The 144,179-nt window shown below is 40.5% G+C and overlaps 1 protein-coding gene across 1 annotated transcript; it reads left to right on the top strand.

The window, feature by feature from the left end:
• Nucleotides 1-34,867: 34,867 nt before the first annotated feature.
• ST18 (ST18 C2H2C-type zinc finger transcription factor) lies at nt 34,868-128,045 on the top strand. Its single transcript, XM_066578981.1, has 18 exons — nt 34,868-35,057; nt 48,078-48,770; nt 50,152-50,286; nt 53,014-53,104; nt 55,172-55,270; nt 55,382-55,581; nt 56,679-56,887; nt 77,351-77,596; nt 90,213-90,328; nt 101,266-101,328; nt 103,849-103,917; nt 105,858-105,920; nt 105,998-106,078; nt 111,602-111,823; nt 113,705-113,793; nt 121,763-121,866; nt 123,884-124,027; nt 127,801-128,045. The coding sequence occupies exons 1-18, from the start codon at nt 34,880-34,882 to the stop codon at nt 127,939-127,941; spliced, it is 2,943 nt and encodes a 980-aa protein (XP_066435078.1). The 5' UTR covers nt 34,868-34,879; the 3' UTR covers nt 127,942-128,045.
• The last annotated feature ends 16,134 nt before the right edge of the window (nt 128,046-144,179 follow it).

Below are 144,179 nucleotides of genomic sequence, written 5' to 3'. Positions count from 1 at the left end.
AGATTGATGGGCAGCAACTATTGCTTCTCTTAGATCAATGCTGATGTCTTCCTCCTTGGCATTGTGTTAACGCATGCTTGAATGCTCCACACCTACAAACTGCCTGCTTATATAGATGTGGTAACACTTGCTGATAAAGCATTTGATTAGCAGCAACTGGCCGCTACTTACCATCTTAATTCCTATGCAAGCAGTAAGGTGTACTTAATTTTTCACACACTGCTCCTTCATTTTGGTCTAGTTTTTGTTAAATAAATAATGACATGGGGCTAATCTATGGTAGGTAAACAGCGACTAAACTTTCTATGTGGCATGGGTGCCATCGCAGTGTTGTCTATTCTGGTGAAGAGTCTTGGTTGATATGTAACACATACCATATATGCTTAGAAGGCAAAAAGATAATCAGACAGATTTGCTATTGAATCTTTGACTGTTTTCTGGTGAAGATTGTGCCATAAAGCTGACTTCTCATGCTTTGTCCCACATTAACTATGTGCTTTTATGCCTGCCGAAACGGAATGATAAACAAATTACCGTTCATCATTCAGTTGCTGGCCGCATTTACACTGAAGGTTATCATGCAGATTCCCACAATCCAGCGAGAATCTGAATGATAATCATTCAGTGTAAAAGGGCCCTAAGTCTATACTTCCAAACTGGATTTATGCTTTATGTCTAAATGTTTACACAAATAAACAGATGAAATATGAAACGCTGAATGAGAAGTGAATAAGAACTGTAGGATTCTCAGCAAGGCTAAATGGGCTGCATGAGTGCAAACGAGCTGGTGATGACATCACCAGCTTGTTCGCTCGGGCAAATGAGAATCGTGAAATGCATTACTCATCAAAGCCTCAACATGTGAATGAACCCTTAGCCTGCACAATATTCCACCAGTTAGAGTAGCTCTAAAACCGCTCTCCTTGCTATCAGTAATGGCTGGAATTTACAACTAGAGTCAGTTATTTTGGACCTTATGGAAAGCAATCTTTAGACACCTAGTCATACAACTATTCATAGCAATACACAGACTCTACTCTACTCCCTTCTTTTTTATATGGTTTTCTTACTTGTTATGCTTTTGTATTTTCTTTGGCTATTTGGTAAACTACACATGGGGAATGTCTAAGCTGGCCAAACATTTTCTGAATGCTCATTCGGTCAACAGTTTTCTATCCTGAATCCCTTCATACAAATGCATGTTTAAAGGCCCTCTTACATGGAACGATTATTGTTCAAAACAATCTCCATGCAAATTAGATAGTCAGCCTCCATAAAAATTGTCCAGCTAACGTTAGTCTAATGTGTATAACCAGCTTTATCATCACTGTGATAAGAATTCCCACATGCCATCCTCTTAGGGATTCCACTGATTTTAATAGAGAGCAACATCTGATGGAAATGACAATACAAACAATTTGTAGAACAGATTATAACTGCACCCATGGCACATGTCCACAGGAAAGTTTGAACAAAAAATTAAGTCTACCTTAACCAGTCCTTCCAAAAATTAAACTCTTCCATGCAATAAGGGCTTGAGGACCATAAAAGTATGAATGTTGGTAAAATATGTCATGTATGGCCAGCTGTGTTGGTACAGTGAAATAATAGTGCATATAGACAAACTGAATGATGTGTAATACACAGGAAGTTTCTGATTTGCTGGAAGTTCAAAACCATAAAACCATTGTGATAGAAGTGGAAGTAAAGCCTAGGAAATTTCACATGATCTGCCCTGACTGGACCTGCCAATAAAGCAGACCACCAGCCTCCAAAAAGGGCACTCCACGGGTGGAATCTAAATTGATTCCCTAAATGTTCGTAGGAGTGGGAATATATGAGGACAAGGCAGGACAGAATAGACAAATAAACAAACCAATGTCTGAGTACAAGAATAACAATAGTTAGTTCCAGAGGGAGAAACAGACAGTCAAGGTCCAAAGTCGAAGTCCATAAAAGGAAGATACAAAAAGAAGCATTCAAAAGAACAAAGGCTAACACACCTAACTAAGGAGCAGGACCGGTACATAAATGTATTACTGGCATCCCCAGCAAGGAGGAGCCATATTAAATACCCTAAGCAAGCCGATTATAGGCTGACTAAGATCATAGACCGCTCAGCAAGCCTATCAGCTATGCAACAGCAGGGAGATGTTTCTCCCTCAGTATCCAGTACTGACTGCCACTGCGAATGGACTGGCAAGCACATCACTGGCCTATTACAGGTGTTGTGATGTCACAACGGACATATGCATGTGCCCGATTCCTATCAGTGCCTGCACAGCAAGTGGCACTGAGACAGGAGTCTATTGAAGTCATGAATTCAAGTATGACAAATAGGAAAAGTTAAAGTGTATTGTAATGAAGAAATGCCAGAAATTTCATTAAACATGAATGTTATTTATTTTAATTTGTTCACATAAGAAATAAGGTAGTAGCTAACTAACTGTTCTCTAATAGGGAGAGGGGGGAGATAGTTTGGCTAGTTATGATCATAGGAATGGGCATCAGATTAGTTGATGTCAGGTAATTAGAAATGTATTATGTTTTGCTCCAATTTCACCTAGTTCAGTCAAATATTTTATCACTTCATTTCTTTTTAGGAATTGTCTTTTAAGATATTAATAGCGAGAATATTGTTGCATAGGGCCTCCTTTTCTGGGTGTGATTATTGTTACCTGTCTTCAGTGTTGCTATTTCATACAAATGGAAGAAATCAATGAACCATCTAAAATATACAAATGTTGCCCCCATGTCCAGATATGCCATGAAACCATATATTTGTCACATTGATTGCTTCCTGATATTTACAAAAATTATATAAGACAAAGACAAATAATTTTTTATACATCACCCATTAGCCCCCTTAAACTAACATACTATATCTATTTGAATCAAAATTCTAACTAGGTGAATTCCAAATGTGATTTTTTTTCCCCTAACTAAGACATTTAATGGTAGATCAGCTTTGTGTTTGGATTGTTATATGATTGCATACCCTAATATTCCCATTTGAATGCCATCTTACTGATCAATGGCTGGAGATTTGACAGTAATGCACCTGCGTCATCGCCATGTTTGTCTATTAATATAAGCACCAATATTCATGATAGGATGTTTGTACTGTAGAGTGCCATTTTTATACACGATAAAAGTATAATTAATTTAGCACTGTTCAAGGACTTCTTCACTTGGAGATGATATCTTACACTGTGGATTGATGGAGTCCTGGAACCCTGAAAATAGCTCTGTAAAACAGTAACCTTTTTAACGGAATATTTTAAAAAATGTTCTGATTTCTTGCAAAATTTTAATTGCAATGACTTCTTCAGAAATACAGTTTAACATATAAATAGGTTTAGATTCTAAAGGAAATTGGAAAGATTGGCATGAAATGATAAGAAAGCTATGACCAGAAATATTCGTAAGGAGATGCAACCTATTACATTTAATGGGGTTATCCAACTTTTAAAACCCCTACAAATATGATCCCAGATAAAAAGAACCAATATTCACCTGTTCTTTGCCTTGGTGATACAATGACAAGCTGTGTTGGTCCTCTCAGCTTCTATTTACAATTGAAAATTCTGGTGCCACCAATGTGAAAACCAATGATGATTTATTTAAAACCAACAATGTAAGATGTTTCAAGGTTGGCAGATCTCTTCATTGGATCATTGGGTAAACATGAGACATTTATATCAGCATCTTACATAGTAACATAGTATGTTAGGCTGAATGAAGATAAAGTCCATCTAGTTCGGCCTGTTTCAATTCCCCCTTGTTGGCCCAGAGGAAGGCAAAAAAACCCCAATGAGGCAGAAGCCAATTAGCCTATTCGGGGGAAAAATTCCTTCCCTACTCCATAATAGCAGTTAGAATATTCCCTGGATCTTGGTCCAAGACAGTGGAGTGCTGAAGGACCAATTAGTGACCTTGGAAATTCTACGGCCCGGAGCACGAGAGATCTCTGTCAGGAGTTACAAGTTGGCCAGTTGGTTCTTTAGCACTACATTGTCTGGGACCAAGATGCATACATGTCTCATCATTGGTTTTTACATATCATTGACTTTATTTTTGTCTCAATCAACTACCAACTATAGGTCACGCCAGAGTCCTAGCTTTTTTGTTTTCCTCTTCATCTTGTTAATACATACTAATTTGACCATTGATGCATCTTATTAATACACATTAATGGGTTCAGCTTGTTAATACACACTAATTTGATTGCTGGTCTTCCAGCATACTAGGCTGGTAGCACTTTATCTGACTCCTGATCACATTTCTCTTTAAGTCCACAATGCCAGTACACCATTCACACTTGGTTACCACTTTTGGGACACACTGCCCATTTTTTCATCTTCTTTGAAGTCTATTTACAAGTAGGCAGCAATAAAGTTTCATAGTGCTTGCTACTACTACAGCCAGTCAGTTGCTACAGTGGGCATATACCATACTCCTGCATCATGGCTCCCACGGCTGAGTGGCAATGCCAGTAGTACTGCAAAGGGCCGCTATGGCCACTGATTGCCTGCAGAAGTCTGTCTGCTTATAAACAAAAACTGAGAGGACTGTGGGAGATTCAGCACTGAACCAATACTGCAGAAAACAAGTGAGTAGTGTTTCTGTTTATGCTTTGGGTCAAGAGGGATATTGTCTCAATTAAAAACCATACACAGGTTTTCAGGCTTGGTTTTCTATTCCCAATCATTGTTTTACAGACTTGTTAAAGAGTTGTACATTGATTTGAAGGAATGTTGCCATCCAATAGGTGGCACTGCAGAGTTATTGTCCGATCCGTCTTATTTTTATGCTTTATCACATCTGTAACTTTTCATTTAAACCAGGTACCCCTCTAAAGGGCTTGTCACTGTTTTACATTGGCAATTTGAGTGTTGAGTAATTTTTAAAAGCAAGTCCTTATAATTAAAACCTTTTTTCAATTTGTCTAATACTGCATTTTATTCAAAATCCATTTAATGTAAAAAAGACAGGACAACTGGACCCGTTTTCACAGTACTTTACTATATGCTGTGCTGTTGTTCTCCATTGGCTGCCTTCACAATATTGCCCCAAATGGCAGTGTGTTTGGCCTTGTAGTATAGAAAATCATAGAAAGCAGTGAACCCTAATTATCTTACTATTGTTTCTTGTCCAAAGCTAGTTGAACAGAAGGCAGCTCAGACAGTGAAACATTGCATGGTGACTTTCTATTTGCCTGTTTGTCCTTAATAGCTGGCATAGAAAACTTCCATTAAGGCATTAATATGGGAATGTTACATATGAATAGCTTTTTGTTAGCATCAAAAAGTCAAACAAATGCAGATGATCACTAAATTGCAAATATTCTATTGCATTGCTTTTATTATCCAGAGTAACTCTCATGATTAACTTTGTGAAAAAATAGCATTAAAAAGAATGATAGGGGAATATTCTTTTCTAAATTATAAAGTGAAAGAATGACCGAAATCAGTTTATGGTATTTTTTTATATTAGTAATTTTTATTGAATTTCCAGAAACAAAAACAGTTTACATTAGCAACCACCCACACACATCTCTCCCCTTCTCTTCCTACCGGCCCTCCAAGTTCCCGCTTAAAAAAGTTCTTCTTTCAAAATGGCACCTTTGTCAATGTTTATATTAATAAAGTCTTAATATAGTAGAACATCTGATCCTTGTAGTTCTTGGGGCTGAACTGTTACACTGACACTATACCTATAAATCCCCAAACAAAAGAGAATGAAAAGAAAATCCCAGGACATATATCCAATGCAATATAAGCAAATTATCTTCCCACATGCAATATGAATGGTTAGATACAGTACATATGATGCAATATAACCAAGGAGCCTTCAGTGGCACTATTAGAAAAATCCTGCTCAGCAACACAGTAATGGACAATCCCCAACACCCAAAATCAAGTCGGTGGCTCCCAAGTAAGAGACAGGGCAACAGTACATTTCTAATAAAATGCAAAAGGGTCAGGCGAGGAGTACTGAGCAATTTTATACAGAGCTTTTCATACTTCTGCTCTGCTTTTCTCTTTAATAATACACCCTTTTTATGCCTAATTTGTTTTTAAATGAATTCTCTAGGTTTTGGAGAGATTCAGCACATATAACAGCCACATATAACAGCTGGGGTGGTAGGTTGGTCACATACCCAAGGACACAGAATAAAGGAGTTGCATCTAAAGACACTGAAAGGGGTTTTCGAGGGAGAATACTATTAATGATGTATCCTCAGGTTTGAGGCTTGATAAAGACCTTTTGGTCGAAACGATGACTTTTTTTAACATGGAGCAGTAAAATCTTTTTTTACTTTTGGCTATACACCTTTAATGCTTCCACTAATTTATCTGCAGTATCCTCAGGATAAGTCATCAATAGTTGATTGGCTGGGGTCCATCGCTGGGGGCCCCAACCGATCAGCTGAGTGGACGCATGCTGTCAGCACCGCAAATACACAGAGGTCGAAGCGGAAGCAGCAGATGTCTCTGCACCGACCTTTGTGTAGTGGCCAATGCTTGTAACTGCAGGCACAGTTCTCGTTGATTTCAATGGGAGCCATGCCTGCAGTTACAAGCGCCGGCCACTACAGAGGTCGGCGCGGAGTTTTCCGCTGCTTCCGCTCCAACTTTTGTGTATTAGCAGCGCTGACAGCATGCTCTTGCTCAGCTGATCGGTCGGGATCCCGAGCGATGTATCCAAACCAATCAACTATTGATTAGGTATCCTGAGGATAGGTCATCAGTAGTATTCTCCCTGGAAAACCCCTTTAATATAGATTTATAATTAAGGAGAGGATTTCTGGCCAGTGCCTACATAATTTGGGACACCACAACATTATGTGTATTAATCCAGCAGTTTGAGTTTTGCACCTTAGACACAATGGTGCAATAAACCCTGTGAATCAAATATAGCTGGGATGAAAAATTTGACTCACTCACAGATAATTTGGGAATTAGTTTCAATATATTAGCCAATTGCGTTTCTTCAGTAGGTCCAATATCTCCTTCCCATTTACTTGATGGCTTTCGCAAACTAAACTGTGATTGTATATATCCATATAGAATAGAGCTTGTTCCTGCGGTGGAGGCTGCAGTGCCTACAATTTCTGCAGACACAAAGTTAGTAACTTGTAACTCAGAGGTTGCCAACTCCGTTCTATGGCATGCCTTAGTTGTAAATATTTGTAAAAGTGAGCATGAGGCAGCTCATACTCCACTTGGAGTCACTCAAACATCATTATCCTCAACCCAGATACTATTTAAGAGATCTGGCAAATACCCCTATTCATCCAGAATTAAAAATCCACCAATTTGTTGGTGGATTTTTAATTCTGGAGGGATAGGGATATTTGTCTGGAGAAATAGGGGTAGCCAAGGGGTCCCCCAGAGAGGAGTAAATTGTGTACAATTTGTGGTATCAATCATTACTTTGATCATCCACCAGGCTCTATGCATAAGGGCCACTGTAGGGAAATTCACAAAAATATGTTTAACCCTTTCCAATCCACTGTCTGACCTCTGAAGACATTATGATTTAAGGCTGTACAGCTTCGATGTTGGAAAACGTCCGTCGGGGTTCTCTTACTGTATATTGCCAGCCTCTCTGCTGTCGGAGCCTATCCAATGTGTCACCTCATGCAGTACTGGCTTTAGCCAGCATATAGCGCTGTTGTATAATGGCAGAAAAAGAGTACGCCCCCTCGGAAAACCAGAATACAAATTGGATTGGAAAGGGTTAAACTTATGGGCTTCTAATGTCTCAAATATGTTTATTTCTCCTAAGAAACTTTTGGTTTCCCACCCTCTGAAGTGAGATAATAGGACTTGTGGTGGGGCACAGTCGGACCTTCTTCATCCTTTGCAAACGGTAGAGACTCAAGTTTTATGTGGGCACTCTTCTTGCACCATATTGAGTTCCTAGTAAACTGATTTACTTTATAGAAGAAGCTCTGTGGTAGCCAGAGGGGAGTATTGTGTAACAAATACAATAATTATGGCATCCAGATCATCTTCACCAAATTCACTCTTCCTATGGCTGACAATGGGAGTTGGTACCAGGCATCCAATTTTTCTTTGAATCTAACCAAAAAGGGGTTTAAGTTCAATGTAATATAATCCCAGATATCCCTTGTTATATGCACTCCCGCATATTTGAAGGCTTGTAAACATAATAGGGGGCATGCATTATAGAGAGTGACAAATCCAGCCTATCTGCCTGCATACGTATGGATTTATCCCATTTAATTGTTTGGCCATAGTATCTGCTCCTCAATTGCCAAAGATGCCTCTGAGTCACCAAAAAATAAGAGTATATTATTGGCATACAATGAACCTTTTCTTCATCTGCACCAGGTTTATACCCTACTATACCCACATAAGACCGAATCTTACTTGCAAGAGGCTCTATGGCCAGAGCAAAAAAAAAGAGGGTAGAGGGGATACCACTGTCTTGTACCCCTGTGTAGTGAGATGGGTAGAATCAGACTAGCACTTATCTGTAAACATGCCTTATCCATAGCACTTTAGATGGTTTATGGCAGAGGTTTTGTATGTGTCCCTAAATGTAGGTCATTTGCAAAAATAAGTGTATAAATGAACAAACTACATGAAATGCTGAACAATTATGAATATTGTGTGTCCATAATGGATGCCTGAAAGGACAATGAAATGAGGAGATATTTCAATAAAATAATTTCTTGGCATTTACTTGGGTTTGAACAAGTAGTAATTCTTTTCAGAACTGAAGCACAGACTGCTTTTAATTTTGTCTGCAGAGTTGCTTGCCATAAAAAAAAACAATGGATAAATAGTATATCTGCGCATAATATATACAGCGTTCTGGAGTTGTTTATCTCAATAGACTATAGTAATCAAAAGTAATGAACCTATTATGTGCAGGACCTTGGAGAGCGTAGAATGGCAATAAAAGTGTGGCACATAAAAGGTTTATTAAAGGAAATTAAAGTCCATCATTGCCACACCTGCTCCCCTATTATAAGTCTATGGCAGGTCAGTGCCTTCAATCACAACTCAGCAGCACAGAATAGATCATGTTTCACATTACAATTGCTTCCACAAAGAGGACACTCAGTTGTGCATCTTCTGTGTGCTTACTCTATAATACACGGCATTAAATAAAAACAAAAGACTATTTTTACAATTACGCCACATTGTCTGCTCTTTGTAATGTTGTTGGGATGTAAATATTTTTCCCATGTTCTGAAACAAGGCTATACTATGCTATTCATGAGTGCACACATTAACGCTAATCATTTAGAACCACAGTACGCTATAAGACTATACATCTAAGATGCAGAAAGTAGATCTGTTCAGTGCATATGAAGAACATAGCCAGTGGGTGCATGCATAATACAAAAAGATTGACAAAAAGCTGGCTCCAGAATGAACTTGGCATTGGACAGTCATTTTCTGCAAACATGAACATTGTAGACATTGTATAGACAGTCGCTTTCTAAACAGGGTAGAATTGAAATGTGGATATAGTTGGCTAAATGGCTATATGGACTTGGTTAGGTCAGAGGAAGAGTTTAGAATCATGTTTTTTTAATGAAAACATTGAGGGTATGGTGTACTAGCTTATTTACATAACTTGATTTGCATTTTGAAAATCGCTATCAAAAAGAGACAGCATTCCGAGATGGACTGAGGGCAACAATTACAAAAATATCAGGAGTAGAGCACAATTGCCAGGTGTCTTGGGGAGACCCACAATTGTGGGGTTCTTTGCTACACCCTAAGTCAGGGAAATGTTCAATCAAACCACAGGCATGGGAGCATCCCGTGTTCTTCATGACATCCATGTCGGAGGGCACCAGATAAAGCTCAAGCATTCAGTTGGACTTGACAGATTATGCACCAGGCAGAAAGGAATGGAAATGTATATGTATACCGGCACTCAGAGGAGTGGAACCCAAACAAGAATCGGTAGAAAATCCAAAAACATGGGGGTTGATTTGCAATTTAGTCATTATGGCTTCAAATGGTGCTACTCCCGACATCTTCAGGAAACCCTATGACATGTTGATGTGTGGCAGATTTGTTGCAAAAATGTGCTGTGTGTCAAATTTATAGTAACACAAATTAACATATATAATTTATTGTATTCATTGGTTTCTGCCTTTCTTTAATTTAAACTTCATTTGCATGTTCCAATTCTCCATAATATATAGAACATTGTCTTCATTTCACCAAAGGCCCTTGGCTCTATACAGCAAATACAATATAAAGAACAAATTGCATTACTCCTAAATTCAACTCTTTATTCCCTCCTATGTCCCCCCAAATCCACGACTAATTATCTCCTGACCACTTATCTATTCAATTCCTGAAAATTCTTCTTAAAAGGTTACTATGTTAACATGTAATGTTATCCCCTATCTACAGGATAGGGAATAACATTCTAATTAGTGGGTGTTCTACCACTGGGACCCCCAACAGGTCTGAGAAAGAGTGTCCTGAAGATCATGACATGAATTGAGCAGCAGTCAATACAAGACAGAAAACAGTACAGGTACGAGAAAAGACCACCAAGGCCGTATGCTTTCAGAGTTTATTCATGTATTTCTTTATGAGCCAGATTCAATCTCATGCATAATATTGGTCTATGCTAAGCTGGATACTCAAGCACATAGAGGAAATGAGGACAATGGCTAAGATCAAAACGCTTCCCCTTCCTGTATCTGGTGATGGTTCAAACTGCACCCATTCCTCTAGTCTGCCCATATGTTCAATCTTCCGATGTTTCAAGATCTTCTGTCTCTTGTGGCAGGCAGAGAAGGTCAATCCCTTCCTACTGGTCTCTGGTCTCATCTTCAATTAGAAGATTTACTGATACCTGTGAAACTTCAGTTTTAAATTTACATTATCCTATTTATATTTTCATATAGATGGCGGTAGATGGAGAAGAAACTCATCTATGCATACTCTCAAAAGAAATTAAGGGTGAGATGTTCATTATTAATTACAGTAATTATATAATCCCATTTATTTGTACAGGTCCAATGTATTCTTCATACATTAATTGGTTACACACAATTTTATTACCTGTGGCAATCATGTAATTTGGGGAAATGGCAAAGTATGGAAAATAAAACTCTCTGCGACCATAGGTGTCATCAAGATTTTTTACAATGTATAGCCAGTTCTTTTTTACAAAGGTTGGAAAAGTAATGGAATAAAACAAGGATATATACATGTGTGACCACTACAGCCAATCACTGGCCTCAACGGTTTACGGCACCAGACCACAGAGGCCAATGATTGGTTGCTGCAGACAAATGTGCACAGATGTAGCAATTGTTACACCTAACATAACCAGTGTGATAACTCAGTTTGTAGCATTGGAGTTAAGTTACCATAACACGTTGAATGTCACGTTAATGTTTACTACATTTGCATATGGACATGTCACAGAACCAAAAGCCGACTGGGAGGACCAAAGCAGGCCAGCAGGGGCTCAAACTGGTGAGCATAGGTTATTTTTCAATTTTATTGCATTTTCTAGTTTTATTAAAAAAACAAACAAACTTGGACACCCCCTTTAAGTACTCCATGCAGAATAAGTCTTAGAAAAATGTTAGCTACAAACACGTCCATCAATCTACTCAGTCAAAAGATTGAAACAATCAACAGCTTAGCCTTACATTTTCAGAAATCCCACAATGCACAAACACTGCTTACTGATATTTCTATAGCTCTTCAACTGGTCATGATAGATACAAGTTTAGCCATCTGCTTCTCACAATGGTGTCTGATGTGGTGCAGTGTTTTAACTTTTTCACTGCCAATTAGAATTCTAAAATAAATTAATCCTATTATACTCCTGCACCCATTTACTTTCTGAAAGTAGACACCTGGCACATTGTGAAAATACCACCCAGTACTTTACGCTCATTTGCGCCATAATGCAATTTTGCATCAAAAAGTATTTTTGAAAAATGCATAAAAAGTGATGTTTGTTCTTAAAAGTCTGACCTAAGATGAGCATGAGACTAGAGATGAGTGAGCGTACTCGGAAAAGCACTACTCGCTCGAGTAATTTGCTTTATCCGAGTATCGCTGTGCTCGTCCCTGAAGATTCGGGTGCCGCTGCGGCTGACAGGTGAGTCGCAGCGGGGAGCAGGGAAGAGCGGGCGGGAGAGAGGGAGAGAAAGATCTCCCGTCCGTTCCTCCCCGCTCTCCCCTGCAGCTCCCCGCTCCGTGCCGGCACCCGAATCTTCAGGGACGAGCACAGCGATACTCGGATAAAGCAAATTACTCGAGCGAGTAGTGCTTTTCCGAGTACGCTCGCTCATCTCTACATGAGACACATAACCCCTCCTGAAAAATTAGGAAGTTCAGCGTGTTCAAAAGTCATACATTCCTAAGTCAACATGTAGATACCTACCGTTAGATACCAGTACTAAATAGACAAAAATTGTCTGTGATGCAGATGCTGATAATAATTCGAGTCACAGCTGGCTTAGACTGGCCCACAGGGGAACATGTGAATCCCCTGGTCGGTCCTGGCCAGAAGTGGGCATCCATGCTTCCCAAGAGTGGTATATGACACAGTACATTAGCTGCAAAGATAGGATGCACATTGTATCTCAGATAGCTTATATGTCCATATAATAAACTGGGTAGTTTATCTGTTTATAGGGATGCATAAGCTGGCTGAGATGATATCGAGGTGCAATTTTTTTTGGGGGGATGTATACTCCCTCTCTGGGTCCTGCCTTCTTGACAATGCTATGGGGGCCCCCATCATCATAGGGAACTATAGTTCCTAGCATGCCCCAACAACAGGAGCAGGTTATTCTAGTTTTCTCCACAGATTGCATTTGACTACAAACCTTGTACAGGGTGAGGTCACACGTAAACTACGCTGACATGGAGTTTACTGCAAATCAGAACAGCTTCCAAATTGACTGTTAATGGTCACACTTGGAAAATCGTGCAACCAATCAAAATCAATTTAAATACTGTTCAGTTCTACAATAAAATTGCATGTTAGTGCACTCTCTGGCCATGTTGTCGCTGCTGTGTGTGATCTCTTCCTTTATAGGATATGCCATAAATGCCACCTCTGGGATCTGCACTTATCAGGTAAATAGGAGCTCACTGATTCTCACCCAATGTATTCTCCATATACCTTGGTGGAAACAGGGCTGTGAATCAGATAATATTTGCATGTACTTTACCTGTACAGTGGGCTTGCAGAAGGAATTATATTGGTGTGCGTTAGGCATTCCAGCCTGACACTCAGTCACAGCATGGACCAATGGTGTGATTTGGTGCTGGGGGCTATTACATATGCTTATATTGTCTCTACTTCAGTAAGTACAAAGGACCACCAACCCTAGATATGACAGGACACATGTCCTCACTGGTAACAGAGATGAAGACATGCAGAAAAGTTCCTATATCACCCACTCTGGGGTCACTACAGGCCGTACAGTAAGAGAGATGACAAGTAACAGATTTCTCTTCCTGATGTCATTTGCAACATCCTCCCTTACACCACTCCCTAAGGGCCCATTCACACAGACATATTTCCCATCCGTGTGCTGTCCGTGTATTTCACAGTCCCATTATTACCAATTAGGCTATACACATGGGCATTTGACACAGACCAACAGTCATTGTGAAAAAATTCTGGCATGTCCTATTCTGGCCCATATCATGGACTGGGAATTGGACACACAATGGCCATGGCCCGCAAATATGGTGTCGCAGATGTGTGTTTGTGGGCTGCCCAATGCAAGTTGCATACAACTGTGTGAATAGACCCTTACAGAGAATATTGAGTATGACAGCTTTTCAAAACTAGGATTCTGGGCTTTAATATGACCTAAACTTTAGATCTTATATTCAAGATACAGAAAACATCTAAAGAGGTGGTCCAGGGTTACAAAAACATGCCTGCTATCTTTCATAAACAGCAACATGATGCTCTAGAGGTTGTGAATGGTATTTCAGCTTGGTTGCATTCACTTCAATGGAGCTGTAATACCTGACACAACCCATGGACAGGTGTGGCACTGTTTCTGGGAGAAAACAGCCATGCTTTTCTAATCCTGTACAACTTCTTCAAAGGTAAAATATAATATTGTATTTTTCGGACTATGACGCATATGACTATAAGATGCACCCAGGTTTTAAATAGAAAATATTTTATACTAACTTGTCCAGAATTGTGCCCGGTTTATTTTGGTGTTGCAGGGTAGAAAGAGAGTTAATATTTTTTTATAATAGGATTATAATTTGCAATAACAAAGGAGATGGGAGCGACGCAACAGAGGGGAGATGTTTCACCGCTCCTTTATCTCAGGCATTGTACTGGGGATAGATGAGAACCTTCTACCCTTATTTTAGGGGTAAGTCTTATTTTCAGGGAAACAGGGTGTGAGATGCTTGGAGATGTAATGTGTGTTGCCTTGCATGAAGTTGAAGACATTGGGAATAACTGCCTCTTCAGGGTTTCTGCACATGGCCGTATGCGCAACTGCGGGCAAAAATACCGCTAATGAGAACAAAACCATTGAATTAAATGGTTTCGTTTTGTCCCTTTGTGTGGCCATGATTATCTTGGCCGCAAAATGGGACGAAATAATGCCCCTGTAAAGAAGCCCTCATATACTGTATCTCTTTCATTAGAGGTGTAAGGGCCCATTCAGATGGGTGTATTTAAGTCTGTGTGTTGTCCATGTATTCCATAGACATTACATGGACCGATCACAGCTTATTAGTGGACCATTGGTCTTTTTTAAAACATTGCTGTATGCCCTGCAATAGGCATGGCCCATGAAGATCAAGCAACATATGGATGGGTGTCTGTGTGCTGCCCAATGCATGTTGCACCTAAGTTTCTCGAGCGCAACACAGGTACAGCTGTCTGAATAAGGTCTATTAAGTTCTCCAGCACTGATGAAGTATCCACATGGATTTTCTCTTTGAATGGCTGCCCAAGGTCTGAATCCCGAAGTCTGATGATAGGACAAATAAGGAGATGAACAGCGTCCCCAAATACGCAATCTCCTCATACATGTGTAGGATTGCAATTCCGAAATGCATACAGGAAATATAAGAGCTTAGATTTCATTTTTTTTACAAATAAAACTACCACAATTAACCATTGGCCCATAATACACTTACTTGTAGAACATAATGTTTGACAGCTAGAAGAAGAGGAGATGTAGACAGCCATCTTCAACTGAGCTGACAGTGACTTGGAACAAATCTGTTCATGTCAACCTTGCATTTTGCTATTACTTTTCTAAACAATGCGACTAGTTTCCAAGTCTGAAATCAGGATTTACTGTATGTTGGCTAATGGGCCATTTACACGGGACGATTATCGCTCAAAATTCATTCTAACAAACAAATTTGAGCGATTATAATTTTACAGTGTAAATGCAAAAAAATGGCTCACTCTTCGTTCGTAAGTACTTTCAGTCAGCATAAAAACCAGCGCTCAATCGTAGGCTTCTCGTTCTGTTTAAACGCTCCCTACATCACATAGAAGGTGAAGCGCTGAGCAAGAAACCCACAATCCAGTGGGGAAGTCTGTCAGTGTAAACGCTCTGCATGAGCGCTAACGACTTTAGTGGTGACGTCAGCACTTCTTTCGTTAAGCCAACTGTTGTCCCGTATATAAGAGAGAGAGAGAGCCAATGGGGTTCGTTACTCGAGTAGAGCTCTCGAATTTTACGAAAAGCTCAACTCGAATAACGCGGACCCGAGCATTTGGGTGCTTGCTCATCTCTAGTAATGTGCTTTCTAATAATGAATTAGTGTTTTATAATGTTAATGTCCCCTAATATTCTATTAGGGTTTGATGACAACTTTTTCAAAAACTTCTTAGAGTTGTAATGTTTAGTACTTTATCCTATCGCTCTGCTCTAGATTCAGGTAATGGTAAATATCATGATCTAACTAAGACTCTGTTGACATCTACATTTCAGTTTCCATCTTGAAAGCAGGATAATGGAATCCCTACAGAGAATTGAATCAAACAGCCCTGGTCAGATCCTGTTGACTACAATGGGGTTTATCCATCTTCCATCATGCACTCTGGCCCTTTCCCTACTGTGCTATTTCATCCAGGATTTGGACACAGGTCTGCTGTGCAGGCCCTGAATGGAGAATTGGACATAGATGTGAATACAGCAAAAACTATTTTAAGGCGATTCAGTTTTGAACCTGAATTTCCTTATAATCTTTAAATGAGGCTCATCTTACACTACTTAGAAAACTATTTCCCTGATCATATATAGGGTGTCTCAAAAGTATAGAAGCACCCACGTAAAATGAAAACAGTTTTGCAGACAGTGATCCAATTTTACATACGGGGCTAGGGGGAAACCTTTTATGCCAAGTCACCAACATCGCAGCCATTTTGAATGCCACCACCTTGGATTCAAATTTAATTTTTCCAATGGGAATGTAGGCGTGTGATATATCAACCTAGCAGAGAATTTCACTAGAAAAACAATGGTGTCCTTAATTTTAACACAACTTTATTAATTCTTATGTCAACACAGTGATCTTTCTTCATTGGCAATGTGAATGATGGTGTAATATGAAGCAGAACATGTTGAGATCATCCTTATGGCAGGTGAACAAAGCACATGTGTCAATGCAGCAGATTTCAATCAATGCCACCCATTACCCACAGTGCAGTAGCCAAACTTCCTTCCAAATTCCGAGAAACAAAATCTGGGCCACCAAAAACTGTTACTGATGAAGGATCAGCAATAACCATTCTGGACTCAATTAGCAAGAGCCCAGCACTTGCCGTCTCAAAAATATGGCGTTAGCTGTGCCTCCATACAACAAATTTTGTCTACACATTGCAGATGCTGAAATACCTGGAGGACAATTCAATGCATTTTTCTTGAGATAATCTCATCATTCACTTTGCCTGCAATGGAGAAAAATCACTGTGCTAACATGATAACGAATAAAACTACGTTAACATGAAATACACCATTGTTTTCCTTGGGAAAATGTCTGCCAGTTAGATATATCACACACCTACTTTGTCATTCGAAAAATTGGAGTTGAATCCAAGATGGCAGCATTCAAAATGGCTGTCATTTTGGTGACATGGCCTAACACATTCCCTTTCACCCATAGCTTGTATGCATAAGTGGATAACCATCTGACAAACCATTTTCATTCTAAATGGGGGTTTCCCCACTTTTGAAATATCAATTTGACTCTCAAGACTACTTAAATGTAAATTCAATCCACCAAATTTATTGAATAAAAATGCTAATAATAATACCATTATTACACACAAAGGTCACCTGTCACTTGACAAGTGTATCAACTAAAATATCAAAAATATGCTAATATAAAATTAATATAAAACACATACATAAACTACTGAGAGTTATATCAAACAATACAGCTATATAATAATTCTATACATATGACACTGTCCAAGAGAAACTTCAATAAGTCTTCCTGTATCTGTAGGGATGTAATGACAATATGGCAGAAGTTAACAGTATATCAGTTCACAAATAACAAGACAGCAGCACTCTTCACCCACTGCTATCAATATCCTCTTCAAGCTGTTACGTCAGTGTTGCCAAGTGTCTAAGGGTCCATTTACACCAAACAATCTATCATTTGAATGAATAATGTCAGAGTTCGCTTACTCGCTCATTCAGCTTGTTTCTACAAGTAGATACATTGTTGAGTCGTTCAGATGAGAAATCGTTCACTTGTTCACATTCACTATATAAGCAATTGAGAGCGACGGTATGATTGGTATTTAAACCGCACAAGCCGGCGATGATTTTCATGCTAGCATAAAATGAACAATGAATGAAAAGGGAACAATTTGTCATTCATCATTCGATCTTTGGCTGCGTTCACACTGAACGATAATTATCATTAATATTTGCTCATTTGAATGGTTTTTTGAACGATGATCGTTCCGTGTAAAAGGGCCTTAAAGGGGTTGTCCCGAGGCAGCAAGTGGGTCTATACACTTCTGCATGGCCATAATAATGCACTTTGTAATGTACATTGTGCATTAATTATGAGCCATACAGAAGTTATAAAAAGTTTTATACTTACCTGCTCCGTTGCTAGCGTCCTCGTCTCCATGGTGCCGACTAATTTTCGCCCTCCGATGGCCAAATTAGCCGCGCTTGCGCAGTCCGGGTCTTCTTCTTTTCTGAATGGGGCTCCGTGTAGCTCCGTGTAGCTCCGCCCCGTCACGTGCCGATTCCAGCCAATCAGGAGGCTGGAATCGGCAATGGACCGCACAGAAGCCCTGCGGTCCATGAAGACAGAGGATCCCGGCGGCCATCTTCAGCAGGTGAGTATGAAGACGCCGGACTGCCGGGATTCAGGTAAGCGCTGTGCGGGTGGTTTTTTTAACCCCTGCATCGGGGTTGTCTCGCGCCGAACGGGGGGGGGGGTTTAAAAAAAAAAAAACCCGTTTCGGCGCGGGACATCTCCTTTAAGTCTCTGAGTATGTAAAGTAGCACTGCAGGTGGCTGGCTGGGTCCTGTTGTTCGAATAAGGCAATTAGTTCTACAGCAGGTTAGTAGAGCAGCAGCAGCAGCTCCAATATGCCACAGATTAGCAGTATATTACTGATCCAAAACTTTCAGGAGACAGTTAGCAACTGTTTTACAGATTAACTGACGGACACCGGCACTCACCGCCAGCTGCTTTCGGTATCCTCTCCAACCTTGCAAAGTAGCACTGCAGGTGGCTGGCTGGGTCCTGTTGTTCGAACAAGGTAATTGATTCCACAGCAGGGTAGCACAGCAGTTTAGCAAGCTGTAGTTTTCAAAACTCAGTCATTGCAAATCCAGTACGCTCCATACTTTACGCCAAATACCAGGGATATCGCACTTCTCTACGGCTTGTACTATGATAGCAGTTTCCTTCTCCATAGTGGAAAAAAATCCTCAGTGGTTATCATATAGTCTACTTTAGGTATAATCTGGTATTGTGACATGTCAAATGCATTTCAAGGTATCTATCTCTCTCTCTCTCTCTCTCTCTCTCTATCTAGTTATAGATAGATAGATAGATAGAGGTATTTATATCTATATCTGTCAATCAATCAATACTGTGTTTCCCCCAAAATAAGACCCCGTTTTATAATAATTTTTGCCCCAAATGAGGCACTATGTTTTACTTTTGGGGGATTATTAGAGATGAGCGAGCATACTCGAGAGAGCATCGCCTTTTTCAAGTACCTGCTGGCTCGTCCCTGAAGATTCGGAGGGGGGGGGGGGGGCGCTGGGGTTAGCGGGGGGTTGCGGAGGGGATCGGGAGGGAGAGAAAGAGGGATCTCTCTCACTCTTCTCCCCGCTCCCCCTCGCTGCCCCGCGCCGCCCCCGACCCCGCCCCCCTCACCCCCGAATCTTCAGGGACGAGCCAGCAGGCACTCGAAAAAAGCGATGCTCTCTTGAGTATATCTCCTTACCGAGTATGCTCGCTCATCTCTACTTATTATACTTACCTACCAGGCTCGGTCCACATCTCTGAGCCACGGGATTGGCCAATCCAATAATCCTGCTTCCACAATGCAGTGGATATGATTTTATTTTGAGTGCAGCTCAGCCAATCAATGAGGCACTAGATGAACCAATCACAGCCATCACATTGGTTCATCCAGTGCTGCACTGATTGGCTGAGCAGCGCTTGAGAACAAGTCAGAGCCATCACTTCCTGGAGGCAGGATTTATGAATCCCGTAACCAGGAAGCAATCTTCTGTGGTCGGCTGAGGACTACAGGAAGCATGCTAGAGCTCCGGAGAGCAGTGGGAGGGATGTGGACTGAGCTTGCTGAGTAGTATATTGCTATTTTTTAATGTAATGCAGCTATGGCTTATTTTTGAGGTAGGGCTTATATTTCAAGCCTCCTGAAAAGTTATTTTCGGGGTAGGTCTTATTTTGGGGAAACGGGGTAGATATATGTATATAGATAGATAGATAAATTCATAGAGGATCCTAGTCGTCACACATATGCTGGATCAGTTATGAAGCACATGCATAATGCCACGTGTAATGATATAGTCAGAAGTCACTGCAGTTCCACAATGGTTTTGGTTACAGTTTATATTTGAAATTGTTTGCTATTTGTAAAATTCCTTTCAGTAATAACAAGAGTAGATTCAGGCTTTACAACATAAGGGTCTATAATGATACTTACATGCCTAAAAATTGTTCTGGCTTTGTTACAGTGTATTATCTTTACATAGAATTACAGCTGGGGGTTAATATGGAGCTGGCTTGCTCATTTATTATCTTCACTGAGTGTGTTTCCGCAAGTGTTGCTGTTATAACAACATGAATAATTTTTAAACCACCTGTTGGCTCTGTCAATATGTTGTGTACCCTTGTGTGGGCAGGTATTGATAAACACCAGCTTTCATCCTTCTCAGATCATTTTAATGCTAACAAGTGCAAAGCTTTCTCACCACATGTCCTAGAAAAAAAAAGATAGCAGAAAAAAAACTATGAGAATTTTGCATTTCAAACAAGTGTAAGGCTTGATAGCAATTCCTAATTGTTTTCTTCAAGTGCACGTGTAGTGATTTAAGTCTGTATCACAGAAGGCTCCCTCTTTGATAAACACATTGATTTGTTCTCATATTTTCTTTTATTTCACAGTGGAAGAAGATTCTCTAGAAGAAGAGCTCAGGTAAATCCCTAAACTATTATCTATGTATTTGATAAACGATTAGATGGATCATTTCCATAGGTTCAATACATCGGTGTTATTTAAATTAACAATGTTATATAGTTTGGATGAACCTTTGCGCATTATCCGCTCTTCCATTGACACATTCCAATTATCGTAATATTTAATAACTCTTTCTGGAGAAAAAGAAAAAGAAAAAGAAAACAGCAATTTGTTTTTCATACTCTAACTTTTGTGCCAATCACCTCTTGGTATAAATGTTTCCTTTATTCTGCCAGTCAATAAAATGATGAACATATCAGTCATAAAAATGTTTTTGCTTTGCTACTTTTATGCAATACAAACATATTTAGAAAAACTATTTGGTTCTATGTAGAGATGAGCGAGCACCAAAATGCTCGGGTGCTCGTTACTCGGGACGAAATTATCGCGATGCTCGAGGGTTCATTTCGAGTAACGAACCCCATTGAAGTCAATGGGCGACCCGAGCATTTTTGTATATCGCGGATGCTCGCTAAGGTTTTCATTTGTGAAAATCTGGGCAATTCAAGGAAGTGATGGGAACGACACAGCAACGGATAGGGCAGGCGAGGGGCTACATGTTGGGCTGCATGTGAAGTTCCCAGGTCCCACTATTAAGCCACAATAGCGGCAAGAGTGGGCCCCCCTCCCAACAATTTTTACTTCTGAAAAGCCCTCATTAGCAATGCATACCTTAGCTAAGCACCACAATACCTCCAACAAAGCACAATCACTGCCTGCATGACACTCCGCTGCCACTTCTCCTGGGTTACATGCTGCCCAACCCCCCCCCCCCCGCACGACCCAGTGTCCACAGCGCACACCAAAGTGTCCCTGCGCAGCCTTCAGCTGCACTCATGCCACACCACCCTCATGTCTATTTATAAGTGCGTCTGCCATGAGGAGGAACCGCAGGCACACACTGCAGAGGGTTGGCACGGCTAGGCAGCGACCCTCTTTAAAAGGGGCGGGGCGATAGCCCACAATGCTGTACAAAAGCAATGAGAAATATAATCCTGTGCCACCGCCATCAGGAGCTGCACACGTGGGCATAGCAATGGGGAACCTATGCGCCACACACTATTCATTCTGTCAAGGTGTCTGCATGCCCCAGTCAGACCACGGTTTTCTATAGATAGTCACAGGCAGGTACAACTCCGCAATGGGAATTCCGTGTGCACCCACAGCATGGGTGGCTCCCTGGAACCCACCGGCTGTACATAAATGTATCCCATTGCAGTGCCCATCACAGCTGAGGTAACGTCCGATTAAATGCAGGTGGGCTTCGGCCCACACTGCAGGCCCCAGTCACACTGGGGTTCTTTAGAAGTGGACACATGCAGTTACAACTCCCTGTGGACCCACAGCATGGGTGGGTGCCAGGAAGCCACCGGCGGTACATAAATATATCCCATTGCATTGCCCATCACAGCTGATGTAACGTCAGCTTCAATGCAGGTGGGCAAAAAATTAATTGGATTACAGTGTAGGCGAGGGCCCAAAAAAATTGGTGTACCAACAGTACTAATGTACCTCAGAAAAATTGCCCATGCCCAACCAAGAGGGCAGGTGAAACCCATTAATCGCTTTGGTTAATGTGGCTTAATTGGTAACTAGGCCTGGAGGCAGCCCAGTTAAAATAAAAATTGGTTGAGGTGAAAGTTTCAACGCTTTAATGAGCATTGAAACGTATAAAAATTGTTTACAAAAATTATATGACTGAGCCTTGTGGGCCTAAGAAAAATTGCCCGTTCGGCGTGATTACGTGAGGTTTCAGGAAGAGGAGCAGGAGGAGGAGGATGAATAGAACACACAGATTGATGAAGCAAAAAGGTCCCCGTTTTTGATGGTGATAGAGAACGATGCTTCCATCCGCGGGTGCAGCCTACGTATTGCTTAGGTATCGCTGCTGTCCGCTGGTGGAGAAGAGAAGTCTGGGGAAATCCAGGCTTTGTTCATCTTGATGAGTGTAAGCCTGTCGGCACTGTCGGTTGACAGGCGGGTACGCTTATCCGTGATGATTCCCCCAGCCGTACTAAACACCCTCTCTGACAAGACGCTAGCCGCAGGACAAGCAAGCACCTCCAGGGCATACAGCGCGAGTTCAGGCCATGTGTCCATCTTCGACACCCAGTAGTTGTAGGGGGCAGAGGCGTCACCGAGGACGGTCGTGCGATCGGCTACGTACTCCCTCACCATCCTTTTACAGTGCTCCCGCCAACTCAGCCTTGACTGGGGAGCGGTGACACAGTCTTGCTGGGGAGCCATAAAGCTGGCAAAGGCCTTGGAGAATGTTCCCCTGCCTGCGCTGTACATGCTGCCTGATCTCTGCGCCTCCCCTGCTACCTGGCCCTCGGAACTGCGCCTTCTGCCACTAGCACTGTCGGATGGGAATTTTACCATCAGTTTGTCTGCCAGGGTCCTGTGGTATAGCATCACTCTCGAACCCCTTTCCTCTTCGGGTATGAGAGTGGAAAGGTTCTCCTTATACCGTGGGTCGAGCAGTGTGTACACCCAGTAATCCGTAGTGGCCAGAATGCGTGTAACGTGAGGGTCTCGAGAAAGGCATCCTAACATGAAGTCAGCCATGTGTGCCAGGGTACCTGTACGCAACACATGGCTGTCCTCACTAGGAAGATCGCTTTCAGGATCCTCCTCCTCCTCCTCAGGCCATACACGCTGAAAGGATGACAGGCAAGCAGCATGGCTACCCTCAGCAGTGGGCCAAGCTGTCTCTTCCCCCTCCTCCTCATGCTCCTCCCCCTCCTCCTCAACGCGCTGAGATATAGACATGAGGGTGCTCTGACTATCCAGCGACATACTGTCTTCCCCCGCCTCCGTTTCCAAGCGCAAAGCGTCTGCCTTTATGCTTTGCAGGGAACTTCTCAAGAGGCATAGCAGAGGAATGGTGACGCTAATGATTGCAGCATCCCCGCTCACCATCTGGGTAGACTCCTCAAAGTTTCCAAGGACCTGGCAGATGGCTGCCAACCAGGCCCACTCTTCTGTAAAGAATTGAGGAGGCTGACTCCCACTACGCCGCCCATGTTGGAGTTGGTATTCCACTATAGCTCTACGCTGCTCATAGAGTCTGGCCAACATGTGGAGTGTAGAGTTCCACCGTGTGGGCACGTCGCACAGCAGTCGGTGCACTGGCAGATTAAACCGATGTTGCAGGGTCCGCAGGGCGGCAGCGTCCGTCTTGGACTTGCGGAAATGTGCGCTGACGCGGCGCACCTTTCCGAGCAGGTATGACAAGTGTGGGTAGCTTTTCAGAAAGCGCTGAACCACCAAATTAAAGACATGGGCCAGGCATGGCACATGCATGAGGCTGCCGAGCTGCAGAGCCGCCACCAGGTTACGGCCGTTGTCACACACGACCATGCCGGTTGGAGGCTCAGCGGCGAAAGCCAGCGGTCGGTCTGCTCTGTCAGACCCTGCAGCAGTTCGTGGGCCGTGTGCCTCTTCTCTCCTAAGCTGAGTAGTTTCAGCACGGCCTGCTGACGCTTGCCCACCGCTATGCTGCCACGCCGCGCGACACTGACTGCTGGCGACGTGCTGCTACTGACACATCTTGATTGCGAGACAGAGGTTGCGTTGGAGGAGGAGGAGGAGGGTGGTTTAGTGGAGGAAGCATACACCGCCGCAGATACCAGCACCGAGCTGGGGCCCGCAATTCTGGGGGTAGGTAGGACGTGAGCGGTCCCAGGCTCTAACTCTGTCCCAGCCTCCACTAAATTCACCCAATGTGCCATCAGGGAGATATAGTGGCCCTGCCCGCCTGTGCTTGTCCATGCATCCGTTGTTAAGTGGACCTTGGCAGTAACCGCGTTGGTGAGGGCGCGTACAATGTTGCGGGAGACGTGGTCGTGCAGGGCTGGGACGGCACATCGGGAAAAGTAGTGGCGACTGGGAACCGAGTAGCGCGGGGCCGCCGCCGCCATCATGCTTTTGAAAGTCTCCGTTTCCACAAGTGTATACGGCAGCATCTCCAGACTGATCAATTTGGCTATGTGCACGTTTAACGCTTGAGCGTGCGGGTGCGTGGCGGCGTACTTGCGCTTGCGCTCAAACAGTTGCGCTAGCGACGTCTGGATGCTGCGCTGAGAGACATTGCTGGATGGGGCCGAGGACAGCGGAGGTGAGGGTGTGGGTGCAGGCCGGTAGGCATTCGTGCCTGTGTCCTCAGAGGGGGGTTGGATCTCAGTGGCAGGTTGGGGCACAGGGGGAGAGGCAGTGGTGCAAACCGGAGGCGGTGAACGGCCTTCGTCCCACCTTGTGGGGTGCTTGGCCATCATATGCCTGCGCATGCTGGTGGTGGTGGCTCCCCAGCTGATCTTGGCGCGACAAAGGTTGCACACCACTGTTCGTCGGTCGTCAGGCATCTCTGTGAAAAACTGCCACACCTTAGAGCACCTTGGCCTCTGCAGGGTTTCATGGCGCGAGGGGGCGCTTTGGGAAACAGTTGGTGGATTATTCGGTCTGGCCCTGCCTCTACCCCTGGCCACCGCACTGGCTCGGCCTGTGCCCACACCCTGACTTGGGCCTCCGCGTCCTCGCCCGCGTCCACGTCCTCTAGGCCTACCCCTACCCCTCAGCATGCTGTATTACCAGTAGTGCAGAAACAGAAAGCTGTAATTAAATGTGCCGCTTATTGGCCTGTGGTTGGAGGCTGACTTCGCTTACGGAACGCACAGCAGAGGCAGGAAAGAATTTTGCGCAAGCCTGCTGTAACACTTAGCTGGCTGCGTATGAATTAGGACAACTACCCCCAGCAGAGACCCAGTACACTTGTGGACAGGAATACAGCGGTGATGTAAGAGGCAACACAGAGGCAGGAAAGAATTTTGCGCAAGCCTGCTGTAACACTTAGCTGGCTGCGTATGAATTAGGACAACTACCCCCAGCAGAGACCCAGTACACTTGTGGACAGGAATACAGCGGTGATGTAAGAGGCAACACAGAGGCAGGAAAGAATTTTGCGCAAGCCTGCTGTAACACTTAGCTGGCTGCGTATGAATTAGGACAACTACCCCCAGCAGAGACCCAGTACACTTGTGGACAGGAATACAGCGGTGATGTAAGAGGCAACACAGAGGCAGGAAAGAATTTTGCGCAAGCCTGCTGTAACACTTAGCTGGCTGCGTATGAATTAGGACAACTACCCCCAGCAGAGACCCAGTACACTGAGGACGGTCACAGGCAGCCCAAATACATTTTTTTTCCCAAATGTTTTTGGAAAGGCCCGCTGCCTATATACACTACATATGTCTTCTGTCCCTGCCTCACCACTACTGGCCCTGGACAATGTAAAATTACTGCAGGACGCAATGCTCTGCATGGCCGATATACAAAAAAAAAAAGTGCAACACTGCAAAAAGCAGCCTCCACACTACTGCACATGGTTAAATGTGGCCCTAAGAAGGACCGTTGGGGTTCTTGAAGCCTAAAATAACTCCTAACGCTTTCCCTATAGCAGCTCCAGCACAAGCAGCACTTTCCCTAAACTATGTCAGAATGCATCTGTGGCGAGCCGTGGGAGGGGCCGATTTATATACTCGGGTGACACCTGATCTCGCCAGCCACTCACTGCAGGGGGGTGGTATAGGGCTTGAATGTCGCAGGGGGAAGTTGTAATGCCTTCCCTGTCTTTCTATTGGCCAGAAAAGCGCGCTAACATCTCAGAGATGAAAGTGAAAGTAACCCGAACATCGCGTGGTACTCGTCTCGAGTAACGAGCATCTCGAACACGCTAATACTCGAACGAGTATCAAGCTCGGACGAGTACATTCGCTCATCTCTAGTTCTATGTCGTCATTTTCGAAAAGCTGTACCTTTTTTTTTATCTTTCAGTTGACTGACCAGTGTGAGAGCTTGCTTTTTGCAGGGCGAGCTGTAATTTTAATTGGTAGCATTTTAGAGTACATCCAATTTTATGGATCACTTCTTATTCCATTTTTTTAGTTTAGTTTTTGCCTTGTTTATGTTTTTATTTACAAATAGCGGACAGCTAACAAACGATAATGACGATCACGTAAAAGTTAAAAAAATTCAAAAAGTTTAGGTTTCATCTCCCCTCATGGATCAGATCTGGAAGGGGAGATGAAAGTACTTATCTAAGGCCTCCGGCGATGTCCCTCGATGCGATGTTGCTCCACTGACCTTTTTGCTGGCTTCAGCACATATCAAAATAGTGGACGAATGCCCAGAAGCCGGAGAGGGCCTAGGAAATTCAAAATCTTCTTGCTCCTAGCGACCAATGGTAGTTGAAGCTTGGAGCAGTGACCAGAGACCCTGGTGAGTGGACCCCGGTCACGTGATCACCTTTATCCAATAGTATAAAAAGTTAGTGATCTACCTTTTTCAGATAGCTACCTATAATGCCTATGGAATTCACAAAATGTTGCAGGGAATGCTCATTTTTTTGCAGTTCCAGGAGCAGCTTGTTTAGTTCTGTTTGAGACCGCCACGCCTCAGCAAGCTTACGAATCTGAGGAGGTGTGAAGGCTCACAGAAAGCCTATTTTTACACCCCATGCCTGACGCTGGGGTCAAGAACTACCTCCCAAAAAAGTGTCAGGTTTGCAGCAAGCATGGGAGGAGGAGGGATACTCTGGTTTATTGCCCCATGTACCCATACTAGCCACGCTTCTATAATTACACCTGTTTTGAGGCATACCAAACAGTTTTACATACTTTTATCTAAGATTTAGGGAATGCCAAAAAGGGTAGGGGATTCTTTTTAGGGAGTCAATTTTATTTTTCTGCAAAAGTGTGCAAGGAGGCCTGGAATTTATTCAGTTGGGCCCTGAAAGCCAATGGATGTTCCCTCCATTATAGGCCTAGATAAACGGGCTAAGGGGTCTAGATTTTCTAGTGGGGTCACTTGTGGGGGGCTTCCTATTATTTTTGCACCTTGATGGCTCTACAAGTGAGCAATGGGGCCTAGAGTTTATTCAGTTGTGCCCCGAAAGCCAAAGGGTGTTCCCTTCATTGCAGGCCTAGCCATGTGTCCTGTAAGTAAATTACATTAGGGCCACGAAGAGTATGGTTCTGAACATGGGAAAAACAAGGGTATTCATTTTGTGGTGCAAGGCTTCATTCATATGTGTGCTGTACAGATGTTTCTGAACACAGGACAAACAGGGGGATCTATTTTTGTGTGCAAATCCTTATTTTCATGTGCGCTGTAGAACAAAACCTGTCTTTAAAATTACATATTTTTAAATATATAAAAAATTGGGTCATTTGTGCAGGTATCTATTAGTATGACACCTATGAGCCTTTGCAATTTTGGCTTAGTGTAGGAAAACAAAATATTCCTCAAAATTTAAATTTGTTAAATTTGAACTTCTTCTAAATGGCTAAAAAAAACAATTTTCAAATGTGCTTCAAGCATAAAGTAAACAGATGGAAATATAGATCTCAGCAAAAATATGTACAGTATGTTTGTACATATTGGACATATTGCAGTTGAAAATGTGAAAAAAATAAAAAATCTTAGAATTTTTCTCACAACTTTGGTGCTATTAATAAATATACACAAACTCTATCAATTTATTTTTATCACCTAAGTTAATTACAACATGGGGCAAAATAAACTGTGTCAGAGTTATTTGGATATGCAAAACTTTTACGGAGTTATTCTATGTTAAAGTGATGCATGTCCAGTTTCCAAAATGTGGCCTAGTCACTAAGGCGCAAACAAGCTTGGTCACTAAGGGGTTAAGTTGCACTTTGCTACAACTGTACATAGATTCACTAAAAGCTATGAATAATTGCATAAATTCAAATATTACCTTAGCAACTAAAATTGCATAACATGTACACCATAGTAATGTGAACAGTTAAGACAAATTACTATATGGGATCTGAAATTTTTTTTTGTCCTCTGGATAGACATAATCTACAATAGGTTGACTTTATTAGATCCTTGGCATATATAAGTTTTAAGAACTAGAAACATCGAAAATTGACGCCCCCCCCCCCTCCCAAGGTCCATTTAGTCTTATATTGTACCCTTCTTATTTTCTCTTAGAACAGATATATGCTCATTCCATGGTTAACTTCACTTACTATTAATTTACCAACCACGTCTGCTGGAAGACTGTTCTAAGCATTTACTAATCTTTCAGTAAAATAATATTTTCTGACATTCTACCGATTCTACTGATCTCCCCCCGCCCCCAACTATTTTCAGATTCAGCCCCTTTGTTCTTGTGTTTTTTTATTTTAAAACACTTCTTCCTGAGTCTTACTAAACCACTAGTATATGTAGAGGTTTGGATCATGTCCCCCTTTCTATTCTTTCCTCGAGGCTGTACAAACTTAATGTATCCTTACACAAGGCAATATTCGCTCAAATAATTGCTGGAAACAGCAATTTTCGGCAATAGTCAGCCCGTGTACACATGGCCACTGACAGGGCATGGTGTGAGAAATTGCTCACTTGTCGGACTTGCTTGGTTTGTAGCTCAACAAAATCACTGCCCAATCTATGAATGGTGTTGTGCATTGGGAACGATGTATTCCTATTGGATTATTGGAAGTGGAGGTGGTGCTATATGATGCTTAAATATCCCTTGCTAGAAGGAGTAAAATATGTAATTTGATACAGGAGGCTTATCAATTTTAATGCCTCATCTATATTAGGCCGCTAATGATCCCAGAAATGTCAGAGATGGGAAAAATGCGTTGGGCCATGAGTGCATGTGATCTGCACAGGGTCTTATAGGTACAAAACAGGTGATAGCCATTGGTGAGTGGGGGTGTCCTTTCAGTACAATCACCCCACAGGTAGGTAGGTGTAATAATGGAGAGTGTAAGGAGATTGGCTGCCAATGCCCCCTTTTCAACAACTGCCTTTGACCTGAGGAATTGTTGAACAGCCTTCATAGTGTGAAATATATATGAAGAACAGAATCACCAGGTCCAATGTGAATAATGTTAACCAAAGTCTGATTGATCTTATTGTGAGTAAATGGCAAGCATCAAAGCTACATTATATGAATGCTGTTACCTGTGAGTGATCCAGCAGTACGGTGTTCGATCTGGTGCTGACACATGCATGACTTCTATGTTGACTTACATTTATGTAAGTTTGTTTGTTGGTATTTTTAGTAAGTATATAATAAAGTACAGGTTTTTAAGGGATTACCTATGCAGTGATGCAGATAGGCTGATAACGTTGTCTACCTTCTTTGTATATAAATTCCTGAGAAAAACATTGATAGCACTCTGACGTATTGACGTGCTGTCTATCTCCCCTATAAACTACGGGTGAGGAGACACTCTCTTTCCCCCCCCCCCCCCCCCCCACTCCCCTCTGCAACCCCCTACGCACCCCTGGCACCCCCCGAATCTTTTCGTCCGAGTAGTCAGTTACTCGGAAAAAGCGGTGCTCGAGTCCAAAAACACCCGAACCGAGTACGTTCGCTCATCTCTACAGCTAATACAAAACACTGAAGATGCCTTCTACCCAACTACATTATTTTACATTTGGAAATACTGAACTGCAGTGTGTGTGTGTACAAGAGGAGTAGCACTATTTCTGTCTATTAAAGGACTTGGGTCCTGTATTTGCCACCGCCAAAGGCTACATCTCTGATTTTCAATTATCTCAGAACTGCTTGGAGGTGTCTTAGCTGTTATGCTGTCTTCTATAGACTGTGCACAGAGAACTGCAGATTCTGGTTTCTAACTGTCTGTAACACACACAGATTTATCATCATGTAGGACAGTCTACAGCAGTATTGAGCAGTGAAAATGTGAATAAATAACAGCAAATTACTCCCTATTAGCTCCAGCAGCCACATCTGTGTGAGTCTCTACTTATCTCATCTTCCTCCTCTCTCTATACATTTCATTGGATGAGTCTTCCCCTCCTTCATTTTCTGTTCTCTGTCTCATTATCTCTGTTACTATAGACAGGAATCCCTTGACAACAGACACAGCACTGCAGAGTAGAAGGTATGGAAAGCACTAGTGGGCAACAGATTAGAGTAATTTTTCAGCACAAAAACATAATTTAAGCAAACAAAATGATTTGCACTTTTGCTACTTTTCATGCTGGCTATCACACAGGTACAAGCTGCTAGAAACATTAGAGACCATTTAAATGCTATTTAGAATTTGATAGTACCTAGACCTTTTTTGAATGAAGTTTTATCTGCCATTACTACATCTTGGGGTAGGCTATTTCATAGTTTGTCTATTCTAACTGTAAAGAATCTTTTTCTATATTGATGCTTGAAACACTTCTCCACATGTAACAGTGACTGATGTAAGTGATCACAATCTCTGTACAGCACTGTAGAATATGTTGGTGCTATGTAAGCAATGAGAATGTTGCCCTGATATACATCAACTCTAAGGCTACTTGACTATGGGCTTAACAGGGTTAAGAATTGACTTTTTTTTCCCTATGAGGAAAGTCTGGTTGAAACTAGAGATGAGTGAGCACCAGAATGCTCGGGTTCTCGTTATTTGAGTCGAGCTTTTCATAAAATTCAAGAGCTCCATTCGAGTAACGAACTCCATTGACTTTAATGGGAGACTCGAACATTTTTGTATGTGACCCGCCAGTTGCCAAGCTTTTTTTCTCTCTCTCTTTCTGCTAATACTCGGCAGACTACGTTCGCTCAACTCTAGTTGAAAAATCCAATAAGTTTGTTTAGCTTTTTTTGGGTTAAAAAAATGGAGTCTAACAAAGGAAGAATGTGTCCCTTTTGTGACTAAGTAACCAAATCCACTAGCTAATCCGCACTGTTTGACAATCTGGCACCTGTCTAGTCACATTGATGCTGGAACAAAACACAAAGTATTGATATCATACTGCTGTATACCAACATTGTATTTCCCTGGTTAGGTTTAACCTTTATATGTTTAACCCCCCCCCCCCCCCCCCCCACTAAACCACCATATTAAGTAATCTCATGTTAACCTCATAGCTTGGAATATAAATTAAATCATTTTTATTTGTTCACAAGAATGTGCCAGGGATCAATCTGATATTAATATGTACTGCATCCATTTGCTTACCAAAGTCTATTTATACCATTGAATATAATTACAATATTTTGTATACTTCAGCTTTGTTGCCAACTTACATGCTGTTGCTTAAACACATTTCTCTGATTAAAAATATAAACTTAAGGGAGTTAAATTTGGACTGGTTTGAGATTTGTAACATATCTCACAAATAATACTGTATGAAGGTTAAGTATCTATCGAGCACACTGCAGATTTTGCAACAGGTACATACATATTTGATGAGAGGGCTTCAGAGAATGTCTGACCTAGTCCTTAAGGACTTAGTTACATGTTCTCTGTGGATTTGGATTCCATAGCTACCCAATGGAGGATTAACAGATAAACATGGGCATTTATTGTGTAAAAACAATATTTGTAGCACTAAGCCATAAATATAGTATTAAAACGGTTTATTTAAATTTAAGAAATACATCTGCTCTGAAAATTGTAAGCTGCCCTCTAAGCTGTGCTGACGTTTACAAATTTACATGTCATTGCCAATCATTAATTCATAGAGTAATGAGCATTATGAGTATGTTTTTTGTATGTTCTATGTACTCCATGTATGATAAAACACAACTGTAACTATGTGTGTGCTGTTCTTTATGTATATAGTAGTTAGCATTTCTTTAGAGGTGATGGGGCACATTTTAAATATCTCAGATAACCATTTTTTCTATGTAGCGTTTTTTATTTATACATAATGATTGCATAAAAATCTTATTTTCAACTAAATGACAACATTTTGCTCATTTTTTGCATACATGTTTTACTTTTTTTCATTGCATTTATCTTTAATCCCATTAAGGTGTTATTATTTTACATCTTTATTTTACACTTATACTGAATCATTCCACCTACTTTTGCATGCTAATATATTCAGCTCTATATTATTTGTGAGAGCAATAGTTAGTGTGCCCAAACAGCAGGCGTAAAGGGGTGTTGCAGGAAAGTGACTTTTTTTCAAGCTTTCAAAAATGATTTTATACAAACTACAAGGTTAGTTGAGAAGTTACATAAAACTACACAAAAAATAAATAAAAACTAAGCAAATATAAAAGAAACTTGAAGAAAGCAAGGGATAGGGGACGTGTCAGTGGTGGTGGTGGAAGTGATTTATGACAAGCCAAATTGGCACTTCAAGTGGCGTGGGGTAACATATCCTTAACAGCACAGTAGGTCAATGTCCTGCAGGTGGGGCATGAAGCCGAAAGTGGTGGTCCACATTTCATGGTATCCTCAAGATTTGTGGGATATTCATCTGTGTCTGAATGAATACCAATCTCCCAACTGTCTGGCAAGTCTGCCATTGCTCAACACTGCAAGGAGCGTGGCTTTGGGCAAGAAAGGGGGTGTCTTCTCCAGCAAATTTTTCCAACCATGGGATAAGTAAAGAGGAGGATAAGCAGGAGGAAGACGAAGAGGAGGAAAAGGATGAGATAATATAGGCCCAGAGGCAGGGGAGGGGGCTACACAACATTCCTTTCATCCATCACGAACACCAGCTATTCTACATGGATGGCGGGAACAGCCAAGAAGACAGTCGTCTTAGAAATGACCGCAAGGAATATGGGCCATCACCCTTTGCCACTTTGAGGAATATGAGTTCTTTTATACTGCAGTGCTTGCAGAAGGACCGTCACATAGCCCACATCAAAACATCAGATCATTACTGGATGGCCAACCGTCCTTGATGCTTGGTAAATGTCCAAAATGACAAATCTCATCCAGCAGTGCAGAGGGAATTATTCCACTAATCACTCATCACTACCTGGGGCCACATTCTGAAAGGGTTGTCTCTGATGACGCAACCACTGTAATGTACAGACTACCATGGTGTCCTTTTAGGATCTACTGAACATACTTCTTAGGGGTGCCCCAGTCATTGGTCATATCACTGGGGAACCTGATCATAGGGCAGAGTCCGCTTTTATTATGCTATCGTCAAAGGATTAAAGGTGTTGTATCAGAATAAATTTTTATGACCTATCCATAAGAGAGTAAAAAGACATACGTAGCAGCATAGTTGGTGCAATATATAACCAGTAAAGACCTTTATTCCGCCATGATGCACACCAGCGACGTTTCAACCATAGCGGTCTTTCTCAAGCTTGAGAAAGACCGCTATGGTCGAAACGCTGCTAAACAGTTTCCAGGCTGTGCTGCTGGCATACATTTGTTCTTTTCTGCTATCCATATGAGAGGTGATAAAAGTCTGATCAATGGGGGTGTCACCACTGAGATCCCCACAGATCCTGAGAGCAAAAAACCAGTATCCCCCTTTTATTGATACTGCGGGGGTGTTTCTCCAACCATCAGTGATATCACATTAAATGGAGTGATGGCCCTACATGTGCAGCCACTACTCAGTTCATTTTGATGGGGCTGATGGAAATAACAAAGCACCTGTACTTGGCCATGTCCGGCAGTCCCCTTGAAAATGAATGGAGTGGCACATCCCCTCAATCTCCTTCTCATATGCTGTTGGTTATTTTTAAACAGAAATTTTCAAAAATATACAGGGTAACAATGATGAAGTCACATTATCAGACAAGGTCATATCACAATGAAAAGGCATAGTTGACATCACTGAAATTGCAGCATGTTGTTTGGACCATCAAAGAGGTATTTGATGTTACATTCTGTTTTGTTACTTTGTGTTGTGTTAACATTGACATCGACTTTTAGGTGGCTCACACTTTGTCAAAAGGTAATTCATGTAGGTAAGTAATGTGACATGTTTTGCATACAGTTGTCCCTGACAAACTATGCATTTCATATGCATTCTGCTCTGCATGAGGATAGAAATAAACCCATGTATTCATTTTTTTCACTGTGCATCCAAATAAGCAAAATAAAACATCTTCTTATCCTGTGTGTTCTTGGCTCAGCCTTGAATGTCATAACTTGACATGTTCTTATTTAGACATTGAGTATTTGGTTAACAAAGATGCTTTATTTAAAATGCAGTGCGCTAGAGGCAGAACTAAATATCTCGGCACACTAAACTCAAGTGTCAAATAAACACAAACAGTTCATGTAATTACATAGAACTTTCTCATCTCGTAAATATTCAGAATCAGTTTATCAATTCTATCTCTCAATTTCCTCTTTACAGTGCTTACAATTGCACTATGTCAAAAAAAAGAAAATTTCAAGAACAGGGTTCTTCCGCTCCAGTCAACAAAAGAAAATCGCTTTTAATGAAACCCCAGCACTACAATCCCAGTGAAGAACTTGAAGAAGACAGTGAGGACAAATCGGAACTGATAAGTTTTAAGTTCATGAAAAAACAATGTTGTACTACTACAGGTATGTAATAACAGGACTAGATATAATAGCAGTGTTGATATTGCTCTTCTTTTTATTTCAGCACAGGGTACAACACATTTCTACTTGCATACGGCAGCTTGTATTTCAGCAGGTTAAACATTAAGGCATGACTATTATGATATAGTGGGAGCAGCTGAAGACTTCCTAAACAAGAGAAGTGTTAAGAGAGGTATCCAGAGGAAAAGTTTCTAACAATTTGCAGGATTAGTGTCATTATTACATGAAATATACAGGATTCTAGGGATATAAAATGTGTAAAACTGAAATGCATGCTTATGGTTAAATATTGGGTAACAGACCACAACTAAGCAACTGACCCCATCAAATGCTTTCAATTACTAATAGTCTTTCTATAGATGAATCAAGCATCGCAGTGAGAAATGGACATTGCCAGAAGTTACCAGGTGTCTGTCAATTGTGATTGAATTTAAAATTGATAAGAATATCTTCATAGTTTATCTCAGTGGTTAGAAAGGATTGGTGGCCCAATCCTCTCTATTTGCATAGATGTATCAAAGGTGTAAACAGATGGTTGGTGAAGAGCAAGTAAAAGCCTATTTCTCCTTATCCATTATAGCTCTATACACAATGTCACCTCTTTCAACTTATTTGCACATATACTCTCAACTTAGCCGCTAACTAAGAGTATTTTTCCATACCTGCTTGAATATAAATGACTGAGTTTGTAAATTCTCCCAAAGACTTCTGTTTAAATGATCTTCTGTGACCATGACACCCCTATTAAATGACTAGGCTCCGTGGCCATCGAGATCAGAAGGGATGTTGTTTGACAGATGCACACACAAATACATGATTTGAAACAAAAGTGTGTATACCACAGGAAAATGACTGCAATCATGTTACCTGGCATGCTATATCTGGTACAAATGAAATGTTATTTTGTCACTGGAATTAGGAGTTAATGACTTTTAAAGACAATGGTGATTTCATTAAAAAAAAACAACATAGACAACTCAAAAGAATGTTGCTGAGAGCAAAATTTGGCAAAGAAAACCAATTGGATTTTTTTAAAAATCCCAGAACTGGTTAACTGATATTAACCTTTGAAAATATCAAAGTCAAAAGTTGTGGTAATAGAAACACATAAGGCTGAGGTTATTCCAAGTAAAAGTAATGAGGAAGGCAAGCTAAACAGAGGGTAGCTAATGTCTAAAAGTATCAACTTAGGCCTCCATGGAAAAGCACTGTGCAAGCACTAGTTTCTAATGACATAGAATCATAGAATGGTAGAGTTGGAAGGGGCCTCACAGGATCATGAGTTCCAACCCCCTGCTCAGTGCAGGATCACTAAATCATCCTAGACAGATGTCTGTCCAGCCTTTGTTGAACACTTCCATTGAAAGAGAACTCACCACCTCGCGTGGTAACCTGTGATCACCCTCACTGTCAGAAAGGTTTTTCTAATATCTAATTTATGTCTCCTCCCTTTTAGTTTCATCTCATTGCTTCAAGTCTTTCCTTGTACAAATGAGAATAGGGCTGATCCCTCTGCACTGCGACAACCCTTCAGATATTTGTAGGCAGCTATTAAGTCTCCTTTCAGCCTTCTTTTTTGCAAGCTAAACATTCCCAGATCCTTTAACTGTTCTTCATTGGACATGATTTGCAGACCGCTCACCATTTTGGTAACTCTTCTCTGAACTTGCTCCAGTTTGTATATGTCTTTTTTAAAGTGGGGTGGCCAGAACTGGACACAGTATTCCAGATGAGGTCTGACTAAGGAAGAGTAGAGGGGGATAATTACCTCACATGATATAGACTCTATGCTTCTCATAATACACCCCAGAATTGTATTTGCCTTTTTGGCTGCTGCATCACATTGTTGACTCATGTTCCGTCTATGATCTATTAGTATACCGAAGTCTTCTTCACATGTGCTTAATTCCTCCCATTCTGTATGTTCTTTCTTCATTTTTCTTGCCCAGATGTAGGACTTTGCATCTCCTCTTGTTAAATGCCATTCTGTTAGTCGCTGCCCCCTGTTCAAGCTTTTCTAGATATTTTTGAAAAAATCCCTCCTAACTTTGTGTTATCAGCAAATGTGATCAGTTTCCCATCAATTCCCTCCTCCAGATCATTTATAAAAATGCTGTACAATGCTGGGCCTAGGACAGAGCCTTGTGGTACTCCACTTGATACATTCTTCCACTTGGATGTGCAGCCATTTATAACCACTCTTTCAGTACGATCATGATTCCATAAGTATAGTATGAGATACTTTGTCAAATGCTTTACTAAGGTCAAGAAAATCTATATACACCGCATTTACCTGATCAACCCAGTCAGTGATACTATCATAGAAGGAAATTAGATTCGTCTGGCATGACTTGTTTGTTACAAACCCATGCTGGCTCTGGTTAATTACTCCATTTTCATCCAAGTACTTGCATATATGCTGATTAATAATATGTTCAAAGATCTTTCCCAGTATAGATAGAAGTCAGGCTCACAGGCCTGTAGTTTCCTGGATCCACCTTCTTCTCTTTTTTGAAGATAGGGACAACATTTGCCCTTTTCCAATCTTCTGGGACTTCTCCTGTTCTCCAGGAATTTTCAAAGATTATGGCAAGTGGTTCAGCAATAACCTCAGTTGCTTCCTTTAGTATCCTAGAATGTAATTTATCTGGACCTTGAGGCTTGAATTAATTTAAGTTAGCTAAGTGTTTTCTCACCATCCCTCTGCTTACAGATAGCCTGCATTCTTTTATTCCCCCAGTAGCACAGGGAAGATCAGTTGATGTTCCATCTACTTTCTGAGAGAAAACAGATACAAAATAGAAATGTAAAAGTTCGGCCTTCTCAACATCATTCTTAACCAATTCACAATTTTCATGTTGTAAGCATCCAATAGCATCTTTCATTTTTCTTTTGCTTTTGACATACACCCCAAATCCTTTTTTATTGCTTTTGGCCTCTGTTGCAAGCCTCAATTCATTATTAGCTTTTCTGACACTTGCCCTACAATTTTTGCAAGGGGCAAGTGTCGGGCATCATTTGCCTGACATTCATCTTGTCTAAATGGGATTTAGGAGTGAGAGAATGCAAAAAGAGAGGCTGGCAGCCATATGTTAGTGGTGGAAAAGATAGTATTATTGGATTGGTAGACAGAGGTGAGGGTGAAATGTTGTAAAGTGCAGAATTGTAGAGAGTTTTGTAGACAGTGATTTGAATAGAATTCTGTAAGACAGAAGAAACCAGTGTAAGGATCAATAAAGAGAAAGGTCATCTGTAAAACCATTATTTGGAACAATCAACTTGGGTGCTGCATGTAGTGAATGCATTCAGGTGTTATTTCAGTGAGCTGTAAATCAGCTATAAACCTAGATAGTGCAAAATTTATAATATCTCATTCAGACGGGATAGCAGTTGGCAAAATGACTGCACGAGGGCTGACGTCACTGCTCGGTTGTTGGCGCTCATGCAGAACATTCAGACAGGCAGATCCTGGCTAGATTCTCACTGGCTCCTTGCACAGTTCTTCACATTCTATATGAAGAGTGGAGCAGGGAGTATTTACACTCAGTGAGAAGTCAGCGTTCCAGCAATGATTTTAATGCTGGTTGAAAGTGAGTGACTAGCAAACTGCAAATGGATAGTGCATGATGGCTCTACAATTAGATGCGAGGAGTACCGCGCAAATTGGTTCGTTTGAATTTTGTGCAATAACTGTTCCATTTAAATGGCCCCTAAGAAAGCCAGCCTGGAAATAATAAACCAGACAAATATGCACAATGTGTTTAGTAGTTTTGAAAGAATGAATTAGAATCAGAACAATAGTTCACAAGGTCAAGAGTGGATCTTGATGATTAGGATAACCAAAGTACTGTGCGTTTAAAAAAGAAAGGGGAATTCCAGATGAAAAAGCTGAAAATGAATGATAAGGTTCTTCGATAGGTGGAATTACCATTGACGTAAAGCTTAGACCAAGTCACCCCAACCTGTACATATCTGACATTGTTAGAAAAAGTGCAGTAAATACTTGTTAAACTGGAACTCGAAGGTCCAGAATTCCTATTCTCTGGTATATGACAATAATATTCCCATTGACATGCTGTAATAGCAGAAGAATGTCTAGTTGGCCAACATTTTCAGACTTCAAAAAATGGATGGGCTCTGTTAGCAGCAGATGCTTATTTAAAAGGTGTTTGCAGGGGTGTTTGGAGATCTAGTGGAGATGGTCTGTGATCTGGATATTCATTATTTAAGATACATTTAATATTCTGGATTGTTTTTATTGCTCCCATAAAGGGGATGTGTCATCCGATAATGGCCTATTCTTTAAATCAAGCTTTAATGTTAAACTTACTTTTTAAAAAGTTGGTAATTTTATTTCATTTTCCATGTCACTATGTATGATTACAAATTCTAATATCTTGTAGTTTTTGCTTTCACCACCAACCTTAATAATAGTGTGATACCTTCTGTTCTGTAAAGAAAACTTTTCAGCAGTCATCTCTTTATCATCACCGGCAGGATTACAGTGAACATTAAAGACCTATACATATAAAGCACAGGGTCCAACATTCACAATTCACCTCCCTCTTCATACAGAATGAGGGCTTAGTCACACGGGCGCATCGGCGCCCATGTTACTGCAGGAAGGAGACAGCCGCACTTCAGGACGGACATTTCTCTGCAGCGCCGGTGGAAAGAACATGTGACCGGCTTCATTGCCAGTCATGTGTTCTTTGTTCTGCGCTGCGGCGAGTTGTCGGTCCTGAAAAACGTCCGTCTTCTTCCTGCAGTAAGGGCACAGTCACACGGGCGCATCAGCTCATCGGCGCCCGTGTACAGGCGCCGATGCGCCCGTGTGACTAAGCCCTGACACTTGCACAGGTCACAGTGGATCATGCCTAGAACATTCTCCAATGACGTCTCTTCTTTCTATGGTTCACGAGGCTGCTGTACAGAACAAGAAGTATCAGCTTATTCTAAGCTTTAGTGGCCAGAGTGAAAATTACAAGATATTAGAATCATTTTAAAATGTACATAGTGACATGCAAAGTTTAGAAAAAAATCACCAAAAATGTAAAAAAAAATGTTTCACTTAAAAACTTGATTTAAATAATAGATCATTTCTGCTGACAATTTTCTTTAATTGTCTCGAAAGTCGAGTATTTTTTTTTCTGTTGCGGGAGAGCTCAGGGAACTTATATGTTTCTTTAAATCTCATTTCAAATGTAAAGACCCCGCTTCTCCTTATTTCGCATAAACATTGAAATCAAATAAACACAGATGCTCCCTGGGTAACGCAACAGATTGTCCCCATGGAAATAGACTAGAAGCAAAGAGCCATGTAAATATGAGGTCACATTATGGACATAAGAATAAAAACAAAAAGGGGATAGGCCAGGACTTATTTATAATTGTCACTTCCCAGTGTGTAGGAATCCTTGTTGCTTTACAATTAAAATTCCTTTATGAAACCATATAATACATAATGTATTTATTATGTTTTATATTCGCAATAATTTCATATGAAAAAGAAATCTATTGCTCCAATCATTATGGAAGCTAAGACTATAAATGCAAAAATACAGAAGACTCTAATGATAGAGCACAATTTTCTAACTGGAGAGAAAATGAAGAATTAAAAAAATGGACTTGTTTGTTATCCCTTATTTCATCAGCATGCCAAATTTTGTATTCAGCTTACAAGGGATGTAGAACAGCAGGATTTCTTTAAAAGTGAGAACTACTTGGTTGGACTAAAACCTCTTTTCGCAAAATCCAAATCATCATTCACGGTATGAATCCTATTTTCTTAAATATAATTAATAAATATTTTTCTTTTAACACATAACAAACAGTTGAACCAAACATTAGGTAAGTTGGAAACGTCCCAAAATGCTAACAGTTTGGCATCAGAAAAGTGAAATGCATTGGGCCGCACATGTGCTTTTCTACCCCCCTGTAATCTGCACTTAATAGGAATATTTTAAACTATGTAACTAAGCAACAGAGGTAATTGTTGCTTTCTAGAGCTTTTGTTAGGCACTTTAACACAGCCCAAATATGCATAATTAGGCATAATGTCTATAAATCATTATTGTACACATGTGGGTAGTTAAGTGGATTGAGAGAATAGTTCAATGAATTGAGCATATTCACTGAAAATGCTTTTTATTTGTTTTCTCCAGTTCATAATACTTTAAAATTATCATAACCCTTTACACCATCTCTCAATAGCTTGCAGTGTTATTGAGAAAAACTTCATTTGCATTTTAGACTATGTTTAATTTATTATTTAAAACTGGAGTTTGTTGGATGTGAAATCAGGAGATGATAGGCCATTGTGCGGAATGATATGTGGCTTTTTATGCAGCCTATTCTCTAGTATGTAAAATGTTAAATTTTTCAGTTTAGATTGAATAGATCCAAACAAAAGAACGCCATCTATAATCAAAGTTATTAAAAGGGCTAGTGTTGTGACTTCTTCCAAAAATGCTTTTAGTTACTATGACAATATTTACTTGATCCTGGCAGTCCAGTGTTGATTTTAGGGGGATAATTACAAGAAAGATACATAATGTAGACTTTTTTGTGAGTGCCCTTGTCTGTGGCGCTGTTTATAAGGATTGCAGTGGAGCATAAAAGCAGCATTGTCTACTATCATTATACCCTCTCATCCGGCTTCTACAACCTGCTGCTTTTCTCAATTTTTCTAGTTCATATTGTCATTTTGACAGAAACATGATAATTAATACAAGTAGAGATATTTATTAAAGTTTCCTGGCTGCAGAACTTTAACAGAAATGTAATGAAAACAAAGGTTTAGGAAATGACATTGCCGCATGAAAGACTCTGCAGTAAGCAATGGGATTTTGTGTCATTAATGTAGCGCTGTTTTCCTCCCCAGCCGTGAAATCCACTTTAAAGGCAGGTCTGTTTCACTGGGTTAGATTTACTAAAGGGGAATTCAGGTTCGCTATTGTATTGTGCATTTTCACATATCACCTACATGAGGCCTTTGGTTCCAAATCAAATTAAGCCACAGGGGGAAACTCTTTATCTAGTGATTAGAAACTGCATTTCTATTGGTAGCATATCATGTGAATAGGGGGTGTTATATTTTAAGGCACATAAATAGGCGATGTTACGTCCAACCCAGACGTATTGGTTGTGTCCTAAAAGGATGAATATATGCGCAGTATAAATGCAGATAACAAAAAATGTAAAAAAGAAGCATAAAATGGGCAAGATGAAGATCTAAGCCTAAATCTTCTGATACAAGAAGACTCTACCTAAAAGCGGAGCACTTGCCCTGATGAGGGCAACCCCATGTAAGAAACCTAGAGTGACCCTGGCTTTCCCTAGATGGTGACAGAGAGAAGTGGCAAAGGTTAGATGACACACAATATACAGGGATATTACACATGATCTTCCCAAATTGAAACACTCATAACTCATGTTTAATGACACTTAGATACATAAATTTGATATTAATGGAAACAGAAACACAAAAATATTTGTTGCACAGCATCAAAAAATGTTTTCCACATCAGAGGTGTTCAATATGAGCCCTCTTTGTCACTCTAGGCATATCCAGCCTGTCTCAAGTTTCTGCCATACATGCTGTAGTGTATCACGATTGACTGATGCAGTGGCTTCAGTGATGCATACTTGCAAATTATGCATGGTGGGCGGTAAGGGTGGCATGTAGACTTATCTTTAACTCTGCCCCAGAGAAGAAAATCACAAGGGGTAAAGTCTGGGGAACATGGAGGTCAAGATAGAAGTTCACTATTATCACAACCTGCATGGCCAATCCATCTGTTTGACAGTTGCCTATTGAGTTCACTTCTGGCTTCATTGTGGAAAATGGAGGGGGTGTCTCATCCTGGAAAATTAAGCCTGGTATTTCCTGTTTCAGCTGTGAGAGAAGCCCTTTTGTAGCATGTCAAGGTATGAAATCCCTGTGATTGTTTCCTTATGGAAAAAGGACAGTCTTATTGTTAGACAGTTTTGCCAAATGAAATTTTTTGAGTTTATGTTTCCATTGATATCAATTGTATATATCTAAGTGTCATTTAATGTAAGACATTAGGGCTTCAAATCGGGAAGACCATTTGTAATAACTTTGTATATGAAACCACTAGTGTAAAGGGTAAAAAGATATACAAATATCCCAGATGAAGAAGTGAATCAATAGGAGACTTATCTTAACAGAAATGCAGGTCTAACCCAGGAGTCACCGATCTGATCAGAAACAGCTTCTGAGAGAGATGATACCCAACGTCCTCTGTGAGGGAGAGCTGGAATTAATGTAAGGACTCATTCACATGAGCGTAAGCATATTTCGGTCTGTGAATACCCAGCGTATACATTGACCAAATTACACCTATTCCCTGCGTATTTCAGCCCTCCTGCATTTTTTTGCATGTCTAAATATGCACCGTATTTACTCGCACAGAAAAAAACGTGCAAGAAAGCTCATTCATTTCTTGCTCAAATACACAGATAATAATGTAGAAAAAGATTAGGTACACATGTACAGATGGGCTGGACCGGGAAGTGTTGCATCCAACAGTTGAAAAGCAGATCAGGAATATGTCTGCAAGGACAACTGATGTCACGAAACACAAAACTAACACCTTAGGAAACTTTAGGATCAGTTGTGTCTTCAATTTTCTTCGAGAATTTTGTATTATGCCAGAGGTAAAAGAGACTTGTGAGCTGGTTATATGTAAAAGAACCATTAGGATTTGGTATATTATCACTTTAATGATAGTGTGCACCTGAGCATGATTTAAGGATGTTACTGAATTGTTTGGCTTTCTTACTGCTTAAAAGGGTGGTCCGAGTTATATTTTTTTCAATAAAATTATGTTCCCTATGCAGTAAAATAACAAACTGGCATGTACTCTCCCCTCCCTGCTCCCTTGTATCAAGTCCGTGCGGCACATGAGCACCACGTTCTGCATGGATGCAGGGTGACGTTCACAACTACTGCAGTTGATAATACTATGCACTGTAGAACAGTGCACACCGCAGCAGGAGTATGTAAACCGGAATTTAAAGCCTGTGTGACACGAGAGTACTACGCTCAGCACGGCGTCAAGTACCATACAATGCTGGAAATAGAAGCACACGACACTATGCTAAAGAGTAGGACCACTCCAGGGAGAAGGAAGCCTGGCCCTAACCTAGCAGTGGAGTGAAGGGTCCCTGCCTAGAAGCAGAGTCATCGCCTCGATAGAGGCGGCCCCACGGTCTGCTTCCTGGGCCATGATTGTCCCTATAGGAGCCCCTGGAGAGAATAACCGACACAGCAAGCAATAGTAATAATAATCTGTATTTCTATAGCTCCAACTTATTCCACAGCACAATTCCGCTATACAAATGAAAACAGAAATACAACTGAAAAGGAAACCGCAGCACCTATCTGAAAATAGTTGAAAGACGCCGAGCACAGAGGAACACAACACTCCAACAATTCCTCTATGAACTGAATAAGCAGCGGTGAGGAAAAGGAAGGGGTAAGACTATAAAGCTCTCCACAGCTAAAGCCTAGCAGAGCAATTAGAGAACCACACCTCCAACCTTCTCCCAGGAATGACTAATCATCAGCATGCATCCATGCAGCAAAGTGAGACAGCAACCAGCAGTCTCTGCACATGGTGCATTAACACTTGTCCTGCATAACAGGGTGACAGGTCTTGGCCTGTGTGGAGGCCACCATGCCACAACGCTGTCACGACCAACAAGCCATGACATCTGGGTCCTCCACTGCTCTGTTTATTTAAAGGCTGCAATACCGCCCAGTTTATGGGATGTCACTGGCACTGCAACAAATAACAGAGCTCAGCAATCGAGCACTGAGCTCTGTTATTGGCTGCAATACCTGTGATGTCCCGTAAATAGTCTGGGGCAGAATGTAAAGGTGGCATCAGAGGGGAGAACCAGAACTGTGGCACGAACACAGCGGGAGTGGGGAGTACATGTTGATTTGTTATAACATACTTTTACAGAAAAATATAGCTAAAACCACCCATTTAATTAACGCCATAAATTTTCTGTTACTGCCATAAATCTAGAACAGATTCATCCATAAATACCGGTATATGATACCCCATTAAAATCACTTAGTTTTTTTTTTCTCTAACGGGTCTTCTTTTGACATTTCATTTGCTGGTGGGAGTCTCCTATTCTTTATTTTGCACCTAACATGAAGTTATGGTTCTCAAAGTCTTAAGCGTTGGTCACCTGATGATACATATCTTGAGTTTGTCTGAACATGCTTTGGATGCAACTGATCCAGCCACGCATTTTAGCGGTTATGTCCTAGTAATGATTTGATGCTAAGGGAGACCTCATTTGCTTAGAATATCTATTTAATTTCTGATTCCATACTTGACACAATAAACTTGAGGCACATTTGCATAGAAAGGTTCTACTTCTTTGCATTTTTAAAAAGAACTTGCTATTTTGTACATTAAAGGGTCGGTACAAAGATTATAAATTATTCCCTATCCACAGGATTGGTGGTAACTTGCAGAACGGTGATGGGTCTCACTGCTAAAACCTCCGCTGAGCTCAAGAACGGGGATCCTGTGTTTGGGCATCTTGGTAGTCCCATTAACAGTGAACGGAGTGCCAGCATGCTAGCACAATCAGCTCTTCATTCAGTCTCTTTCTCTCGATGGATGGGGGAGGGGTGGAGTGGGGTGGGGGTGCAGTAACCCCAAAGTGAGGAGGATGGCGGACATGGGACCCCCTTCTCGAGGTTGGTGGTGGTCTCATTGGAGATACCCCCATTGATCAGTAAGTTGGGGTATAACTTGTGATTCTGATACAACCACTTTAATGCTGTAGAATGTGTTGATGAAGGCAGTTAAATGAAAAATGATCATAATCAGTTCCAGAGCAATGCAAAGAAAACAAATAATACAATGATTTCCAGGCTCAAAAACTGTTTCTTCCAATGAAATACCATGATTACTATGACAATTTGCCACAATCAGGCAATGTTCCATATGATAGTGAAGGGAAAGATAAAAACGGTCTCTTTTATTATATAACTTTGAGCCATGTTTTCAGCTTTGGAAACATTTCATGCAGGTATTACAACAGTCAAAATTCCATTTCATAGTGTGCTTTAGGCTTCATGAGTTGTGACACTTTCAAATTCAAATGATAAGTTTTATTAAAAGTGGATTTTGACTATTCTGTCCATGAGCCCTTAATTTATAACAGCAAAAGAATGACTGCAAAAACCACAAGCCACTGATCAGTAGATCAGACTTACCTGAGAGTTGTCTGAACATGTCCTTCAAAAGAAAGAAACAAAAGTCAAAGAAATGTCACCTTTTTGTACAAAGACGGCAGTAAATCAGTGCAGAAATTCTTCATTTTAAAGTTACGAACTTTTCTTTTCTGTTACAGTTTTCCAAATTTCAAAATGTTATTCTTTTACAGGTTTAATTAGTAAAAAACAAAAACAAATTATACAAAATATTTCATGAGGCCTTTAATGTATGAACGCCACATTGAATAAGTAAAATTGTAAATATACTGTATTGTCTATTTCAACTGGTCCTCAGGTCAGTACAGGCTATATTATAAGTGTAACGCCACTTTTCTTACTAGTCTTCGTTCATAACATTCTTTCCCGAAAGGCCGCTGTTCTTGGCAGATTAAGCTCTCCTCTATTGGTCACATATGCGTGCATCTCCTTTTTTCTAAAAAAAAAGGCCAGGGCTTGTCTTCACCTGTCTTCTTAAAGAACCTAGGAAGAAAAGATAGCATTCTTGTACCATGTCACAGGCCTCTTGCTAGACAAGCCAGAAACCTACTGCACACTGATGAGGGGCAAACACCCTGAAACAGCTGTCTGTGTATGGATTCTGGCTTGACTTTCAATTCCCAGTCATTATTACAAGGCTTGTGTAAAGAGTCTAACATTGACTTGCAGGAATGCTGCCTTCCAGTAGGTGGCACTGCAGAGGTATTGTTCCATCTCCCTTATTTGCATATTACCCAGAGGAGCATGAATGGCTGTATAAGTCTCTTCACTCACTTACCTTCTAGGTGCTCTCCCTAAGTAGAAAATATAGCGTTCCTGACCCACAGCACAGGCCTCTTGCTAGCCAAGCCAGAAACCTACTGCACACTGATAAGGAGCAAACACCCCAAAACAGCTGTCTGTGTATGGATTCTGGCTTGGCTTTCAATTCCCAGTCATTCTTACAAGACTTGTATAAAGAGTCTAACATTGACTTGCAGGAATGCTGCCTTCCAATAGATGACATTGTAGATGTATTGATCCATCTCCCTTATTTGCATCTTAAAGAACCATCCCTTATCTCTCCCTGCCTAAGCAATTTGGTGTATTTGGTTCTTGAGCTCTGTGAAGGTATGCTACTACTGTTTTATCTAGCTTGTTTCTGATATATTCATGTTCGCTACCAGTCCCAAATTTCTGCCTGTATACCAATATGAATGAACTCTGCAGCCCTGACCACTGCCTCACCAACTACAATTACTGTCTGCTGCCTTGTGACTACAAATTGGTGTTTTCTGTCCAGGCACACCTCAGAAATTGCTTATGGAAACTACTGTCAGGGTAGAACAGTGGAAAAATCTATACCCCCTTCAGGGATTATAGGTAAAGAACTTACAATCCTTTAGACTCCATTCCCTGCTTTAGGTCTAAGCCAGATCCATTAGTGGCCCAGTTGTTCCACATCACTGTCTCTGTTGGCCTTGTGTCAGAAGTACAGATCAGCACTTGAAATGTTGCTGCTGGATTAAGTCATACTCTTAATCCATAATCTTCATAACTAATCTTAGGTCCACCAACGACACTGTATGTATCCATAAATTCCAATTATATTTTTTATCACTGTATATAATAGGTTAATAGTCACCAGACTACTTGCTGTTTGAGGGCATGTTCAAATTTGAAGTCCAAGGTGTACAATGGATGCTTGCTTTTCAGTCTATATTGTAATACAGTTTTTTTTTCTGTTTTCATAGGTACAATAATTGTTCAATCATCTGGCATGACATCACATACAACAGAGGAAAAGTGTAACTATGAAGACAATATCAGTGACCAATCGGGAAAGGGAAGGTCAGAAAAAGACACTGTTTTTCATGCAGTGACAGGTAGCCCTACTGGGAGTGTAATTCAATCTGCAAAAGCCATTAGAGATCATGGGGAACCATATTGCATCCAGTCCTCCAAACAAAAAGACTTGTCAACATTTTCTTCTAATGACAATAATGGTAGTCCTGCAATACCTGAAAATGGATGGGATAGTTCTTCCAATTATTCAGATGAAACAAATTCAAAAGACCACATATCTGACAGGTTCAGTAATACAATTAATCAGAAAAGTGAAGTGGATATTAGTGAAGAAAAAACATTGGATGGTGACTCATTGGTGGGAATATCAGAACACGATGATGGAAGTCAACACCAGGTTCCTGAAAGTGAAGAAGATGAAAAATGCCTCTCGATTATTACAGAGGAGTCAGTAGATCTGGATAAAACAAAAGGGAATTTGAGCCTGCTGGAACAAGCAATAACTTTACAGGCAGAGCAAGGTCACATGTTCCACAGCACCTACAAAGAACTTGACATGTTTTTGATGGAACACCTAGCAAGAGACAGAAGACAAATGAAAGTAATAGATGGAGTTGGGCAGCAAATATATACTAGCAAAAGTAAGAAATAATATTAATACTAGATGACTTTTTTCATTTGCAAGTGAGTTACTCTTCAAAGATGTTCTTCTTTATAAGGCTGGGTTCACACGGGGCAGAATTGCCACAGAATTTCCATGCAGATTCTCTGCACGGAAATTCCGCCGGCAATCTTAAGCCTGAGGCAAAGCAGCAGAGTGGAAGAGTTTGCAAAAGTCTCGTCCTCGCGCTGTGAACAGTCCGTTGCGGCCAAGCCGCGTTGAGACTGACATGCTGAGCGGAATTCAAAGCCGCGGCATGTCAATTGTATTGACGTTTCTGCTGCAGGCTCTCTCCTCTCTTTGGGGAGAGATGCCTGCAGTGGACAAGAGGTGGACAAGCTGCTTCAAACCCACGCCGCAGTTCTGTGTGGTCCCACTAGGGACATTCAGCGAGATTTCCGTCCCATGGGAATGCGGCCTAAGCAGAGAATACTGGCAATATGTTATATACCATAAACAATATCAAACAATATACCAATCCTTTGCCGTAGTGCTGTACGCCTACAGTATAACTTTTGATAAACAACATTTGCTATGTCAATTCTGTCCCTAGCATTGTTAATTGTTGCATGTTATTTTTTTAACTGACGGGAAACTACAGCCGATAATACCAAGAGCCGAGCTATTGCAGAAACTGCGCATGCACGCTGTCACTCTGCAATAGTATATGAACTCTCATGGCAAGACAGCGAGCATGTGCAGTCTCGGCAATAGATCGGCATTCCTTCATGGACAGTGAATGCTACGTCACTAGTGACATAACCTACACTGATCTACGGGAAGAATTCCCGAGAATGGACGCTCCATAACAAGAAGAAGAGGATCTGGCTGGCTGGAAGTGAGGTGACCCGGGGAACTGGAGAAGATGTGGTAAGAAGATGGCCTGGGGAGGAATAGGTAAGTATTACATTTTTTTTCTTTAAATGACAAAACCCCTTTAAGGAGGAGCAGAAAGGTATATCTCACAGGAAAATGACTGCAAACATTTTAGATGACAGACATAATGTTTGATAAATTACACCTTAAGGGTATGTGGACACAAGGCAGGCTTTCTGGGGATAATCTGTTAGATTGGATATTTGCTTGTGCCATCCTCTTCGAGAATAATGAGCATGCCGATTCTGCATGGAAAAGCCGAGCATTAGCCCCAGTGAATGACAAAGGGGTAAATTCATGTGTGGATCCGTGGCACATGTGCAGCAGAAATCCAAATGTCAGCCTTGAATTTATACCAGAGATCCTCTAGTAAAATATACTTTGGATTTAACATGAGCAAATCTTCTCTGTGTGAACTTAGCCTAATTCATGATAAATGCAGAAACGTACAAAAGGAACCTAAGATTATTATTTTTTTCTTACAGATTCTCCACGTCTTGATAAACGTGAGACCAAATGCCCCATACCAGGCTGTGATGGCACAGGTCACGTTACAGGACTCTATCCACATCATCGCAGTCTGTCGGGGTGTCCTCATAAAGTTCGAGTGCCTTTAGAAAGTCAGTAACACCAAAGTTTATAGCAGATATAACTTGTGATTAACTGTCAAGTTGGTAATGAGTTTGAAATTAAACTATAGCATTCCAGAATATCATTGTTAATGGACTATTGAACAGAGAACAAAATGATGTGGATTCCTATTTACTGTTGATTCAAATTTGTCATAACTAATAAGGCCAATTAATGCATAGGATCAATCAATGCTCACTAAACATAAAAAAGTATTCAATAAGTAGAGAGTAGATACAATGTATAACTGCAAACTGAAGTATAATTTCTATTTATTACAGTGATGAACAATATGCTCATAGTAATGTATCCATTTATAATGCTTTACTAAGCTCAAGCCATCATCTTATTGTTTAGCACAATCTGGCAGTCATGGTCATTGATAATGGATGAAGCAAATAAACTGTGTATTTATGTGTAGTATCTAGGTCACAGAGATATTCTTATCCCCGTATATTCCACACTTTTATCACTATTTTATACAGAACACAAAATATGGCTCATAATTATAAACAGATTTTGGAGCTCCCTTGTATAGTCAGTATTAAGGTCCTTTTACATGGGCCGATAATTGTAATAAACGCTTGCCATAATGTTTGTTAACCCAGTAATTGCCCAGTGTAAGCAGGGCAGCGATCAGCCAACAAATATGCTCATTTGTCAGCTGATTAGATCTTTTGTGCTGCTGGAAAAATCCTTTTTGATGGCAGCACATCTCCCAGTGTAATTAGGGGATGTGCTGCTGACAGTGATGAAGCATATGGGGTGAATAATTATATTAGTGATGATTCGTCCCCCATACATACAGCATTGGCCTATGTAAATGCTATTTAAACAAACTTATGCTCTGGTGTAGTTTTTCTCAACTCCAGTCCTCACGTACTACCAAAAGGTCATGATTTGAGGATATCCTATAATAAGAATACCTGTAGCGATTTTGGAGGCACTAACAATGATTACATCAGCTGTGCAATATTTAAAAAATCCTGAAAATATGACCTGTTGGAAATACTTAAGGACTGGAGTTAAAGGGGTTTCCTAGTAGTTTTCTTTGTTAAAGGAAATCCCCATGCAGTAAAATAACTAACCAGCATATATTCACCTCTTCCTGCTCACTGCATGTCACGCACTACTGCTCCATCCTCTACTCCATCGTTTGTTTACAGACTGTAGTCCCGCCTGTTTACGGAACGTCACAAGCTGCTGCAGCCAATGACAAGAGATCAGCAATCAATCGCTGAGCTCTATCATTGGCTGCCACAGCCTGTGATGTCCTCTGAACAGGTGGGACTGCAGTCTGTAAACAAGACATCAGAGGAGAGACCCGGAGTACCTGGAGTGGTCACAGTGGGGAGTGAGGAGAGGTGAGTATATGCTGGTTAGTTATTTTACTGCATGGGGAACAGGATTTTAACAAAGAAAAAACTACCCAGCCAACCCGTTTAAAAAACACTATTTAAGTGCATAATGGCTTCTAGGGCACATGGAGACAAGGAAAGTATCCTAATATCAAAACACATAAAAGATTAAATGATTAAATTGAAGGGGTTGTTCCATGAAACAAACGTATCACCTATCCTACGGATACGTGATAAGTGTCTTATCAGTGGGTATCATTGATCATAAGAACAGGGTCCTGAGTGTCCTTTAATAAATGGAGCTCTTGTACTCGGCTATCTCAAGCAATCCCGTCTTTAATGAATGGGGTGGTAGTGTACTCCATTCATTCAGGGACACTTGAGACCTAGTTCTCATGAAACAGCCTGTCTGCAGATGGTTGTCTCTTCCTTTCGGAAAAGACTCTGATTCGGCTGTATCCGTTGTCATCTTCCAATAAGTAAACAACTAAATACTCTAGGGTTCTAGAACTATTAGATTGTAACCCCTAAAATAGAACCTTTATTGTGTTTAAGTAAAAACCATCCAACATAAGAAAAAAATAAATTGAAATGAGGGCCCATATGAATAGCCTAAAAAAATGGACATAAACTGTCATCCTATATTGCCATATTGGTGTATTGACTATCTAAGTAGCTGGAGTCACCCACTGTAGCTGGGAATGCTGTCTTAGTAGCGAAACACATTGTGAGGACTCTTTGCATTTTAATCATGGTTTCCACATGCTTAGCCTCTACAATTGGTCCCCAGCTGCAGTGGGTGACTTAGCACGGCTTTATAGGAGATCCTATACAGACTCTAGCTACTTAGATAGTGAATACACATATATGTCAACATAGGATGAGACAGTTTATGTCCAGTTTTCTAGGCTATTCCTGTCGGCCCACATTTTAATTTTGCTTTTGTTGAGTGGTTTTAATTTAAACATAATGAAGGTTATAAGTTAGAGATTGGAATCTAATAGTGCTAAACCCCTAGGGTATTTAGTTGCTTGCATATGCTCAGCACTGGATTTTGTCCTACGGGTCATACCCTTTTTGTTGACCTTCCTACAGGTGGTGCTGTGGAGGTACTTTTCTATCCCTTATTTACATACTTCTTTTCCCGGGGAACATTGCATGGCCTACATAAGACTCCCACCTCATCTTGGCACTCTCCTCAAGAAGAAAATGTATCCCGAGTCTAGACCAATGCTGGGCAGTGCTAGACATTTACTAAAGCATTGACCTACTGTGTTGACTACTTGGCTGTTTAATTAACTGGGGCTATAATTTATGCAAAAAAAGTTCCTGAATCAAACTTCATTTTTCATTAATTAGTCTTGGCCATGCATGAAAATGTGCTGAAGTGTCCAACACCAGGATGTACGGGAAGAGGACATGTTAACAGTAATCGCAACACACACAGAAGGTACCGCGAGCAACTGGTAGATTTACAATTGTTAAATGATTGAACTATGATTGACAGGACAAATGACTGTTTGGATAAAGCAATAGGCTGCCGGCTACAAAGGAACCATTTTGTAACAAATCAGGATTGAGCAGATGGCCGGCTTGCTGGGAAGCATTTTTGAATTTACTGAAGCCACAGATTTATTTAAATTAAAATAGTGATTTAAAACTGTGAAAGGGTTATGTATTTCTAAACCAGATGATACAAAAAAGAACAGGTTTTAAATTGTGACTCCATTGAGTCATTTATAATCTTGGACACACTCCAACATATAGATGATAGAAACAATAAATGTGAAAATCTTGTACACATATGTAGAACTATCTATCCCATAGAATCAAAATTTCAGGTCAGTTGACATAATATTGTTCCAGCTGTCATAGACACATACATTACTCCTAATTACTCCATAGCTGCCATTAGTACTGCATATTACCTTAAACTTTAACCTAAAATAATCCAAATGGTTATTACTGTAATTGTAAGACTATAGTAGACCTTCCATATAAAAATGTTTGATTTATAGAGCTCAGGGATTGCTACAGGAAAAATAAACACCTAGACCCAGATTATATCAAATGTGGCCACATACTACTGTAATACCCCGACCTCACCAGCCTATGGTGATCTACATTTGGTTCAGTAAAACTGCTGGAGGTCCTGATTTGGAAGGCTGCATTACCACTGACTGAAATTGGTCTAAAAGGGGTATTCCCATCTTGGCTCAGCATGGCAGAAGTGAGAATACCCCTCTGCATGCCACGGACAGGGTATTTGAAGAAACAGCAGCAGCTGAACTGGCTGTGCTACACTGTTTCAGTAAAGAGCAATGTCCACAGTCGGATTTAATTTGCGGAATCCGCAAGGGTCTCCGGCGCAGAAGATCTGCAATTCAAAGTGCCCATAGGGAAGCATTGGCATCCGCAACTAAATTTAAGCATGCAGATTTGATTTGCAGACTGTTTGGTGCGGAAAACAAATTGCAGCATGCTCCATTTCAGAGCGGATTCCGTGCTGATGGGCTCAATAGAAGTCAATGGGTGCGGACAATCCGCAGTGCATCCGCAAATACAATTGCGGATGCACTGCAGATTTGAAGGTTAAAATCAATTAGGGAGGTGGGGAAAAGGCTGAGAGGTGGAGCTGCGGATTTCTTTCTGTGCAGATAATCCGCAATGCATCCACATACATCCGTGCGTAAAAATCATTACATCTGCAATCTCCTGGAAATGGTTTCCGCAGGTCTACCGCTGTGGAAATCTGCATGCGGAATCTGATCTGCCCATGGACATGAGGCCTAAGACAGCCAGTTTAGCTCTTTACGTACTCCAGACCATGCTTGGCCGCTGCATGCAGTCGGGCTGTGGAGGTCAAATCTCAAGATAGTTGCAGATCCTAGAGGTAGCGCTGTACTTATGAGAATTTCATGGCATATCCTGTAAATTTGCTATAAAACACACAGACTGGAATACGATTTTAAAAGCACTATAAAACAGTTCTTTTAAGGGTGGCCATATATATTAGATATAGATCAGCCGAACAACTGATTTTGATGGGAGGGGCCAATCATATAATACAGTATTTTCCAAACTCTAGTCCTCACGAACCCTGATGGGGCCATGCTTTGAGCATATTCTATGGAGAGGACACTGGTGCAATGTCTGAGACACTGACAATAATTATATCACCTGTGCAATACTGTGTAAATCCTGATAACATGACCTGCTGGGGGCCCTGAGGACTGGAGTTTGGGAAACACTGATGTAAAATGTATAGTGGGCTCCTATATCCTCTTTGATGGCAGATGTCGCTGGCGATAAGGTTAAGATAGTTGAATTCCAACAAGCTCAATGCTTTTGTTATAGGGAGATTATAGATGACAGTGGTTTTCTCCCCATACAGGACACATGCATAGCTGACTGAGCCGAGCATGCATGTCTATGGGGGTGTCAGTTGATATAGCTGTCAGCTTAACGAGCTGTCTAATGCGTTGTTAACTTTATGATGTTGTTTCTTTGACTAAAGTCTTTCAGGTTGTCCAATTGCTGCAGCAGAGAAGCTTTCGAAAACACAAGACAAACAATATTCGTGTAGTAGTGGGTCAAGCCTTGATTCTATTCACAGGTACAGTATATTTTGAAGCTGGGAGGTGTAGGTTAGAATCTTTAGTACATATGGCAGAAAATCAAATTAGTTTTCACTATTATTGATTTCTTGTCTTCATACACTTTGCAGAGCAACATGTGTCAAGCATCTTGAAGTTACCCAATTCAGTTACAGAAGTGCACCAGTTACAACAACACGAGCAACAATCATTAAAGAGCATGATAGATTTGGGAAAGTTCCATTTGACTATGCCAGCTTTGATGCCCAAGTCTTCGGGAAACATACTATTGCAACAGTTGTTCACAGCCAAGAGACAAGTAACGGAGAAGGTACACATAACAAATGGCCTTTCATGCGTATGTGTGGCACATTAAACTGCATACAGTCAAGTGTTTATGTCTTATTAAAGGGAATGTACAATCAGAAAATGACTTATTGTTCAAATCAAGTCTTTATGTCAAACATTTTTTTTTTAAATTAGTGGCTTTTTTACATTTTCTAGGTCACTATGTGTATTTTCAAAAATGCATATGTAAAAAAAACCTTGCCGTTTTCACTCTGGTCTAATAGTTTGACATTTCCTGTTCTGTAAAGGAAACTTTTCAGTAGTCATCTCATTATCTTAACAGGCAGGATTATGCTGAAAGTGGATACCTACATAGAGATAACATAAGATCCACTATTCACAATACTCACATTAAGTGAAGGTCACAGCTCACCTTCTCCCTCTCCCTGCACAGTGGCCTATGTACAAGTCATAGAACATGCCTGGAACACTCTCCCATAGGAGCCAATGATTCCTTTCTAATTCATTGGTCCAGGAAACCATTTAACGAAACAGGAAGTGTCAAGACTATTACTAAGTGTGGTGATCAAAGGGAAAACTGTGAGATATTAATATTTCTTTACTATATATATATATGAATAACAGAACTTTAAAGGGGGTTGTTGACCTAGGAATACTCCCCTCCTTGAACCTGCTGTTCCAGTTGCTATTTATTTTATTATTTGTTGCATGGTCATTAACACAAGGGCAACTATGGAATAACTAGTAGAAAGTCTGTTCCACAATGGCGACTGCAATATATATATATATTTATTATTTTTTTTTTTTTTTAGATAAAGTTGCACACAGATATATTAGATATAGTAACAGAGGAAAATACAGAAATATGCAAGTCTAGACTGCATGTCATCAGCACTGATGCTACTATCAAAGTTCTTAGTGCATACATTTGATGGTTCTATAATTTCTTTCTATGTAGCTGTTTGGACATGAAATTAAAAAAAACACAGAAAAAAGACTAACTTTGATGTTCCGTGTATAGATACAGCACAGAATTCAGATTTAAGTTCAAATTTGCAATTATTCTGCCATGAAGAAAATCATATGTTGCATGCATGTAATCACATCTCTTTTTCACAGCAAAACAATTTACAAATCCAGTGAAATCTTCCAACCGACTGCCTAGCGCCCACACACAGAGTCCCTGCCATGCCAGCTCTTACAGCTATGGTCAGTGTAGTGAAGACACCCACATAGCAGCAGCTGCTGCCATCCTCAACCTTTCCACCCGCTGCAGGGAAGCAGCAGCAGAGATCCTGTCCAACAAACCATTGGGTCTGTCTGCCAAGGTAGGAGAATCCAAGATCCTGGAGGTTGTAGTGTCTACTGAGCTGTGAATAAACTGCTTTTCACATTAGAGATAAATCCCACAAAACAAGGGATGTGTTGTACAGTATCTCCAATAACTTTGTGTGAGCAGATTATACAATATAAAAGCATACAATTTTTGCTTTGGGGTCCTTTTTGAGATTCAAATAAGAATTATGAGATCTGTAGGGTGTAAGACATGCCCAATTGCCCTCTGTAGCAATCAGGGGGAAGGAGAAATTGTTATATTATTTCCATGGGTAATGGAGCAAAAGTTTTGAGCTGCAGATTTTAGATAGCTATGATTTTCTGGAGGCATATGCATCTGGTAACTCTTTCTTGCTATCATTATTCTAGGTGATTTCATGCAGAGTCTCCTCCATATGGATGAGCAGAGTACATGCTGAATTAAACACGGTCTAATCTATTTACCATGAACATAAAGTGATAGTTTAGCCCTCCTTTATTAAAACCCTACAGTGAGGTCGGTTATAATGATCCATTTCTTAAGGTGTATTTCCAAAAAGTCAGATTAATGATTTCCACTTAAATAGATTTTGGTCTATGCTGTTTATTTCAACATGATTACACCACAACACTTTCTTTTTAAGGATTTTACACCTGACAGGTAAATGATACTACAATAAGAATATACCATATAATAATAAAGCCTAACAAATATATAATTCAATCAGCTTTAAAGAGTTATGGGTATTGAGGCCCCCAACTTAAGTAAACTTAAAGGGGTGTTCGCATCTGAGATTTTGATGGTATATCTATAGGATATACTATGAGAGTCTGATAGAGGCAGGTTCTACCTCTGGAACAGTACCTATTTCTAGTTCTCAACCCCACCCAGGTGAATGTGATGGCCAGGGTTGGTCAGGATTCACGGGAACAGAGCAGGCCTTACTACACTGTTTCTATAACACTGTTTCTATAACTCTTATAGAACTTATTGGGAGTTGTGGAGACAGTACAGCACAGTAAGCTGTGCTATTTCCATAGCTCCCAAGTTTCAGAAACAGTGTACCTTGCTGTGCTATGCGGTATCTGTAACTCCCATTGATTTCTATGTGAAGTACAGAAACAGTGTGGCAAACCCTGCTTAGTTGTCTCCGTAGGTCCCAACAACTTCACCCACCGTATTTAGCTAGAGAAGGGTTAGTGGGAGCTAGAATTAGAGGTAGTTATGCGTCCCAGCGTTAGGACTAACATCACCCTCAGTCCACCATCAGGGCTGTTGGTCTTGCTATTCTTTTTTATTTTGTGGCTTTTTAGTTAGGTGGATTGTACCCAGATTAGTTCCTGAGGTCTTTATCAGAGATTTATCTCCTTAGAAGGTCTCCCCTTTTTGCAACTAGCATTAGATTCTTAGCTATATAGGGTTTAGTTTATCCTGCCAAAAGGGTGATACTTAACAGGACCTAGTGAATAGGCATCTCTATATCTTATAATTGGAGCTAATCTCTATTAATGGAATAACTTGGTTCCTGAAGAATTCTATTATCGATGGAAACGCGTCGAACCCTAATAGAACCTTAGCGTATTTGAGACTGAATAGCAGAGGGCTATTACCCTTATAGTCAATGGTAAATGAAAGAACTTAGTTATTAGACTTAACGTTTCTCTGGTTAGATTGTTACCTCTCCTCATGGAGGTTTGGTTTAGGGACAACTACATTTACAACTGGTCCTGTTGCTTTCCTCTTTATGAGGGAGATTAAACAGTATTGGTGGGTGTGCAATTTAATTATCTGCACCTTCTCAATTCTTAATCTCTCTGTTATCCACTATGTCTCACAAAAGACTTGTGGTGAATTGCTGCAGAGGGACAAACCCTTTCATTGCTGCGTTTGGAAGAGGTGTGCTTGAAGTAGGCTGGCCACAGTAACCCGTGGCTCGCCGTTCTTTGACCGGGCCTCCTTCACCCTGTATATACATTTATAACCTTAGAGGGAACTATTATTCTCAGATCCCTCTTTCCTTTTGCTGTTTGTTGTTAATAGTCTGGTATCCTCAGGGGTCCATATACCTTGACCTCGGTTGCTGAACCTAACTAGGGGTACCAGTGTCATGAGCCCCGTATTTTAATAATTTGTGATTTAATAAAAGTTATGTTTTAGGCGTCTAATCTGTTAAGGGCCAGCATTAGGAGACACATTTATCAGAATGCTATGGCCTATCCTGTGGATTGGTCATGAAAGTCTGAGATTGGGTACACCCTTTTAAGTATTTTTGAAAGTAACGGATTTTAAAAGAATTTCCAAAATGCATGCACAGCAGTGGTATAGAAAAATACTGAAATAATGAAATATAGTCATGAAAAAATGAAAAGCAAAAAAAATCTTTGAAATTGCCATGTTGTAAATGAAGAAATTAGTATGGAAATGGTCAATGATAGTGAACAAGCATTTGCCAGAAACATTGAGGTCCAGAAATGCTGCCAATGGCCATGAAACTGTATGGAAAATCAACAACTGTGTGCATGATCAGTCATGCCCCATACACTGTAAATCGGCCCATGAAAAGGCCATTTAATGAGAGCTGATCTTGTTGATACGGTAATATTGAGCCATGTAAAAATAACCTTAGCAAGATTACAGCAAAACTCCATTAAAAGGGACAACTGTTGGCTAAACAATCTGACGTCAGCGCTAGCTGTTAGTACTCATGCAGAGCATTTACACAGGCAGATCACAGCTAAGTATCACGCACTTCTCCCTTCTATGTGAAGCGCTGAGTGGGGAGCGTGTAGAAGCAACGAGAACCAGCGATGATTTTAATGCTGACTGCAAGTTAGCAACAAATGAAAAGTAAACAAATAGTAAACGATGGTTTTGCATTTGGACATTAAATTATCGCACCTTTTTTTGCACCTAAATTTTGCTTGATAATCATCCCATGTAAATGGCCGTTAAACAGTTTTACTACAAACAAAGGATTATGCTCACAAGGCAACCCCCTTAAATAGATTACTTAAATACCCCTTGCTTTGCTCCGATTGGCTGAGAGGCACCACGGAGTCATAACTCCTTTCGGCACTAAAGTGCTTTCGCTGTGACTACATATTGGCCCCTAGCTAAGTAGGTAACTTAATTTGCATACAATGTGCAATTTATATTGGCAATCTACATGGCATGTTGCTTAGTGGCTACAAGAGATTCTGTTTAAGCTGCTACACATGACTGCAGAATGTAAATGGAGATAGACGCGATAACCACCATAGTAGTTTTATTCTGTGTACGGACAGTCTCCAAAGAGCCGGCCAGGTGCCATTTGATGTGATTGGCATGTTGAAGATTATCTCTTTTATTCTCTCCTAACACCACAAATCATACAGTGTGGACGGAAGCCGATATTCTGATTTGCTCTGATTGCCGGACACAAATAAAGCTAGCACCAGAGACAAAACCCTGGTTTCCTGCTAGAACATCAGATTTATTTTAGTTTGTACAGAGTTTATCGCACTTCAAAACCACATATTCCTTTTCATCATCTAGAGGAGGCACAAGGGTAAAACCCCTGCTATCTCCAGCAAGATGACCCCCCAGTATGTAAGGGTTTGTTTCTGAAAGTTTGATTTCAACTAGGTTTTCAGTTTATGCTTGGGAGTCCTGTATGCTATACTTTGGCACTCAAGGCACGCTATACTTCCTGTGAAGGTGTCTTTTTTTAGTGAACTTCATCCAACAAGATATTTTTGCAATAAGGCCACTCATTGAGAAAGGAGTATACATTGATTTGTCACTTTAGAAATTCAGTTGTATCATTGCAAACATTGTATCATTGAATTTTTTCACATTTTCTTAGAGAATACTAAATGGTTAATTCCTGGAAACTGAGAAAGATTTTAATGATGGGGAAAATTTCCTTTAGGCCTTCTGTCCACTGGCGGGTCGGATCCTACAGTGGAGTTCAACCCGATGCCCAGCTGGTGACCCCCGAGTACATGTCCGGCGTCTTCTTCTCTGTACTGCGGATGTGCCGAACTGCGCTTAGGCACGCATGCACAGTACAGAGCACACTGCGCTGTCGCTATGGTAATGATGCAGCTCCCACGGCGATTCTGCAATGATGATTGCAGAAGGGCTGCGGGACGGATGGCTTCCATTGACTTCAATGGAAGCTGTCTGTGCGTAGCCCGCACAAAATTGCAGCTTGCTGCAATTTCTTCTCTGCGAGCGGAAAATCGCAATCGATTTCCGCTTGTGGCCAGGAAATCGCATTTTTTATTGCATGCTATGGGGCTGGATTTGCTACGGTGCCTGGAGGCGGAATCCCGCCCGCTACTCCGCAATGCAAATCTGTCCGTTGACAGGAGCCCCTAGTCTCAAATAAACATGCCATTTTTGGTAACAGTTGTAAAATTGTTAAATTGACACACAAAGTTAACTTTTCACACAACTTCTGCTTATCTAACGGCTTATGTGTGTACCATCAATCTTGTAATATACTTTCATTATTTTGTTTGTTTTACCACTTAAATTCAAGTTCGAAGTGGCTGTCTTTAGGGGTCTCCCTTCCAGCACCTTTGCAATCCACTGGCTGTTGTTAGGTATTTGGCTTCTCTAATAACCAGGACATATGAATACTGGGCAGCATGGGAGGTGTAGGAGAGGAAGTACAAGCCAGTAAAATACTGGCAGAATGCCTGGTTTTGGACACATCTCTAGAGTTGAGCGAACATACTCTGCCAAGCTTGATGCTCGTTCGAGTATTAGCGTACTCGATGGTACTCGTTACTCGAACGCGCATCAAATCATGTTCGACCCCGACCCTGCTTTTGGCTCCTTCCCGCTGTGACGTGCAGAGAGAGAGAGAGAACGAACCAAAAAATTTAAAAAAAGCTCGGGACCCGGTCTCCCACTTACAAAAATGCTTGAGTCTCCCATTGTAGTCAATGGGGTTCGTTACTCGAGTAGAGCTCTCGAATTTTACGAAAAGCTCTACTGGAATAATGTGGACCCGAGCATTTGGGTGCTCGCTCATCTCTACACATCTCCCATCTGTAAGTGGATTGAAAACAGCAGGGCAGCAGAAAGATAGGAAAATCTACATGATAAACAGATTTGATAGAGCTCAAACTGATGCAAATAGCAGCAAAGTAGCGGCCAATGAAGACCTGGGCTGCTTTTGAAAACTTTTCAAAAACTCTGGTACACTTGAAAATGCTTGTTTGAGAATAGAAAAAAAAGTCTGTTCCCTTTCTAGAAACATTGTCACTCTTTTTCTTAGCAAGTGGTATTACAGTTTAGCCCTATTCACTTAAATGAGAATGAGTTGCAATACAAGACACAGTCCATGGACATAAGTTGTGTTGTTTCTGAGGAAAATTTAGAAGTTTTCTAAATCTTGTTTTCTAATATCATTTAACATTTTTATTTATATAACTTTTATGGCTGTGACCTCTTAAAGGGGTTATATCAGAATAGACTTTTATCTCCTATTCATAGGATAGGGGAAAAAAATCTTATCAATGGGGTCTCACCACTGCCCCTGCAAGTAAAATAAATGGAGCGGCGGCTGCAGATGTTTATCCACCACTCTATTCAATCTGATGTCACTGGGGGCGAGTACAGTAAGCCCACAATAATGAGAAGTGGGGGATATGGGACCCCTGTTCTTGGGATTATTGAGGGTCTCAGCGGTGAGGACTAGAGATGAGCGAGCACCAAAATGCTCGAGTGCTCGTTACTCGAGTCGAACTTTCAGTGATGCTCGAGAGTTCGTTTCGAGTAACAAACCCCATTGAAGTCAATGGGCGACTCGAGCATTTTTCTATATAGCCGATGCTCGCTAAGGTTTTCATTTGTGAAAACCTGGGAAATTCAAGAAAGTGATGGGAACGACACAGAAACGGATAGGGCAGGCGAGGGGCTACATGTTGGGCTGCATCTCAAGTTCCCAGGTCACACTATTAAGCCAAAATAGTGGCAAGAGTGAGACCCTCCCCCCCCCCGCACCGTCAGCATAAAGATCGTTCTCCTCTGCCACAGCTGTAACAGCTGTGGCAGAGAAGAACGATGTTAGCCCATTGAATTCAATGGAGCCGGCAATACAGCCGGCTCCATTGAAAGCAATGGGCTGCCGGCTATCGCAGGATGAATTGTCGGGAAGGGCTTAAATATATAAGCCCTTCCCTGCAATTCATCCAGAAATGTGTAAAAATAAAAAAAATATATACTCACCTTGTCCCGGCAGAACGATGTTAGCCCATTGAATTCAATGGAGCTGGCAATACAGCCAGCTCCATTGAAAGCAATGGGCTGCCAGCGATCGCGGGATGAATTGTCGGGAAGGGCTTAAATATATAAGCCCTTCCCTGCAATTCATCCAGAAATGTGTAAAAATAAAAAAAATATATATACTCACCTGGTCCCGGCAGACGGAGTTCAGCGCGGCCGGCGGCAGTCCTCCTGAACTGCTCGGAACAGCTGTGAGTAGTATTCAGCAGCCGGGGATTTAAAATCCCTGCCTGCTGAATGAGCTGCCTCTGATTGGTCACAGCCGCACCAATCAGAGGCAGATCTCACTCACACACCCATTCATGAATTTATGAATGGGTGAGTGACTGCTGCCTCTCATTGGCTCAGCGGGACAAATCAGATTGGTCCCTGCACTGAGCCAATGAGAGGCAGCAGTCACTCACCCATTCATGAATTCATGAATGGGTGTGTGAGTGAGATCTGCCTCTGATTGGTCAGGCTGTGACCAATCAGAGGCAGCTCATTCAGCAGGCGGGGATTTTAAATCCCCGTCTGCTGAATGCTACTCACAGCTGTTCAGAGCAGTTCAGGAGGACTGCCGCCGGCCGCGCTGAATTCCGTCTGCCGGGATCAGGTGAGTATATATATTTTTTTATTTTTACACATTTCTGGATGAATTGCAGGGAAGGGCTTATATATTTAACCCCTTTCCGATAATTCATCGCACGATCGCTGGCAGCCCATTGCTTTCAATGGAGCCGGCTGTATTGCCGGCTCCATTGAATTCAATGGGCTAACATCGTTCTGCCGGGACAAGGTGAGTATATATTTTTTTTATTTTTACACATTTCTGGATAAATAGCAGGGAAGGGCTTATATATTTAAGCCCTTCCCGACAATTCATCCTGCGCTCGCTGGCAGCCCATTGCTTTCAATGGAGCCGGCTGTATTGCCGGCTCCATTGAATTCAATGGTCAGTGCTCGTTTAATCGAGACGAGTACCGCGTGGTGCTCGTCTCGAGTAACGAGCATCTCGAGCACCCTAATACTCGAACGAGCATCAAGCTCGGACGAGTATGCTCGCTCATCTCTAGTGAGGACCCCTACAAATCAGACTTTTATTCCCTATTCTGTGGATGGGGTATAAAGGTCTATTCTGGTTCAACTCCTTTATGTTGCTCATACACATTCAATAGCCATCAGTTGAATGCTCGTTTGACTGACAGCATTTTATCTCAATCCCCACACACATGAACATTTGGTTCAGCTAAGCATTCATGTGTTTTACACGGGGACAGAGGATATAGCCACAGCCAGACAGCTCTGGCAGTAGCTTATTTCCAGCAAGAACAAAAGAATCAGGGGTTAAAACTCAAGATGTCCAATCCTTTTTTTTCCCTGACACCATCTATCAGGAAAAAGTCAGGAACCTCCCATACATATATACAGTACAACAGTTGACTGGTAGGTTAGGATGGCTGTAGTCTAATATGTATGAGTCCATATCAACTTATGAGGGCATTACTCTCCTAAATTGGTATGGCTGAACTAACAGCCTTTATACAGGAGCTCTTACTATGTCTACGAGAGTGAAACATATAAGCAATATCTCAATGGATATATACTGTAAAAAATATGGCTTTTGTCTGTCATAGGAAGAGACTAGATGAGAGTTTGCTGCTATTAAATGACTCTCAACCATTCGACTAGTTGCAAATGACATCTGGTGTTAGCAGTGAACAAATAGTAAATTGGCTGTCATGAGTAGACATTAGAAGCTATTGAGAAACAAGGGTTGAGTATCTTGTTACAGACTGGGTGTGGAGCAAAGAATACCTGCTATGTATAAGTGGCGGTTTAACTCAGAGAATGATCTTTCGATGGATCATCTGTTTTAAGATTTACACCATGATCTATTACCATAGTTTTCCAGACAATAAGACACACCTGACTATAGATGCACCCCAGTTTTATACAGCAGAAAACATGAAAAAATATTTCATACTAATTTAAACGTTTCTAGAGGTCTAACAAAGTAGAGGGGCTACCATCATTAACTTTGTTGTTCTAGTATTGAGAAGGGGGTTAACAGTGAACAGTCAGTTCATATTAAATCTAGTGTGTCTAGTCAAACAATGTCGCAAGCACATAAGTTCCCATTATACACATACACAGCACTGCTGCGTGCACATTGTACATGCACAAAACACACACAACTACATACACAGCTCTGCAGCATTCACATACAGCTCTGCTACATGAACACACACATGCAGCTCTGTTACCTACGTGCACACACAGCTCTGCTGCATGCGCACACATATTTACAGCTGGCATGTTAAACACTGATTTTATTAACACTAAATGCTCACATACAAGTGTAGTAATGACCCCCTCTAACCGTTTACTGCCAGATTATTAAGGCAGCGGTCAGGGGTCTCTGGATCTATCAGACCTCCCTGCCTCTGGATGATAAGACACAGACGCTTCTCAGCAACATGTTATCTTGCTGAAAACTACGTCTTATGGTCAGAAAAACTAGTAATTCTTTCTTACTATTAACCCAAGCAACACGGTGAAGAAGAACCTATTGCTATTTGCTAACAGACGTGTAGCCGTGTACAAATGTATAGTGCAATTAGCACATTTATCATAAATGAACCTGAAAATGCCTTGATTTGATAACAGCAATAATTGACCAATGGCCTTTATATGATTCTTTTAAATATATAAACTATAAAACTTGTCCTATTTCAGAGGCAAGTAGAATCAGTATGTATTCATTGCACTGGAGACTTTGAAAGGGCTGTGAGAAGATTATCATGGAATAGCCCTTGAAACGCTGCTGAGTAAATAACAGAAGAGTGAAATCATTTTGCTCATCCCTCCTGAGAAAATGAATCATTAAGTGGATTATTCGTTGCCATAGTGTATTGTGAGTCCAGTGATTTTATTAAGAAAAACTGAACAATTGAAATAAGTCTATGGTGACTTTCTGCAAATGCCATAATAAATACATTTGTGTGGTCTTTATATCCCTAGTCACATAAATGTGTATTGAGAGAATATTAATTCTCAAACAGATTAGCATAGTCAGAAAACTTGGAGTCCAGTAACCCTAATGTGTAGGGAGAAGATAGCCAGACAAAGCAGGAAGGTTTAATGGAAACCATAGTCTTAAAAACTGTGAAAGTGAACAGTAAGAAATGCAATAACCAAAACAAACCATCCAATCCACATTTTAGAAAGCATGCAAATAATAATACTTGCCACTATTAACATTCCCATTATTTGAACAATTTAGTTTAGCTAATTGCAGAATAAACATTCACAATCCAGAAGGTCATTTAAGTTACAAATGTATTATTTCAGGGGGCTAGAAAACCCTGTGGTATCAAGCAGTGGGCAGCATACCATGTATTGGACTACTATGCCTTTTGATACCTTTATAAGGAATGCTAATAAATTACAAGATACCAGGAGCTAGGGCACTAGACCAATGAACATCCTACGTCCCAGAAAAGTAGGAACCAGGCATTAAAGGGATGTATCAAGATTTTGATATTGATAGCCTATGTATAGGAACAACTAGTTATCTATTTCAATCAGTTGGGACCCGACTCCCCTACAAATCATCTGACTAAAGGAGCAATGGCATTCCAGCTAGTGCTGTGTCACCTTTATTGTTTAATATGCCCCCGTGCCATATATTGGTAGTTGTTTTCCTGGTACTGCAGCTCTGTGTAGTACTAGGCACAGCCGCTACCAAATCTATGGTGCTTTGCCTGGTAAACAAAGAAGGAGACGTGGCACTCACCAAAGCATTGCGACCCCTTCAGCCAGATGACCATGGGGCGCTAGAAATCAAACCTTCATTGTTCTAAGAATAGGCTAGCAAGATCAGAGTTCCAGAAAATCCCTTTAAACTAATGGATATCAGGATGCAAATAATTGAACTGTTGGTGTTACATTGTAAGAGAGACCTTGGCACTGAACTATTGGACACAAAAAGTGCTTACACTAAAGAACTTGCTATATTTAGGGGGGCATTTGCCTGGATGAGAACAGACCTTTTAGCTTTACTGCCTCCTGGTATCTGCCTCTTACATAAGCCCAATCAGTGGTTTTTCACTAGGAAGGACATTTACAATAGCTTTTTTTGTAAGAATTATGATGTACAAAAGTCACACATTTTTGTTCAGGTCACATTTGCGCAGAAATTAGCAACTTTTTAGCTTTTTTGTGCCAGCCTCACCACTTTTCCAAGAAGTGGGTGGGGTTTGTCAGGAGGGGGCATGGCTACTCCAAGCTTTCAGATTTATGTATAACTTACACCAGAAACTAGCATAAATGATGCCAGAAATGTACAGCAGGTTGGAACCTGGTGTACATTTCTTAGAAGGCACATGAAAGTGACAGGATGGGACATATACACGAAGAGGTGTGCGCCTCTTCATATATTAGGTGCTCTGTGTATTGTGGTAAATCATACTAAGTCTAGCATTGGAAATGCTGGATTTAGTAAGTATCCCCCAAGGTTTTGCCAAACTCTTTATTTTCAAGACAGTTTGCACTGATAAAATGTCTCAAGGTTAGCTTCTAAATATTTTATATCTTTATATGGCCATAGCCATCCAAATGTTAATTGACAGACCATAATAATCTGTGTCTGCTGGGTGGTTTAATCATCTGATATTTTTGCTATACTCATGAACTTGCGTAGTGACAGCTATGCAAATGCAAGGTATGCATGGTGGTTATTAGATAAGAGATCCCTGGATACAACTCATTTATTGTAGCTTGGAAATCTCTATTATAGAATATGTAACAATGCCCCTACAGCACCACCTGTTGGAAGCCAGCATCCCTATAAGTCAGTGTCCAACCTTCGAACTAGCCATCTTCCAATCTGTGGAGTTGCAAGGGCATTGTACCATCTCCCATTTGCTTACCAAGTTTCCCAGAGAACTAGATGAAGAAGAAAAAGTGGATGGAGAAGTCTTGAATTGTTGCCCAGAAATTTGAGGGAGTTCAATAAAACCATCAGCGAGAAATAAAGAGAAAGGTTGAACGGAGGTGCTGCCAAATAGAAATGTCCCCTTGATTGGGATATTGCGTAAAACAACTATAAAGAAGAACCCGGCACATGGTGCAGTCGTTCCAATTAAAATGATTTTGTCAATTTAATGAAATTTAACTATACTTTGTATTATAGAAAATACCAGCAATAAGACATGTTTCGAGGCAAATGGCCTCTTCATCATTCAAGCTGGGATACAGGCAACAAAGGCTGCATCTAATAAATGGCTCAATTGTACAGGCACGAATAGTAGTAATAGGCCTGTTACAGTGCTGCCTCCACAAACCGGCACTATAACAGACGTAATACCGTGATACTATGGGTGCCCATATAATTGAAATATTTATTAGATGTATTAATGTATTTATTAATTAAAAGTATTGAAATTCATTGACCTGCCAAAAATATTTTATTGGAAGGTTGCACCATGTACCAGATTCTTCTTTAGGCCTTAGTCAGACGGGCGTTTTTTCGCGCGATTTGCGCATGCGCATGCGATTCGCGCATATATAGAACCAATAGTTCGCTATGGTATCGGTCACATGTCCGCTTTTTATGCGGATATGCGATAAATTATAGGAGACGACGATTCGCAGATCGCGCCTATCTGCGTTCGGCGTTTTATGTGCGCACCAAAATCATTTACTGCAGCTAGCTGCGTTTTTTTCAGCGGCCAGTCTAAGTTTCATGCGCATTTTGATGCGCACGGCGATTTTTCTCCGGTCAGACAGGCGTTTTGCTGCGACGATTAACGCGGCTAGGTGCAGATTTTTCCCGCGATTTTTCGCCCCCGGTCACGCGATTTGCGCATGCGCATCCGTCATGCAATCCGCAAATCACGCGAAAAAACGCCCGTCTGACTAAGGCCTTACAGTTGTTTTATGCAATACCCCACGCCTGCCCATCAGGGTGAGGTTTCCATCTGGTTGGCAGCATATCCATTCAACGATCATCTTTATTTCTCACTCATGGTTTTATTAAACTCTATCCCAGTTGTTTTATGCAAGTTTCCCAGAGGAGCATTGCATGGTGTATAAGCTCCTTGGTGGTCTCCACAAGAACAAACCTTCCAGAATATGTATATAAAATGCATAGAGAGTACATTAAAATGGTATTAACCAGCAAAAAAGCTTTTCAGAAGGGACCAAATTTACAAAGTGCAGATTATTAAACACTTTTTGTCATAATAAGGAGCAGATAAAAGAAGAAAGAGGATAAGTCTTTCTTTATTACTTTTACTAATTTTTGGATCTATTTTTGGCTTTGGTCAAGGGTGCATATATCATAGAAGCACACCATGTGGCTGCTTTGGAGCCCTTGGAGACAGAAGACACTTTTGGTCCCATTCTTATTGCGTGGTGAGATCCTCTGTAGGATTCTCCAGTGTGACTTCATAGCAAGCAAGAGAATGGGGAGTGCGCCCAATAATAATGAAAAGAATGTGGAAGTAAAAATTATCTCCAGGTCCTTTTGCAATGTTCCTTGCTTTGATGAAAAAGTTATCAAAAAGCACATCAAACCCGTGAAACAATAAGCATGGGAAACTGGCCTTATGTAGGTTTTCAATGTAGTCTGTATTCGTTCTGATGCAAGAACCCAGAGAGCCCAGCGGAAACTCATACACATTTGAAAAATATTCCCTTGTTGTCAAAAAACAGTAGTCTCAAAAGCTTGCATGTATATTTTTTTGATTAGTCAATTAAGGTGTTACCTCTATATTACTTTTGCTTTTTTTATACAAGAGTATTTAACATCATAGCTTTTTCTGGCTAACATGGTACAAGACTATTTTTGCTCTGCATCTATGTAAAGCTGAAAAAGACATATGTCCATCAAGTTCAGCCTATTCTCATGCAATGTTGATCCAAGAGGAAAGCAAAAAAAACCCATGAGGAAGAAGCCAATTTTTCTCATTTAAGGGAAAAAATTCCTTCCCAACTTCCATCTGGCAATCAGAATCAACGACCCTTCTAGAGTAATCTAATAATTCTAAGCAAATCAGAACATGACAAGAAGAAATTAGGAAAATCATAGCATGCAATATATGTGTCAAAATTAGACCAACAACCAAAAATCAGACACAAAATGTTGTTGATTGCGAAGCAAATCCATAATATCAATAATAGAAAATCCGTTCAATATGGATGGAACACAGCAGGGAGACCGTTAGTACTTATTTTCAGTTGCTAAGTACTCAGTATGCTCTCTGAGTTAAGCAGATCTGTCATTTGGAGTAAAGGAATATTGCTCATTTGCTGCCTTAAGAGTATTTTTTCAGTGGGAGAGTTTTTGCAACATTAAAGGATTTTAGCCCAGTTGCATGGCTTTTTAGCCAAGCCATCTGTCGTGAAGGTCTGGAGTTTTAGGTGAATTTTATGGTTATTATAGTCTTTTCTGATTTGAACAATGCAATTATTTACTAAAAGTTACATTTTATGATAATTAAATACAATGTGTTTACCATCACATCAGAGCTGTTAGTGTCATCCCTCAAAGTGTATCAGATAGAAAATATTGTATTGTCACCAGAAAGTCTGAAAATTAAAACTGTTTTTATAATAAAGTAAAAAAAGTATAAAGTGCATAAACATAGTAGAAGATGCATTGTCAAAAATTTTTTTCAATTAGCTCAATGCACCAAGATAATTTTACCAAAATCGGGCATCTTAATGCAAAATATGCCTCTTGTGTTTTTCTTGAACCCCAAAATATTTTTCAGTGAAAGATAATACTCAATCATAATCATCTAAGGCTATGTTCAAATTAGCACCATGACTTCTATTCCGAAAACTATATTTACATGGGAACTTTTCATACACGATTTCTGTGCATTGCGAGATTCACAGACAGTGTGCTTGAAAAGAACCTATTACTTTATATTAGTGTATTTATATGGGCGACTTTTTTCTAGCAGCGATGCTGCAACAAAAGTATGTCTCACGATGTCTTACTTTGGGCAATTCGGTTCAGGAATCACCCATTATTTCCTATGGAAGGCAAAAAAAAATCACATCACACTCAGACAAACATTGTTTACTCGCTGCTCAGCAACGAGTAAACCACGCTGCTATCTTCCCTGAAAAGATTGCGTGAATGGGCAGCTTCTAGCTCCTTGAAGCAGCCTGGTCACACATCCGTGATGCAGGCTACGTGCTTTCATGGCTCCCAAAGGAGCCTATGGAGAGCACGCTGCACCTCGGCGCACCATGGAGCTGACATGTGAGTTTGCACTTGCTGTGCTTTTTTTGTTAAAAGTGCAGATTCTGCACTTCTAAAAAGTGTCTATGTGAGCGCTTCTATAGGAACCTATTGGCTCCTATAGCAGTGCTGTTTTCTCGCTGTAGCAGCGAGGAAACAACACTTGTCTGACCAAGCCCTCACATATAAATGTGATTTTCATGCATCTGCAATGCGTTTTTCAATTTTTATTATTGAAACAATTTATTATTTTTGCTTGCATTAAAAACGTGTGAATATTGCATGTGCAACAATGTGATGCATTTTTTTTGCAAAACACATCTTATTTGCAGAAAAAAAATCGCAGGCCTACAGGTGGTATATTCATCCGAGTTTTTCGGACCCATATCAGACTCACCTGTGTAAATATGGCCTAACAGAGCTATGGCAGATATGACAGTCCTTCTGACAAAAGGATCCCAACAAATCCTGGTGCATCTCATTGACTGAAAAAGGGATCTTTTAGGGATCTTTCATGCAGGCCAGGATAAGGACGCACCATAATTTCAGTAAATTCTACACCAAAATCTGCTGGCTGCCTGCGGATTTTGATGAAAAATTGAAAATGACCTAAAAAATGCCTGCAATTCCATATCAAAATCCGCAGATGGACCTGCAGATTTTGGCATGGAATTCCTCAAATTTGGGCGTGTTGTGCATCCAAGTTCCAGTCAGCGTGAAAGGGTCCTTAATTTTCTAGTGAACTGACAGGAAGAAAAGCTCTGAAGAACATTATCTTTACTAACAAAAGCATTGGGACCTCAATGGAACGATACATTTACAATTTACTCACTGGCAATTAATTTCATTCCCAATAGGGTAGCAAATTGTAGGCAGACTAAAAATACAATGCATCCTTTTCCTTAACAAATGAATAGGAGCCATAGCAATGTTACCTTTTGTCATACAATAAAGCTGTATTTATTTTTGCATATCGTGTTTAGCCAAAAATGAGACACTGTCTTATATTAATTTTTGCCCCAAAAGAGGCACAGTATCTTATTTTCGAGGGGTGTCTTAATACTTACCTGGCAGGCGGCGTTGAGGTCTCTCACGCTGGGCTGCAGCACTCTGGCAGGCTTCCGTGTATTCCTCAGCAGCACTGAGCGAGCATTCTCTTCCTGGTAACGGGCATTGAATACCCCACCTCCAGCAAGAAATTGCTGTTATTGGATCACGAGTACCATGGCTCAGCCAATCAGAGCGCTTGATGAACCAATCACAGCCATTCAATGATGTAATTCACTAAATGGCTGTGATTTGTTCATCGCACCGGCTATGATAGGCTGAGCCACTACGCTTGTGATCCAGTCACATCAATCTATTGCTGGAGGTGGGGTATTCAAGCCCTGTTACCCGAAAGAGAATGCTCTCTCAGCACTGAGGACTACACGGAAGACTACCGGAGCACCGCAGCCCAACATGAGGGACCCGAACGCCACCTGCTAGGTGAGTATTAGTTTTTGATTTTTTCATGTCGTGTAGCTAGGGCTTATTTTCGGCAGAGGGTTTATATTGTCCGTACTCCCCCCAAAAAACAATGGTACCGTAGGGTTTTTATCAGGGTAGGTCTTATTTTTGGGGAAGCACAGTTTTAGCATAAATAAATGATTTTTGTCTTTGTTGGATGTATATATATATATCGTGTATAAAATCATGTATATATTGTGCTTCCCCCAAAATAAGACCTACCCTGATAAAAAACCCTACCATTGTTTTTTTTTGGGGGGGGAGTACGGAAAATATAAGCCCTCTGCCGAAAATTAGCATAAATACATGATTTTTGTCTTTGTTGGAGATATATATATATATATATATATATATATATATACATCCAACAAAGACAAGAATCATGTATTTATGCTAATACGGTGCTTCCCCCAAAATAAGACCTACCCTGATTAAAAAAAATCCTACCATTGTTTTGGTTTTTTTTTTTTTTTTTTTTGGGGGGGGGGGGGGGGAGAGTACGGAAAATATAAGCCCTCTGCCCAAAATAAGCCCTATGTGTGGGTGTGTTTAGCCATTATCGTGACTTTAATGTGATGCATTATTGCTATGTAGCATTATGCTTCGGGTCATTAGCCATTGCTGGCTTGGGTTTATGATTTGTTTTTATTGTTCCCATCAGTTGTCCATTCAATATTCCATTGCTTTCCATGTTAAAAAAAGAAACCATAAAATAGAAAGACAAGTGTTTTAACTTACTTTTATTTTACTTTGAGTCATTTAAATATGAATTGGACATAAGCTATCAAATCCCTTTAGCTTATGTAAATGCAGGTTAAGAGGTCTAAAATTATACTAATGTGAACATAGCCTTAAAAGAGATGATCATACACAGCTGAAAAAGATACCATGCAACTGCCACATGTGAACATTGGAACAATACATATATATTCAATTGCACATAAAAAGCCCAACTGGGGATACAATTGTATTTATATCCATAAACACTACTGCACAGATCATGTATGAATACATTGACTATACCAGGCACAGATGTGTGACCTATATAATAAAGTACAATGTGCATAAAATGCTAAGGAACTCCAAATGTGTTACAACCACAAATGTGCCTGATTTATATACTATCAATACAATTGTAGAACGATTAAGTGCATAGTAAACAAATAAAATACAATAACTCTGGTTATTTGTATAGCGCCAACGTATTCCACAGCGCTTTCAGGTAACTTATTTATTACCCTCACCAAGCTGGGTAATCATTTTACCAACCTCGGAAAGACGGAAAGCTACCTGAACCATGCAGGGATTGAGTTCTAGTACTAATAATCAATAAAGTATAAAGAAAGATACATAATGTCACAAAAGTAATATGTAATCCACAGTGCATCCAGTCGCACATGTAGCAACCCAGCATCTTCCCCGTTGTACGTTTCGACCCCTATTGCCTTCGTCTGCAATTTTTTTCTTTGCTGGATATATAAACGAACCAAAAACAGTTGTCAATACCTTCTTCTCAGATGCTAGTGTGAAAAGGCTTGGAAGTATCTTGCTGTTTATATAGTAATAAATTAGTCTTAAATAGGGACATTATTGAGAAATAACTCCAATATATATTTCTCTCCTTTTTAAAACCCGTATTCATTTCAAATGTCTTCAGTTTCTCATGATACATACACAATACATTCTTTCACCATCCAGTAATGAAATGTATCTGTTGTAACCTTTTGGCACCGTTAGGTATATATCTTTTTTTTCATCTTGCAATATACATCTCAAGATATGTCAAATTAAGTGCCAAGTTAAGGGTGGGCCCGTCTTTATCTCCTACACATTTGTTAACATTACATCACCAGCTTTCACTTGTTTTAATGCCATCTACCAAAGCCTAATCTATAGATATGTAACTTCTGGTCATTTAGTACAGATGTAGTTAATACCTTGCATTTCTGTAACTAAGAGTTATTAATACTAATGTGAAATGCATTTGATATTATACAGATGGCACAAGATGTTGATACTAAGTTATTATCTAGGATAAGCTGCACTGCTAAATTTAGGACTTAGAACTATCGCATCAGATTAAACTATTGTAGTGAAATGGGCAGCAAGATAAAGTTAAAGTACCTTAATAGAAACACGGTAAAATATTTGATATATTATAGCAATAGCCCAATGTATTTCTATTTATGTGCATTTAAACATTATGTTGTTGGTTGACCTGTATTTCTGATTGTGTTATATTACACTTGAACTAGTATAGCATTATATACTATTCTATTATGTATTATTTATTTATATATTTATTTTTAAGCATTTTTGTTCATTGACATTTATAACTGAATGCAAAATGATCTCTTTATGGGTGATAAAAACTATTTTCTAGCTCAACAGACTTAACCAGCAGCTTTCATTGTAAAACTTTTTGTTGCATTAAAAAAACAATAAATCACTGTTATTTTATTTTTTTAACCATAAACCTTGACTATTGCAAATTAGGCATTACTGTTCACTAGATGTGCAACCTATAGTGATCAAAGCTTGGTTCAGTGGAAAATACAGCAGTACTATGCATGACTGAAACTGCCCTTTTAATGCACTCTGCTCATTCCACACATTTACTAAACAACCAGTTCTTCACAAGTTATATGGTCAGAGATACGTTATTATAATACTTGGCCTGGTAACAAGATAATATGAGTAGTAAATAGTAATCTTTCCATGTCAGGCAGGTATTTTACTCCTGTAGAATATATCTCATATATATATATATATATATATATATATTACAGCTACGGTCATGTGAATGAGCCTTAAGCCCCTTTATTCTAAATTATCTCTACCCCACTCTCTTCTGTTTACAAACTTAAATATAACATGCTGTGTTACATTTTTATTTGAGAAAAAAGATACATAGATAGATGTGATAGCACATTATCAAGTCAAAAGCAGATGATAGATAGATATTAGATAGATCTGAGATAGATAGAGATATATGATAGATATTAGATAGATATATACAGTAGATATAGATAGATAAATAGATATTAGATAGATATGTGATAGATGATAAATACCTAAATAGATATGTGATAGATGATATATATGAGATAGATAGATATGTGATAGAAGATAGATAGATTTTAGATAGATAGATAGATATGTGATAGCACATTATCAAGTCAAAAGCAGATGATAGATAGATAGATAGATAAATAGATATTAGATAGATAGATCTGAGATAGATAGAGATATATGATAGATATTAGATAGATATATACAGTAGATATAGATAGATAAATAGATATTAGATAGATATGTGATAGATGATAAATACCTAAATAGATATGTGATAGATGATAGATATGAGATAGATTGATATGTGATAGAAGATAGATAGATTTTAGATAGATAGATAGATATGTGATAGCACATTATCAAGTTAAAAGCAGATGATAGATAGAAAGATAGATGATAGATAAATAGATATGAGATAGATAGATATATACGGTAGATATAGATAGATATTAGATAGATATGTGATAATGATAAATAGATTGATTTGAGATAGATAGATATGTGATAGCACATTATCAAGTTAAAAGCAGATGATAGATAGAAAGATAGATGATAGATAAATAGATATTAGATAGATAAATAAATATGAGATAGAGATATATGATACATATTAGATAGATAGATAGATAGATAGATAGATAGATAGATAGATAGATAGATAGATAGATAGATAGATATTAGATAGATATGTGATAGATGATAGATAGATGATAGATTTGAGATGTGATAGCACATTATCAAGTTAAAAGCAGATGATAGATAAGATAGATATTAGATAAATAGATATTAGATAGATAAATAGATATGAGAGAGAGATATGATAAATATTAGATAGATAGATATGCGCTAGCTAAATAAATGTCTAAAACAATATAAATTCATCACATCTACTGTATAATTACTAGTTATTCATGTAGTAAATGTATTTTAAAAAAACAAATCTTTGTTGCAACGCACATATTGTAACAGTAATAACGGTATGTCCCACTTCTTACATAACCAATAGTTTCACAATTTTGTAAAACCAGACCAGTATTTCTTTATATAATATTAAAAAGATCAAGCAGCTTTTTTTCTTTATTTAAATTGCCTCCGATTTAGTGATGAATATTGTGGTTAAATTCTGGAAGCGTCTTATTTAAATTCTACTTGGAATAAGCTGGAAAACATGGTGAGCATTATGAGGTTACAAAGAACTCTGGCAAAGAATTACACATTAACTGATGTGATGTAAATCAAAAGCTGCTTTTTAAATCAGATATTATTTAAATAAAAGCTTGCATTTACTTTTATCCCTTAAAAGCACCACATGGCCACACTATCAAAGCCGCAAACTGTTCATCAGTTTACAATATATCTTTACAATTTCCACAGGCTGCAGAGATTGAAGTTGATGAAAATGGAACTTTGGACTTGAGTATGAAGAAGAATCGACTCCATGACAAGGCTGGTACATTAAGCTCTTCCAATCCCATCCTATCAACTCCTTTGTCTTCTCCTTTTAAAACAAGTAGCCTCTTGGTCAATGCTGCCTTTTACAAAGCCCTATGTGAAAAAGAGGGCTGGGATGCACCAATCAACTACAGCAAAGTCCATGGTAAAAATGGAGAGGACGTTGAGGTACAGTATCTACATGTTTATCATGTTACAGAATGTGACTCACATATCAACTCATTTTAAAGAAACCTTATTATAAGTGAATAAAAATAACCCTTTACTGAGTAAATAACCTTCATGTAGCAACTGTCCTACATTCAGTGCCAGCAATTTGTAGTCCAGGAAACCCTCCTCTTCAGTATTGTGATGTAACCGTGCCAAGAGATCTGTGCAGAACATAGTGAATACAACATAATATTCCATAACCGGGTGATAATATTGTCTCATGCAATGGTCAGCACAGCCAGATAGTTTCATCCGTACTTGCTTATAATTTGTTCCTTAGGTGTATGTACGAGTAATCTTCTTTAGTTGGTACAATATAATGAAATTGCAGTTATGGCCAAATCTTCAGTATCATTATTATAATCATATCTATGTATAGCATATTAAATATGACTTTGTTGGACATAAGGATAGACTATATCTAAATGTATGTAAAACATAAACTAATCTGTCAGTGCAATACGTAGCTACCATAAATGAAACCAGATAACATATAACTTGTAGTTATGATTGAAATTCAACCCAAGTACTCAGTAGAACAAGTAATATTATCACCCCTTTCATTTAGAAATATAATATTTACTTGAAAATTTGTTACATTTGTATTCCACCACCAGTGAGATTTCTACAAGCTATACCTTCAGTCACAAATATCTAATCTGGCCTTCATGTCTGGATCCACAATAGTTCCTCTATATTAATTATACTAGTAATTATTAAGGAAATTATAGTACCAGTGTTTCTGGTGGCGCAATGCGCCACACAGTTCAGCTACATGTACGTCACACACACAGCTCTGCTACGTTGCTTTTGCATATGAGCGGCACATGATTTACGAGATTCAGCAGTTCGCTGAGGAGACATGTTCGCTCGTAGCTTTTACATAGGAGATGCATGTGTTTTACGAACTTCAGCTGGTGGCTGAGGTGAAATCATGGCTTGTTGCTATGTTATGTAAGCTGCATTAGCTTCACAGCGGTGTGGAGCCCTCTGTGGTGACATGTGTGCAGGATAGTGATGGTTTGTTTCAACACTGGGCAATGGTTCACGATTAGATGAAGGCTGGACTGGTGTTTGCGGCATTAGCACTTGAGATGCCATGATAGCACATTCAGGAGATGTGAAGATAGTGGGGAAGGACTATGCTTCACTGTTGTTGGTCACTATGCACTGTCAGCTATGTATGTGGACATTTGTGAGGTGTCATTTATTGGAGTCTCCACACAGGTATCCAGCTACAAACTGCTAGACTGAGTACTGCTGTATCCATAGCAAGTGAGGTCACGGGGGTTTATGGGGGATGTAGTCCGCCCATAATCCCTCATTCAGCTCAGAGACCATGTGACTAATTGCATGATGGTGACATCATCACAGGTCCTGTCAGCACACATGTTATGCATGTGTAATTTTGTGAGGTGTCATTTATTGGAGTCTCCACACAAGTGTCCAGATGTCTCACAAGCAGGTAAAAACTTCCAGGCTGAGTACTGCTGTATCCATAGCAACTGAGGCCACAGTGGTTTGTGGGGAATGTTGCTTGCCCATAATTCCTCATTCAGTGCAGAAGGAAGATAGAAGACCTGTGATGATGTCACCATCATGTGATCAGGGGGCTGAGCTTCATGTAAAGTCAGAAGCAATGATTGATAAGGCTACATTACCATTTCAGCTCTGTTTATGGTTTCCATCCTAGGGTCCCGACGCAAGTGCCAAAAATGTCATTGTGAGATAACCCTGGATTGAACCATAGGCTTTAATGTGTGAAACAGAGCACTTTGGTCTCCATTTCACTAGTTTCCATTTCTTTTCAATTTTTTTTTTAAGAAATGAAAAGTGTATCAACTAGCTTTTCTATCCTCCATAAATAATGTAAAGGGATGGAAAACTTGTGAAACAGAGACAAGAAAACCATACATTAAAGCCTTTGGTTCTGTTCAGGGTTAACTTGCATGCCATCTTTAGCATTTGAGATGTACCCCAGAAACAGAAACTGGTGCAAAGCTGAGTTTGTAATGTTTAATTAGACTAAGAAAACCAAAACATCTACAAATTATAGCTCTCCAAATGTTCTGAAACTAAAACTTGCAGCATTTCCTGATTGGTGGAGTTTAGGAGTAGATTCACATGGCATGAAAATACTCCACAAAAAAAAGTCTGTCACAACATTCACATCTCACATGCGGATTTTCATGTGAATTTGGGTGAAGATTTTCCACCGAATTGGTGCGGATTATGCTTTTAGCATTGCATCGTAAAATATGCCCTGTAACTATAGAATGTCCTGAATGGAACAGGGATAATATTAGGTGTCAAACATATTATGTTCCTTAAGTAATGTACAGTATACAAGTTAGAAATGTATAACAAAAGGAAAGGAGTGCTTGTTGCTAATGAATTCTACAGCAGATTATTGAAACTATGTTGGATGAAATTTATAAATATTTTCGTCCCTTTCTGTTTTCGGGTAAATTCTAGACAATGAGGTTTTATACATGGTCTTTTGTTCGTTACACTAGTTCATACACACAACAGTTGCTTAATTTGGGTGGCAATTTACAGAAAATATTGTCTATATGTCTCTGCGAAATAGCCTGTCCAGATGCCCTCTAACAAACAAAAACAAAAAAAGAATGGATTTGGACATGGCTCAAAATCTCTACAAAATCCTTGATAAATAAATAGAGCTGTTAGTTTAGTTCAAACTGTCAGTTCTCCAACAATTTCAAGGCTTAAAAAAATGTTAAAAGTGCCAGATGCCATTAACTGTTATCCATTTTACCACTATGTTCTGGTCTTTGCTGAAATCGCTGTAAACTTCCATCTGCATATTAATGGCATTTAAACTATTCCTCTCGCTCTCTCTCCCTGTCCCCTTTTTTGACTAACCATCAGGCATATTAACACATACACCTACAAAATGTCACCATTACCAGAGCTGTTTAAAAGCAGAAGAAGAAATATTAAAATATTCCATTAATATTTAGATAAAATGTTTTATCTATACTTCATTGACAGAAAAGAATACAATGAACACTTAGAGTGATTGTCAGCAATATCATTTTGTATGTGATACTAGAAGACAAAAATAACAAACTAATGGATCATTAAAGGGGTTCTGTCATTAAAAAAAATGTAAAGGCCGAGCATGTGATAAAATAAAAAAGACAGCATGCTCACCTGCCATCAGCCCCCTGGGATGCAGTTGAACAGCTCCCACTGCCCTGTCCATGCTGGAAATCAAGTGACTGCTGTGGCCAATCAGAGGTCCTAGCAAACTCATGGCAACATAACGTCCAGGATGTAAGCACTGATACCAGGAGTTTGGATCGTGATGCTGCAGTCTTTGATTGGCCACTGTCATTTGACTTCCGGCGGTTGTCCGTGCTGGAGAACAGGGACGGTGCATCTGGAGCCACTCAGCTGTGTCCCAGGGGGCTAAATGCAGGTGAGTATGCTTTCTTTTTTTATGTTATCACATACCCAGCTTTTAATTTTTTTATCTTTTAATGATACAACCCTTTTGAAGAATAACAGAATCCATGGATATCCAATGATATTCAACTATGGGCACCAGTTTTCTGTTGATCATGTACTTTTTTTTGAATTAAAGGGCCACTCTGGTGAAAACACATTTTTCCATGCCTGCCCCTTCACCTGACTGCCTGTATCCTCTGTGTATTCTAGCCAATTGCAGCCCCCTGTCTTATGCTTATAAAGCACCATCTTGAGGCTGAGATCCTCTACTTTCAGTTTCATATCTATCCTACGATGCATCAGCACAGCATTAGTTGAAGCTATGCCACTATGCCTGCTGGGGGCAGGGGGAGTTTATTATTACTTTCTATAGTCAATGAAATACGCTAAGGAATATAAGAATTCAATCAGGAGGCTGAGCTGTTATCTCCGCTATTATAGCTGTGTGACAGGAGTAGTGTGATCATCATCAGTAACTGCAACATGAGTACCTGTGTCCCCTCCATGCAGTTTCTGTGGTAGGGATAATGTAACAGCATCACACAAACTGAGAATTTAACTAGAAAATGGATGCATAACCCCAAGTAAATCTGAGTGGTTAGAATTGAGATCATATGACCATATGCAGAATCAAAGCCAGGAGTTTCATGCAGAAAGACATTACTTACTAAGGTAACACTAGATCAATTATATATACTGGGAGGATAGCTACATAATGAATGAATACAAAAATCACCAGAGTTACCCATTAAGAGTTATCTCACAGATAATACCCCTTTTCTTTTGCCCCATTAGCGCACATGGACATTATAGAGAAGGGCTCTCTACTTGCGAGGTTACTGGCTTGTCTACGTATTAGGCTGGCTTTACATGGGATGACTGTTGTCCAAATAATTACTCGAAAGAGCAAATGCAAATTACAGTCTCTTGCCAACCCCGCCACTGCTGCCACTGCTGGGTCTTCAGTCTTTCCCTCTGGCGCTGCAGCCAGCAGGGATGTTCATAGTCATGAAGGAGAGAGATGCCTCGAGACTGTGAACGTCGCCTAGAAACACCTTAATCTCCATAACGGCGCTCACCTCTATACTTTACATGGGGGAATTTGACGGGGTCCGATGGGTGACTGAATGTACCCTGCTCAAATTTTGGGATTTTATGGTGGTGCTGGAAACCTAAGGAATCCAATATGGCTGTATTTTCTGGGATTTTCCAATCTGTTTAAAGAATGTCAGCTTTTGGTAGACTAGTCGACATTTTTTGAGTTAATCAGAAATTATGTGGCAGTATTTTTATTCTTTGAGGATGAAGGGACATATTTGTCCAATAATTTAAAACAGTTTAAAATTGAATTGAATCAATTGCGGTCCTGAAAGGATTATGGCTTACTTTCAAGGCCTACTTGCCACTTTGCCTAACTTCATGAGAAAATCAATAGATATCAACCAAGACATCAGAAAATGAATTGTGGACCTCCACAAATCTGGTACATCCTTGGGAGAAATTCCTTCCTGAAGGTACCATGTTCAACTATTCAAATGATGATATGCAAATGTAAACACCATGGGACCACGTAGCTATCATAATGCTCAGAAAGAAGACAAGTTCTGTCTCACAAAGATGAATGTACTTTGGTGAGCAACATACAAATCAAGAGAACAACAGCAAATGAACTTTTTTCTCAAAACTTACAAGGTTTGTTAGGTTTTAGTATCTATAGCAACAATAAAAAGTGTCCTATTTCAAAGATCATTAGACAAGGAAGAAGCCACTGTCCAAACCACCATAAAAAAGTCAGGTTCCACTTTGCAATTACACATGGGGACAAAGATCATTACTTTCTGGAAAAATGCCCTCTAGTCTAATTAGTAAAAATGGAATTGTTTTGCCATAATGACTATCAACATGTAAGAAGGAAAAATAAGACTTGCAAGCAGAAAAACACTATCCCAACTCTGAAGCATGGGGGCAGCAGCATAATAATTAGGGGTTTTGCTGCAGGAGGGACTGATACACTTCACAAAATAGATGGCATGGTGAAGAAGGGAAATGATGTGGAAATATTGAAGCAACATCTCCAACCATCAGCCAGGAAGTTAAAGCTTGAGTGCTAATGGAACCTCCAAATGGAAAATGACTTCAAGCATACTTCCAAAGTTGCAGCAAAATGTCTTAAGGACAACAAAGTGAATATAATGGAGTGGCCATCACAAAGTCCTGCCCTCAATCCCATAGAAAAGTTATGGGCAGAACTCAAAATGTATATGTGAACAAGGAAACCTACAAACCCGATTCAGTTACACCAGCGCTGTCAGGAGCAATGCACCAAAAATTTCAGTGCGTTATCGTGAGAAGCTTGTGGAAACTCCCCAAAAATTTGATCCAAGTAAGACAATTTAAAGGTAACGCTACCAAATACTAATCATGAGTACGTAAACTTCCAAGCCATTGGGAATGCGATGAGAGAAATGAAAGATGAAAAAATCATTGCATCTAGTATTGTTTTGACCTTTCCCATTCTTAGAATCTACTAGTGATCCTCTGTGTCCTAGAAGAGGGAAAGCATACTAGGATTACATCAAGAATTGTCAAAAATTGAGTTTGAATGAATGTGGCAAAGATGAGTATAAACTTATGACTTCAACTGTAAATGCAATATATTCTACAATACTCCAGTTAGTGTAAGTAAGTATATTAGTATAAGTAAGTTTATTATACTGTAAAACTTATTTTAGGTCATGCTATAATAAACCTATAGAGCTTGTTAAGGCAACCTATCATTGTGATCTACCAGTAAATTACAGATGGTGGCAAGTAGACTACTGGGTTTAGATGCTTTTTAGTTTGGCACTGTGGACATTTCAGTAGGGCTTGTGCTACTTCAAGAGTGTAGAGAGAAGTGGAGGTACTGTTGAGATGGCACCAACAAGTAACATCCAGACCTCTGCTGCTGCCACAACAACTCATGTGAGTCTTCCACCCTTCAAGCCTTGATACCTTTATATTCTTTTTACTGGGATAATGTGGCTGCCACTATTATTGAGGGTCTCTATGGCTATCACTGTTATAGGGTATGTGCGTCAGTCATTGTTATGAGAGTCCTGTGACAGTGGCCATGACGGCACTATCAGAGGCGTCACTCTTATAGTAAAATTAATGGTGGCATCTTCATGTTATTGTTAATGGCAACAGCTTTATGATACTTTTAGTATGGGCACAAAGAACACAGCATCCCTCCATCATAGTAACACAACTGCATTACTTGTTTTCATTAGTGTGAAAAGTTATTAAACACTAAATGCTTAGATAATCATAATGTCCTTTGAAGCAGCAATCAATAAATTAAATTAAAACCACATTAGTTTATTATGACAGCCAATTTGTTTTTTAATTTCTCAGTTTACCAAGAGTTGTATCATGCATTTTTAACGGCCATGAATGAATTTATCTATTACTTTTCTGCCACATGGTAAGTCCGTAGGTCAGAAAATTAATACATTGGCTTAAGAATTTCTGCAATGACTGCTGCTCAATCTTACTATCATTACAGAATTTAAAACTGAGTTGTAAGTTTTGATACATTGGATAACATCCTGCAGTTAGTTCCCTTCTGCTATTCTGCGGGTATCTTTAGCAGATTACTATATCCTGTATATGGAATGATTTCCTGCCCCAATGTAATGACAATCATATTGGCAGAACCTATAGATGCCCATACACTTTTAATAGCTATTGGCTGAATGGTTTCTAGGTTAGGGCATGCTTAGCTCAGTCGAATGTACATATGTTTTAAATAGGGAAAGGGCAGTAAGCCACTACCAGTGCCATCTCCTGTGGGAACAAAGAATCAGGCATGTTGAAATCTAACATCCTCATGTCTCATCATTGGGACATCATCATACACATGAGATAATTGGTTGATCCTGCCAAAGCTAGAAGATTCAGCTGACTTGCTGCAGATTTGCATGAATGGCCACCTTATGATAGGTATAGTCTCCCACTTGGGGCAGATTTTGACAAACTTTTTAATGTGGATTTCGGTACAGATTTCACCCCCTCATTGAGAAGAGGTGAATCCTGCAGCATAAATGGTCTTTTAAGTGACATGATACAGATTTAAATTCCACACCGCATGTTAACTTCTGCATAGGTTTTGTGCGTACTTTTACCGCAGCATGTAGATGGGATTCTGAAAATCTCACCCACTTTGCTGCTACTGTAAATGCCCAGGTCTAAGTAGTTAACCGTCATGACTGAAGCGAACTTCAATTGTGCAAAAAGAGCTCTTAAACCCACTTCATACACCATTTGCGACTGCATGATGTATATCTATGTGATACAGTTAGGAAGTGGTTAAGGTGGTTGTCCAGCTATAAACTATTGATGGCCAAGACTCCCCCAAGGATAGCGAAATTGCATTTTTTTACCATTTTACTCCACTTAGAATTTTTTTAAAGTTTATCTGGACATTATATGGTATATTAAATTGTAACACTGAAAAATACAACTCATCCCACAAAAAAACAAGTCCTAAGATAACTACAATGATAGAAAAATAAAAGTGTTATGATTTTTTGAAAGTGGGGAAAAGAAGCCAGATATCTTAAAAAAGGCCTTAAGGGGTTAAATGAGTCTTCAAGTGTTCTATCCACACAAAACTCTGCATGTCTCACAACCAGATTTTCAGTGGAATTGCTGCAGATTTGCAAAAGGTGAAATCCGCAGTGATCCTGTGTCAATATCTACAGACATGCAGATTTTGATGTGCATTTTTCTGCAACATGTAAAAATGCCCAGATCCTACAGAAAACTATGACTCTCAGAGATTCCTGAAAATCTGCAGATGTCAGGGCCTGTTGGGAGTTGTAATTTTCCAACTAACTGAAGGATGGGTGAGAGAATCTATTTTGGATAAGACTCAGGGTGGACATTTAAGAGCATATTCAAATGGCAGTTTTCAGTGATGGATTGCCACCTAGTTCATAGCAGAAATCTGAGGCTCAGCTTTTCATTGCATTTAGAGCTCCTGTGGATCTGCACATTTAATGGTTCTGAATGTCTGTAGATGTTGTGTCATACTGGAAGTTGTAGTTTCCTAACAGATTGAGGAGAGTCTTGTCTTGGCAAGTGTCATACATAGTTCATATATGGGAAATTGGACTCTGGTGCTCTTTTTGCTCCCCCTGCTTCCTTGCACATGTGTGCCACCATTTTATTCTCCAGTCCAATGTCTGCTTATGTCAGTGTTCCTGATCTTTGGAGTTCTCCCGCAGTGGCAGCCCTGAAGATTCTGTTGCTGTGGTTGCCTCTGCTCTGTGATCCTGCCTCAGTGTCATCAGCACTTTATACAGGATGCCTCTAAAGACACAACCTGATTGTGGGGCCCACTGTGAATGAGGAACCCAGAAGCTCCTGTACTCCAAGCAGCAGCTCTTCCTATTGAGCTATCCAGCCCTTTGGATAACTCCCATGCATACACCTGGCTCGTTTTGCTTGCCCCTGCAATCCAGTTCCCGTTTCTCTGTTTGGCTTCCCCCATTCCCTTGATTAGACACCTTATTTAAACCTGGCCTGGCAATCCCTTTATCACGAGAATATTGCACCTTCTGGTTGTAAACAAGCTACTCTACCTGCCAGCTCCTTATACAAGATACGCCTTCTCTTGTGTACTGACTTCTGGCTTTCCCTGACTACTCTACCTATTTGCAGCGGTTGCAATAAGAGGCTCTGACCTTAACAAGAGTATGACAGATGAGGGGGCCCCCTGGGAGAGTCCAATGAGAGAGGGAAGAAGTCTGTTGTAGGCAGCTTGTGCTGTTGCAGAAAGAAGATTCCAGACAGGAGTCATGGGCCCATCAGGGATTTCCCCAGCTCCTCAGTAGGCCAGTCCGAGCCTGGTCAGACTGGTTGATAGGGCATATTTATGAGGAGAGAAGACAGCTGCCAGACCCCTCCTATCGAAGGAACGAAAAAGGATTGCGTATGTTGAAAACCTAATTTTCCCCAACATTTGGTGTTTGGGAGCAGTTATTAGGCTGTATATGTGTTACATTGTCAGTTTATCCCACCAAAATTATCTTGCTTAGCGTAAATTAAACTAATTCTGTGGTCTCCAACCTGTGGCTCTCCAGCTCTTGTGAAATGACAACTCCCAGCATGCCTTAACGGCCACAGTCTGTAACATAACCGATAAAGCTTGTATAGTTATTGCTGTGACTTGGTAAAGTCTTTGCGACCTTAAACATCTGCTTAGGTTGTGGGTAATCTTGTTTTGTCTTTGCTATTATGTCATAATCTGAAATGAAAAGTTCATTCATTCAGTTCAGTACATTCATTTTAGAGCAAATGTCATCCACTGTTATATAGTAAATATGAAATTTGGGGCCTGGCTACTCATTAACATCATGATAAATGCACAGAACAATGATTTCCCCTAAGTAACATTTGCTTAGTATTTTATTTTTAAGTACAAAAGTTATTTATGTGCTATACCTTTGTTTTAATTTTAATCATTAAAAAATACCTACTCAACACACAAAACAACAGATGGCAGACTTTACTTTTTTATTGATAAATAACCAGAAAGGTCAGCGTGGAGATAAAGGCTTGTTTTTAAGCTTATGTAGCAGGGAAATAAAGACCTGAGACCCATCTTTGTTATGATTTGAATACCAGAAAAAATACTGAAAAATAGCCGATGTCATTTGTGCTGGTGCTTAAAACAAAACGAATTATCAGATTATTATAAATGTTTATTCTAGATTTATATTTACTAGAATTTTAGAATTTACTATGTTTTAAATGTTTTTAATGCTCCGTTCAGATCTGTGTTGGCGGCTCTGTTAAAAACCTCCATCACATTCCAGTCAAAAAAGTCGGACAAAATTTTTTCTGGGAAAATAACAAACACCATAACACAAACTCTTCATTATAGTCAACAGGGGTCCATTCCACGCTGCTGGCGTTTGTTATGTGTCGGATCCTGCATTTCCCTCATTTTCATTGTTCTGTTTCTATGATGAAGCAGAATAATGGAAACGATAAACGCATGTGTGAAAGGAGTCTCATAGAAATGTTAAAGTGAATCTCCAGCTTTTATGATCCTGTTGTTTTAGGTCACAAACTCAGTGGTAATTCATTTCTCAGGCCTCTCTCACACAGGCGCTTTTTACGGTGATTAACCGGCATTTTGAAAACTGCGTTAATCGCGGTATAACGCTCCCATTGAAATGGGGCCTCGCAGACATGCGCTCAATCAAGGCGCTGAGCGGTGCTTTCCAGCGCCCGATTTTCGGGTGGAGTCTGTTCTATAGTTGGCCGTTTAGTGTACCTCATCACCCATCACAATGATGTAGTGCACTAAAACACAATGTCGGTTGCAGAGAGCTGCGGCCAAAAGCAAATTTAAAATTGAGGCAAAGCACCGCATTTGAAATCACAGCGCTTTGCCACGTTCATGTGTGAGAGCGATTTAATGTATCTTTATAGCTGTGATTTTTCTGGTAAAGTGTTCTAAATTCCCGGCACATTGGTAAAAATCTGATCTATTAAAATATCTGATTTTTTCTCCCACAGTTTGAATGTCGTTAGGAAAAAAAAATGCACAATATCAAAATTAGGCCTTTTTTTTATCACTCTGGGGTTCAAAATGTTTGAGACTTTATGAAGCAATGAGGAATGGAGGTTCAGGTTTAATGTGTCCAATAGAATGGTATACTGGTATCAACTCTTTTGCTGATTGGATTATATGAATAAAAATGTGGGATATGGGGAATCTCAAGTCCATGGGCTGTTGGCAGATTTCTTTAGATATCTCCTGCACCCAAAAAATCTTCTTTACCAACCATTCTTTAATTGATTTACTTGTTTACGTCAGGCCATTGTCTTATATGCCAACATCCCTCAGCTTGAAGTTATAGACTACTTCCCTTACATTCTCCTGTAAAATGCAAGGAATCCAGGCCATGTGGCAGTAAAGTAAGCCAAAACATAATGCCAATTCCACCAGGCTTCAGAGTTTGGATGAGGTTTTGTTGTGCTGTATTCTTTTTCCCCCAAATATAAAATTGTGGATTTGTGTCAAAAAGTTTCAGTTTGGGCTAATCTTTTCATAGAAAATTTTTACAACGGCATCGTGGAACATCCAGGTGGTCTCGGGCAAACTTGAGATGAGCCTCAATGTTCTTTTGGCTTCCTTCATTGTATCCTTCTATGCCCTTTCATTTTTGTTCAGAGTTTTTCTAGTAGTGGATACATGAACATGTGTTTTTGCAGTTTGTAGGTCTTTTGCTGTTACCCATTTGAGGATTGCCCATTGTGCTCTTGGAGTGAACTTCACAGGTTACCCACCTCTATGGAGTTCTGGATTTTGTCCATTATTCTAACTGTGGATGGATGTACACAAAAGGTTTTTTAAACAATGCTTTTGTAGCATTTTTCAGCACCATGCATTTCTATAACACATCGTTGGAGGCCTTTAGAAAGTTATTTGCATGGTTCACAAATGAAACTTTCTTAAGAAGACCAGATTTGTCAATAAACAGGTTTTTGTGTCTTTACTTAATGGTCAAAACAACTCTGAACCGTAAACTTTCAATCTAATCTGGAACACTTTTTGCCAATTAGCTTTGGAGAAGTAACACTGAGGCTCACTTACTTTTTCATCCTGCACTATGGTTGCATGGCACTCACATGAACATCACACAGCATGCAAGTGTCATGCAATGTCCTTGAAGCTCCCATTGAAAACAATGGGCGATGCGTTTCAAGAAAACACCCAAAGATAGAACATGCTGCAACTTATTTTTTTCACTCATGTGAATAAATCCATTAAAGTGGCGGAGAAAGTGCAAATCTTGAAAAGTTGGAGGTTTTTGTGCACAAAAAGCTGTGCTACAAAATGTGTGACTTTTTACGCCAGTTTTCTGCTATAAAGATTTAAGTAAATCTGCCCCAAGTGATGTTATAAAATTGTCTACCTTTGCATTTATATAGTGATCACGTTTTTTTACAGCATGTAAAACTAGAAAATCCTTTTAATCTTTGCTCTAGCCAAATAAATAAAATATAAATATAATAATTTGATTGTTTGGGGTTTTTTCAGCTGGATCCTGGGAGCTGCTCAGAAAACACAGATGAAACCAAATTTTCTGCAGATGTCTCAATGCCAAGTCCTAAAACCAAGTTTCATTCAAGGGACCTAAAGAAGGAATTAATTACGTATGTAAAGTATGCACAATTTTTACTCTTAACAATACTATTATTTTTGGTAACTTTATGTGTGTTTTTGCAGATAAAGTTCTGTTGACATCTGCCACACAGATTTCAGGGTTTTTTTTCATCATGGGACCAAAGTCCCAGCGGGTAATGGATCTGTCCTATGACGAAATTGAACAATGTCAATAAAAAACCATTAACTATAATGGGGTCTGTCCACCTTTCATCATGCCCTCCAGCATTTTATTAGTCGAAATAGCACAGCTCAGTGTCCTATTTCATCTGGGATTTTGGGACGCAGATGTGAACAGAGCTGAACTGCTAATGTTCAGGCAGACCTCTACAATGAGACTGTTTGCCATGGTATGTTGTGCCATTGGGTTCCATAAATCACAGATATTCTGCCCTACAAGCAATACTTCTAGGGAGGAATACCAATTGCGACATGTGATTGAGCATACAACAATATTGTTTTGGAGTATGGAGTCCAACAGAGAAAAAAACATTGTATTCGTCTCTATGAAATCAGTAACATAGGATACAGGACTCATAGATACAATAAAGATCTCCTATGCTTCTATGGCTGACCTATGACAACTCTCTTCTTTCTAGCAGTACAAATAAGTTGGCGTCTTAGTGTTGATCAAAACAAAACAGTCCAACCTTTTTGTAGGGCATCTTTTGCCAAAAGTTCAGTTTGGCATAAACCCAAATCTTGGGGAACCCAAACCCACTAAAATTATTCTTCCTCGTCTTCTTTTTTCTTTTTCTTCATTCTTTTAAAAAGAAGGAAAATTTAAAAAGGAGATGAAAAAGGAAAAAGAAGAAAAATAAAGGAAATAGGGGAAGGGGAAAGAACAAAAAAGATTTCCTTCTTTTTCATCTTTTTTTGTTCATTAACTTTGCCTTAAAAATAGCTCAAAAGTATTTAGATACTCTTGTACGTAACCCACTACTTTTCTACAGGGCTTTTATGGTTCTTAAGTAGTGTTATATGAAGTTTTGGTTCAGTTTGAACTAATTTGGACCAAATTCTTTGTTCAAATTTGGCGAACTGGGCAAACAAACTTTTAAAAAGTTTGCTCTTCATCATATTAGATATATTGATTTTCCATAAGGAATATGGATATAATAAAGAGCAGTCTCCCATTCAGGTGACAGTCAATGCAGCTGCACTCCCTCTGGAGGATCTGGTTTGTCTGTACATAACATGTATAGCTTATTCATTTAGCTGCAGGATAAATGAATGACAAGCAAGCCACTTCCCCTAGTTATAACAGCTACCAGGACCTTTTAAATTGATAGTGTTGTCTTTACCAGGTACCCATTTGAATGATACACATGCCCTAGAACGTCTTGTGATAAAGCGTTCTGAACTTTTTTTTACTTATAATAAAACCCCTTTCCTATAGTGAAGATAGAACCACATTTCAAGCAAATGTAAATCATATTTGTAATGTCTAGCACAGTTCTTACAATAGATTGTTCATGTGCCAAGTCTTTATACATACCTGGTATATACATTATTTGGCCAAAAATGTGGAAACCCCTTCTTACTTGTAGTTTAGGGTTTCCACCAACATTCATTAAACAGGTGCGTAATATCAAGAAAACACCAGGAATCGCTAACTACAAACATTATTTAGTACCCATTCCCTAGTATGGGTTCTACCGAAGAGCTTTCTGACTTTAAATATTGCATTGTCATAGGATGCTACATTTGCCACAACGTGACCTGTTAGATTTCTAATCTGCTAGATGTGCCCCAGTCAACTGCAATTGCCATTATTGTGATGTTCAACTATGTAGAAGTATCAACAGCTCAGTCATGTAAATCCATAAAGCGGAGATACTTTCCGAAGCCTCCTAAAATGTGTTTCCATGATTGAGCAGCTGCACTCAAGCCTAAGACCCCTATGTGCAAAGTGTTGGCTGGACTGGTGTAAAGCATGCAACTTGTGAAGTAGTGGCAATGTGTTTTGTAGAGTGATAAATCAGGTTGCACTATGTGGCAATCTGATGAGTCCTCGGTTTGGTGGATGCCCAGAGAATGCTACTCACTAGAATGCAAAATGCCTTATGTGAAATGTGGTGGAGAAGGGATACTGCTCTTGGGCTGTTTTTCAGGGTTTGAGCTAGGATCCTTATTTCCAATGAAGGGTGATGCTATTGCTACAGTATGCAAAATAATTCAAGCAACTGTACAGTACGTTTTCAACTTTGTGGCAACAGTTTGAGGAAGGCCCTTCCCTGCACCAGAATGACTGTGCTACTGCGCAGAGGCATAGCTAAAGGCTCATGGGCCCAGGTGCAAATGTTTATCTTGGAGCCCCCCAACCTCTCTTAACCCCTTAACGCAGCGGCATAACTTAAAGCTCTGAAGCCTCAATGCAAAATCTGTAACAGGGACCCCAACTACAATGCTTTATTCATAGTCCTGGGCTCCCTTTAAGGAGAAGAGAGGCCTTATGGGCCCCCTAAGTCTCCTGGGCCTGGGTGCAAGTGCATCTTCTGCACTCCCTATAGTTATGCCAGTGCTCCTGTGCACAAAGCGAGGTCCATAAAGATACAGTCTCCTGGGCTCAGTCAGGAAGGATTTGAGTGGCCTGCACAGAGTGTGATCTCAACCTCATTGAACACCTTTGGTGTGAATTGGAATGCTGATTGTCAGCCAGACCTTTTTGTCCAACATTAGAATCTGACCTCAGAAATGCCCTTTTGGCTGAATGGGCCCAAATTCCCACAGATATGCTCCTAAATCTAGTGGAAAGCCTCCCAGAAGAGTAGAGGCTGTTGTAGCCACATAAGGGCCTCAACACCATTTTACCACCCCTGGTTTTGAAATTTTATGTCCAAAATATTCATATAGGTGTAATGGTTAGGAGTACTCTGGCCATGTGGTGTATTTATACAGTACATATTAGGGCTCATTCACATGTTTTTTGTTTTCTATTCTGCTGTTTGGTGAGTGGAGAAAAATGGAAGAAATAGATCTGTTTTGCAGTACTGCCCATTGATCTCAGTGGGCAGTACTGGGCACCCAGATAACTGGGCCCAGAGGCATTACTAGGAGCCCTTGGGCCCCGATGCACAATCTGTAACAGGGCCCCCTATCAACCATGGGCCATTTATAATACTGGTGTCTTGGTATGTAACAGGGGGACCTCTGGGCCCCATAAGGCTCCTGGGCCCGGTAGCGACTGCTACCTCTGCACCCCCTATAGTTACACCCCTGACTGGGCCCAATACAGAGCTTTGTGATAGATCAGTTCTTCCTTGGAGTAATTATGACTGGCTGACCACTAAAGAGAAGAGTCATTACTGTTTAGCTTCTTCTTTCAGAGAAACTGTGGTTCAGTTTAGTTCCAGGTTCAGGAAAAAATGTTGGCCTGCTGTATGGAGGACCAGGAGTGTAGTGAACAATAACTTTTATTATATGAAGACAAAAGGCAACGCATTTCTGTGCCAGACCTGCACCTTGGTCTGGACAGTCTGCATGAAGGTGCCAATCCAGCACAGAAACGCGTTGCCTTTTGTCCATGTAATAAACATAATTGTTCACTACACTCCTGGTCCTCCATACAGCGCACCAGAATTATTTCCTGAACCTGTATCTACACCTGCACAGATCTTCTCTGCTCCGTGGATGCCGGCAGCTGCCGGGGCGTTCATTCAGCACTTTTATGTTGGTGTGCTGCAATACAACTTGTGGAGCTACCAATCTTCTTATTGTTTTTCTTGCTTATTAAGTGGTTCCCTCTACACTATGGAGCGCACTTTTGTTTAATTTGTTACAGTTTAGTTTCAGACCATTAAAAATGAGCTTTGAGCACTTTTAAGACTTGCTGTAAGTACTTAAATAACGTTTTTGTCATCTCTTCTGCAATTTCCTTTCACACATTTTCTATTTACACATTTTGCAAATCTTCATGCAGTGTGATATTACAGTAAAATATTGTACTCTAAGTTTTGCCAAACAAATGTTTGAGAAACATTCAAACTAAAACTGCAGCAAAATCATGCAAAATACAGGCTCAACTGGGGTGTACAGTCCTTCTACAGCCATTATAGTGTGTACGTGTATAAGGTTCTATACATAGTAACATTTAGGTTTCATTTGTATCATTTATGTACGTTATTAAGATGGACTGATAATTCAGATTTTATAAACATTGTCAAGCCAAAATAATTTTTCCAGCATTACATAAAAATCCTTTCTAATAAAACTAATGTGCACTGCCATCTTGTGGTAATGCCTAAGTACTGCATCCTGCAGCTGCAAGTCTACCTTTGCAGCTTATGTTTGTAGAATTTTTTTTTTTGCCAGGTTGCCTTTTAATGAATAACTGAACATCATGGTGTACATTTAAAATCTCAAACTCAGAGCCCCTGGATGGAAACAAAACCTTAATGTGAACTAAAGCTTCGCAGTACTTGCTCTGTTTTTTTGCACTCCTACAACGTATACTGCATAACAGACCTTTATGTCTTCTGATTCTTTATTAAAGAAAAATAGCTTTTTTCTACCATGTGAGGCCTTAGTCAGACGGGCGTTTTTTCGCGCGATTTGCGGATCGCATGACGGATGCGCATCCGCAAATCGCGTGACTGGTGCGCGCAAGTTGCCCGCAAATCGCCCGAAAATCTGCTCCTAGCCGCGTTTCATTAGAAACGGGCCGGAGCTGTCCAGTGCATTGCATTCAATGGAGACGGCAATAGAGCCGCCTCCATTTAAAGCAATGCGCTGCGGGCGAGCCCGGGATGAATTGTCGGTAAGGGCTTAAATATATAAGCCCTTCCCTGCAATTCATCCTAAAATGTGTAAAAATAAAAAAAAATTGTATACTCACCTTCTCCCGGCAGCCGGAGCTCCGCGCGGCCGTCCTGCAGTGGGTGTGAAGGGGGTGTGAGTCAGACCTGCCCCCTGATTGGCTCAGCGCTGAGCCAATCAGAGGCAGATCTCACTCACACCCATTCATGAATTCATGAATGGATGTGAGTCAGACCTGCCCCTGATTGGCTCAGCGCTGAGAGGCAGCAGTCACTCACCCATTCATGAATTCATGAATGGGTGTGTGAGTGAAACCGGCCTCTGATTGGTCAGGGCTGAGACCAATCAGAGGCAGATCATTCAGCAGGTGGGGATTTTAAAGCCCCGCCGGCTGAATAGTGCCGAGAAGCAGTTCAGGAGAACTGACAGCGGCCGCGGCTGGACTCCGGCTGCAGCGGAAAGGTGAGTATACAATTTTTTTTTATTTTAACACATTTTAGAATGAATTGCAGGGAAGGGCTTATATATTTAACCCCTTCCCGACAATTCACCCCGCGCACGCCGGCAGCCCATTGCTTTCAATGGAGCGGCTGTATTGCCGCTCCATTGAATTCAATGGGCAAACATCGTTCTTCTCTGCCACAGCTGTTACAGCTGTGGCAGAGAAGAATGATTTGTCTTCTATATGTTCTCAATGGGGTCGGCGCTGCTGCCGCCGGCCCCATTGAGCGCATATAGAGAAGAGAACAGGAATCGCAGATCGCAGATAGGTGCGATCTGCGATTTTTTGTTCTATAATTTATCGGACGAGCGCATAAAAAGCGCTCATGTGTCCGATACCATTGCAAAGCAATGGTTTTATAAAATCGCCGGACGCATGCGCATGCGCAAATCGCGGCTAAAAACGCCCGTCTGACTGAGGCCTTAGGGGGTAGATAGAAAAGATAAAACCTAATTTGTTCCTGCACTTTCAGCTGCAGTGTGTATCTGATGAATAATACTATATCTGTCCACCGGTTTTCTCATCTGCAGGCTGTGTCTGTAACTTTCAGTTAGCTCCAGTAACACTTCTTTGTGAGTTTTCCAACTCCCCATGCCCCTTGCCCCTTCATTTACGTCTATGGGCAGCATAAGTCACTGCCCCTCCTCTGCTTACCATGTTCCGTCTTGTTATCTCTGTTACTATAGACAGATTTCACATGACAACAGAAGTTGACAACAAATTAGAAGGAAGGGATGGTACTTTTGAGGGATGTTTCAGAACAAAAATGTAATTTAAGGTAAATAAAGATATTTGCACTTTTGCTACTTATCATCATGGCTATTATATTAAAGGGGTTGTCCCGCGCCGAAACGGGTTTTTTTTTTTTTCAACCCCCCCCCCGTTCGGTGCGAGACAACCCCGATGCAGGGGTTAAAAAAGATCACCGGACAGCGCTTACCTGAATCCCCGCGCTCCGGTGACTTCTTACTTACCCGGTGAAGATGGCCGCCGGCATCTTCTACCTCCGTGGACCGCAGGGCTTCTGTGCGGTCCATTGCCGCTTCCAGCCTCCTGATTGGCTGGAATCGGCACGTGACGGGGCGGAGCTACACGGAGCTACACGGAGCCCCATTGAGAAGATAAGAAGACCCGGACTGCGCAAGCGCGTCTAATTTGGCCATTAGACGGCGAAAATTAGACGGCAACCATGGAGACGAGGACGCCAGCAACGGAGCAGGTAAGTGAAAAACTTTTTATAACTTCTGTATGGCTCATAATTAATGCACAATGTACATTACAAAGTGCATTAATATGGCCATACAGAAGTGTATAGACCCACTTGCTGCCACGGGACAACCCCTTTAACACAAGTCGTCTGAAAGTGCAGAGAACATTTTAGGGACTTCAGTAGCTGATGCCCTTTAATGGCTAACTAAAAAGCTGATGACAAATAGCAAGTACAACACAAAGAGACCTAGGTAGCTTTGAAAACTTGCGATTTGTCATCATCTTTACAGTTAGTTATTAATCTGCTTCCTCGACAACCATTTTCAATGTAATTTTTTTTGGCTTTGCCTTTAAAGAGCTAGAATAGTTTTATTTTTCCAATGACAGAGCCATGTAAGGGCTTGTTTTTTGCAGAATGAGTTATAAAATCTAATGTATCATTCAATATATTTAAAAGGCCTTTAAACATTTTAAGTGGGGAATGGAGAAAAAAATTGCATCATTTCTTTTTTTTTTGGGGGGGGGGGGGGGGCGTGGTTCAATTTTACAGCCTCCTGCAGTTTATTTTTGTATTCACTGTGCAGTATGAATGCAATATTTTACCAAATATTTGGTAAAACTGGTAAAAGGGTTTTTTCTTTACTTTTAATATATATATATTTTTAAATATTTTTAAAAATGTTTTCTCTTTTCTAGTCGCACTATGGGACTCTAATTTGCGATTGCAGTTACAATATAGTGCAATACTTCTCTGTTGACTATTGAGTCCTGCCACAGACTTCTATCATAGCAGTCTTAAGAGTCTTCATCAAGCCCTAGGCTACCACAATGACTCATTGGCATCCTGTAATCATGTTGTGGAGTCGCCAAAGGGGAGACAAGAGGGAGCTTCCCTGCCAAACATCTACTAACTTATCTAAACCTGATGTTTCTATTTCAGTGTGTGATATTACTATAACTTTTAGGCACCATGCCTGCTGTCTTGGGGTCATATTTGACTGTGATTGCTTCTTAGCTCCCTATATTCAATTACTTGCTTTGTCCTGTCACCTGCACCTCACAACCATCTCCAGAATCCATCCTTTGTTTACCATAGAAACAGCAAAAAGGCTTATCGTTGCCCTGATCTATTCTTGTCTTGACTCGCTACTGATTGGCTTTCCCCTCACTAAACTCTCCCCTCTCCAATCCATCCTGAATGTAGTAAACAGGATCATCTTTTTATCAAACCACAACACTGATGCCTCCACCCTGTGCCAGACACTGCAATGGTGCCCTTTTACTATAGGATACAATTTAAACTGATCACTCCTATCCATAAAGTTCTACACAGTGCTGCACCACCTTATATTGTTTCCACTATCTCTGTCTACCACCTTACCCATGTTCTCCATTCTGCTAATTGTCTTAGACCATGCTTCTCTTTAATCTGAACCTCACACTCTCACCTCCAAGACTTTTCTCAAGCTGTTTCAGTACTCTTTAATTTGCTACCCCGGACAATCAGGCTAATCACCAACACCCAAAATTTTAAGAGTGCCATAAAAACACATTTAGGGAGGCATAGAACATCACCCTAACTTTTCCCCATTTTTTCCATTCTACACACACCCTCAGAACCTGCCCACAGCATCCTCACACATCCTTTACACCCCAATAAACCTTATATCTGTACAGGCTGCTGACTAGCTCATACAGCTTTATGTATATTACCCACTTATATAAAGGATGGCTGGGCCATTGTACAAAACAAGTACTTGTACCCCTTGTGTCACTCTTATTTCCTCATAGATTGTAAGCTCTTGAGAGCAGGACCCTCACTACTATTGTTCAGATTGTCTATTAGTTTAATACTGTATGTAATGTCTGACTTTGTCTGTTCATGTACCCTCAGATTTGTAAAGTACTGTAGCATATGTTGGCGCTATATAAAGTTGGAGCTAGCTCTGATCACAGCCATTGCCGGCGGGTGTCAGCTGCTTAACACAGGTGTGGAGTAGACTTAGCTCCCAAGCCTGCTCCATACCCACCTCAATGACTAAGGATGTACTTGCATGTCCTGGGTCATTAACCCCTTAGTAACCACCCCAAAAAACCTTTTTACGTCCTAGCTAAGTGGGCTTTAATCCCCAGGGTCATAAAATCACGCTCGCTCTGGGGATTAAAGCCACGTGGGCTGTAGACATGACAGCTCCATGCTGTCGGCTGCCGGAGGTAGTACTCACCCCCGTCTTCCGCGTTGTCCCACGGCATTCTGGTCTACCAGGACCTGATGCTGGCATCTGTGCATGCGCACAAGACATCATACGTCACGCGCACAAGGCTGGGAGGCCCAGGACATGTAAAATCCAATGGATAACAGCAATCATGTAAAGTAAAAAAAAAAAGTGTAAAAGCAGAAAAATTTTTTTTTTAAAGTTTAAGTTTTATCTCCCCTCTTGAATCATATCCATGAAGGGGGAGATGAAATTATATATCTAAGGCCCCCGGATTTATCCGCGGACCTTACCACAGCTTCTGCGCATGCAACCGTTGCCAAAATGGCGGATGCATGCGCAAAAGCTGCGTATTAGCAAACATAGCCGAGAGCCTGGTGATTTCACGGGGGACCGTGGTACGTGGTTTTTGGTCACGTGATTGTCGTTATCTAATAGATAACAGCGATCATGTAAAAGTAAAAGAAAGCTAAAGTTTCACCTCCCATCACGGATCTGAACCGTGAGGGGAGGTGAAATTACTTACCTAAGGCCTCCGGCGATATCCCCTGATGGGATCCATATTCATGGACCTATCCCCGGCTTTGGCGCATGTGTCCGTTGCTAAAATTACGGACACAAGTGCAGAAGGTGGGGAGGGCCTGGGAAATTAAAAATCTCCTTGCTCCTGGCTACTAAAGGTAGCCAAGAGCCTGGAGCAGTGACCGAGGGCCGCAGTGAGCGGTCCCTGGTCACGTGATTGCCGTTATCCAGTGGATAAAAACTTTGAAGTGTAATGCTTCTTTTGGTTTGGGTCCCATTGTGCGTACAGACATAAGAGTAGGGCCACAATGGGTTTGTTTCTGAACACAGGACAAACAGGGGGATCCATTTTGGGGTGAAAGTCTTTAATAATATGTGTACTGTATACAAAAAAACTGTTTTTAAAATGACATAATTGCCAATAAAATGAAAATCATAATTTTTAACTTCTGCATTGCTTAGATTCATTCAAAAACTGTGGGGTCAAAATATGAACTACACCTCTAGATAAATTCGTCATGGGGTCTAGTTTTCAAAATGGGGTCATTCGTGGGGTTCTCTGTTGTTTTGGCCACTCAAGGGCTCTACCAGTGTGCTTTGAGGCCTAAAACACCTTCAAGCTTAATTTCTGTTCTGAAAGCCACCGGGTGCTCTTTTGGGTTTGGACCCCATTGTGCATACAGATATAAGATTAGGGCCACAATGGGTAGGTTTCTGAAAAAGGGACATACGGGTATTCATTTTGGGGTGCGAATCCTCATTTTCATGTGCACCTTAGAAAAACATTTTCTGTCTTAAAAATGATTAATTTGCAAAAATATGAAATTTTATTTTTTCTCCTCTATTTTGTATTAACTCCTGAAAAGAAACTGTGGGGTCAAAATACTCCTGACACCCCTCAGTGAATATATTAAGGGGTGTAGTTTTTAAAATGGGGTCATTTGTGGGGGTATCTATCATTCTGACACCTATGAGCCTTTGCAATCTTGGCAACAAAATGTTTCTCAAAATGTCAATAATCCATGTTAAATTTGTACGTCTCCTAAATTGATAAACAAACCTGAGGTTTTCCAATGTGCTTCCAGAACAAAGTAAACAGATGGAAATATATATCTCATCAAAAATGTGGACAGTATGTTTGCACCTATTTGAGATATTGCAGTTGAAAATGTGAAAAAAAGTAAATTTTTTCAAAATTTTCCCAATTTTGGCGCTTTTAATAAATATACACAAATTCTCTGTCTATTTTTACCACCTAAATGAAGTACAATATGTAGCAAAACAACAATGTCAGAATCAATAAGATACGCAAAACCTTTACGGAGTTATTCTATGTTAAAGTGACACGTCAGATTTCCAAAATTTCGCTCTGTCACTTAGGTGCAAACAGGCTTGGTCACTAAGGGGTTAACAACTATTGCGCACTCCTTACTTTTACATTTTCTAATTCTTTGCAAATTGTGATTATCCGTTAAGGTAAAAATTTAATGCAAATATGAAACTTTAAAAAACCAATCTACCATAATAACTTACATAGAAGTTATCATGCTTCTATTTTGCCTCCTAGATATCAAGCTTTTAATAATATTATAATACATATATGTGATTAAATAAGGCTTATCATACATAAAATGTACAGGCTAAAAACTTAATTAGATGCTGCTGATAACATTAAACTTCAAGTCTGTAAACTCTTTTTACTTTATGTTGTGTTCTGCAGTTGTCCAACTCCAGGGTGTGATGGCAGCGGTCATGTAACTGGAAACTATGCTTCTCATCGTAGGTATGTAATAGAAATATATACACGGACACTGTATTCAAAATGAATGATTTGTGCTTAATGGGAGATTTTTTTTTTATCAAGCACTGTCTACTTAGAAACATTTCATAGTGCGGAGTCGTATTCTGTTTCAAAAAATACCACTTCGGCCTAATGTGGTATTTAATTCATGACTAGTGAGATTTTAACTTTTTTTCCCCACAATTATTCATTCTTTATAGATTCTTCAGCATTTAAACAGTTTACAGTCCCATAATGCTCTAAATGTGTGTCATGAAATTGGTCATTTCATACTTTTTATCCTGGTGGACTCATGTTTCTGTTTCCCAGTTTTGTCATTTTGTTTTTCCGGTCTACAATTCCGCTTTTCAGCTCTGCTACATATCTCATTCCAAGGAAAAATCTGTTAACTCCTTTTCCTGTGTTTGACTTAATTACTAGTGATGACCGAGCATACTCGCTAAGGGCAATTGCTCGAGCGAGCATTGCCCTTAGCGAGTACCTGACCACTCGAGACAAAAGGTTCGGGTGTCGGCGGCGGGCAGGGAGCTGCGGGGGAGAGCGGGGAGGAACGGAGGGGAGATCTCTCTCTCCCTCTCTCCCCCCGCTCCCCCTTGCTGACTGCCGCTACTCACCGCTCCCCCGCGCCGGCACCCGAACTTTTTATCTCGAGCGGGCAGGTACTCGCTAAGGGCAATGCTCGCTCGAGCAATTGCCCTTAGTGAGTATACTCGCTCATCTCTATTAAGTACCATACTCACATGTTTGCAGTTTCCATTTTAGATTTACTATATCCTGTCTTTTGGTTCATTATTTGCTTGTTGGTCAATGGTCAATATCTATAGCCTGTATCCTGTACCTGTTCTGACCCAAGCCACCCGTGTCTTTACCTGTTCCTGTATTGATACCTGTATTTGTTATTGTATCCTGGTTAACTCCCATTTCAGAGTGATTCATAACCGTGTACCAGTTGGCTATTATAGAGGATTCATGTTAGTAGTATTGCATTAAAAGTCTTGTACCCAAATATAATGTGTCGCCAAAATCCTCACCTGGTAATCTGGGTGTCATCCTACATCCTCTTTTTCTCGTGTAACTGGTTTCTCAATAATTCTTATCCTATCACCAGTAATGTAGTCTATGGCAGCAGTTTAGCAAATCAACATTGTCAGGCCAAAGGGAGGAGAGGTATGAGGAGGCATACGTCTTTCCAATGCTTTTCAGCTTAGCCTTTATCCAAAAGAAATGTTTGTTCAATTGAGGAGTTCACATAAGGGAGTATTCCCTACTCCTCACCCTACGGCATATAGCTGCACAGACTCAGGAAAATATCCCCAGCTCCCCACTCTGCAGCATAGCTGCACAGACAGAGGAGTATCACCAGCTCTTTAGACTGCAGCCTAGCTGCACAGACTACTTTCTGTCTCTTCTTCCTGTTCAGAGAGCTATTCCTCATTCACTCCTCTCTTTAAATTCACAGTAATCTTCAAACCACTGATAGAACAGAATATCAAATGACTCACTGTCAGTCCCTCACTCACCATCACCGATGCCCATATTGTTACCCTCACTTTCAGTAATTATTTTAAAGGGATTTTCCAGAATTTTTAAATTGATTACCTATCTTCAGCTTAGGTCATCAATATCATTTCAGTGGAGTCCAACAACAGGCACTTTTGTTGTTTAGCTGCCTTACACTTGAATGGCACAGTATCATTCTGGGCTGCTGTACAGTGTACAGAGCTGTGCTATTTCCAACACAAAGCTGCTGATCTATGGGGGTACCAAGTGTAGGATCCCCGTCGATCTGATATTGATGACCTGTCCTGAGGATAGGTCACTCATAATCACTAAAACTCCTAATAACTCAGTCTGCCCCCTTTGCACTCTCTTTTCTTTTTCTCCCCCAAACATTGCAGCTGCAGCTGTCCGAGCACATTTCTATTGTTGAGCTATTCATGTAGGCAATGCCATTCACAGAGTACTAGTGTCATCTCATTAATTCATTTGAAAGGCTCTGATTTCTCTGCTGTTGGGAGCTTTACATTCTTCTTGCACATATGACTAATTATGGTAATAATAATTATGGCCTAATCATAGTTTAAAGGAAACATTTATTAAATACATTGTATTTCATAAAGAAATGATGATAAACATGTATTGACTGGTCTCCTTAGGTGGGAAAATATGCATCCATTCATTCATTTGAGAGTCAGTGACTTTTCTGATATGTTTAGAATAACCACACATTGTGATAGAACCCCCTCACAAGCCATTATACCAAGAAACCTATCAACAGTGTCAACTGGGAAGCCAATTTTATTTTTCTGAATTGCTAGATAGTTAAATACATTTTTCGCATTGTATAGAAGGGCACAGAGAATCAGAGATGTAATGTGCATATATCAATGTAGGATTATGGCAATTATAACAATGATGAAAATTATATCATTATTATTATATCATTATTATATCATCAATTATATTATTATTATATCATTACTGTTGTTGTTTTCACCACAGTGTTTCTGGTTGTCCATTGGCTGACAAGACCCTGAAGTCTCTTATGGCTGCAAACTCCCAAGAACTAAAGTATGAGTTAAAATATATATTCATATGCTATTTTACATTGCCACTTTTAAAATGCAAACATATATAGGTATAGCAATAAATGATATTCAGTACTTTATATAAATATGTCAGACAATATATGGAAAGCTGCAAATTAGAAAATAACTCTGTTGTCACTATTATGTAGGCATGTTACCAAAAATATCAATATATTGAAATTTGTTACAATTTATTTAAGATAATGTAGATGATAAGATTTAGGAAGACAGAAGCTGCAAATAGAATGAGATTATAAGATTGGGTCTTTGTGCATTTCTATGAAATGGGCAATTTTTAAACTTTCCTGTAAGAGAATTGGTTTAAACATGTAATTTTATATTAAGTGGTGTTAAATTAATGGTGTATTGAAGAAGAAAACAGTTATAGAGAAAGACTTGTCAATAAATATGTTATTTGAAAGGAATTCATGATATAATGGTTCTGCACTAATAGTTTTACAACTTATTTTCTCACTTTTTCGTACATTCCGGCAGTGTATGGGTTCAGAGTCAGGCCAGGGGTTGGAGTTAGAGTTCTGAACTGGTCATATAATGCATATAGTTTCAAAGTAAGCAATGCATGCAGAGGCAACGAAAGAATGATATGTGATGTGTGGTTAGATTTAAATGATACATCATCCCAACCTATCTATGCGCTACTGTGGTCTGCTTCATCACAGCCTATATATATCATTAGGGACATGTCACTACTGTATTTTACATGTGGGAGGGTCCTGACTAGTATCTATCTAGACTTTTTAAATATTTAAATACTTACAATTGGATATATATATATATATATATATATATATATATATATATACACAAGTTGGGGTCTGCTTGCCACGGAATCACTCACTTTGGATACCGGAATGGCCACCTCGCACGAAAAGAGGCTCCAGCAACAGAAGTTTCTTTAGATCTGGCTCCTGCCAGCCTTTATTAACAGCGTGTCAAACAAATCATACACAGTCCACATAAGCTTGGGGTTCACAACCCACAGGGTTCTGTCACTAACCATTCCTGGGGTGTCGGGAGGGCATCTTCCTCCATCCGACCGGGTGACAGACCCAACTGGTCCACACTGGACCTCAGCTTGCTGCTGCCAAGCTGTAACTTCCCCCTTGCTTCTTGCAGGTACTGCTTAAATGCAACCATTTCCTGCTACACCCATCAGGTGTTAACCCTTACTTTCCAGGTATCAGACTGCCTGACTAACACACTCTGCAGGTCATTCTGAAACTGCACCACTACAATATATTACTTACCAGTTCAAACAATACTAAAATAACATTCTAAATAATATACAAAGTCAAATAATAAAAATGCCAAAGTTATCTCATCTGATTCTTCACCACTCCTCTTCTGCTTGTGCTAGTTCCCCGCCGATCTGCAACAATTACATGACCCTATTTTTGAGATGTCATAGCTGCTGCGGCAGAAATAAGAGAGCAGTAGTGGATTGGGTACCAACTGAACAGGATTGGTGGGGGATCAGGTCAAGTTACTATGATTTTCTTATGTTTTACACCACTCTCAGCGGATCTGAATTATTTTTCAGCCCAGATAATCCCTTTCAGTGTTGGAATCCCCACCAATCCGAAGAATTCCGGTTTCTGGTTCTAGTAGAGACGTGGCTACACATTTTTGTGGTCAGTCTCTATTAGAATCAATGAGCAATACTAATATCCAAGGTAGCTTCTTGAATGAGGTAGGAACCACTGTGGGACATCGTGGTTACTATCAATGGGGGTTCCAAAAGTATGACCTCTCCATGATCAGGCACGTATGGCATATTTACTTAAAAAGCTATAAAAGTGTTTCATAAAATAATCCCTTTAAGAATATCTATCTATATTAAATGGAATTAAAGATCTAAAAATAAAAATATATCCCTAATAGCAAGCATCTGCATGTTTTCAGGTGCCCAACTCCTGGCTGTGATGGATCTGGACATGTTACTGGAAATTATGCTTCTCACAGAAGGTAAACTAGCTTTCTACTTGGAATTGGCCGATCACAATCAGCAATAGCCATCCTAATTATTTTAATTATGCCCATAGTTTGTCAGGCTGTCCTCGGGCCAGAAAAAGTGGTGTAAAAGCATTCCCAAGTAAAGAAGATAAAGAGGACCCAGAACTTAAGTAAGTCTGATAACCACCTCCATCTGTAAAGAAATAAAACTCACACAGAGTTCTTAGTTAAAGGGGTTGTCTAGTTGTAAATAATTGATGGCCTATCCTTAGGATAGGTCATCAATAGTAAATGAGCAGGGTTCTGCTGCCTGGGATCCCTGCAGATTGGCTGCTCACTGCCAGTGTGTTTGAGCGCAGAGCTGATTTCTGCATGAAGCAGATAGCTTCATTCCCATTGCAGTGGAGAAGCTTGGTATTATATGCAAAGTTTCCATTCACTTCAGTGGGAACTTTGCCTATAATACCACGTCAGGCTATTGCAGTGGAAATGGAGTTGTTTGCTTCATACAGAACTCAGCTCAGTGTGTGAGCACACTGGTCTGGTGAGTAACTGTTCTGTAGGGTCCTGGGAGGTGGAAATTTGCCAATCTACTACGAGGGGCTGCTGATAAGTCTTTGGCTTTAACCAAAAAGAAACGAGATAGGAAGATGAAACTTTACATTTATTCCACATATTCTCCACTGATGTCAACACACTTCTTACATTGGTATTCCAAGTTCTGTAAGCCTTGTAAAAAGAAGGATTTCGGTTGTGCCTCAAACCAGTCATCCATAGCAGCCATGGCATCATAAATGGTGTGGAATTTGGTACCCTTGAGGTGTTTCTTCATGTTTGGAAACAGAAGATAGTTGAAGGGAGCTAGATCTGGTGAATAAGGTGGGTGGTCAACCAGCTGGAAGCCTAGCTCCACCAGTTTTGCCGTGGTCGCTTATACAGTATGAGCGGACACGTTGTCTTGCAGGAACAAGATTCCTTTGGACAGCTTGCTGCGCCTTTTGGCCTTCAGAGCTGCCTTCAATTGGTCCAAAAATTCTATGTAATACCTTGCATTGATGGTGGAACCATTTTGATGGTAGTTCACTAGCAGCACGCCCTCTTTATTCCAGAACACAGATGCCATCACCTTAGTGGCTGATTTTTGCACCCTGAACATCTTTGGGTGAGGAGAACCACTGTGCCTCCATTTTTTTGACTGCTCCTTGATTTCAGGGTCATACAAATAAATCCAGGTCTCATCCATAGTGACCAGTCGATCCAGAAAGTTCTTATCAGTCCGGAAACGCTGACAAATGAACGGGAAGTTTTCACTCACATGCTTTTCTGATCTGTTGTCAAACATTTGGGGACCAACTTTGCAAATATCTTCTTCATGTTCAAATGTTCATGGATAATGACACAAACACGTTCACGAAAAAATCCACATGATGTCTGCTATTCCTTTAGCTGAAATTCACCGATTCTCCAGTAGGAGGTTGTGCACAGCATCAACGATCTCCGGAACAACCACCTCTCTCGGTCGTCCAGGACGTTCCTCATCATTGGTGCTGAAGTGGCCCGTTTTAAATTTGGCCACCCAGTTCCTAACTGTAGAATATGAAGGGCATTGATCCCCCAATGTCTGCGACATATCACCATGAATATCTTTTGTGGACTTTCCTTGCAGAAACAAGAATTTTATCACTCCTCTGCTCTCATTTGCTGTGAATATCACCTTAGACTCCACCATTTTGTTTTCCCCATGTGCCTAGATCACTGTTGCCATAAGCTACAAGCACAAAATTTTGAAAACATATATCAGACACATAAGGCTTTCATGTGATGTAACATTCGTTACCATAGAAACAAAAAAAGAACACAAAGCCAAAGACTTATCAGCAGCCCTTTGTATTAATGGCCTATCCTGAGGATAGACCATTAATAGTTTACACCTGGACTACCCCTTTAATTACATATATTTTGAGTGTAAGATGAGACAGATCAGTACGTACTGCCTGATAATGTATTAGCGTGAAGGAATATTTTTGCAACCAATGGTTTTTATTGCTCCAGTGCATAAAATAAAAAGAATAAAGTTTGCAAATAGTGATTATCAATACGCTACTATTATGTGCCTTCAGCTGCTATGCAGACCTATATCTTGTATTATTTTCTTCAAAGTGTATAGAGGATAGTAGGGGGTGTAACACGTGACTACTGGTTTGACTACAAACAGGAATTGTTTGTAGTCTGTAGTCATAGATACACATAAGTTTGCATAGGTGCTGTATACATGAAACAGATTTTGTAAACACTGTGCAAAGTTGCTTAATTTTCAAAATTGTTTGAAACTATAAAAAATGGTTCCGTTAGGGAGTTCAGAACCTGGCTGTATACCTTTTAACCTAAAAGGGTCAATGTAGGTACTGTAAGTGTAGCATTACATCTCGCCCACTGAAATCAATGGATATTGATGTGATGCATTGATTTGGGTCTACCAAAGGAGGAATCAGTCCTAGGGAGCAGCTTTCCATTTTGGCTCACTGATAGAGCTCCTTTCTAAGTGAATTCATGCTGCTTTAGTTTCTGTACATCTTTTGTAAAGTAATGAATTATGAATAATTGATCCTCCTTGTTTTTCGTGGAACAAATAGTGAATGTAAAAAGTCTCCACATCCCTGTTAAAATGGCAATTTTTTGTCATGTTAAAAAATCCGACAAAGATGAATCATTTCAGATTTACTTTCATCTCCACTGTGACCCGTTATCTGTACAATTCCGTTTGAAAACAAATTGAAATAATTTAGGGTGGAAAAATAAAAAAACTAAAATAATGTGGTTGCATAAGTGTGAACACCCTCTTATATTTGGGCATGTGGTTGTGTTCAAAATTTGCCAATCCCATTTAAACCCATGTTAAATAGTAGTCAGTACTCTGCTGCCATCATTTACAGTTATTGTGATTTGCCCCATATAAAGGTCACCTCTCCTAGTGGGATTTTCCTGACATTTTTTTAGTTGCATTTTTCATGAAAAGCTTACAGCACATCAAAGGTTTCTGACTGTTGAAAGGTATCAGTCAGAAAAAGGGGACCAAAACATTTACGAGGCATTACATATACCATGGAACACAGTGATGATGGTCATCAACAAGTGGATTAAATTTGGCCCAACAGTGACATTACCAAGAACTGGACGTCCCTCAAAAATTGATGAAAAGACCAGAAGAAAATTGGTCCGGTAGGCTGCCAAGTGGCCTACAGCAACATTAAAGAAGCTGCAGGAATTTTTGTCAGTGAATGTGACAAATATCTCCCATGTTCTTCATATGTCTGGGCTGTGTGGTAACGTGGCAAGACAGAAGCCTTTTCTAACAAAGAAAAACATCTGAGCCCTGATATGTTTTGCCAAAACCTACATCAAGCTTACCAAAAGTATATGGGAGAACGTGTTATGGTCTGATTAGACCAAGGTTGAACCCTTTGGCCATAATTCCAAAAAATACCACTACGCATCACCAAAAGATACCATACCCTTATTGAAGCTTGATTGAAGCAGCATTATGCTTTGGGGGTGCTTTTCTGCTTCTGGAACTGCTGAATTCATTTATAGGGATGAGATGGACAGGGTTCTGCAAGCTTAGAAGAACATAGCTGTTTTTTTCAACCGTGCTGTCTACAGGCTGTGTAACGTATCCCAGATCAGCCCCATTCATCTAAATAAAGCCTACACAACATGCAGCCCATGGCTCTCAGAAGCAAAGTTGCCCAGAGGTTCACCAATATGTGAAAAACTGCATCTAAAAATTATGGAAAAATTTCAGGAAAATGTTTCTCAATGTAAAATTGCAAAAATCTTAAATATCTCACCACCTACAATACATAATAACATCAAAAGATTCAGAGAATCTGGGAAAATGCAGAATGCACAAAGAGAATGCCAATGGTCAATAGTGGATGTCCATGATCTATGAACCCTCTGGCCACACTGCACTAAAATCAGGCATGATTCAGTAATGCAGATCACTGCTCAAGCTTAGGATTACTTCCAGAAATCATTGTATGTGAACACAGATTGCCGTGCAATCCAGAAATGGAAGTTAAAGCTGTAGAATGCAAGGAAGAAGCCATATAATCAACATAATCCAGAAAGGCTGACGTCTTCTCCGGGCCAAAGCTAATTTAAAATGGACTGAGGAAAAATGGAAAACTGTTCTGTGGTCAAATGAATCAAAATTTTAAATTCTTTTTGGAAACCATTAACGCCATGTCCTGCGGATTCAAGAAGGGAGGGACCATCCAGCTTGTTATCAGTTTAAAAGCCTGCCTCTCTGATGGTATGGGGTTGCATTAGTGCCTACGGCATGGGCAGCTTATACATCCTGAAAGGCGCTATCACTGCTGAGCAGTATATAGAGGTTTTAGAACAACATTTGCTCCCATCCAGACAACGTCTCTTTCAGGGAAGATCTTGCATATTTCAGCAAGACAATGCTAAACCACATAATGCATCCATCAGAACCGTATGGCATCACAGAAGAAGAGTCCGAGTCCTGAACTGTCCGCCTGCAGTCCAGGATTTTCACCACTAGAAAACATTTGGAGTATTATGAAACAAAAAAATCCATCAGGACCCATTATATTTTTTACATTTTACATAGTGTCACACCTTTTTTGGAACTGGGGTTGTATAAACAAAGACAGGCCAGGCTCACACAACCGCAATTTGCAGTGTGCTGTGCGTGAGAGACATGTGCAATAGCATGTAACAAGTACACAATGACATGCATACATTCTGTGTGCTGCCAATCGCTATGCACTATCTTGGCGTGTATGCGCATGTAATACACTGCAAGATAGAACATGCTGCAATTTTCTTTTGCACACGTATTTTGTGCAATTCGTGTGAGCAGCACCATGGGAACCTATATGAGACTGGTACAGTGCATTACATGCACAAACCGAGCACAAGAAGAATAGGAGCAGTGATGGAACGAGAGGGGAGTATGGCTTCTTGTGTGTTGGTAGAACATGTTGAACAGCTTTACAATAAAAATGATTTGTCCACAGATAACCCTTTAAACGTTTCTATAGGTGCCAGGAATAGAGTGCATGGTCTAATCCGACTAAATGCACTCAGGTCAACAGAAGAGGTTTGGCCATCTTGATGCATCCAATAATAAATTAGAGGTATTCCTATCTTGGTAAATCATAGTCTCAATAGGAATACTCCACCAAAAAATGGCAGCCAGAGTAGTCAGGAGCTATAGAAATGGGGTTGTCTAAAGCTGATTCGACAATTTCCATTGAATTGAATGGGAAATATAGAAACAGGGCAGCCTGCTGTGAGACATTGTTTCTGTAATTCCCATTTATGTCAATGGGAGTTACAAAAGCAGTGTAGCCCAGTCTGCTCGGCTGTTTCCATAGTTTGCAACCATCAGTGCCCACCACATACAGTGAGGCCGGGGGCTATGTAGGACAGAGCTCGAGATAAATGCAGCACTCGGAGGTGGGACGGCAATCTATCAAAATTTAGGTTGAAAACTGGAAAAGCCTCTAAGTATTTTTGAAGATAATTACAGACTCAAAAAGAATTGCCAAGATGCCTGCACAGCCGTCCGAATGCAAAGTACTGAAATGTAGTCATGAAAAAAGAATAGAAAAGCAAATAGCATCCATGATGTAAAAATATCATAATTGTATTTTGCACAGATGTCCTGTTGTAGGCTGCGATGGCCAAGGCCACATATCAGGAAAATACACATCGCATCGAAGTGCTTCTGGCTGTCCTTTGGCTGCTAAAAGGCAAAAGGAAAGTACGTTAAATGGCTCGTCGTTGTCATGGAAGCAAAATAAGCAGGAGCTGCCACACTGCCCACTTCCAGGCTGCAATGGACTTGGCCATGTCAATAATGTTTTTGTCACACACAGAAGGTACTTTTCATACCTTTGTTTCTTTTTATATTTGTTTTTACACGTATTCTGTATTTTACATGGGGAATGAAATCTTGCAAAAGCTAGTTTAATGTCCTATGGAGTATTGAATAAACCATTGATTTACTGCAGGGTGGGCCATGGCACCACACTCTTATGAAAGCTGACTACAAGAATATCTGTCTTTTTTGCCCATAATGACCAATCACAGCACAGCTTTCATTTTTTATACTGCTGAGGTAAACTGAAAGCTGTGCTGTGATTGGTTGCTATGGGCAACAAAGATTTTTTTTATAATGGTGTGGTGCCGGGCTAATTTTCTGTGGCCCATCCTGTATATAACTCCAGTGTCTATGGAATAATACACATCGATGAGCATTCCTTAGGCTTGCATGGTGCATTATTAAGTACATTTCCTTTGCTGTTAGCACTGACGTACCAGATACAAGATTCTTGTAGATCATAAGCTCACCACTATATTCTGTGGCGGTCTCGAGTAGCATTCAAGCTATACAGGTCAAATTGAAGCAAGAAAACTAGAATGGGGTCTGACACGTATAAAGGACTAAACAAGCACCAAGAAGTTATTCCAAAAAAATAAGTTTTTTTGAATATATTTTGTCATATTGACAAAGGTGGGTTTTTGGTCGTATTTTTTTGTCATCTTTGGTGTCTTTTCTGGGTTTTTGGTTGTATGGCGTGATCTGGGTCTAGTGTTTTTTTTCGGGATGTTTTGCCCTTGGGCGCCTACACACTTTTTTTTTGAGTGATGCAGAATTATGAAGCCCATGCTTTTCAATGGCTTCATTCCCATTTGCGATGTTTTCTGTCCTGCGATGCTGCGAGATTTGAAAATCACAGCCTGGCCTATCTTTGCTTTTTTTATCGCCCATGGTTCCCTATGAAGCCTCTGATGTATCGCATCGTAACGCACGAACTTGGAATGTTCGTGTGATGTGTTTTTAACATTAAAAAAACTGCTAGTGTGTATAGCGCAAGAAAATCGCAGAAATCGTGTGAACAAAAACGCGATTTTGCCACAATTTTCTTGCGGCAATATCGTGATCGCCAGTGTTCAGGAGCCCTTAGACTTAAAAAAAACTACAAAAAAGATGCATATTAACGGAATACACCACAAAAACCACATATGTAAAAAATGCAGACATCATCATAAAAAAAAAAAAAAAAAAAAAAAAAAAAAGCCCATAGGTTTTTGTGCTGTTTTTTTTTTATATACAAAGAAGAAAATGCCAGAAAAAAATGTTGGGAAGATTCACTTTACCCTTAATACATTTTGCGCATCTTTGTGTTATCTGTGCACCAAATCTAAAATACACTGCAGGCAGAGATTTCAGCTATAATGCCACCTTCTGGTGTAGACTACAGTAAATGGAGTCATGAGCAGTAGAGTTGAGCGCACGTACTCTGCTGAGCTTGATGCTCGTTCGAGTATTAGCGTACTCGATGGTGCTCGTTACTTGAACGAGCATCAAATCGTGTTTGACCCTGCCCCAGTTTTTGGCTCCTCCCCGCTGTGATGTGCTTGTTTTGGCCCCTTCCTGCAGAGGGGAGTGGGGGGGGGGTAGAGAGAGAGAGCTCCCCCAAGTTCCCCACTGCTACCCCCCGCTCCACCACGCCGCCCCCGGCACCCCCCGAATCTTTTTGTCCGAGTAGTCAGTTACTCGGAAAAAGCGGTGCCCGGGTCCCAAAACACCCGAACCGAGTACGTTCACTCATCTCTATTCCTTATGTTCTAGTGATCAGTTGTAGGGTCACAGCTTATTAGCAGATAGATACAAGTTGGGATACACTTCTAAATTATGTTCTGCATTGTTATATTGTTCCGGTAACATTGTAAAGTGTCTGCTGTGTATTTTACAGTTTATCTGGATGTCCTTTAAATGCACAAGCCATAAAGAAAGGGAAAACATCAGAGGAACTAATGAGTGTAAAAATAAAGGCAAGTGGAGGTAAGGCTTCTTTATAAAAGCCATGGAAATGTTTTGCTGAGCTGAAAAATAGCATAATGAATATATTCGCTTCTTATTGATGTATTTTTTAATGAGGTTTCTGACATACGCATGAGATCTAGTGCTATACCAGTAAGCTTTAAAGAATTGCCTTAGGCTTTACACGGAATAAAAGAAATTGCGTATAAACCTAGATTTAATCATTTAAGTTTTGTGCTACTCTGCGTTTTTTTATTTTTTGCTTTTCCAATCAAACTATCTACAGTTAACCCCTTAGTGACCAAGCCTGTTTACGCCTTTATAACCAGGCCAAATTTTGGAAATCTGACATGTCATTTTGACATAGAATAACTCCGTAAAGGTTTTGCATATTCAAGTGATTCTGACATAATTTTTTCGCCAAATATTGTACTTCATTTATGTGGTAAAAATAGACCGATAGAATTTATGTATATTTATTAAAAGCACCAAAATTGGGGAAAATTTGCAAAAATGTTCATGTTTTCACATTTTTGCAATATCTTAAATATGCACAAACGTTTTGTACAAATTTTTGATAAGATATATATTTCCATCTCTTTACTTTGTTCTGGAAGCACATTGGAAAAACTGTAGCTTTTTTTTAACCATTTAGGAGACGTACAAATTAAACATTAAGTATTAACACTTTGAGGAACATTTTGTTTTCCTGCACCAAGGCAAGATTGCAAAGGCTCATAGGTGTCAGAATGATAGATACCCCCAACAAATGCCCCTATTTAAAAAACTACACCCCTTAATGTATTTACTGAGGAGTGTCATTAGTATTTTGACCCCGCAGTTTCTTTTGAGGAGTTAATACAATTTAGAGGAGAAAAATAAAAAATTCATATTTTTGCAAATACGTTATTTTTAAAGGCAGTTTTTTTCTATAGTGCACATAAAAATGAGGATTTACACCCCAAAATGGATACCGCTGTTTGCCCTGTGTTCAGAAACATACCCATAGTGGCCTTAATCTTATATCTTTTTTCACAACTGGGCCCAAACCAAAGGGAGCAGCCGGTGGCTTTCAGAACAGAAATGATGTTTGAAGGTGATTTAGGCCCCACTGCCCATTTGTAGTGCCCTTGAGCAGCCAAAATGCTAGACAACTCCCAAAAATGACCCCATTTTGAAAATTAGACCCCTTAACGAATTCATCTAGGGGTGTACTGCAGATTTTGACTCCACAGTTTTTGAATGAATCTAAGAAAAACAGAAGGAAAAAGTTAAGATTTTCATTTTTTGGCAATTGTGTCATTTAAAAAACAGTTTTTTTGATACATCACATATATGAATGAAGACCTGCACTGGTTACAATGGGCTCTATGTTGCGGATATCAGCAGTAAAATAGGACATGCTTCATTCTGCTTTCTGCGGGCAGTTTACGTAATTCTGCTAATGTGAGCAGAAATGTGTATTCCAATGCATTTGATTGATCCGTGTATTACCACGAATCAGACGCATGCAGAAAATGCAATTTCTATCCAGTCATGTGAGAACGGCCTAAGCTATATTGCTAACTTTTTATCACGTGAACGGGGACCGCTCAACAAGGCCACCGGTTACTGCTCCATGCTCTCAATGACCTTTGGTCGCCGGGGGCAAGGAGATTGTAAATTTCCTGGGCTCCCCGGCTGCAGTGCATGTGTCCGGCATTTTGCTGGTGGGGCGGATGCGCAGAAGCCAGGGAAGGTCTGTGGAGGAGGATCGCGTCGGGGTTCAAATGCGGAGGCCTCCAGTAAGAAGTTTCATCTCTCACTGATCTCAGCTTTTATGTGATCGCCGTTGTCCATTGAATAATGGTGATCACGTGACCAGGAACCGCATACCACAGGCCCCCCATGACATCTCTAGGGGAGATGAAACTTTAACTTTTTAAACTTTTTTTTTTACACTTTTTAACTTTACATGATCACCTTTATCCAATAAATAACGGTGGTTATGTGACCAGGAACCGCATACAGCCATCCCCGGTGACATCTCCCTGCACTCAGCTATCTCTGACAGCAGGGTGCAGAGAAATTATAAATTTGCTGGGCTCTCTGGCCATCTGCACATGCGTGCCACATTGGCGCATGCGCAGAAGCTGATGGCAGGTCTAGATCACTGCTGGACATCACGGAGGATGGGAGTGAGTATTTTCAGCTGCCCTCATGGATCCGATTCATAAACGCAGCTGAAACATTTACTTTTCTTTTTTGCGATTGCCGGTATCTACTGGATACCGGCAATCACAGGCCCGGTGACCCCTCACTGCAGTCCCCGGTGACATCTCCAGCCTCCCGGCTACCTTCCATAGCCGGGAGCCAGGAGAATTTAAATGTCCCATGTCGATCTGATCTTCTGCGCTTGCGTCACCATTTTTCCATTAGCGTGCATGCGCAGAAGACAACGCAGGGTCCGTTACGACCAGATCAACGCGCGAAATCGCAGAGGACGGGGTTGAGTAGTTTTAGTCCCCCTCATGGATGCGATGCGTGAGGGGAGCTGAAAATCTAACTTTTTTTATTTACTTAAATGCGATTGGCGCTATCCATTGGACAGTGCCGATCGCATGACAGGGAGGGGGGCTTCCTGCAGCCGCCTTTGACAGCTCCCGGGGGTAGCCAACAGCATGGAGCTGTCACATCCAGAGACTACAGGGCTTTAATCCCCAGGGAGAGCAGGTTTTTATGTCCCTGGGGATTAAAACCCACTTAGGGAGAACGTAAAAAGGCAATGTGGTGGTCAATAATGGGTTAAACATGCATTTTGACTGGCTGCAAGAGGGTTTTTATGTTCTTTAAGATATAAATGTCCTGTTGCAACCCCCATAACATAGCCAGAAATAAACAGCAACCCAGTAACATTGTCAGCTAATGTTGGTGTACGCATAGTAAACTCCCAGAACAGTACCAGTGCCCCATGACATTTCTAGCCACATTGCTCCATAAAGGGGATGTCTCTAATCACTGTGACAGTAGGGTTCTTTTTAAACTTAATTATTTACACTGGGAAGAGCCCACTAACTAATTTTAAACATAAAATATAACTTTTATTCACTCTGTTAAAAATTGAGCTCACTGACAAACATACACAGATATATATCAATCTAAATGATCAATTTACGATCAGTAAAGTATCAACACTGTAGTTCCAATATCAATAGATTCTGTTGGTGGACAAAAAGTATATAAATTATGCACGATCAACTTGTTTTTGTGTATCGTGCAGAAATTAATTTATTCTCCCACAGTCGACGCATTTCTTTAGTCACCTCCAACCTGTGACTGATTCATCAGGATGGGGAGACAGTATATTACAGAAATAGGTCCACTTTGATGATGGATAGTGAGGATGTATTAATCACTTATCAAAAACTCCCTTTTTTTTCCTTGTGGATTTTTATATAGTACGGGAGTTTTCTTTTCCCCAAAATTTGATGATACTTGTGTTGCAAATGGTCTGAATTATGATATTAATTGGTTTCAGCTCAGTACTTGAAGTATCCAGCCCAGATTGATTTAGGTTTAATCATGGTTAACGGATGCCACCCGAGCTAAATCTCTAACCACATTAATGATATCATTCAGGAATCATGTGGTTACGATAATACACGGACTGGCATCCAACTGATGTATGTATCTTCACTGTGACTCTGTTAGACTAATGGTCATCAGTGTGATCTTATTCCATAAATTATTCTAGTAACTTACTGGGGTACTTCTGTGTAGCTGTCCCTGATGTTTGTTTATAAACCATCAGTAAGTAGCTAACAGATGTTACACAGCTACTTGAAATGTTTTTATATAGGCGGTCATAAACACAGTTGGGCCTCAATATTATGAGCCCATTGATAAACTGTGTTATCATTAGTGTCCTTAGTGCAGCTTTAGGTTAGTCTAAGTCAAAAGAGCTAGATACTTTGGCTCAATTGCAGTGACTGAACACTAAAGCTGACTTAGTTTGCTGCCCAGATCACTAAAGAGAGCTGTAACATAGTACTGGAATCGGATGTGATATCTGATAGCACCCTTCAACCTTTCCCACACAGCACAGCATGTGCAACCGCTGGGATCAATGTCCCACAATAAACTGACAGACCTCAGTTTATTGATAAGTGATTAATACATCCTCACTATCCATCATCAAAGTGGACCTATTTCTGTAATATACTGTCTCCCCATCCTGATGAATCAGTCACAGGTTGGAGGTGACTAAAGAAACGCGTCGACTGTGGGAGAATAAATTAATTTCTGCACGATACACAAAAACAAGTTGATCGTGCATAATTTATATACTTTTTGTCCACCAACAGAATCTATTGATATTGGAACTACAGTGTTGATACTTTACTGATCGTAAATTGATCATTTAGATTGATATATATCTGTGTATGTTTGTCAGTGAGCTCAATTTTTAACAGAGTGAATAAAAGTTATATTTTATGTTTAAAATTAGTTAGTGGGCTCTTCCCAGTGTAAATAAAGGGGATGTCTAGTTCAAAAAATAATTAATTTCCAAATACAATACCCTATTAGGAAAGCCTAAATTAATTAAGGAGGTTCCCATGATTCTGACACATCAGCTATGTGTAGCAGAGGGCAGCAACAAAGAGGATGTCATGCTGGAGAATCCAGCACATCCATACATTACATGGCATAGGTAGGGTCACATCATAGTGGGGGTCTGCACAAACAGATCCTGTTCTGCCAGACTAAGGCCATCCTTGTATTACAAGGGATGTCATTCATCTGAATAGCCACCATGTAATACTACATTTCCTGGCTGGCCACAGTTTCCTCCAGAATCAGCTGTTTGACTGGTGTGCCGCGATCAAAACTTGGGAAAATTAATTGGTCACCATGGGGGTTGAATTTTGAAGGGGCTTGTCTCTTAATGAGAAACCCATTTTAATTTCAATTGGCAACATGCAATGCATTGTTTCCCCTTTGATGAACACTTGATGCTGTGCTTTCCTATAGTCTATTGCCTTGCAAGAGTGTTCCCATTGCCACCCATATAGCTACAACTACCTGCCATAGTGCTTTTATTTCTTGCCAGAGTACATTCTCTTTTACTGGCCATAGACCCTCCATACAATGTATGTAGACAAGCACGAACTCCAGCACTTTTGGATATTTTTAAACAGCAAATCCTTGATTCTGTACATTTTAACATCAGGGTACAGGAGCAGATATGTTCTTACTTCTTACATATTTCAGACCAAACCTGTTTAGGCCTTACTCCCAGAGTACTCTTACTTAAGTGTAAGGACCCCAAGAGTCCGGTCTGCAACATGTTTAAGAGTTTTCTGCTTTTTACTGTCTGCTCTTGTACCCTGATTTTGAAGTGTATGGAATAAAGGATTTGCTGCTTTAAGATATAGAAGAATGCCAGAGCTCCTACTTATCCGCACACTTCCATACTGACCCTGAAGCAGCTACCTGCCCTCCTTGCACCTTTCCAGGATATAAGTTTAAGATATCATTGCTGGTGATGGTGAGCTGGTTGATAACTTTTTTCTTTGTATGATGTAGCTTCCATATAGTGCCAGTCATAGTGCCACCAGGGGCATAACTATAGGGGATGCAGAGAATGCACCCGGGCCCATAAAGCCTCTCTTCTCCATATAGGGAGTCCAGTACTATGAATTAAGCATAATAGTTGGGGACCCTGATACAGATTTGGCATTGGAGCCCAGAAGCTTCAAGTTATGCCACTGTGTGCCACCATACAGTGCTGGCCATTGCACCACTATACTGTTTTGGCCACAGAGTGCCCATACAGTGGCACAACTATATAGAGTGGCAAAAAATACATTGTCAGCTATAGTGTATTTATAATGAGACACAGAACTCACACTACTATCCACAGAGATCACACTATCTGTCACATTGCTACTGTTTAGATATAGGAAATCTAGATAGTGGATGAGTTGAATAAAAAAGCTCCATATGCAATACTAATAGTCCAGAACCTATTTTCTTTTTGCAATTTGTAATTTTTCCGAAGAGATAAGTTTTCCTGTTCTATATTCTATATATTCTATATATACTTCACTTTTACTATCACATCTCTATATTTTTTGGAGATACAGCAAAATAATTACTCCAGAGACCTAATTTGTATAAAACTAAATTAAGACTAAAGAGTATTGTGGACCATAAATAACAGATTAGGCTAGTCTCACATTACATTTTGAGAAACCAGCGCTGGTTCCATTCTGCATATATAAAATGTGCTTGGTGCTTTTCTATCCAGTGTAAAAGACTAACATGGATGGAGACTTTGGAAAATGAAGACCAAAGTGGTGTCCATCTCCTATATTCTCCCCTATGGTGCTGTCCAGGTTCCGTTCCAAGTTTCCGTCCCCAGTGTTGGTTTCACAAAATGTAGTGTGTAACCAGCCTAAACTACAAAAACACAAAGGCAGGGATTTCTTAATACAAATCTATATATTTGTTTTATCCATCTGGTAACCATTATATAGGTAAATATTTTCTTTGTGACAACAGCTGTGGAACCCAAGACTGGAATATTCTAAGTATATATTACTAAATTATACTATGTCTCGTGTTCTTTTAGTTAAAGGTACTTTACACGGGGTAATTAGGGCCCAAATTCTTACTGAAAACAGAAAGTTCTGGCAATAGTCCTCCTGTCTACATGAGGCCGCCGACAGGGCACTGAGCTAAAATACAAGTGACTGTTGGGCCGTATAAACAGGAGCCGCTCAATGTTTGAGCAACTGTTGTTTAATGCGAATGGAGATACAATCCCAACCACTCCGCCTCCATTCAATTGAATGACTATCGCTCCTGTGTAATCATAGGCGTGATAGTCAGGGGCAGTCATTGGGACGGCTGTTAGGTGTTCATGTGCCCAACAGTCACCCGATGTAAAGGAAGTTCTCTTCATGTTCCCTGTAAAAGATGGTCTTATATTTTAAAAAAGTTGTCCCGAGGGAGAGTATTGATAATGATTATTGGCTGATCATATCAATTTTATACCTCAAATTTTAAGCAGTGCAGCAAAGAATTCACCATTTATGGATTATTATTACAGTTGAGCGAATGTACTCTGCCGAGCTTGATGCTCGTTCGAGTATTAGCATACTCGATGGTGCTCATTACTCGAACGAGCATCACGCCGTGTTCGATCCCGCCCCAGTTTTTGCCTCCTCCCCGCTGTGACATGCCTGTTTTGGCCCCTCCCCACCACGACGCAGCGCGCAGCTCAACAGTAAACTTTTTGGTGGGCAGGCAGGCAGGGGAGAGAGAGAGAGAGCAAGAGAGACACACGAACCCAAAAAAAAAGCTCGGGACCCAGCGGCCCACATACAAAAATGCTCCAGTCTCCCATTGTAGTCAATGGGGTTCGTTACTCGAGTAGTACGAAAAGCTCAACTTGAATAACGAGGATCCGAGCATTTGGGTGCTCGCTCATCTCTAATTATTATTGTTAAAAAAGTAAACCAACAGAATAATCAGTTTCACTGAGTCATCACATTGTGTCAGATGCTTCATTCATGTGCTGAATAGAGTCACTGTGGCAATCACGTGCTTATTGGCCACACAGGCCAGAATTTAACAAAGTTGGCATTTGGAGCGATTTTGAATGATGCCCTGAAACAACACTACTGAAATGTCTGCCTTGAGACATATTCTCTTGAAACTTAATATGGCCCCACACCAAAATCACTGATCCAGACCTCCCCGTGTCACTTCTTAATCTTGATTCTTGTATATTTAGGTCTTGTTTGGTATTCTGCATGAGTAAATGACTCAATCCTCTGAGCATCTGAACATTACTGAATGTACATTACATCATGTAATAGTGGATAGTTTTTTTTAAACTTCACTCACGTCACCCTTTCATAAAATTAAGAATGGGAGGTTTGAAGACTGGCATGGTTCTGAAACTAACTGTTAATAAAATAAAAATATGCTAATGTACCAGCAGGCATAGAGAATGGGGATGATATCAGGAATTTAGATGAAGAGATCAAAGAATTGAATGAATCAAATTTGAAGATAGAAGCTGACATGATGAAACTTCAAACCCAGGTTAGAAAACACTTTTAGTAATTCTGTGTGAATAAACTTGGAAACTTGTAGTTTAGTCAAAAAAGCTATATTAATTGTTATTGTTAAAAAATTGCATTTGAAAGCATATATGTGATCATGTGATCATACTGTAGCTTCAAGTGGGACTAAAAACAAATGTAAAATAAAGTGTAATGCAAAAATGTATTTCATACTAAAGAAAATGAAAAAAAAATCTATTAAACATATTTATTTAGTATTAGCAAACAATTAAAAAATACATGTATGGCAGCGACACAACAGAAACAACCTGTAGAATACTAATTATACAGCAGAGCAAATGTAATAAAAAACAAATTCCAGAAAAAATGATTGATTTAATAATTTTTCCCCAATTACTCCTATAAATATAAGTGCTATGTAACCCAAAATGGTGCCAATAAAAAGTACAACTTGTTCTGCAAGAAAAAAACAAGCCCTCATACAGCTATGACAACAGCAAACTACAAAAGTTATGACTCTCAGAAAGCAGCAACAGACAAATTGTTTTTCCATAAAGCATACTTTCATTGTGATTAAAGTGTAAATGTACTCTCAAAAACCTTTTGATGTCAAAAACTTTGATTGGTGGTGGTCCAGGTGCTGAGACCCACACCAGTAGCTGGAAAGAAGCAGTAGAAGCACTCAGCTGAATCCCACTAGAAATTCTGTGAGCTTCAGCTTGTGGAAAGAGACAGCATATGACTTAGTGCTTCTGTTGCTTCATTTTAGTGATCAGTGAGATTCTCAGCACCAACACCCCAGCGATCAAATCTTATGACATGCCCTTAGGACATGTCACAGGTTATTGAAAGTACACACGCACTTTAAATACTAAAGCAAACAAAAAAACTGTACATATTTGGTTTTACAGCAATCATAACACCCCATAGAATAAAGTTAACTTGTCGGGCATAGGATGCAGTAGACAAAAAAAAATTAGTAGACCATGTTTTTCCCTCCAAAAAGTAATACAAGTTAATCTATATATTATATGCACTCCAAAATAATGCCATTGAGTCCTCATACTGCTATACTGCCAAAAATATATGTTATTGCTCTTGAAATGCGTCATTGAAAAAAAAATCAGTGTATCCTGAAGTTCTGAAAAGGAACACATCTTTATTGGGTTAAAAATTGTTCCCTATTGGCCACTGGGCCCTTCTTCTGTATGTAAATATTTCAGTTGTACCACAGCCAAAGCATAGCAGTATGCATACAGAGAGTGCAGTGACTCAATGGAGTGAGTTATTTTAACAATAAATTAGCCAGTTGCTCAAAAAGTACCTAAACTTCTGCAGTTATTTTCATAAATCAAGTACATACATTTCCCGAAGCAATATTTACCATTCCAGATTGCTTCCTTCTACTTCATTTATGTAACAAAATTTGCCTTTATATTATGAGACCTGAAACATGGTAATCATATAATATAAAGATAAAATTTTAGGCAACAAATCTTATTGGTTGCAAAAATAATTACTTGTTTGCATTTCCATAAAATTAAAAAATAACCCAACTGTTAACTGCCTAAAAATGCAACCCTCAAAAACTAGAAATTAGAATCAAGCTCTGGGTTTTGGCCTCCACTTAAAGAGGTTAGACCCACAATAATCACAAAAGCACAAATCCCAACCCTGCCGTTCTTCCTCACTGCACAACCACAGTGGCGGGGAGTTTAGAGTGGCGGTCAAGAATGCATCCTGCCACTCCATTCTAATTTTATGGCATTGACAGAAACCGAGTACCATCCCCTACTAAGGCACAGTCTCCACTACTAGAACTTTGGAATGCACCGGGCTGAAATCTTGGGCTCGACAGGGTTCCAGCAATCACACCTGCACCAGTCAGCAAGTTATTTCCCATCTTCTGGACAGAGGATAACTAGCTGTGATGGGAATACCCTTTTAATATTCATTTAGAATGCACAGTTTTTTTTCAAAATCATTCCAACTATAATCAACAGATTCCTTGTAACCAATAAAATTTTCTGATTTAGATCTCTTCAATGGAGACAAATCTGAAAACAATAGAGGAGGAGAACAAACTCATAGAGCAGAACAATGAAAGTCTTTTGAAAGAGTTGGCCGGTCTAAGCCAGGCCCTTATTTCAAGTCTTGCCGATATCCAGCTCCCACAAATGGTAAGACCATATAAATTCCCATGACGAGGACTATAAATTAAATACTGCATCTGCTAGAAAGTGTGCTACCAAGACTACCAAGCTTTGCCTCCCACTCACTTCGAGCACCTGCTCTCTGTCATTATTTTTCATTGAAGGGGTTCACTAATTTGTGGAAACTCCTATCCTTTAATCTCTAGAAATTGTGAAAAGTACTTTGGATAAGTGGCATATATAAGTAAATCAGCTGTCCTGGTTTTTGTATGATAGTTTAGGAATGAAAGAATGTCTTGTCTTAATGATTGTAAGAATTGTTGGTTGAACTGAAGCATTATAAGAGATTGCTAATGTATGTCATTGTGAAACTGGATATTGGGAATATTATTGATTAGCAATGTGTGGTTAGAAGAAAGCTTTACCATACCTTTGGTCTACTTTCTAAACTTTTAAGCAAACTACAGGTTATCAATTACAATCCCTCCTGCTCTGGGCCACAATGCCATAATGCTCAATGCCATATGTTAATGATATAATCACACAGGAATGTGGGCTGGGGTAGGAGTAGCAGTGGGTTGTGACTGATAGTCGCCATCCTGTGGCAATGGCCAGGAATGGAGAATACTCTGATCAGGGCACCATCAGCCATGGTACTATGATCCCCAAGGCTGATGATTTTAAAGGGTGGACAGTCCACAAGGCTGTTCATAAGTATTTGAATGCACTATAAAAATAAATGAATAACACACAAAATTACATGTCCACCAGTTGGCTGGAAAAAACGTATAATACTTAATTTAGGTAAACTTATAAGAAAAATTAAAAGTACAAAATACATTGTTTAAAAACAAAAACAATAAAAATTTACATATTTGGTATCCTCAACAATATAACAATCCGTTCATTAAAATACATACAAAAAAAGATCAACATCAAATCCTTTGTCTCTCAGAATGGGGCAAGCAAAAAACTAAAAAATATATATTATCCACTCCTGAAGTCTCTAAAAGTTGAAACTGTATTGAGGTTTTCAGTAATATTGAACATGATACTTTACATATCATAGATATTTTGAGAAATACCCTGTTGCTCCTTCAACTTTTGTTACAATCATCATACATCAGTCACCCCCCAATACCCCCACTTTCCCCTCAATGACTCGTTAATATCTGTGTTTAGGCTTTCTATCTCTGACTTCTAACTGACTTCAAATGGAATTCAATGTTTGTTTTATTTTCCCATTGATTTCAGTAGATTTTCAAAAAAATGGAATGCTTTCAGTTTGCTCCCATCCCATTATGTTTATGTTTTTTTCAATGGAACAAAAACAATTTTGCAGACTGTGCTACAGAGATATAATGGAATGGAAGCATATTAAAATAAGAAAACTATCCAGAAAAGGGCACTTTTTTACTGTAGATTTTTAAATTACGACTTAAGTAAATATAGTTGGCGAATAACTCAACTGCCCCAAAGTACATTTTAACCTCCTAGTGACATCATTAATTTTGCCTTAAGGATCAGTAAACGTTTTTCACCTTTTGTATTCCAGTGGTCAAAACATTTTTATTTTTAATTTAATGGAGCTGTATGAAACCATATATTTTGCAGGACGAGTTGTAGTTGTTATAGAAGTTATTTTGGGGTAACATGATGTACAGAATAAGGCTACAGTCAGACAAGCGAGATTCACACGCTGCTAAGCAACATGTAAAACCACGCTCTTGACATGCAGGAAAAGATCACGTGACCGGACTGTGTCTAGCTGCATGGAGCAGCCCGGTCACATGTCCATGGTGTGGGCAGCCTACTTCCACGGCTCCCATAGAAGCCTATGGTAAGCACCCTGGACAGTGCGCACCACGGAGCTGACAGGAGAATTGGCACTCACTGTCTGTTGTTTTCTTAGAAGCGCAGATTCTGCGCTTCTGAAAAGGGTCCGTGTAAGCGCTTGCATAGCAACTTATTGGTTGCTATAGAAGCGTGTTTTTACGCGCTGCTGTAGCAGCATGTAAAACATGTTCGTCTGACCGGGCCCTAACTTATATTCTATTGTATTTTGGAAGGGGGAGGATTGCAGAAAAAAAAAACTGCAATTTTGTTATTTTATGGAATTTATTTTTACAATATTCACTGTGCAGTATAAATTACATAATGACTTTATTCTACGATTGTTAGGATGATACCAAAATTATATATTTTTGTTATGTTTTACTACTTTTGCACAATGTAGCTTTCATTGGTAACATTCTGAGATACATATAACTTTCTGAGTACTTTTAATTCTTGTTTTTGAGATGTAAAATCAATAGAAAACAGCTATTCTGGCATTGCTGGCATTATTTACCTTTTATTTTTTTAATACAGGCTGTACTGATCAGTAGTAACAATTATGTGTAGTTTATTTTTTTTTCTGATAAAACGTTGTGTAATAGATAAATTTTGTTCTGTAAAACCATGTACAACCTTGGCAAACAGGCATACAATAAGAGCATGGGCTGTTTGAATGCTTACTGTATGGGGTGAGCATGACTGAGTTCAGAGATAGTAATTACATCTCTGGAATTTGTCTTTTCAAGTGTCCACACATTTTAATTAGTTCACGACTGTTTTTCATAATGATAGATTTTCTTTAATAGCTCTCCTCTGCACAATAGATTCAGACTCATAAGTGGGGGATTTTGGAACTTATACTTTTTTCCATATATACATGGCATAAAGTTCTAAGAAAATATTTTCCCTATTGACACTATGCTATACCTCTGTATGGCAATTATTTATTTTTTTTAATTATAAGATTTTCTAATCATAGTATCAAATTAACATTTTACAAGGCCTGCTAGTTTTTAAAAAGGTAAAAAGTTTAGTGCCATGTTAGTGAGTATAGGAAAAGCTAGCTCTATTTGTTTGTAATACATACCAGTATCATCCATTTCGTAAAAAGGAAAAAGCTTGGTACTCCATTATGTCTCGGTCAGACAAGCATTTTTTCCCGCGCACAAATAGGTGCGCAAAAAGATTGTCCCTCACGTGTGGAAAAAAAATCACATGACCGGATGAATTCCAGCTATTTAAAGAAGCCCATTCATATGATTGGAGGTCCGTGGTGCATGTTTTCCAGCTCCCATAGGAGTCAATGGAAAGCATGCTCCAAAGTTAGGACAGGTCCTATCTTTGCACACACCACAGACCTTGGATCTGAGTTGCACTCACATGTCCTATCTTTGGCAGGTGTGAGTATTTTGTGCCTCTAAAAAACAAACATTTAGACAATTTCATAGGACAGCATTGGTTCTCATAGATGCAATCTTTTTGAACACCTATTCGTGCACTGAAAAACTGCTTGTCTGACCGAGGCCTTAGCCAGTAGAAAAAAAATGTCAGTTCTATCCATTTTTTGATACTGCCAGAAGCATTTCTATGAAAAATCAATTTTTAAAGCAGAGTTTTACAAGATGTTGTGTATAAAGAAAGCCATGTATAAAATAACCAAGAGAGGGATACAGTATTTGCAACTTTTACACATTGTATTATAATTTGTAATATAATTCATTTCTTTCATGAGTTCATCTATGTTGTAAAAAGTGTAAATAGTTTGCTACTGTGTTAACCAGATGAAGAAGCCTAAGTAGCCTTGAAAGCTTGCTGTAGCATTATTTCTTTTTGTTTGCCATTAAAAGATATCATATCTATGAGATTATTTTATTTCTCTTACTCGGAACATTATTTCCATTTATGTTGAAATTCTTTGGTATACCATAAGCTTCCTAACTTCTGTTTTTCTTTTCTCTGTTTAGGAACCAATCGGTGAACACAACTTTGAAGCATATGTAAATACACTCACAGAAATGTACAGCAATATGGAACGGGAATATTCCCCAGAATGCAAAGCCCTCTTGGAAAACATAAAACAAGCCGTGAAAGGAATCCATGTATAGCATGCAAAAAATAGCTGCTGGGCCTACAAAATTACACAAAGGAATACACCCCATGTATAGATGACTAGCACAAAGAATAATGCTGATTGATGTGCTGCATTAACAACTCCAACATTGCACTACTTCCCCAGCAGTCATAAAATGCAAAAAAAAAAGGAAAAATATATAAGACTGTTTGAACGAACAGCAACACACTTCTCAAGTGTATCTCAATGTACTTATTTCAGCTCATTTTTTCTCTATTGCACTCTTTCTTTTGTATAGTGAATGTATAAAGGTGTTTGCAACTATTTTTTATAAATTGTATTTATTTCAGATTGAAGGAGGTTTTGTTCATACCTTTTAACGATGTTTCTTTTGTTAGGCTTACCATATTTTTACAAATATCTTTTTATAAGTTATTTTCTGAGTGGATTTTAAATAGATTTAATGAAAAGGTGATTCTGTACATTATTATGATGAAAAAAAAAATTCTTGGAATGAAAAGAAATGTTACTTTGGCGATAAAAAAGGGGGTTCTTAGTTGTTCTATTTTTGGTACTATTGCCCATTACCTTTCATTATGATTTTAGAGTACTGTTGCTGCAACATAAGATCAGGGATTAAACAAATTATGAGATATCCACCCATATCAAGTACGCGAATTCTCTTTTTTTTTTTTTTAAACAACTGTTTTCATTTTAGGCCGATGCTAGCAATAATTATTAGTAGCATTTAGTATTGTTTCTTGCAATGTATACTATTTATGTTCTACACTGGATCCCTTGCTAGCACTTGAATAAATCATAATTTATACCTCACAATCTTTAGTATATAGAAAAGTAACAGATTTAATTAGAATGACATATACTTTAGTGACGTGTTTGCATATATACAGATATGATTTCGATCTTCTTCCACATAATGTGGCAATTCTAAAAAAGTTTCAAAAGAATCGTATCACATGATGTTTTTCTACAAGTTCTCTATGGTAGTTTATTTATTTGTGTTACTATAGTTGTGTTTCATTACACTGCACCTCCATAGATCGTGATGATAACGGATATGCCAAGTTTGGGAGTGTGTATCATCTTGGTACTAGATGAACAGTTAATATGTTCACGTGTAAATATTCAATATTCTAGAAACAAGGACAGTTACAATGCTTTGAGTGTTTTTTGCGTTTTATTGATTTTCACAAACTATATTTTTTCAACTGATGATGTTAAAAACCAGCTAAACTGCCTTGTGTATGCACATTTAATGTGCATATGTGCCTCATTGTAAATGATTATTTCACACTGCATTTGTATTTATTGTGTAAAAACATGATACATTTTTCAATTGGTGCATATATTTCCCTGTAATCCTTAACTACAACTAGAACGGCGATCTTCTTTAACAGCACAAATGTTACTCATGAATGCTGTATGAGTCAACTTGGTTATGTAAAGTAGGTGGAACAAAGCTATTTCCAATCAATAAATGTGCCATCATGTATATTATAACATTAGAGGAATTGTCTGAAATAAGAAGAAATAGGTCTTTTTTCCCCAGTGACATTCTTGTTCATTGGCTATGTCTGGCCTTGCAGCTTAGCCCAATTCAGGTAAATGAGGCTGAGCTGCAATAGCATACACAAAGTTTGGACACAAGTGATGCTGTTCATGAAAAACAAACAAACAAAACAAACTTACTTTTACTAATCTCAGAGCAATCCCTTTAAACCTTTACTTCTATGACTTATTGAGTTTTGTACAAATATGTAAGGCTACAAGCACCCTAGCATTGCATGGTGTGTTCTCACTGGTGCTATCATCCTTTTTTGTTTTTAATGTAACAGATAATAGTGGAGGGTGGATGTGTTTTCTGTTGGGTACTAATAGAATTCTCCCGTCCTTTCCATTCTCCCTTATAAACAGAAAAAATGACAGCAAAAAAAGACAATAAAATGCATAAGCCTATTATGCATTAAGTTCTAAAGTATTGATTGGAACTCATGGAGATGTTGACCACTGAACTGTAGGTTTTAATCGTAGCATTAAAACATATAGCACGGGTGTTTTCATTCTTCAGTACAGCATTCATTTGTTAATTATTTCTAATACGTTGGCTAGCAATAATGAAACTTCCTCAGTAAATTTACTACAAAGCAAAAAGATTGCATTTAATGTAGCATCAATATTCTATAATATTAGGGGTAAATTATAACTTGGATGAAGACAACAAACAGAATACCATTCAATCACCCTTAAAACAATAGATTGTTAAGTTTATCCTGCACACTCATTGGGCTGTATCCAATGATCCTATTCAAAGTGCATGGGAGCAATGAAATTAGACAAGTGAGGATACTCATGTTTTTAATGTTCCCATTCATCTCTTTGGAGATGGATGGAATTGAATGGAGATTAGGGAACCTTTGGGCACCAAGTTGAAATGAATTCTGTTCTAGATGCTTACACCTGCCGATTTTAGGCATATATACCTTCTGATAAAACAGTTGCCAAACTGCCAGTCTATGCCTATATGTAATGGTTAAGATATGACATATTTGTAAGAGATTTTAAAGTAAATTATTTTATTTGCAATTTGTTACTGTAGCATGCAGTGCAATACTAAAGAGGTTTTCTAGGTGCAGAAAATTGTTCCTCAAGCAATTGATCAGTTATTAATCACTTTTGTGAGTGCTGATATCTCTCAACCATGCTGGAAAGTTCGGCTTCTAGTGCCATGTCTATTGCCAGGCTAACAGTGGGCTGGTGTTCTCTCCTGCTTCCTATGCAAGGAAGGAAGGAGGGGGATACAGGTAGCAGGAGATAAGATCAGTCCATTGTAAAGTTACCCATATACTGTAGTTTAGATAGCCCTTTTCTAGATACGCCTCTTCCCACACATATGCAGGTATTATTGTACCTTGTCGCCACCGGAAGCTAGGGGCTTGACAGGAGGAATGCCCTGTCACACCCCTAGCTGCTGATAGGGTCAAGTGCTGAAGCTCCTGGAAGGTGCTAAATGTAATTGCAGTGAGCCGTAAGCAATGGGACTGAGCAGCCCTCCGCAGCTTACTGCCTGTCCCCTGGCCCCGGCACTGTGTCCTCCCAGCTGTCCTCCCCCTATTATATGCAGCAGCAGGCTGTAACGCTGTGTCCACCGTCCCTGTATGCTCCCTGCTGTCCTCATACAGCGTGCAGGGGACGCATGTCAGGGGGTGCAGCGGGCCATTGCCAGCTCCCTGCTGCGCTTCTGCAGTGTGTGCACGCTGTCTCTGACTTACATGACCCCCGCCGCTGTGTCCTTCATGCTGCCGAGCGGAATATTCAATAAATAGGGGTGTTGAAGCTCCTTTTGCGGAGCGGCAGGCAAAGCCACTTCACGGCACTGTCGTCTCAGTCATGCCGACCCTGCTCTGCTGTTCAAGGGCGCTTCAGGTGGCCCAATGCGCAACTACCGCAGGGTCTCTGAAGTTAAAGAGGTCGAGCCCGTCTTGGATGCAAAGCTTTTGCAGCTGCAGCTTCATGTTAGTGGCTGCCAGGACCTCCAACCAAGGCAGCTGTGCAGCCAATCAGGGGGGGGGGGGCATCTACCTTCTGTTAATCTTGACTCTACCAGGACTCCCTGGTGGCATCAAGATACAATAATACCACATATGCATGCTCGTCCAAAGTGAATGTTGTTCTTGTGACAGCTGTTTATCTACATCTGTTTATATGCAACAACTCTTATTCTGGCCAATTTACTTTATTTTTATAATCAACAAACATACAATTAAAAAACAAGAAGGTTAGCTGATCCCAGCAAAATTGGAGGGTTCAGTCAACATTAATCTAATATGTATGGCCAACTTTACACTTCTGTATTGAGACGTATCATCATATAAAGGGAGGGGAAGTGCTGCTCACAGAGCAGAAAGACTGAGACCATATGGTAACAGAAGCTAAACTTCCATGCCCGGGGTAGTGATATCTGAGCTCACAAAAGGATTGCTTTAGGAACAAACAAGTGTATTAAAAAGGTATGAGCTATTGTATGAAATTTGGTACAGGAAAAACTTTCTATGTCTGGAAAGCTTCTTTAATTACCTAATTTATAACTTGAAATGCGAACTGACACATGCCTAGGTAGTAAGGACGTACAGATTAAAGAAGATTGTTGATTAAGAGTTAAAATATTCTATTGAACATCACACAGTGTCTGTTTAAAAAACTGCAAAACATGTATGCAGCGATGGACTACGGTTTCTTGGGTCCATTAGACTTAGATTCTGTGGAGCCATTTATACAGGACATGGTTCCAAAGCCAGCTCCGAATAGGGTTGCCTTCTGAAGGACCATTATTGCATCATAGTCTGGGCCCATTCTGGGCCAGCCAAACACTGCATGTATGGTTGAAACACAAGTGTTCCTTTCTAATGAACATCTGTATAAACCAATGTATTTGCCTCTGTAAAGATGTGCTATAGCCCCACCTGCTTCAAAGCAAAAGGAATTTGGGCAAGAATACATCATTAGCACATCACCAGACTATTCAACAGAATCTATAGGTATAATATAGTATCCGCTGCAAACAAGTAATTCTCATCTAAAACCACAGAAACATCTGAAGGTTTGAAGAGAGGGGCATTCAGGGATGACGCAGTTACTACTGAAATCACTGCAAATGTTAATATTTAATTTAATTCATGTTTAAATGTGTTCTATATTTAAGTTGAATATGAGGAAATTTCTCAAACATATGTATTTATTGCTAAGGCTTAATTAATTTATGTCTGATGCTCCGGATGTTTGGTAGTGTATGTTTGTATTTATTAATTTGCTTCCTTTGTAATTGATGTGTTCTTTTTGTAATGTGCACTTATTTTTTGTGTTAAATTGCATCAATGAGCAGCACTGTAAATTAGATCTTTTGTAAGAAGCAATGTATGCAATTTTTATTTGGAGTAGTTTATATATTGTGTCTTCATAAATTAATATTTCTTACATTCAAAGCAACAAATTGTGTTTGTGCTGTAAATTTGGTGGATGTTAGGAAATAAAATTGATTATAAAACACCAAACAACTTTATCTTGCTTGATTTATATTCCAGTAAGTAGGCTATGTACTGTATTTACACATCTTGTTTAAGTTACACTAAAATATTTCTCTGTATTTGTTTTGTTACAAAAAGCATAGAAAATTGCTATAAACTCATACCAAGAAGGGTAAGCCTCAGTCTACTTAAGCATGGGCATATTTTGAGCCATACAGGGGGACTCCAAAGTGTTAAACACCCATATAGAATGAAAATGGTTTGGCAGATGGTGATCCAACTTTGCACACAAGCTGTGGGGAGAGGGTGAAACCTATTAACAAAATGACAGCCATTTTGAATCCTGCCATCTTGGATTCATCTCTAATTTTCCCAATGGGAAAGTAGGTGTATGTTGTATTAAAAAGACAGAGAATTTTACCAGAAACAAACAATAGTGTGCTTCTTTTTTACATAACCTTATTCACTTTCATGTTAACACAATATATTTTTTTAATTGCAGGCAACATGAATGATGGCAGAACGTGTTGTGATCATCCTTATGTCAGGTGAATGAAGTATACATGTCAGAGCTGCAAATTTTAATCAATGACACTCAAGCATACCTCCCATTACCACTTTGGTTTATCAGTAGAGTTGAGTGAACGTACTCTGTCGAGGTTGATGCTCGTTCGAGTATTAGCGTACTCGATGGTGCTCGTTACTCGAACGAGCATCAAGCCGTGTTCAAACCTGCCCCAGTTTTTGGCTCCTTCCTGCTGTCACGTGCCTGTTTTGGCCCCTCCCCTGGCAGGCAGGGGAGAGAGAGAGAGAGAGACGAGCCAAGAAAAAAAAAGCTCGGGACTCGGCGTCCTACATACAAAAATGCTCGAGTCTCCCATTGTAGCCAATGGGGTTCGTTACTCGGGTAGAGCTCTCGAATTTTACGAAAATTTCGACTCGAATAACGTGGACCCGAGCATTTGGGTGCTCGCATCTCTTTTTATCAGTGACAGAACCTCTTTCTTGGACTCTGGAAAGAAATTTGGCCCCTGCATTGTGAGTAATAGGAGGTCTATTTGGATAGCATTGAAACCTTGGAGATGACAAGTAGGCTTCATTCACCTGACATAAAGATGATCTCAACACATTCTGCTTGAGATAAGGCCATCATTCACATTCCATTAATGAAGAAAAAACACTGTGTTAACATAAGAATGAATTAAGTTAGGTTAAAAAGAAGCACACTTATTCTTCTAGTGAAATTATCTACTAGTTTGATATATCACACACCTATCTGCCAACTGGAAAAATTTAGTTGAATCTAGGAAGGCAGCATTCAAGATGACCATTAATTTGGTCACATGGCCTACCAGGTTTTCTCTTCCACAGCAGGTTACATTCAAAATTGAATCACCATCCACCAATCCATTTTTATTCTATATGGGTGTTTCTGCACTTTTAAGACACTCTGTATTTTGTATTAGTGTTTTTAAGGCCCAATGCCCATGGACGGATTATTGCTGTGGAATTCACGGCCAGACGCACGCCATGAATTCCGCAGCAATATCCATCCATAGACATGCAGTGTTAAAAGATTCTTCCCTGCCCATGAGTGGAAATCAACTGCGATTTTCCGCTTGCAGGGAGAGAATCTGAGCATATTCTATTTTGTGCAGAAAGTTGCACAGATGGCTTCCGTTGCAGTCAATAGAAGCCGTCCGTCCTGCGATATTCTGCGTAGCATGGACAGCGGAAGTATCAGGGCAATCCGCGTCACAGCCCAGCGCAGGGCGTCATGTCCAGCACTGCTCATGTGTGCGGGCTCGCTGGGCGAGACACTCGCCGCAGATACAGACAGGTAAGTATGGGGTCTAGGGGGTGCCAGGTCTTATTCCGCTGCGACATTTCACAGTTGGAATCTGACCCGGCCGTGGGCATGAGGCCTAAGCCTGAATCAAGAATGGGTTCAAAGAATATTAGTGCACCCTTTGCCACAATACTTGTTCTGTTTATGTTTCACTGGTTTTGGTTTAGAAATACTGGTGCAAAATACTGACCAAATATGGATACATAATTATGTCCTGTATATAATCACATGATCAGGCAAATTTCTACTACTTATATTGTAACAATTAGATATTTTTTTAACAAATGTATTTTCATAGTAAACACCTTATTTTCTTATTGTATTAGCCAGGAAACCAAAGATTTTTCTAATATTGAGCCTCGAATCCTATTTTCCACCTGCATCATTTGAATACTTAAATAAAATAGTGGCAGCTCTTGGCCACAGCTAAAGATCTAACTGAAGTGATTGGTATCTGTAGAAAGCTTCAGTCTGCTGACTCGAGTGGCAGCTAAAGCCTGACAAAATGTGTAGACTTTGAATAAAATTAATATCTTTATTGTTTATTCCTTAAAAACATAGGGCACAAGATTGTGACATGGGACATGTCCCGACTGCAGATCGGGCAACTTCACCAGTCGACAAAACTAGGACTGACTTAAACATATAACACAGAAATGCTGAGACCAGTCATCAGTTGGATCTCTGCTGTATAGGTACCACTTTACAGTAGATGATGAGTAGAGATGAGCGAGCACCAAAATGCTCGGGTGCTCGTTACTCGAGACGAACTTTTCGCGATGCTCGAGGGTTCGTTTCGAGTAACCAACCCCATTGAAGTCAATGGGCGACTCGAGCATTTTTGTATATCACCGATGCTCGCTAAGGTTTTCATTTGTGAAAATCTGGGCAATTCAAGAAAGTGATGAGAACGACACAGCAACGGATAGGGCAGGTGAGGGGCTACATGTTGGGCTGCATCTCAAGTTCCCAGGTCCCACTATTAAGCCACAATAGAGGCAAGAGTGGCCCCCCCCCTCCCAACAATTTTTACTTCTGAAAAACCCTCATTAGCAAGGCATACCTTAGTTAAGCACCACACTACCTCCAACAAAGCACAATCACTGCCTGCATGACACTCCGCTGCCACTTCTCCTGGGTTACATGCTGCCCAACCCCCCCCCCCCCCCCGCACGACCCAGTGTCCACAGCGCACACCAAAGTGTCCCTGCGCAGCCTTCAGCTGCCCTCATGCCACACGCTGGCCTCATAGCCACACCACCCTCATGTCTATTAATAAGTGCGTCTGCCATGAGGAGGAACCGCAGGCACACACTGCAGAGGGTTGGCACGGCCAGTCAGACCGGGGTTTTTAATACATAGACACTGGCACGTACAAATCCCTAATGAGAAGTCCCTGTGGACCCACAGCATGGGTGGCTCCCTGGAACCCACCAGCGGTACATAAATATATCCCATTGCAGTGCCCATCACAGCTGAGGTAACGTCAGGTTTAATGCAGGTGGGCTTCGGCCCACACTGCATGCCCCAGTCAGACTGGGGTTCTTTAGAAGTGGACACATGGAGTTACAACTCCGTGTGGACCGACAGCATGGGTGGGTCCCAGGAAGCCACCGGCGGTACATAAATATATCCCATTGCATTGCCCATCACAGCTGAGGTAACGTCCGATTAAATGCAGGTGGTCTTCGGCCCACACTTCATGCCCCAGTCTGACTGGGGTTTTTAATACATAGACATTGGCAGGTACAAATCCCTAATGTGAAGTCCCTGTGGACACACAGCATGGGTGGCTCCCTGGAACCCACCGGCGGTACATAAATATATCCCATTGCAGTGCCCAGCACAGCTGAGGTAACGTCAGCTTTAATGCAGGTGGGCTAAAAATTACTAGGATTACAATGTAGGCGAGGGCCCAAAAAAATTGGTGTACAAACAGTACAAATGTACTTCAGGGAAATTGCCCATGCCCAACCAAGAGGGCAGGTGAAACCTATTAATCGCTTTGGTTAATGTGGCTTAATTTGTAACTAGGCCTGTAGGCGGCCCAGTTAAAATAAAAATTGGTTCAGGTGCAAGTTTCAACGCTTTATTGAATTGAGAATTGAAACGTATAAATATTGTTTACAAAAGTTATATGACTGAGCCTTGTGGGCCTAAGAAAAATTGCCCGTTCGGCGTGATTACGTGAGGTTTCAGGAGGAGGAGCAGGAGGAGGAGGATGAATATAATACACAGATTGATGAAGCTAAAAGGTCCCCGTTTTTTATGGTTATAGAGAACGATGCTTCCATCCGCGGGTGCAGCCTACGTATTGTTTAGGTATCGCTGCTGTCCGCTGGTGAAGAAGAGAAGCCTGGGGAAATCCAGGCTTTGTTCATCTTTATGAGTGTAAGCCTGTCGGCACTGTTGGTTGACAGGCGGGTACGCTTATCCCTGATGATTCCCCGAGCCGCACTAAACACCCTCTCTGACAAGATGCTAGCCGCAGGACAAGCAAGCACATCCAGGGCATACAGCGCGAGTTCAGGCCACGTGTCCAGCTTCGACACCCAGTAGTTGTAGGGGGCAGAGGCGTCACGGAGGACGGTCGTGTGATCGGCTACGTACTCCCTCACCATCCTTTTACAGTGCTCCCGCCGACTCAGCCTTGACTGGGTAGCGGTGAAGCAGTCTTGCTGGGGAGCCATAAAGCTGTCAAAGGCCTTGGAGAGTGTTCCCCTGCCTGTGCTGTACATGCTGCCTGATCTCTGCGCCTCCCCTGCTACCTGGCCCTCGGAACTGCGCCTTTTACCATCAGTTTGTCCGCCAGGGTTCTGTGGTATAGCATCACTCTCGAACCCCTTTCCTCTTCGGGTATGAGAGTGGAAAGGTTCTCCTTATACCGTGGGTCGAGCAGTGTGTACACCCAGTAATCCGTAGTGGCCAGAATGCGTGTAACGCGAGGGTCACGAGAAAGGCATCCTAACATGAAGTCAGCCATGTGTGCCAGGGTACCTGTACGCAACACATGGCTGTCCTCACTAGGAAGATCACTTTCAGGATCCTCCTCCTCCTCAGGCCATACACGCTGAAAGGATGACAGGCAAGCAGCATGGGTACCCTCAGCAGTGGGCCAAGCTGTCTCTTCCCCTTCCTCCTCATGCTCCTCCCCCTCCCCCTCCTCCTCCTCAACGCGCTGAGATATAGACATGAGGGTGCTCTGACTATCGAGCGATATATTGTCTTCCCCCGCCTCCGTTTCTGAGCGCAAAGCGTCTGCCTTTATGCTTTGCAGGGAACTTCTCAAGAGGCATAGCAGAGGAATGGTGACGCCAATGATTGCAGCATCGCCAATCACCATCTGGGTAGACTCCTCAAAGTTTCCAAGGACCTGGCAGATGTCTGCCAACCAGGCCCACTCTTCTGTAAAGAATTGAGGAGGCTGACTCCCACTACGCCGCCCATGTTGGAGTTGGTATTCCACTATAGCTCTACGGTGCTTATACAGCCTGGCCAACATGTGGAGCGTAGAGTTCCACCGTGTGGGCACGTCGCACAGCAGTCGGTGCACTGGCAGATTAAACCGATGTTGCAGGGTGCGCAGGGTGGCAGCGTCCGTGTTGGACTCGCGGAAATGTGCGCTGAGCCGGCGCACCTTTCCGAGCATGTCTGACAAGCGTGGGTAGCTTTTCAGAAACCGCTGAACCACCAAATTAAAGACGTGGGCCAGGCATGGCACGTGCGTGAGGCTGCCGAGCTGCAGAGCCGCCACCAGGTTACGGCCGTTGTCACACACGACCATGCCCGGTTGGAGGCTCAGCAGCGAAATCCAGCGGGCGGTCTGCTCTGTCAGACCCTGCAGTAGTTCGTGGGCCGTGTGCCTCTTCTCTCCTAAGCTGAGTAGTTTCAGCACAGCCTGCTGACGCTTGCCCACCGCTGTGCTGCCAAAAACACCGACTGCTGGCGACGTGCTGCTGCTGACACATCTTAATTGCGAGACAGAGGTTGCATGGGAGGAGGAGGAGGAGGGTGGTTTAGTGGAGGAAGCATACACCGCCGCAGATACCAGCACCGAGCTGGGGCCCGCAATTCTGGGGGTGGGTAGGATGTGAGCAGTCCCAGGCTCTGACTCGGTCCCAGCCTCCACTAAATTCACCCAATGTGCAGTCAGGGAGATATAGTGGCCCTGCCCGCCTGTGCTTGTCCACGTGGCCGTTGTTAAGTGGACCTTGGCAGTAACCGCGTTGGTGAGGGCGCGTACAATGTTGCGGGAGATGTGGTCGTGACTGGGAACCGAATAGCGTGGGGCCGCCATCATGTTTTTGAAAGCCTCCATTTCCACAAGCCTATACGGCAGCATCTCCAGGCTGATCAATTTGGCTATGTGCACGTTTAACGCTTGAGCGTGCGGGTGCGTGGCAGCGTACTTGCGCTTGCGCTCAAACACTTGCGCTAGTGACGGCTGGACGGTGCGCTGAGAGACATTGGTGGATGGGGCCGAGGACAGCGGAGGTGAGGGTGTGGGTGCAGGCCAGGAGACGGTCGTGCCTGTGTCCTGAGAGGGGGGTTGGATCTCAGTGGCAGGTTGGGGCACAGGGGGAGAGGGAGTGGTGTAAACCGGAGGCGGTGAACGGCCTTCGTCCCACCTTGTGGGGTGCTTGGCCATCATATGCCTGTGCATGCTGGTGGTGGTGAGGCTGGTGGTGGTGGCTCCCCGGCTGATCTTGGCACGACAAAGGTTGCACACCACTGTTCATCGGTCATCTGCACTCTCAGTGAAAAACTGCCAGACCTTTGAGCACCTCGGCCTCTGCAGGGTGGCATGGCGCGAGGGGGTGCTTTGGGAAACAGTTGGTGGATTATTCGGTCTGGCCCTGCCTCTACCCCTGGACACCGCACTGCCTCTTCCAACCTGCCCTGCTGCTGCACTTGCCTCCCCCTCTGAAGACCTGTCCTCAGTAGGCTTAGCAAACCAGGTGGGGTCAGTCACCTCATCGTCCTGCTGCTCTTCCTCCGAATCCTCCCTCGGACTTACTGCAATTACTACTACCTGAGTGATAGACAACTGTGTCTCATCGTCGTCATCCTCCTCACCCACTGAAAGCTCTTGAGACAAATGCCGGAAGTCCCCAGCCTCATCCCCCGGACCCCGGGAACTTTCCAAAGGTTGGGCATCGGTCACGACAAACTCCTCCGGTGGGATAGGAACCATTGCTGCCCATTCTGGGCAGGGGCCCCGGGAACAGTTCCTAGGAGTCTGCCTGCTCCTCAGAATGTGTCATTGTAATGGAGTGAGGAGGCTGGGAGGAAGGAGGAGCAGCAGCCAAAGGATTCAGAGTTGCAGCAGTGGACGGCGTAGAACTCTGGGTGGTCGATAGATTGCTGGATGCACTTTCTGCCATCCACGACAGGACCTGCTCACACTGCTCATTTTCTAATAAAGGTCTACCGCGTGGACCCATTAATTGTGAGATTAATCTGGGGACGCCAGATACGTGCCTCTCTCCTAATCCCGCAGCAGTCGGCTGCGATACACCTGGATCAGGAGCTCGGCCTGTGCTCACACCCTGACTTGGGCCTCCGCGTCCTCGCCCGCGTCCACGTCCTCTAGGCCTACCCCCACCCCTCAGAATGGTGTATTACCAGTAGTGCAGAAACAGAACGCTGTAATTAAATGTGCCACTTATTGTCCTGTGGTTGGAGGCTGACTTCGCTTACGGAACGCACAGCAGAGCCAGGAAAGAATTTTGCGCAAGCCTGTAGTGAGACGTAGGTGCGTATGACTGAGCTAGTGGAATTCACAGCGCAGAAGCAGTCAAGTGTCCAAAGGCCACTAGTAGGCCTTAAGTATTTTGCTTCTATTTTTTTAAAAGTTGAGCTGATACAGCAGACAGATACTGTAGGCAGCGTATATATGTATACTGTTTCCCTCTGGACGGGATGACGATGGTGATGTAACGGGCAACGCAGAGCCAGGAAACAATTTTGCGCAAGCCTGCTGTAACACTTAGCTGCATATTAATTAGGACTACTACCCCCAGCAGACACGCAGTACACTCAAGACGGTCACAGGCAGCCCAAAGATAGTATTTTTCCCAAAATTGTTTGAAAAAGCCCACTGCCTATATAGACAGTATATCTCTTTCACCTTTCCCACTGTCCCTGCCTCACCAGTACTGACCCTATACTATGTAAAATTACTGCAAACTGTTTCCCTCTGGACGGGATGACGGCGGTGATGTAACGGGCAACGCAGAGCCAGGGAACACTTTTGCGCAAGCCTGCTGTAACACTTAGCTGCGTATTAATTAGGACTACTACCCCCAGCAGACACGCAGTACACTCAAGACGGTCACAGGCAGCCCAAAGATAGTATTTTTCCCAAATTTGTTTGAAAAAGCCCACTGCCTATATAGACAGTATATCTCTTTCACCTTTCCCACTGTCCCTGCCTCACCAGTACTGGCCCTATACTATGTAGAATTACTGCAGACTGAGGACGCAATGCTCTGCACGGCCGATATACAAAAAAAAAAAATTGTGCAACACTGCTAAAAGCAGCCTCAACAGTACTGCACACGGTCAGATGTGGCCCTAAGAAGGACCGTTGGGGTTCTTCAAGCCTAAAATAACTCCTAACGCTCTCCCTATAGCAGCAGCAGCATCAGCAGCACTGTCCCTTATCTCTGTCAGAATGCATCTGTGGCGAGCCGCGGGCGGGGCAGATTTAAATACTCGGGTGACACCTGATCTCCCCAGCCACTCACTGCAGGGGGGTGGTATAGGGCTGGAACATCACAGGAGGAAGTTGTAATGCCTTCCATGTCTTTCTATTGGCCAGAAAAGCGCGCTAATGTCTCAGAGATGAAAGTGAAAGTAACTCGAACATCGCGTGGTGTTCGTCTCGAGCAACGAGCATCTTGAACACCCTAATACTCGAACGAGTATCAAGCTCGGACGAGTACGTTCGCTCATCTCTAATGATGAGTGAATATGTGTATGGAGTGTTAAAAGAAAGGCATGACCAGTAGGCTAGGGAAAACTAAGGCGAAGGGTCATGCCTTTCTTTTTTATTTTGCATTAGGGAATCTTTGAAGGGTTGTGCCCTCAATTACACTTGCTCTATTGATATAGGGATTGACCTACTGGTATTGGGCTAATATCTTGGAAGGTAGCCTTTCAATATTATTGAGTATAGGATACTGACTCTGGACTGGTCTGGAGAAAGAGCACCATTAGCAAGCAGGCATTAGCCTGCCTTAAACATCTTATCTCGGACCAATATCTGCTTTTTGGTGCTCACCTGTCTAGCCACCAGCCAGAGCTTAGGTGGTTACCCATAAAACCACCTAGGGAATTTGAAGATTCCTATATGATTTGGAGATCATTAGGGGGCCATTACCTAATCTCCTGTTGATCAAATAGAAGGCACCTGTTCGACTATTGTTCCATCTAGTAAAATACCTATACCCTACTCTGACAGTCTTGGCATATAAGAGACCTAACATCTATGGACTACTATTCCACCTTTTAAAATACCTAGACCCTACTCTGATAGTCTAGGCATATAACAGACCTCATATCTATAACTCTCTTTTTCGTGCAATTAGCTCTAAAATAAGATATTCTCCTGAAGATCGACGTCATTTCGTAGTGAAACGTGTAGAGAGCTGTCCACCTGAGCTATTGATGATTATTGCTTATTTGCAGGATCCCCAATTGGATTCTTTCTCTTTTCTCTATAACAAATCCTTAACTATCCACTATCTTCTTTTCGTTTTTGGGCTGGACGTTATAGAGCCTATTACAGTAGATGTTTAATTAAACATAAAGTGTCAAATCTAACACTCTATACACATATTCATTCATCATCTACTGTAAAGTGGTACCTATATGGCACAGATCCAACATGCCCTCACGAGCCTGCTCGGACGAGAATGCAGTTACTCGAGAAGAGTGATGCTCGCTCGAGTAACTGCCTTATCCGAGCGTGCTCGCTCATCTCTAGTTTCCAATGCTAAGTGGGTAAAATCTAGGTTGAACATAGTGATATATATCGCAAATTGAGATTGGCTGAATTGTCCACCCGGACGAGTTTTTACTAGGACAAACTTATGAAAGGATAATAAAATTTGGGACGTAACGTCCACCTAGACAGGGTTTTTCTTGGACCAACTGCTCTCAAACCGTTATATAGATTATACTACCTTGAGTGGTAATAGGAAATATCAATTATACTTGGGATAAAATGAAATTCTATATCTTAATAAGATCATTACTTCACCCAAAAGTTAAAGATGATGAGGAAACACTAGGGGCATCACTGTACAGACAAGCACTTCTGTATACTGTAGATTAAACGTCCCATATAAAAATGAATCTTACTGAAAAGTGTGACTTATTAAACGACTAAAACAAAACGCTAGCACTTTTCTTTTTCAATGTTCTGGAGTAAAAGTGAAATGTTGACTAGAATAAGTCATGTAAACATGCATCTGCCACTGCACTAAATAGCTTCTTCCCTGTTGTGCTCAACAGAGGATGATGATTCTCAAAGAGAAATCAGCTATCCCAGCTTGTTCAATAATTCATCTATTTTTGCTCTCTTATGTAGTTAATGATCCTCTTCCTTTCCTATTCAATTCACTTTGTTGTGTGTTTGTGCATCTTGTCCATCTGTCACCAGACTACTGCTCTCAAGCACCTGTCACTGCATATTCCAAAGTTCATCTCAAGCTCTTTAATTTTGCTCACTAGAAATAATTTTCTGCGTGGCATACAGAATGATTTCAATGATTAACTCAACTTTAAATAGCTATTTTGTTCTATAAAAAGGAATCTTATTTCTTCGCATGATTTGAAATGGTGAAACCAAAATGTGTGTTTTCACTACAGTGTTGTATAAAGTTGATCCAATACTAATATTGTTACTGAGTTGTTAACTTTACGCTTTGTTCTCCATTGAGTTAGTCTTGTTCATCAGGTATGCACCACTATTTTATCTAGTAAAAAGAAAATGAAATGCCAAATACCCATTATAAGTCAATGTGATCTGTTAAAATCCATTAGGATCCACTACAATAGAGATAATGACAGATCAACAACAATATATAACAGCAGTATTTTTAAAAAGGAAATCATTAAGCCTTTCCAGTATAGCGTCGGACCTCGAGATTTTCCTGCATAGCTCTGATGTCTTACTAAGTCCGACACATGTTTCTAACAATATGCAGCACTCTCAGGATCCGCGGGTCCGCTTCCTTGTAGCGGCCGGCAAAGCGTCGGCAGAAAGCTGTGTCTCCGCACATGTAAGGGTATAGATGAACTGCTATGATGGTTACCATTCAAAGCACACCTAGGAGAGCAGGATACTTTTTCTTTCTCTGTAGTGCACCGTCA

This window comes from Eleutherodactylus coqui, chromosome 9, assembly GCF_035609145.1.
Source record: "Eleutherodactylus coqui strain aEleCoq1 chromosome 9, aEleCoq1.hap1, whole genome shotgun sequence".
Classification (NCBI taxonomy): Eukaryota; Metazoa; Chordata; class Amphibia; order Anura; family Eleutherodactylidae; genus Eleutherodactylus; species Eleutherodactylus coqui.
Note: the sequence above shows the minus strand (reverse complement) of the source record. Positions and strands in the feature narration are given on the sequence as shown.

Bases quoted from the DNA above. Each gene is read 5' to 3' on its own strand.
- ST18 (XM_066578981.1), top strand. From the start codon at position 34,880: ATGTCAAAAAAAAGAAAATTTCAAGAACAGGGTTCTTCCGCTCCAGTC. The intron at 53,105-55,171 runs GTACCGCGAGCA...CTTTGACTAAAG, and splicing joins AATCGCAACACACACAGAAG to TCTTTCAGGTTGTCCAATTG. The intron at 103,918-105,857 runs GTATGAGTTAAA...GCATGTTTTCAG, and splicing joins GCAAACTCCCAAGAACTAAA to GTGCCCAACTCCTGGCTGTG.